Source organism: Mustelus asterias, chromosome 8 (genome assembly GCF_964213995.1).
Source record: "Mustelus asterias chromosome 8, sMusAst1.hap1.1, whole genome shotgun sequence".
NCBI lineage: Eukaryota > Metazoa > Chordata > Chondrichthyes > Carcharhiniformes > Triakidae > Mustelus > Mustelus asterias.
In genome coordinates this window covers 27788956-27931754 of record NC_135808.1, presented here as the reverse complement: position 1 = coordinate 27931754, position 142799 = coordinate 27788956, and the positions used below count along the sequence as shown (strand labels likewise).

Here is a 142799-nt window from a genome sequence, read left to right as displayed (position 1 = left end):
CTGCACCCTTACAATCTTTTGAAAGATGATTAATTTTCCTCGACGTGCGTTTAGTTTTACTAGATCAGCATGCCACGGACAGAAAAGTCTGCATGGGAGCTTCGTGAGGAATTCAAGTAAGGGCGTTGCCAAATTTGGGATGATGTTTGCAGTCGGAAAAGCATTTGATCCCCTCGATAAAGCAGCTGATATGTGAGAGCAGTATAGCAAATTAAAAGAAGAACTAATAAATCCCTGTTTCACTTGGCAGGTGTGTTTGGAAAAATGATTCTTGCTTTTTCAACTCATGTAATTAAACTAATTTTTAACTTCTCTCTGAACATTGTGCATGTGGAGCGGAAAACCTTTCATCCCATCTATACCTTTTAAAATTTTTCATAAATAGTGTTGGGTCTCCATGTCAGTCATCCCTAAGTTTTTACTTTGGACTTCTCAACATTGAATTCTATTGCATTCTGAGCAAGCTGCTTTGATTGTGAATCTCATTTTCTGAACTCGACTCTGAGCCGAACGTTGTTTCTCGGAATTGTCACTTCCTGTCCAATGCACCTGCGGAACAGATGGTATTGTGAACACGCATCTATTTATTTTTGTCATTATCTGAATGTTTCTGAGTATCTATCTATCTATCTATCTATCTATCTATCTATCTATCTATCTATCTATCTATCTATCTATCTATCTATCTATCTATCTATCTATCTATCTATCTATCTATCTATCTATCTATCTATCTATCTATCTATCTATCTATCTATCTATCGACCTATCGAGCTATCGAGCTATCTCTCTCTTTATGTCTGTTTGTCCGTCTTTCTCTGACAGACACACTCACTCACTCTCTTTGTCTGCCTCTTCATCTCGCTATCTTTCTCTCGTTTCTGACTGTTTGAGCAATTTGCGTCCGGACAGATTGCATTTATCTTGGACTCCTCACTGTTTCAGACCAATCATCCCGTTTATTGCGTGCAGAGGGGAGAAGGAAAGGAGAGTATGCAGAATGTGGTGTCACCTATAGCGAGGGGGTAACGAAAGATGAACTTAAAATAAGATACGTCCATTCAAATCTAGTGGCAGCAGGGAATAACATGTTCTTGAGTCTGTTGGCACATGAGCTCAGAATTTTGCATATTTTCCCGCCGGAAGAAAGTGGAAGAGTATATGGTCGGGTGCGTGGAATTCTTGATTGTGATGGGTACTTTTCCCAGGCCACGGAAAGTATAGACGGAGTCAATGGATAGGTGGCTTGTTTGCGTGATGGACTGGGCTCCATTCACAATCATTTTTCGTTTGTTGCGTCTTGGTTAGGGCAGGAACTATTCTAAGCTGTGATACATTTGGGAAGTATGTTTTCTATTGTGCATCTGTAAAAACTGGTGAGAGTCGGAGCCGACCTGCCCAACTTCCTTTGCCTCCTGATAAAGTCGAGGCGCTGGTGGGCTTTCTTACCTATGGTCCGCTTGTAGCGGCCAGGATATGTTGTTGGTGATCTGGACACCGAGAAACGTGAAGCTCTGGATAATTTACCTTGGTATAAAGGGCCAAATATGAGTGTGAAGCCAGTGTGTTGTTCCCATTGTAGGATGTGGGAGGTCCTGGAGGCACCTGGCCTCCCAGACATCCACATCTGTGAGGGGTGTGTCGAGCTGCGGTTCCTGAGGGACCGTGTTAAGGAGCTGGAACTGCAGATCGAGGATCTTAGGCTGTTAAGGGAGAATGAGGAGGTGATAGACAAGAGCTATCATCAGGTGGTCACACCAGGGCCATGGGTGGAGGCCAAGTGGGTGACGGCCAGGAAGGGTAAAGCTCGGGTGATTGAGAGCACCCCGGTGGATGTGCCCCTACAGAACAAGTATTCCTGCCTGAGTACTGCTGGGTTGGGCGGGGGCAGCCCGCCTGGGGGAAGCAGCAGTGGCCGTCTCTCCGGAGTGGATTCCGGCCCTATAACACAGAGGGCTCGGGAAAAGAGGAGGAAGGCAGTGTTAATCGGGGACTCGACAGTAAGGGGGTCGGACAGCCGTTTTTGCGGAGGCAGGCGGGAGTCTCGGATGGTGGTCTGCCTCCCTGGGGCCGAAATCCAGGATGTCGCTGGTCGACTCCCAGAAATCCTGAGGGGGGAGGGAGAGGAGCCAGAGGTAGCGGTACATGTTGGTACCGCTGATGTGGGAACGAAGGGGGAAGGGGTCATGAAAAGAGAGTATAGGGAATTAGGTAGACAGCTGAGAAGGAGGAAAGCAAAGGTAGTAATCTCAGGATTGCTGCGTGTGCCACGGGAAGGTGAGGGCAGGAATGGAGTGCGGTGGAGGATGAATGTGTGGCTGAGGGACTGATGCAGGGGTCAGGGATTCGGGTTCCTGGACCATTGGGACCTCTTGAGGGGTAGATGTGACCTGTACACAAAAAACGGGTGGCACTTGAATCCCAGGGGGACCACTATCCTGGCGGCAAGGTTGGCTAAGGCTACTGGGGGAGTTTAAACTAGATAGGTTGGGGGAAGGGGATCGAGACGAGGTGACTGGGAGCGAGGAAGTTAGCTTGCAAACAGAGAAGGGTTATAGACAGTGCAAGAGGGAGGATGGACGGGGGTTAGAGAAGGGGAGAGCTCAGACCAAAGGATTGAGATGTATTTACCTTAATGCCAGGAGTATAGTGAATAAAGTGGATGAGCTCAGAGCGTGGATCGATGCCTGGAAGTGTGGTGTGGTGGCCATTACGGAGACTTGGATGTCTCGGGGACAGAACTGGATACTCCAAGTGCCGGGATTCAGATGTTTCAGGAAGGACAGGGAAGGTGGCAAGAGAGGGGGTAGAGTGGCACTGCTGATCAGGGATAGTGTCACAGCTGCAGATAAGGTGTATGCTGTGGAGGGATTGTCTACAGAGTCTCTGTGGGTGGAAGTTCGGAGTGGGAAGGGGTCGAGCACTTTGCTGGGAGTTTTCTTTAGGCCGCCCAATAGGAACAGGGAGGTGGAGGAGCCGATAGGGAAACAGATCCGGGAGAGTTGCAATAATAGCAGAGTTGTTGTGATGGGCGACTTTAATTTCCCAAACATAGATTGGAACATCCCTCGGGTAAGGGGATTGGATGGGGAGGAATTCGTTAGGTGTGTTCAGGACGGTTTCCTGACACAGCATGTGGACAAGCCTACAAGAGGAGACGCTGTACTTGATCTCATACTGACCAAAGAACCTGGACAGGTGTCAGACCTCTCAGTGGGAGATCATCTTTGGGATAGCGATCAGAACTCTATCTCCTTTATGCCTGCATTGGAAAAAGAGAGGATCAGGCAAGCTAGCAAAGTGTTTATATAGAGTAAAGGGAAATATGAAGAGATAAGGCAGCAAATTAGAGGAGTAAATTGGAAGGAGGTATTCCCGGGGAAATGTACTGAAGAGAGGTGGCAGTTTTTCAAGGAATGTCTTTCTAGAGTTCTGTAGGACAACGTCCCGGGCATACAGGGAGGTGTTGGTAGGTTAAAGGAACCGTGGTGCATGAAAGCTGTGCGGGACCTAGTCGGGAAGAAAAGGAAAGCGTGCAAAAGGTTCAGAGACCTTGGCGAAGATAGGGATCTAGATGAGTATACGGCTTGTAGGAAGGGGCTAAAGAAGGAAATTAGGAGAGCAAGACGGGGTCACGAGAATGCCTTGGCAGGTAGGATTAAGGAGAACCCTAAGGCGTTCTATAAATATGTGAAGAGTAAAAGGATGAGACGTGAAGGAATAGGGCCTATAAAGGTGAAGGTGGGAAAGTCTGTACGGAACCAGTAGAAATGGCAGAATTGCTTAATGAGTATTTTGCCTCGGTTTTCACAGAGGAGAAGGACCTGGGTGGATGTACTGCAGGCTTGCGGTGCACTGAAAAGATTGAGTATGTGGACTTTAAGGAAGAGCTTGTGCTGGAATCTTTGAATGGCATCAAGATAGATAAGTCACCGGGTCCGGATGGAATGTACCCCAGGTAACTGTGGGAGGCGAGGGAAAAGATTGCAGAGCCACTGGCGATGATCTTTGCATCGTCGATGGAGATGGGAGAGGTGCCGGAGGATTGGAGGATGGCGGATGTTGTTCCTATTTTCAAGAAGGGGAATAGGGATAGCCCAGGAAATTACCGACTGGTGAATCTAACCTCAGTGGTTGGTAAGCTGATGGAGAAGATCCTGAGGGACAAGATTTATGAGCATTTAGCGAGGTTTAGTATGCTGAAGAATACTCAGCATGGCTTTGTCAAAGGCAGATCGTGCCTTACGAGCCTGGTGGAGTTCTTCAAAAATGTGACTGAACACATTGACGAAGGGAAAGCGGTAGATGTGGTTTGCATGGATTTTAGCAAGGTGTTCGATAAGGTCCCCCGTGCAAGGCTTCTCGAAAAGGTGAGAGGGCATGGGATCCAAGGGGCTCCTGCCCTGTGGATCCAGAACTGGCTTGCCTAAAGGAGGCAGGCAGTGGGTATAGATGGGTCTTTTTCTAAATGGAGGTCGGTCACCAGTGGTGTGCCCCAGGGATCTGTTCTGGGACCCTTGCTGTTTGTCATTTTCATAAATGACCTGGATGAGGAAGTGGAGGGATGAGTTGGTAAGTTTGCCGACGAGACGAAGGTTGGTGGAGTTGTGGATAGTCTGGAGGGATGTCAGAAGTTACAGAGGGACATCGATAGGATGCAAGACTGGGTGGAGAAGTGGCAGATGGACTTCAACCCAGATAAATGCGTAGTGGTCCACTTTGGCAGGTCAAATGGGATGAAGTAGTACAATATAAAGGGAAAGACTCTTAGTACTGTAGAGGATCAGAAGGACCTTGGGATCCGGGTCCATAGGACACTAAAATCGTCCCCGCAGATGGAGGAGGTGGTTAAGAAGGCGCATGGTGTGCTGGCCTTTATCAATCGAGGGATTGAGTTTAGGAGTCCGGGGAAAATGATGCAGCTAAATAAGACCCTCGTCAGACCCCACTTGGAGTACTGTGCTCAGTTCTGGTCGCCTCATTACTGGAAGGATGTGGAAAAGATTGAAAGGGTGCAGAGGAGATTTACAAGGATGTTGCCTGGATTGAGTGGCATGCCTTATGAGGATAGGCTGAGGGAGCTCCGTTTTTTCTCCTTGGAGAGACGTAGGATGAGAGGAGACCTAAGAGAGGTATATAAGATGTTGAGAGGCATAGATCGGGTGGACTCTCAGAGGCTTTTTCCCAGGGTGGCAATGGCTGCTACGAGGGGACACAGGTTTAAGGTGCTGGGGGCTAGGTACAGGGGAAATATTCGGGGGACGTTTTTCACACAGAGGGTGGTGGGCGAGTGGAATCGGCTGCCGTCAGTGGTGGTGGTGGCAAACTTAATAGGGTCTTTTAAGAGACTCCTGGATGCGTACATGGGACTTAACAGGATGGAGGGTTACAGGTAGGCCTAAAAGGTAGGGATATGTTCGGCACAACTTGGGGGGCTGAAGGGCCTGTTTTGTGCTGTAGTTTTTCTATGTTTCTAATTTCCACTTCATCGCTGTTAGTGTGGACAACGGCATATCCTCCTGAAATCAATGACTACCTCCTTCCTTTTTGTTGACATGAAGGAAGAGATTATTGTCACCGCACCTTTTCACCAGATTCTCTATCTCTTTTCTGCACTCCGTCTCATCCTTGGTGAAATCAAGTCTGTCGCTCTCAGATTTAATATACTCACCCTTTCACCGCTGAAAACATTCCGGCTGATATGTGTGAATATATGTATATGAAAATACAATACATATATATGTGTGTATTTAAAACATACAGACTGCTGAATAAACATTTCTCCGCATGCCCTTTCTTTCCAACTTCCAGTAAAAAAGCCCGTTTTATTCACTCTCTTCTTGTTGAATCGTCCTTTTTATCGTTCAAGTCATGTCATGTGAGCTATCAGCAGCACAGATGCAAATATTTTGTTCGACCGACAAAGGCTTAATAATTGCGACTTTCCTTTTTATGTTCTCATTAAAGCCTGGGATAATTGAAGCAAGAGCGATTTTCGATTTATCGCCAACTGCTTGGAATACTCGGTTTCAGAGGATTACGATACCTCGAGCAGTGTGGGCGCGGTGGCCAAGTGGCAAGGCGTTGGTCTCGTAAACCAAAAATCACGGGTTCGACTCCCGTCCGTGCCTGAATACATTTGCAGCATCAATTGATTTACGTCTTTTCTCGTGGACCAAACGTTCAAAGCTAAGGACAAATGTATGTTAGTTTTATTTGTCTCTACCGGATGCGACACGCTCATGACAATGAAGAATTAGAATGAATATCAATGAAATGAGCAAACTCTCCGGCTCAAACATTAATTGATGTTCCGTTAAGTTGGCTGCCATCAGGGCTGCACCTGCCCTTTATCACTCACAATGTTTACCTTTCATTTTGGTGGTTGTGGGCGTCGGTGTTGTTCCAGCCAATCTTTATACATATGTTTGTCTTTTCCAATTTGATTACTTCCAGACTTTTGGAAAACATCTTCTGGTTCTTAAACTCCCGAACAACTCTCGAGTGCACATATGAAGAACGCGCAAAGCATGGCAAATAGCAGGGCGGCATGGTAGCATGGTCGTTAGCCCTGCTGCTTCACAGCTTCAAGAACCTGACTTCGATTCCCGGTTTGGTTCACTGTCTGTGTGGAGTTTGCACGTTCTCTTCGTGTCTGCGTGGGTTCCCTCCGGGTGCTCCGGTTTTCATAGAAATCATCATAGAAACCCTACAGTACAGAAAGAGGCCATTCGGCCCATCGAGTCTGCACCGACCACAATCCCACCCAGGCCCTATCCCTACATATTTTACCCACTAATCCCTCTAATCTACGCATCTCAGGACACTAAGGGACAATTTTAGCATAGCCAATCAACCTAACCCGCACATCTTTGGACTGTGGGAGGAAACCGGAGCACCCGGAGGAAACCCACGCAGACACGAGGAGAATGTGCAAACTCCACACAGACAGTGACCGAAGCCAGGAATCGAACCCAGGTCCCTGGAGCTGTGAAGCAGCAGTGCTAACCACTGTGCTACCGTGCCGCCCCAACTCTCCCACAGTCCAAAGATGTGCGGGTTAGGTTGATTGGCCATGCTAAAAATTGCCCCCTTCGAGTCCTGAGATGAGGAGGTTAAAGGGATGAGCGGGTAAATATGTAGGGATATGGGGCTGGGGCCCAGGTGGGATTTTGGTCGGTGCAGTCCCGATGGGCCAAATGGCCTATTTCTGCACTGTTGGGTTTCTTTGATTCTTTGATGTACGACAGATGCTACCAGAAATGGAAACTTGTCAACATGAGTGCTGGATCCTTTCCCCCCTTATTATCGGCATCAAAGGACAGAATGCAGTGTGGAAGAAAGGAAAGGAGCAACGGTTGATTGTCGTCCCTTGGTGGGATCAAAGCACCACCCTTTCAGTTAACACCCAAACGCGGTAACCAATTGCGCCACAGAGACAACACATCAACTCAACCTTCAGTAAATGACTGAAATAAAATTATTACCGCGTTTCTGAACATTTAAATTGCCCTGAACGCATTACGACCTTTAAATCCTCATGGGCAGCAAAAGCTGCCCTTTCAGCCCAAAATGCTGCTTCATTTCAACAATTCCTTCCCATTTTAAGATACCGCAAACGACCGACAGATGATTTGACTCTTTCTCAGCGAGGCACTGCGTCCTTCATTCTCTCTCATCTCATTTCGCAAATTCTTTCTCAACATTCAGAAGCTGGTGATTGGGTTCCCCCTGCCGCTCACTTCCCACTTTCTCCACCCGACTCACAAACTTTTCCAAAGTTTTGTCAAATCTTGCTGAGTGTTCCCACGTCCAGCATGAGGAAACACCACTCTCAGGAGAGACAAAAGACAAGGGAATAATTCTCATGGTGAAGGAGGGTTTTGCTGCAGGCTCCCAAACAATTCCGGCTGAATTGTTTGAGATGCTGATAGAGCAAATATGGAGCGGATGTCTTTTCTCAGAAAACGCAGTAAGACGGAAGATGACGATTTTGACAATTGTTGAATTAATAAATCGGAAGCTCGAGTGTGAGGTGAGAAGATTTTCGTATGCACACCGCGTGCTCTCATAATCACCAGTTATCTATTTCGTGAAGTGAAGACAGTGTACGGGGTTTCATTTCATCCAGCCGAACTGGCAAGTTAGATGTCTTCTGAAAGACGGCACCACTCATCTATCGTCGGCCGGTGGCTCGCCTTGCCTTTAGTGCGCGTACTCTGCTGTGAAAAAAATGAGGCATTGTGTTCCCAGTGCAAGTACAACTGCTGCTCCGCAGTCACATGTTCGTAATGACGCAGCCCGCGTCGATATACCATTTTCCCGCTGCAGGTGAAATTGCGTATGGAATTCGACGGTTGAGTGTTGCCAGCTGGTTCCTTTTTAACGTTGACTGTTTAAGTTCTGGAAAGTCAAGCAAGGGGACAAACATACGCTCCGTAAAGAAACTATCACGAGTTTATGTCTTAAATAGAAGTGTATGTCCACACGTAAAAATTGATTTTTTCAACGCGTCGTTTTGAGAATGGTACTTCAAAATACAGGTTGTCATAACTCGGATTCGAACTGAGATTGTTGTGGCTACAAAGCAGAACACTAATCACGATACGATCACAGCCTCCCGTGCAAAGCATCGATGGGGCAAGCAGTTGGACGTTGCAATATTGTTTGTCTTCTAAACTGGAATCTGCGCATATTTCCTCAGAGACGAATGTCATTCCGGATGCCAACCCTTTCAACTCTTCCATTGCTCTGTGAAGGAGTAGAATATTCTTCTTTATAAAAGTAGAGGAAAATTGTAAGTGACCCGCAATCCCATACACTTCTGCTCACCTTCAATTTTGATCTGTGGATGGCACTTATGATGTTTCTGTGGTCAAGGGAACAAAGCAGCACACCGGACACAACCGTGCAGTCTTTCCAAGTTTCGACAAATTGATGCATGACGGCAATACTCCTTTACTGATGTCCTCCTTGTGGAAAGGCGGACACTCCATCAACTTCTCTAATAATTTGCTGTACCTGCATGAGAGCATTTCGTGAATTACGTACATCTACTGGAGCATCTACTGTGGTTGATTAATTGCCATTATTAAATAGTGAGTACATTTGTTGATTCTATGAAAATGGATTCGTTCACCTGTTTCGAAAATTGATTCCACCTTCCATCCTCCTGGCCATTGAGCGAATGTTGTTTTTTTAAATGCAGTATTCCTAACGGGTGGATGCCGCTATATTTTCCGTGAAATGAGATTGATGCACTGTTGAATTGGAAACAGATTTGTCAACATGAGTGCTTGAATCCTTTTGCGCCGTTTTTATCGGCAGCAAAGGACAGAATACAACACAGTGCGAAAGAAAGCATGAACGGGGCAAAATCTGAATTTTCGGCGTTGCTGGGTGGGCTCAAACCACTATCTTTACAGTTATCAGCTGAATGCGCTAACCAATTGCGCCACAGAGACAACACATTAGCTCGTCTTTCAGGAAATCACTGAAAGAAAATTATGTTCGCATTTCTAAAAATTGAAATTGCCTTGAAAACATTGCGACCTTTAAGTCCTCATGAGCAGCGTCAGCTGCCCTTTCAGCCCCAAGATACCATGTCATTTCAACAATTCCTTCCCATTTCAATCTTCAGACCGCAAACGATGGAGAGGTGATTTGACTCTTTCTCAGCGAGTCAATGCGCCCTTTATTCTCTCTCATCTCATTCCGCAAATTCTTTCTCAACAGTCACAAGCTGGTTCCGCTCAGTTCCCACTTTCTCTACCCTACTCACAATCTTTTCCAAAGTTTTGTCAAATCGTTCTCAGTGCTCCCAAGTCCAGCGTGAGGAAACACCGCTCTCAGGAGAGACTTTCGACACGGGAATAATTCTCAAGCCGAAGGAGGGTGATCTGGCTGTCTCTCAGCGAGGCACTGGAGAAGGTGCATACTGTAGTGCTACACATAGCTTGGGTGTAGAGAAAGAACAACCGAAAGTAAGATACGTCCAATCAAAGTCTGATGGCTGCAGGAAAGAAGCCCAGGAAAGAGTCGGTTGGTACATGATGTCATACCTTCGTATATTTTCCCGCCGGAAGAAGGAGGAAGAGTATCTCGACTCTGTTTATCAACAGCTTGACGCACGTCTGTGGATTTCCTGCCTTAAAATACCAAGATCCTGACTTCCCTCAGTTAACAGTTGTTTGCCAACCTGTCAGTTTTTAGTGAGACCTGAAAGGTCACCTTTCTGCCCCTTGTCTGTCTTCCACTGTTCTTGACTATTCTTGTTGAGACAACAGAGCTAATATCTTGTCCACATTCAGCTCATTTTGTGAATGTGATTTGGACTTTGGAAACAATTGTTTACATCTGACAATTCTGAAATTTGGAGCTGCTTCATGATTTTTGTATCTAACTGGATGCCGATGTGATCGATCAAAGCAAAACTAAAAGAAATGTCGCGACAACCGAATGATTATACAAAAATGCAATGACAGAAAGACTGTAATATTCATTAACTGGACATCTAATTTATTTCTGCCCGTATATTTTGAAATTGTACTTCTGTTTTCCAATTTTAAATCATTTGTAGACATTGTGAACAACAGTTATGCTCGCACCCATCACCGTGAAGCAACACTTTCTCATCGATACCTTTAATCCCTCACTTTTTTTTTTGCTTTGTGGCTCGCTTGCCATTTTACCTGTTCCCTGACTTCACATACCCTGACCTGAGACATCAATGTACTGTGTGGTGTCTATCGAAATATTTTGGAAAATGAAGGTATGTTACATTCACTGCATTACTCTTTTCTACATTTTTACTCCATCTTCAAATAAGTCGAAACTCAGAAATACATTTGTACTATTTGTGAGAAATTATGAATAACCTATTATGTTCTCAAAATAACGTTGACATTGCAGTCCTATTTGATGCTTACAGATGTAATATTTAAAAATTCTGTCACAATTTTGAAATGTGTTGCGTCCAGTTATAAAAAAAAACCCAGAAGAGAGTTGCAGATATTTTTGGACCCCTAAATGTAAATGGATACCAGTTGATGTACTGAGTAAAATTCACTTTTTTGGTTCGAGCCTCATCTTCCTTCTTAAAACGTGCATTTGGTCTTGAAAATATTTTGGCTTCAGGATGCCTTTCCAATACATTTGTGAGCAAGTTTGCACATGATTTTCAGTAAAAGGTATTCATTTTCAGACAAATCCATTTTGAGAGAGAGTGAGAGAGTGTGAGAGAGAGTGAGAGTGAGAGAGTTGAGAGAGAGTGAGAGAGAGTGAGAGAGAGTTGAGAGAGAGTGAGAGAGCGTGACAGAGAGTTCATATTACATTCATTGTAATAAGCTAACAAAGTCAGAAAGCCATTTTCTATTGAACATATCAATTTGTGCGACAGCCATTTTATATTTTATGTCTACTAAGTTAACAATTACACTGATTATATATTTTAATGAAACAGATTATTTTTTAACAAATGTACGTTGATTAAAATTAGAAGTCGAATCAATATGATGGACAGTATAAATGTTGGAAAGATTGGTGTTTTATTTTAAAATTTCCACTGTCAAATCTTAATATGATTCCAGAATTACGTGGTGTCAGCAAGAGTTGCTTCCGCTGAGGCGGCACGGTAGCACAGTGGTTCACAGTGTTCACAGCTCCCGGGTTCGATTTTCAGCTCGGGTCACTGTCTGTGTGGAGTTTGCGCATTCTCCTCGTGTCTGCGTGGGTTTCCTCCGGGTGCTCCGGTTTCCTCCCACAGTCCAAAGATGTGCGGGTTAGGTTGATTGGCCAGGTTAAAAATTGCCCCTTAGAGTCCTGGGATGTGTAGGTTAGAGGGATTAGCGGGTAAATATGTGGGGGGAGGGCCTGGGTGGGATTGTGGTCGGTGCAGACTCGATGGGCCGAATGGCCTCCTTCTGCACTGTAGGGTTTCTATGATCTATGAAATGCATGTGACTTTTATTAAAATAAGAAAGATCACAAACGACTAAATCCTGGTCTATTTTTGATAATCTGATGAAGAGTAACACGGCAAAGTAAGTACTCTTTCGCATAAGTTGTCCTTTTCAAGCGATCTGCTATCTTTAAATATGTAATTGAGGATCTATTAAATTACTCTAGCAATAGCTGGAACCAATCCACGAGCTCATGAAGCCTCACGAGACAATGGTTTCATATTCAAAAGAAAGGATAAAAGCAGGGCCTCAGGGAATACCCATTCCTAGCAACATTTTAATCAAGGGTACTGTCAGCGGGATTCTCGATGAGGTGGCAATGAGACTCAGCAAACCAATGTCACAGTATAAAGGTAAAACGTAATTAAAAACCCGTCATCAATGGGAGACGTTAACTCGATGGACAGCTTGAATAAGTTGTGATGTTATCAGTAAAAACAGACGTTCTACATTTTCTTAATCTGATTCCTCTTCTTTCATTAGTTTGAATTTGATTTCATTGAGTGACCATATGTCAACACAAATCTTTGCGAAATACTTCAGCCAACCATGTTGTACTCTCCAGCATGATGGTTACTCATTTGTCCATTACAAACCGGACGTAACTGCCTTCTTGACTGACGATATTTCCTTGTTGACTGGTTACGACAAACACTACTGAAAGGATCAAAGTGGTGGTTCCCATCTGTTTCCTGCCAAGCTGAATAGACATGCGCTCCTGCATCCAGGGACATATTTATTATGTGTCTGGGTTGTGACTAGACCTATTCATTACGTTGCAAAATATGTTCCCTCATAAGGATTTGACTTTGCGAACGAATGGGTTCCCAGGACTTAGGCTCCAAACATTTATGTTTCTCATCACGTCTTTGGCTACCTTGCAACAGGCAAAGTGTACAATAAGACCATAAGACATAAGAGATGAAGGACGCCACTCGGCTCATCGAGTCTGGTCCGCCAGTCAATCATGGCTGATATTTTTCGCATCCCCAGCCTCCTCCTTTTCCCCATAACCCCTGATCCAATTATTAATCAAGTATCTATCTATCTCTGACGGAAAGACACTCAATGACCTGGCCTCCACGGCCTTCTGCGGCAAATGTTCCACAGATCCACCAATCTCAGGCAGAAGAAATTCATCCTCATCTCTGTTTTAAAACATCGTCCCTTCATCCTGAGTTTGTCACCTCTGGTTCTAGTTTTTCCTACCAGTGGAACAAACTCTCCACGTCCACTGTAACCAGGCCTCGCTGTGTCCTGTAAGTTTCAATAAGATCCACCCTCATCCTTCAAAACTGCAATGAGTACAGACACAGAGTCCTCAACCGTTCCTCATACGACAAGCTCTTCATTTCAGGGATCATTCTTGTGAATATCCGCTGGACCGTTTCCAAGGCCAGTACATCCTTCCTCAGATTCCGGGCCCAACACTGCTCACAATATTCCAAATGGGGTCTGAGCAGAACCTTATACTGCCTCAGAAGTACATCCCTGTGTTTGTATTCTACCCCTCTCGACATGAATGCGAGCATTGCATTTGCCTTCCTAGTTGCCGACTGAACCTGCACATTAACCTTAAGAGAATCTTGAACCGGGAATCCCAAGTCCCTTTGTGTTTCAGATTCCCTCAGCATTTCCCCATTTAGGAAGTAGTCCATGCCTCCAATCCTCCTTCCAAAGTGTATAACCTCACACTTTTCCATATTGTATTCCATCTGTCACTTCTTTGCCGACTCTCCGAACCTGTCCAATTCCTGCTGCAGCCCCCCTGCTTCCTCAATACTACCTGTCCCTCTACATATCTTTGTACCATCTGCAAACATAGCAACAGTGCGTTTAGTTCCTTCTTCCAAATCGTTAATGTATATTGTCCAATGTTGTGGCCCCAGCACCAACCCCTGAGGCACACCACTGGTCACCAGTTACCATCCCGAAAAAGTCCCCTTAATCCCCATTCTCTGCCTTTTGCCAGTGAGCCAATCCTCAATCACAGTAAAGTACTTGAAATACATTTAAAATAGCAACTTACATGTCTTAAAATCTTAGTTACTTGTTTTAATTATCTTACTGCATTCGCATGTGGGTAAGTTATCATTTAGCTCTTTACTCTAAGCTGTGCCAGTGCCTGTATTCTGTCTAAATACCAACAGATATATAAAATAATCGCTGTCAGGTAACTTTTGAGGAAGAGATAACAAGAGGATTATAATTTTGCAGCCTGATCAACCATTGGGAGTCGTAAAGTCTCTTTTTGGATACGATAAGAATATTTTTTATATTTTAACTTTGTATTGATTAATACTCTTCTGCATAAACTTCTGAATTTGCCTTCGTAGAGCTTTGTCCAACCCAGTGGTCCCGAGCCCTATTCAGACCCTAAAGAGTTAAAACGTTTTACCGGTAGATTGGGCTTTCCATATTTTAATACACCGCCCCCATTCCTAAAATTCATACAGAATAGTAAGTTTCATGGAAATGTCATTAAATTAGCTGATCTGTAATTGACAAGTCAATCTCTCTTTTCCCAGCAACGATATTTTTATCAGCGTTTAAATTCTTCAATTTCTGGACTGGAATATAATGTTGAATATAAACAATCCAACCAACATTCTGCTGTCCAATATTAACCAATTCCACAGTCATTGAAATCAATTTCCTCCTGTCTGATATTAACATATCTCACAGTCACTGAAAACGATCTCCTCCGTCTGATTTAAGTCATTCCGACAATCACGTGGGGGCAGATTATCCCCCACGTGATTGTAGGGCTCCACCCTAAACTCTCACGGTGAATGCCTTGGCTAATAAAGACAAATATTAAATATACATCCTTAACCGCATCACCACTTGCCCTGCTGCATTCAGGGATCTTTTGACACGCGCCACCACGTTCCTCTGGTGTTGTCTACTTCCTGTCAGTTATTTGTGCATTACCCTGTCTTGATGTTCCCCCAAAAGGCATTCCCGTTGGCTTTTCAGAGTTAAATTCTACTTGCCATTTATTTACCGATCTGACGACCACGGCTATGGCATCCTATCATTTAAATCGTTCTTCCTGGCTATCTACCACATCCTCAATTTTCGTCCGTCGACAAACTTAACCATCACATCCTCAGATCCTCCACGAAATCATCAAGGTAAACGACAAGCAATCAACAAGCCAAGTATAGCTTCCACATGAATTAAATGGAGCACTCTTGGTCCTCTCCTGTATTTTGTCTGGAGGGGTGGGGCACCATTGATTCAGGTACACCGCAGCTGCGGTCGGGTTTTACTGCAAAATCGCATTTTTGTCGATTTGCGGTGAAAAGTTCTTGGCCAGTATTGAGTTCTTGGCTCGATTGAGGGTTACAAGTTAGCAAGGAACGAGCTGAAAAAGGGGCTTAGGGGAGGTAGGAGGGGACATGAGAAGTCCTTGGCGGGTCGGATCAAGGAAAACCCCAAGGCTTTTTACTCTTATGTGAGGAATAAAAGAATGACCAGGGTGAGGTTAGGGCCGGTCAAGGACAGTAGTGGGAACTTGTGTATGGAGTCAGTAGAGATAGGCGAGGTGATGAATGAATACTTTTCTTCAGTGTTCACCAAGGAGAGGAGCCATATTTTTGAGGAAGAGAAGGTGTTACAGGCTAATAGGCTGGAGGAAATAAACGTTCGGAGGGAGGATGTCCTGGCAGTTTTGAATAAACTGAAGGTCGATAAGTCCCCTGGACCTAATGAAATATATCCTAGGATTCTTTGGGAGGCAAGGGATGAGATTGCAGAGCCTTTGGCTTTGATCTTTGGGTCCTCGCTGTCCACGGGGATGGTGCCAGAGGACTGGAGAATGGCGAATGTTGTTCCTCTGTTTAAGAAAGGGAATAGAAATGACCCTGGTAATTATAGACCGGTTACTGTTACTTCGGTGGTTGGTAAATTGATGGAAAAGGTCTTTAGGCATGGGATTTACGACCATTTAGAAAGATGCGGATTAATCCGGGATAGTCAGCATGGATTCATGAAAGGCAAGTCGTGCCTCACAAATTTGATTGAATTTTTTGCGGAGGTAACTAAGTGTGTTGATGAAGGTAGGGCAGTTGATGTCATATACATGGATTTTAGTAAAGCGTTTGATAAGGTCCCCCATGGTCGGCATTTGATGAAAGTGAGGAGGTGCGGGATAGAGGGAAAGTTGTCGATTGGATAGGTAACTGGCTGTCTGATCGAAGACAGAGGGTGGTGGTGGATGGAAAAGTTTCGGATTGGAGGCAGGTTGCGAGCGGAGTGCCACAGGGATCAGTGCTTGGTCCTCTGCTCTTTGTGATTTTTATCAATGACTTAGAGGAGGGGGCTGAAGGGTGGATCAGTAAATTTGCTGATGACACCAAGATTGGTGGAGTAGTGGATGAGGTGGAGGGCTGTTGTAGGCTGCAAAGAGACATCGATAGGATGCAAAGCTGGGCTGAAAAATGGCAAATGGAGTTTAACCCTGATAAATGTGAGGTGATTCATTTTGGTAGGACTAATTTAAATGTGGATTACAGGGTCAAAGGTAGGGTTCTGAAGACTGTGGAGGAACAGAGAGATCTTGGGGTCCATATCCACAGATCTCTAAAGGTTGCCACTCAAGTGGATAGAGCTGTGAAGAAGGCCTATAGTGTGTTAGCTTTTATTAACAGGGGGTTGGAGTTTAAGAGCCGTGGGGTTATGCTGCAACTGTACAGGACCTTGGTGAGACCACATTTGGAATATTGTGTGCAGTTCAGGTCACCTCACTATAAGAAGGATGTGGAAGCGCTGGAATGAGTGCAGAGGAGATTTACCAGGATGCTGCCTGGTTTGGAGGGTAGGTCTTATGAGGAAAGGTTGAGGGAGCTGGGGCTGTTCTCTCTGGAGCGGAGGAGGTTGAGGGGAGACTTAATAGAGGTTTATAAAATGATGAAGGGGATAGGTAGAGTGAACGTTCAAAGACTATTTCCTCGGGTGGATGGAGCTATTACAAGGGGGCATAACTATAGGGTTCGTGGTGGGAGATATAGGAAGGATATCAGAGGTAGGGTCTTTACGCAGAGAGTGGTTGGGGTGTGGAATGGACTGCTTGCAGTGATAGTGGAGTCAGACACTTTAGGAACATTTAAGCGGTTATTGGAGAGGCACATGGAGCACACCAGGAAGATAGGGAGTGGGATAGCTTGATCTTCGTTTCAGATAAAGCTCGGCACAACATCGTGGGCCGAAGGGCCTGTTCTGTGCTGTACTGTTCTATGAAAGACTCTGCACAACGCAGTCCGAAATGATAAACGGATTGGTCCACTGGTGGGACTGAGCGACCCACAGCGGAAAGGGAAATCGAACGCACGGAAAGGGAAATCGAACGGAAATGACGGCACATAAACCAAAGTGCTTAAAACTTAGAACATTTGTGTCCAAATGAAGCGTAAATTGTTACGTTAAAAAAACACCTGCGTGCCACATGAAGGGATAAATCTAGATCAGGGACGAAGAGAGATCCAACAAAATAAAACAAAATAAGGACAAAGATAGAATATGATGAACCTGGGATGTTTATCATGAGTATATTGAACTGGTCGATCAGACCCATCGCAGACAAATCCATGTAACTGCAGACAATTGATTTCCCTTCATTCTCCTTTTATTCCATTTTGCGAAATTGGTCAGTCAGGGGGGAAGTATTATGCAAATATCGCACTGTTGTTCACCGAGGACGGATCGTCCCTAGATTTCTATGAAAATGCCGAGAACAAGCTACTTCCAGGTCGTCGCCTCCTGTTCAAGTACCTGTCTCATCGATGCGGAACGTCCTTTGGTTTGGAAACAGAGATGGAGATTGGTGGGTCACTACTTCGATGCAGTGAGCTTTAGAAGCTAGCTACATGGGGCACGGTCAGTAGCAGTTGGCATGTGGCGCGTGATCGTATCGTAGTTGGCGCTCTGCGTTGTGGCCTCAGCAACTTCGTTTCGAATCCGGATCATGGCAGTGCTCTTCAGAAAATGTTGCTGCTCGTCAAAACAGAAGTCGGGAGCAAACATAGCATTGAGGCTCATTTGTCCCGATCAAAACTTGAGTTTTTTCAAGACACAGTCCTCTCAAATGACTCGGGTTGCTCATCCAGACTCCAGATCCATCCAATTGAACTATTGTTTCACTGTGCTTCTCTGACCGATAGAAACATGTCAATTTATTTGGAAGCCCCCTTGAATGGCCACTTCTTCGCTCCAGTAACATGTAAAAGGCAGCGAAATGAGTCAATAGAATCAGTAGTTGACGTGCGGCGCCCAGATCGTGTCATGGTTTGTATTTGTGGTCGCAGTAGCCGCGGTCCGGATCCCAATCGGCAACACTACTCGCAGGGTTTTCATCTCAGCGAAACGACCTAAAAGAAATGTTTGGAGTAATTATTTCATGAATGTACTCTTTTCATCGATGATCAAAACCTATTGATTGCTTCAAGATACAACCTTCCCAGAGTTCAAAGCCAGGTCTGCCCGGAGATCTTTCTCCTTTCCACAATTATTAATACTTCTTTAATCCTGCTCTAATTGCATTTTGACTTCGCTGCAGAAGTTTCTAAACTAAAATATATTTTCTGAACGGTGTAATTACGGAAAACATATTTAAGACTGCCATCCGAGGTCAAAATTGAACCCAGGTTCCTAACCATGAGCGGAAGCGGTGCGAACCACTGTTCCAACAATGTGTGTTGGTCAACAGAAATGCAGCACGGTAAACTCCGTGCTCTTAAAGTAGCCGAGCGCGAAATCTAAAGTCGAGGTCTAAATGTTACCACTGGTTTCCAGGAACGTTTGTAGCGTTTGGGACATGTACTCCGTTCAACACCTTGAGCAACAGAACAAACTGTACGTCGCAAATATTGTTTTTTTTCCAGAGTTTAACCAATTCCGCAGCAAAGTGGCAATGACATTGTTGGACGACTAAATACAGTGGAGTGCTTCTGGAAAGGAGAAAAAACTCCGAGTAGAGATGAGCTTGAAGACTGGATTAGCAAGCAGAGTTAATTAGAAAAGCTGTGTTTTGAAGCAACCAACAGGTTTGTATCAACACGAAAAAGCGACTCATGCAGTATTCATTCCTGAGTTTAATTTTGCAGGATTCACTTGGGCGCAAACGTCGGCAAATGACACTGCCGTGACTCGGACTAGAACCGAGGTTGCTACGGCCACAACGCAGAGTACTAACCACTATACGATCACGGCGCCACACGGAACTTGCCGTCTGTGGCTGCAAAGCTTGGCAACACTTTTCCAGCCATCTCAGAAGGAGCGGTGACGTAACGGTACTGACGCAGTGTTTCGCTTTCATTTCTGGAAAAATCCATTTGGCTCGCGAATGTTCTTCAGAGATGGAGATCCGCCATCCCGACCTAGTCTGGACTACACGTGACTCACCCACAGCAACGTGATTGACTCTTAACTGTCACTTATTTGTAAAGTAATTAGAGATGGGCAACCGATGTTGACCTTGCTCGCGGCGCCCGTGTCCCATGAAATAATGACATTAAAATAATTACTCCACATCTCAGTCCTAAAAGATATGCCATCATACTGATATTGGTGCCCAATGTTATCGACTTTGAAAACAGCGCATCAATCTGTGGAGCGCCTTCTGATCTTTGCAGTTGTCAATCTTCCAAACTCCAGCGAAAATTTTCCAAATGTCATTTATCATTCATCATACGACAAATTCCTCATTCTAGGGACGACTTTAATGAATCTCCAATGTTCCGCCTCCAATGCTAATTTATATTCTCTTGCATGTGCTGTCCAAAACTTCCCGTGTTATGCTAAAATTTGTACCTCTAAAATCCAATACAAGTGCATAAATCCGATTTGTTTTCGTACCCTATAATATTTGCCTTCCTAATTGCATCTTGCGCCTGCTTGCTGACTTCCTGCCTTCCTTGTACCAGTGCATCTACGTCTCTTTGAACATTGACACTTCAAACTTTACCTCTGCTGAATAAAAAGGTTTTGTTTTTGTAATGGTACGACCAAAGTGAATGAGTTCACACTTCTCTACATTGTGCTCCATCCGTCATTTTTTAACGACTCCCTGAAACATTCACTATCGATTTGCAGTCGCTCCTTACCCTCCCGACAGCTTAACTTTCTGCCTATCTTGGGATTATTTACAGACATTTGAGACAATAAATTGGAAAACATTGACAATACGGTGGAAGAAATGTTGTAATCAAAAGGCGTTGATCTCAGTGTTGGACACAGAAGGGTGTGGAGTGCCGAATGGAAAGATGATTAATTTTGCTCGACGTGCGTTCAGTTTTACGAGATCAGCATGCCACGGACAGAAAGGTCTGCATGGGAGTTTCGTGTGCAATTAAATTAAGGCTGTTGCCAAATTTGGGATGATGTTTGCAGTCGGAAAACCATTTGATCTCGTCGATATCGCAAGTGATATGTGAGAAAAGTACAGCAAATTAAAAGAACAACCAATAAATCGCTGTTTCACTTGGAAGGTGTGTTTGGAAAAATGATTCTTGATTTTTAAACTCATGTAATTAAACTAATTTTTTACTTCTCTCTGAACATTGGGCATATGGAGCGGAAAACCTTTCATCCAATCTATACCTTTTAAAAATTTTCATAAATCGTGTTGGGTCTCCATGTCAGTCATCCCTTAGTGTTTACTTACGGACTTCGCAACATTGAATTCTATTGCATTCTGAGCAAGCTGCTTTGATTGTGAATCTCATTTTCTGAACTCGACTCTGAGCCGAACGTTGTTTCTCGGAACGGTTAATTCCTGTCCAATGCACCTGCGGAACAGATGGGATTGTGAACATACATCTATTTATTTTTGTCATTATCTGAATGTTTCTGTGCATCAATCTATCTATCTATCTATCCGTCCGTCCGTCCATCGATCTATCTATCTATCTATCGAGCTATCTATCGAGCTATCTCTCTATCTATCGCACTATCTCTCTATATATGTCTGTTTGTCCGTGTTTCTCTGACAGACACACTCACTCACTCCCTTTGCCTGCCTCTTCATCTCGCTATCTTTCTCTCGTTTCTGACTGCTTGAGCGCTTTGCGTCCGGACAGATTGCATTCATCTTGGACTCCTCACTGTTTCAGACCAGTCATCCCGTTTATTGCGTTCAGAGGGGAGAAGGAAAGGAGAGTCTGCAGAATGTGCTGTCACATATCGCGAGGGGGTAACGAAAGATGAACTTGAAATAAGAGACGTCCATTCAAATCTGGTGGCAGCAGGGAAGAAACGGATCTTGAGTCTGTTGGCACATGAGCTCAGCAGTTTGCATATTTTCCCGCCGGAAGAAAGTGGAAGAGTATATGTTCGTGTGCGTGAAATTCTTGATTGTGATGGGTACTTTTCCCAGGCCACGGAAAGTATAGACGGAGTCAATGGATAGGCGGCTTGTTTGCGTGGTGGACTGGGCTCCATTCACAATGCTTTTTCGTTTAGTCGCGTCTTGGTTAGAGCAGGAGCTATTCCAAGCTATTTTCTATTGTGCATCTGTAAAAACTGATGAGAGTCGGAGCCGACCTGCCCAAGTTCCTTTGCCTCCTGATAAGGTACAGGGGTTGGTGGGCTTTCTTACCTATGGTCCGCTTGGAGCGGCGTTGTTGGTGATCTGGACACCGAGAAACGTGAAGCTCTGGATAATTTCCAATTCATCGCCGTTGATGTGGATAACGGCATGTCCTCCTGAAATCAATGACTGCCTCCTTCGTTTTACTGACATGAGGGAAGCGATTACTGTCACCGCACCTTTTCACCAGATTCTCTATCCCTTTTCTGCACTCCGTCTCATCCTTGGTCAAATCAAGTCTGTCGCTCTCAGATTTAAATATACTCACCCTTTCACAGCTGAAATCCTTCCGGCTGATCTGTGTGAATATATGTATATGAAAATACAACACATATATGTGTGTGTATTTAAAACATACAGACTGCTGAATAAACATTTCTCCGCATGTCCTTTTTTCCAAGCTCCAGTAAAAAAAAACCGTTTTATTCACTCTCTTCTTGTTGAATCGTCCTTTTATCGTTCAAGTCATGTCATGTGAGCTATCAGCAGCACAAATGCAAATATTTTGTTCTGCCGATAAAGTCTTAATAATTGCGACTTTCTTTTTTATGTTCTCATTAAAGCCTGGGATAATTGAAGCAAGAGCGATTTTCTATTTATCGCAAACTGCTTGGAATACTCGGTTTCAGAGGATTTCGGTAGTCCGAGCAATGTAGGCGCGGTGGCCAAGTGGCAAGGCGTTGGTCTCGTAAACCAAAAATCACGGGTTCGACTCCCGTTCGTGCCTGAATGCATTTGCAGCATCGATTCATTTACGTCTTTCCTCGAATACCAACCATTCAAGGCTAAGAATAAATATACAGTACTCCGCGTTAAAGCTCTTTTTCGGACGGAATTCCATATTGGCCCAAAACCTCAACCCTCCTCCTCGGGTGAGGTGCCCCACAGCCTGAGCCGCCTCGCTGAAATGTCCTCCCTGCCTTTTTCTCCCGCGCGGAGGCGTTTCCTGTGCGAGCTGCTGCTGCACACCTTCCACTACCACCTCCTCGCCTGTCGCCCGGCTACACCTTGGCGGGCCTTGTTGCCGTCGGGCGGCGGAGGTCCCCGAGGTCCCTCTACGGAGGGATCTTCCCCCAATTACGTCGGGGACCTGGGGTGGAGGGTGATGCATGCAGCAGTGCCGCACAACCGTAGGATTCACTGGTTCACGGGCTCCGAAGACTGCCCTTTCTGTGGCCTTGTGGAGTCCGTGGACCATGTCTATGTTGTGTGTCTTCGGCTGCACTCCCTTTTTGTTTTCCTAAAGAACCTTTTATTGATGTTTTGTTTGCACTTCAGTCCCACGCTCCTGATCTATGGACACCCGGTGCGGAGAGGGTCGGGTCGGGATGGCAACCTCCTCGTGAACCTGCTCCTGGGCCTGGCGAAACGCGCCATTTACCGGTCCAGGCAGTGGGCGATCGAGGGGGCTGTCCTTCCTGATTGTCTTCCCCTCTACCGCGGCTACTTTCGCGGCCGGGTGTCCCTGGAGAAGGAGCATGCGGTGTCCACGGGCGCGGTTGACGCCTTCCGCGCCCGTTGGGCACCGCAGGGGTTGGGGTGCGTTATTGACCCTGACAATCACATTTTAATTTGATGTTTTTAAGTTTCCTTTGTACTTTGATTTCTGTTCGGGCTGTTCCCCCTCCTTTTGGGGAGCTGCCCCTTTTACTTTGTCCTGATTTAACTTGAGTTTGTTTATTTGGTTTGACCTAAAAAGAGGGCAACTATACTCTGCGTTGCTTTTATTTGTCTCTGCCAGATGCGACACGCTAATGACAATGAAGAATTAGAATGAATATCAATGAAGTGAGCAAACTCTCCGGCTCAAACATTAATTGATGTTCCGTTAATTTGGCTGCCATCAGGGCTGCACCTGCCCTTTATCACTCACAATGTTTCCCTTTCATTTTGGTGGTTGTGGGCGTCGGTGTTGTTCCAGCCAATCTTTATATGTTTTTTTCTTTCCAAGTTTGTTTACTTCCAGGCTACAATATTTAGAAAACATCTTCTGGTTCTTAAACTCCCGAACAACTCTCGAGTGCAAATGTGAAGAACGCGTAAAGCATCGTAAATATGTACTACCGATGCTCCCAGAAATCTGTCTCAATGAAATGCATGGCCAGATACCGTACGTTATTGGAACAAACATGTCATGGGTCGATTGGGAAAGGCAGAAAGTAGGAGGGATGACTGCATTGCTGAGAAAGCACATCGCAGTGTTAGAGAGGAGATTTAATTGACCAGAGCGTATTTCCAGGCGTGAATATTCATTTTCTCATTGCGTCGTTTTGAGGATGGCACTTTAAAACACAGGTGACATTAAATCGGATTCCAACCGAGGTTGCTGCAGAGGCAACGCATCATACTAACCACGACACGATCACGGCCCCCCACGTCAAACTTCGAGGATGCAACTTATCAGATTTGCAATATCGTCTGTCTTCTGAACTGGAATCTGCGCGTTTCACCTCAGACAAGAATGTTATTCCCGATGCCAACCATGTCAACTGTCTCATTGCTCTGTGCAGTGTTCGAATTTTCCTCTTTCTATAAGAAGAGGAAACTTGCATGTGACCCCCAATCCCAACCACGTCTGCTCACCTTCAAATTTACTCCGCGGATGGCACTTATTACCTTTCTGTGGTCAAGGAAACAAAGCAGCACACCGTACACAACGTGCAGTCATCCCAAATTTCGACAAATTGAAGCATGACTACAATACACCTGTCCTGCCATTCCATCAAGGTCTCTAATAATTTGCTGCACTTGCATGAGAGCATTAGTGAATGAAGTACATGGCGCATCTACTCTGGCCGATTTATTACATTTATAAAATATTGCGTACATTTGTTGATCCTATTAAATTTCCTTAGTTCATCTCTTTAGAACATATATTCCATCTTTCATAATCCTGGCCACTGAGCGAATGTATCTTTTTTGAAATGCAGTATTCATAACGGGTGGATGTCGATATATCTTCGGGAAATGAGATTAATGCACTGCTGAAATGGAAACTGACTTGTCAACATGAGTGCTGGATCATTTTCCGCCTATTTATCGGCATCACAGGACTGAGTGCAGTGTGAAAGAAATTATGAAAGGAAACTTCTTTCTCAACATTCCCTCTGCCTCTCAGTTCTCACTTTCTCCGCCCGACACACAATCTTTTCCAAAGTTTTGTCAAATCTTGCTCAGTGCTCCCACGTCCAGCGTGAGGAAACACGGCTCTCAGGAGAGACAAGAGACACGGGAATAATTCTCAAGGCGAAGGAGGGTTTTACTGCAGACACCCAAACAATTCCGGCTGAATTGTTGGAGATGCTGATAGAGCAAATATGGAGCGGAAGTCTCTTTCAGAAAAGATCGCCCGGCGGAAGATGACGGTTTTGACAATTGTTGAATAATTAAATCCGCAGCTAGAGTGTGAGGTGGGATGATTTTCGTATGGAGACCGTGTGCTCTCATAATCACAAATGATCTATTTCGTGAAGTGGAGACAGTGTACGGGGTTTCATTTTATCCAACCGAACAGGCAAGTTAGATGTCTTCTGAAAGACGGCACCACCTATCTATCGTCGGCCGGTGGCTCGCCTTGACTTTAGTGCACATACTCTGCTGTGAAGAAATGAAGCATTGTGTTCACAGTGCAAGTCCAGCTGTTGCTCCGCGATAACATGTTCGTAATTTCGTAACCCACATCGAAACACCATTTTCCGGCTGCAGGTGAAATTGCGTCTGGAATAAGACGGTTGGGTGTTGCCAGCTGGTTCATTTTTAATGTTGACTGTTTGAGTTCTGGATACTCAAACAAGGGGATAAACAGGCGCTCCGTAAAGAAACTATCAATAGATTATGTCTTAAATAAGAGTGTATGTCCACGCGTAAAAATTGATTTTCTCAACGTTGAGTTTTGAGAATGGCACTTCAAAACACAGATTGTTGTAATTCGGATTCGAATCGAGGTTGGTGTTGTCACAACGCAAAGTCCTAACCACAATACGATCGCGGCCACCCATGCAAAGCATCGATGGTGCAAGTACTTAGACATTGCGGCAGTTGGACAGGGCGGCACCGTCGCACAATGGTTGGCACTGCTGCTTCATAGCTCCAGGGACCTGGATTCGATTCCCGGCGTGGGTCACTGTCTGTGTGGAGTTTGCACATTCTCCTCGTATCTGCGTGGGTTGGTTCCAGGTGCTCTGGTTTCCTCCCACAGTCCAAAGATGCGCGGGTCAGTTTGATTGGCCATGCTAAACAAATTGCCCCATAATGTCCTGAGATGCGTAGGTTCGAGGGATCAGCGTGTCAATGTGTAGGGATATGGGGATAGGGCCTGGGTGGGATTGTGGTCGGTGCAGACTCGATGGGCCAGATGGCCTCTTTCTGCACTGTAGGGTTTCGATGGTTACATTGCAATATTGTCTGTCTTTTGAACGGTATTCTGCGCGCATTTCCTCCGTTAAGAATGTCATTCTGGATTCCAACTCTTGCAGCTGTCCCATTGCTCTGTGCAGTATTAGAATATTCTTATTTATGTAAGGAGAGGAAAATTGCAAATGGCCCGCAATCCCAAACACTTCGGCTCACCTTCAATTTTGCTCCGTGCATGGCACTTATGATGTTTCTGTGGTCAAGGGAACAAAGCAGCACCCCGTACACAACGTGCAGTCTTTTCAAGTTTCGACGAATTGATGCATGACTGCAATACCCGTGTACTGATGTCCTCCTTCTGGAAAGGCAGACATTCCATGACCTTCTCTCATAACTTGCTATACCTGCATGACAGTATTTCGTGAATTACGTACACCTACTGGAGAATTTACTGTGGTTGATTAATTGCCATTATGAAATATTGAGCACATTTGTTGATTCTATGAAAATGGATTAGTTCACCTGTTTAGAAAATTGACTCCATCCTCCATACTCCTGGCCACTGAGCGAATGTTTTTTTTGAAATCCAGTATTCCTAACGGGTGGATATCAGTACATTTTCCGTGAAATGAGATTGATGCACTGTTGAATTGGAAACTGACTTGTCAACATGAGTGCTTGGATAATATTGCGCCGTTTTTTTGTCGGCAACAAAATACAGAATACAACACAGTGCGAAAGAAAGCATAAAAGGGGAAAAACACAAATGGACGGCGTTTCTGGGTGGGATCGAATCACCATTTTTTAGGTTAACAACCGCACGCGCTAACCCATGGCGCCACAGATAAAACATACCCAGAGCCTTTCAGGAAATCACTGAGATAAAATTATTATCACATTTCTGAAAATTGAAATGATCCTGAAAATATTCCGACTTTTAAGTCCGCATGAGCAGCGAGAGCTGCCCTTTCAGCCCGAAAATACCACTGAGAACCATAGGACATTACAGCACAGAAACAGGCGTTTTGGTCCTGGCTGTGCCGAACCATTTTTCTGCCTTGTCCCGCTGACGTACCAGGACCATATCCCGCCACACCCCTCTCATCCATGAACCTGTCCAAGTTTTTCTTAAATGTTAAAAGTGAGCCCGCATTCACCACTTCATCTGGCAGCTCATTCCACACTCTCACCACTCTCCGTGTGAAGAAGCCCCTCCCCCCCGGCCCCCGCAATATTCCCTTTAAACTTTTCCCCCGTTCACCGTTAACCCATGCCCTCTAGTTCTTTTCTCCCCTCGCTCAGTGGAAAAAGCCTGCTTGCATTCACTCTATCTATACCCATCATAATTTTATACACCTGTCAAATCTTCCCTCATTCGTCTACGCATCCAGGGAATAAACTCCTAACCTATTCAACCTTTCTCTATAACTCCGTTTCTCAAGTCCCGGCAACATCCTTGCAAACCATCTGTGCACTCTTTCAACCTTATTGATATACATCCTGTAATTAGGTGACCAAAAACTGCACACAATACTCTAAATCCGGCCTCACCAATGTCTTATATAATCTCAGCATAACATTCCAACTGTTGTACTCAACACTTTCATTTATAAAGGCCAATGTACCAAAAGCACTCTTTACGACCCTGTGACGCCACTTTTAGGGAATTATGCATCTGTATTCCCAGATCCATCTGTTCTACTGCACTCTTCAGTGTCCTACCATTTAGCTTGTATGTTCTACCTTGGTTTGTCCTTCCAAAGTGCAATACCTCACACTTGTCTGCATTAAACTCCATCTGCCATTTTTCAGCCAATTTTTCTAGCTGGTCCAAATCCCTCTGCAAGCTTTGAAAACCTTCCTCACTGTCCACTACACCTCCAATCTTTGTATCATCAGCAAATTTGCTGATCCAATTTACCACATTATCATCCAGATCATTGATATCGATGGCAAGCAACAATGGACCCAGCACTGATCCCGAAGGCACACCACTAGTCACAGGCCTCCACTCAGAGAAGCAATCCTCCACTACCACTCTCTGGCTTCTTCCATTGAGCCAATGTCTGAACCAATTTACTACCTCTCCCTGTATACCTAGCGACTGAAGCTTCCTAACTAACCTCCCATGCGGGACCTTGTTAAAAGCCTTATTGAAGTCCATGTACACAACATCCACTGCTTTCCCTTCATCCACTTTCCTGGTAACCTCCTCGAAAAACTCTAATAGTTTGGTTAACCATGACCTACCACGCACAAAGCCATGTTGACTCTCCCTAATAAGTCCCTGTCTATCCAAATATTTGTAGATCCTATCTCTGAGTACTCCCTCCAATAATTTACCGTCTACTGACGTCAAACTCACCGGCCTATAATTTTCTGCATTACTTTTTGAGCCTTTTTAAAATAAAGGAACAACATGAGCTATCCTCCAATCATACCGCACCTCACCCGTGGATACCGACATTTTAAATGCATTTGCCAGGGCCCCTGCAGTTTCAACACTAGTCTCCTTCAAGGTCCGAGGGAATACCCTGTCTAGTCCTGGGGATTTATCTGCTCTGATTTGCCTCAAGACATCAAGCGCCTCCTCCCCTTTAATCTGTATAAGTATCATGACCTCCCTCCAGAGAAAGATCAACTTAATGAAAGATACGTCCAATCAAAGGCTGATGGCTGCAGGAAAGAAGTTGTTCTGGAGTCGGTTGGCACACGAGGTCAGACTTTTGTATATTTTCCCGCCGGAAGAAGGCGGAAGAGTATCTATCCGTGGGCGTGGAATCCTTGATTGTTATGGTTACTTTTCCCAAGCACCGTGACGTATCGATGGAGTCAATAAATGGAAGACTCGTTTGCCTGATGGACAGGGCTCCGTTCACATTACTTTGTTGCGTTTTGGTTAGAGCAGGAGCAATACCAACTATGATGCATCTGGAAAGGATGCTTTCTCTTGTGCCTGTGTTTAAACTGGTGAGAGTCGTACCCAACTGCCAAAGTTCCATGGCCTCCTGAGAAAATAGAGGGGCTGATGAGCTTTCTTATCCATTGTATGATTGGAGGGGCTAGGAAACGATGTTTATGATCTCCACATAATCTGAGAAACGTGAAGCTCTGGGCAATTTCCACTACATCGCCGTTGATGTGGACAAAGGCATGTCCTCCTGAATTCAATGACTACCTCCTTCGTTTTAATGACATGAAGCGAGAGCTTACTGTCGCCGCACTTCTTTCACCAGATTCTTTATCAATTTTCTGTACTCCGTCTCATCCTTGGTCAAGTCAAATCTGTTGCTCTCAGATTTAAATATACGCCCCCCCCACCTCCCCCCCCTCCCCCGCCCCGCCACCTCCCCTCACCTTTCACCGCTGAAAGCCTTCTGACTTTCTGTTCCTTGTTCTCACGAAAGACCGTGGTAATTGACGCAAGAGGATTTTCGATATATTGCAACCTGCTTGCAATACCATGGAATACTCTCCTCACCAATGGAATACTCTGCTTTAGAGGATTTCTGAAACGCTGGTGCTGCGGGCGGGGTGCCAAGTGGCAAGGCGTTGATATCGTACTTCAAACATCAATGGTTCTACTCCTGTTCGTGCATCAATATAGTTGCACGGCATTCATTTATGTTTTTCATCGTGCACGAAGATTCCATGCAAGAATCAGGACAAATATACAATACTCTGCCTTATTTTTCTGTTTCTCTACCCGATGCGACATGCTTTTGACGTGAAGAATTTTAATAAATACCAATACAATGAGCAAACTCCGGGGCTCAAATATTAATCGATGCTCTGTTAAAATGCCTGCCATCTGGCCTCCACATGCTCTATATCACTCACAATGTTTACCTTTCTTATTTTCGTGGATGTGGGCATCGTTGTGGTTCCAGCCAATCTTCTTTTCTTTCCCAGCTTGTTACTTTCAGGCTACAATATTTGGAATACATCTTCTGGTTCTTCAAACCCCAACCAACTTTTTTAGTGCAAATATGAAGAATGCACAAAGCATGGTAAATATGTTTTACTGATGCTACCAGAAAGCTGCCTGAATAAAATGCACGGCCAGACACTGCACATTATTGGAACGAACATGTCATGCAACGATTGGGAAAGGGAAATGTAGGAGGGTTGACAGCATTGCTGATCAAGCACATTGCAGTATTAGAGAGGCGATTCAATTGACCAGAGGCATCATCTGATTGAACGTGTTGAAACTTATATTCGTTCGTTCGTTCGTGGGATTAGGCATCACTGATTGTTCTGCAGAACGTTATGCATTGCTGTTTCGTCGACAAAGTGTGATGCGGATACAGCGACAATGTTTTTAGGGAGGTCGTTAGAAGATTTTGACGCAGCGGCAGTTCGGGAATGGTGATATAATGTTAAGTCAGGATGGCACTTAACTGGGAGGAAACTTCTTAGTTGGTGATTATTGTCATGTACTTGAACATGTGCCATATATTTGAAGTCTGCAATGACTTAAAATTCTGCTTGTCCGCTGGCGGATGAAAACGCATCCCCAGATTTCGAACAGGGTCGAAGTTACAGGGAAGGCTTCAGTGTCGTGATTTCTGAGAATGAATCAACTCAGATATGCTATTTTGATCCTCCCTATAAGTACATGCATTCTGACAGAGCGCAGCTATCCATAGTTACACTTCGATTGGAAGATGAAACATGAATGAAAGAAACAGCAGAGCTTGAATTGGGATGACTGAAATTTAATGAGAGTTCATGCGTGTCACAACAGTTGAAACCAAAATTAGAGCATTATTTACATTGCAGCTCTCGAACTCAGTGTTGAATTCAATGAGTGGAAAATGAGTTGAAAATTAATTTTCTTGCTGTTCAGCAATCCAATCCAGGAGAATGTAAGACAAAGTAAATTCGAACAGAACTAAAACAATTGCTGAGTATCAACTATGTAGGTGACATTTTAACAGATCTGTAAGTGCTGGAGTGGCAATTTCTTCGGCGAAAATGTGTCGTCGCGACATTCTTTCGACAAGTTGGTACTACAGATTGTCCTGCACAGGAGCATTAAGACAACTAATCCTCAGAGTTAAGATACTGAATTTGTATTCTCCAACCCCGAGGGTGAGTCTCTCGACAGCTGTCTGGACTCAACACTGAGTTCGAGAGATGCACTGTAAAGAATGCTCCAATATTGGTTTCAACTGTTTTGACACACAGGAACTCCTGTTAAATTTCCGTAATCCCGATTCGAGGTCAGCTGTTTCCCGAAACTGCAACACGCTGCACGGACATTAAAAAGATATTTCCATCAGACGAAACTGGCTCGCATCGAGGAAGTCGCATCGCAGCGGGTTTTTCTTTTCAAGCATTCGTTCCATATTTCAACACACACGATGGGTTCGCCACAATGACTGTTTATCACAGCGCAAAGACTCGTCAGGCCATCGTCCAGATATTCCATCTGTGATTGATCGAAGACTCATTACATTGATTTGTTTTGATTCGATTTACGAAAGGAAAGTCGCGACAAATCCCACCACTGCAATTCCAAAACTATTGCGCATTTCGAGGCACTTGTCTGCCTCACTGTCACACTGATCAAAAGTATTTCTGGACAACTGTGGTCAGATTGGTGCACGTACCCGCAGCGACGACAGTAGAACAAATTTAAGGACGTACTCATTTTAAATGATTCGTAGATTCGGCAATTCCGCAGCAAAGTAGCGAATAAAGTGACGCAAAGTAATGCAGGCGGTTTGATCGTGTAAAGGAGACAATCTGAGGCAGGCGGTGGATTTGAACTGTGCGGTTTCGAACAGCTGAGAACGAAATGTTTTCTTCACTACGGCAATGCATTCTTAATGCTGAAAACGTCTTTGATCATCCCATGTTTATGGGAAGTATTACAGGGAGGAAAAAGCTGCAGCGACGGACGGCCAGGTTTGGATTTGAATCAAGCTTGCTGCGACCACAACGCAGAATACAAACCATCGTCTGATCACCAGGCCACACACCACTGTCCTGCCTTGTGTGCCACTTGACCAGAAGTGTGAAGTTACGGTACAGGATGGGTCAGATTTTTCTGCATTCCTGTTTTTTGTCACTGTGAGCGCCTCTCGATATACAATTGGCAGTTAAGTTTCGGGCGTGTGCACTGGCAGTCTGCGCAAAGTACAACGATGCCATAATTCAGAATTTCGAAATCGCTACAGCGTAGAAGCGAGTCTCCACCGACTCTCCGAAAGAGTATCTTAGTCCAGCCCATCCCCCGCTCCATCCCCGTTTTCCCTCACATTAATCCCACTAATCCCCTTATTCTACACACTTTGTGACACTAAGGAACAATTGAACATATCCAGTCCATCTAACCCGCATATCTAGAATAATAGAATTCCTGCAGTGCAGAAGCAGGCCATTCGGCTCATCAAGGCGAAACCGACTCCCCAACAGAGCATCAGAAAGCCACAGAAAACGTATTATTACCACAGAGACAGCGCAATGGCCGCCACAAGTTTCCGACGAATGACAACCCAGACTTCATCTATTTATCTTTCATGACCCATCTCGCTACCTGTCTCTCTAGCTTCTTCTGCTTGCGCTCTTTGTGTCCGGGGAGTTCCTTTTCTATTGAATTCCTCACTGTACACAAAGCGCTCAGATTTAAATATATTCACCTTTTGACCGCTGAAAGCCTTCTGGCATGTATAAATTTAAAAATATGTGTCGTGCAGAAGGAAGAAATTATTCCGCTTGCCCTATCTTGCTAACCTCCAGCGAGAAGGCCTGTTTAGCTCAATCTCTTGTGTCGAATAGCCCTGGATTCCTTCGAATAATGTCAGTGAACTCTCACCATCACTGATGCAAATATTTTGCTCTCCGAATAAGACGTTAATTACGCCGGTGGGCTGCATGGTCGGTTCTGGCTTGGAGGGGTGAAGGGCCTGTTCCTGCGCTATAATTCTCTTTTTTTCTTATGACGTTCTTATATTCGTTTCTGTTATTATCGACCCCGAGATAATTGAAGCACAAGTTATTTTCGTTGCAGGATTGCTGAGTTTTCTGAAAAGGCCACTTGGTGGCCAAGTAGCACGGCGTTGATAGCAAACATGAGTGGTTCAACTCGCGTCCTTCCCTGTAATTAGCTGTTCTGCATTCATTCCTTCTCTTGCCTCGTGTGCAAGGCTGTGGGCTGTGAATTTCAAGTCTAACATTGACACCAACGCAGATTCATTATCAAGTGGCTAATGACTCATATATCATATTTTTCCATTTTTCTGCCTCATGTCTCTGTTTCTTTTTCCCATGCGACATGCTTATGACCACGAGGAACTGGAATGAATAACAATGCAAAGAGCAAACTGCCCAGCTCAAGTATGAATCGATGTCGTTTTGAAATGCCTGGCATCTGTTTAATTCTGTGCGTTGTGTCTTAGAATGAGTTAATAAACAACAACTTTCACTGACTAAGTTTCGCATCTAATTTGAAATGAAGTTTGCTTGTATTGACTGTTGCCCACGGGTAAACAAAAGTTATGGCGAGGGAACAGAGACACAGGCCCCACAAACATGAGTGCATTTGAGTTAAGTGCGTTAATTCGCCGCAACATTCAGTATAAGAGCAGGGAGGTAATGATGGAGCTGCATAGAACGGTCGTTTGGCCACGTCTAGAGTACTGTGTGTAATTTCAGTCACCATATTATAAGAATGTTGTGATTTCACTAGAACTGATGCAGAGAATATTCACCAGGATGTTGCCTGGGCTGGAGCATTTCAGCTGTGAAGACAAGCTGCTTAAGCTGGTGTTGTTTTCCTTAGAGCAGGGCAGGCTGGTGGCTGACATATACGAAACTAGAAGCGATACAAACAGAGGAGGTAGGAATAAACGTTTGCTTCCAGTAGAGGGGTCAATGACCAAAATAGTTTAAAGGTAGGGAACAGGAGATTGAGAGGCAATTTGAGGAAAAAGCTTTTTCAACGAGAGGGTGCGGCAATCTGGAACTCACTGCCTGAAACGATGGTCGAGGGAGGAGCATTCAAATTTCAAGAAGCGTTTGGATCGCACAGTATACAAGGCTCCGGACGTGCGGGAAAATACATTTCAAACTGGTGTTTGATGACCATCTAAGATACGATGGGCCGAATGCTTTACGTTTGTGCTGCAGAAGTATGTGACCTTACGAATCTAAACCGCATCTCTCACCATGACCAAACAATGAATCCGACACTTTTGTCGGTATTTTTGTTGGCAGCTGACTGGTTTTCGTATTGATGAACTTACATGTGCTTCAGTTTCTTCCAATGTTGACAGCCGAAAGCCATCTAAAGTCTCATTTTTGCACACTGCACATGTAAGAAACGCAGTACGCTCTGTTCAAATGCAAATCCAACAGGGGTTTCAAGCTCCGTGAAACTGTATGTTGTGCCATGGACGATTTCGACTGAACGAAGTGCTCCAGTTGCCAAAGCTGGTAACCTTGGGGCACCCGAGCGCATGGATCGAGTCACTAAAAGGTTCCACGGGCAAACGACAATGCAATTCATCGTCTTTTTCCCCCCGTAAGTGCTGCATAAACTGAAGAAACTGTCTTGTGTCTTTCGTGGCGCAAAAATCATCCCGTTAGAAGACAAGCCAAAATCTTGTTGGAACAGCCGTTTTAATGTCTGAGACTTGGGCTCAATGAAAAAAAAAACCGCAAGGGGCTCGTCTGGACTTTGACCCTGCGACATCTAGCACCAAAAAAAACAACGAAAATTGCACCGCAAGGCCAACGAGTCAAGAGCATTTAATGGTTTGAATTATGATATTTTTAACTTTCAAGTTTCTCTAATTCTTCCAGATTAGAATGGAATTATTTTATTCAAAAAACGCGATGGTATTGTGCGCAGTTTTGGTCACCTTACCACAAAAAAAGATATCATCACAGAAATAATGCAATGAAAATTTACAATACTCTGACGAAGGGTCATGCAGACGCGAAACGTTTGCTCTGTCTCCACAGTTGCTGTCAGGCCTGCTGAATATTTTCAGCATTTTCTGCTTTCGGAATGGCGAGAGTATTTTCTGCAGAGAGATGAGGCAAACTGCGCCTCTATTTCCGACGCGTTTGAAGGATACAGAGTGATCTCCATGAAGCCCACAAAACACCGAAGGAACAAACAGGCGAGAGGCACGTAAGTGTTTTCCTTCGTTTGGGGATTCAGTTATCAGGGAGCCCAGAATCAAAATGATGGGGAATCTACTTCGCACCGAGATGAAGAGAAATCCCTTTACACGGAGGGTTTGAATCTTTAAGGTCGAAGAGTTACTGCCGTGACTCGAATTCGAGCCGAACTTACTGCGGTCAGAACACAGTACTAACCACCATACGATCACGGCGGCACCATACGATCTCCGGCTGAACGCAGTCCTGTTGAACAAAGCCCTGTTGTAGACGCAAGACAAAAGATGCCAGCAATGCCGAAATAACGTGAGAAAAAAAAAGGCGTTGGCAAATGGTTTGCTGAAATGGGACATGTAAACAGCAACTGCACGAGAGGGAAAAATGTTTTGCCTGCGCAGTGTGCTTATGGCAATGCTGTTCAGACTACATTGACAAGAACAGAGGGACCGACACGTTGCATTGGAAGGGACAAAAGCACGCACATGTAAGTGGGTCAGACAGATAGTGCAGTAGAAATTCCTTTACACAAAGGGTTTGAATCTTTGAGATCGAAGAGTTACTGCCGTGATTCGATTTCGAGCCGAAGTTACTGCGGTCACAACACAGTACTAACCACTATACGATCACGGCGCCACACATCTCCGGCTGAACGCAGCGTCCCCTGCAGCGTAGTTGTAGATGCCAGCAATGCAGAAATAACGTGAGGAAAAAAAGACGTTGGCAAATGGTTTGCTGAAATGGGACATGTAAACTGCAACTGCACAAGAGGGAACAATGTTTTGCCTGCGCAGTGTGCTTACGGCAATGCTGTTCAGACTAAATTGACAAGAGCAGAGGGACCGACACGTTGCATTGAAAGGGACAAAAACACACACACGTAAGTGGGTCAGATAGATAGTGCTGCTGTAGAAACATTATGTGAACGTGACAGCGAGGGAATTTTACGTGGTCTAATTTCGCTCTGGCCTGAAGAGGTGCATGTCGACTAAACATAGTCATTATAATGTACAAATCGTAACATATACCTGGCGGAAAAGGCAGCACTGCTAGACGTTGCATATCCATGGAACTAAAATGCTCAAGATCCATTATAAAATTCAGCGAAGTGAAGGGATGTCAACATTGATGAATTTGACGATTCGTCTGTTCCCCTTTTCCTCGAAGTTGGAGGTTCCGGTTCTGGAAGATTCTCTGACATTACAGTGGAGGAGTGCGCCAATTACATCATTCTTTCGGAGAGCCGCCACAGTTCAAAAGCGCAGTTACCCTCTATTCCGTTTTATTGTATGATTTAGTGTAATCTCGTGATCCAGCCCACAGCCTATTGGCTGGAAGGCGGCAGCAGGAGAACAAATGACCTGGAACCGGGAAGCAACACAGTTATAGGAATGTAACAAAATACCCGATAAACCTATGGCCCCATCTCACTTTCTCTCGCCTTCTCAACCTGAACCTGAGGTCAAGGGCTGTTTGCCTGCAAAAGCAGGTGGAATTCAATTATGTATCATGGGTATCACCCTTGAACAATGGAGCAAGCCCGAGGCGCTGCATATTCTGGTCTGCACTCTTGCGATCATTTGGCACAGCAACGAGAAACCAACATTGCAGATAGGTGGGACAGTGACCGTATAGTGCAATATGTCGAAGCACCACCCTCGGTTCGAATGTAGTTAAGGGCAGTGATTGTTTTCCTCGCTGCGATACTTGCTATGAAAACGAAACGAGATAACAATCCTTGTTATCTCGTAAAGAAGGTGAAGAGAAGCTAGGCAACAAAGATGCAATTTTATCTTCGAGACAAAACTAACTTAAAAAAGTGAAATATATTTGAACTCTAATGTGTTCATTCTACTGTCGGCATATCCATGAAGAATAATGAACATTCATGCATAGAATGCATATGTTCAACCACTAATTAATTAAATCAGTGCTGCAGCTACTGAAAGGCTGATTGAACTGAGGCTTGTGGATAATGCTGACAGATGTGTTGTACTGAAGGGTGATATCTCACGCCTGAAGAAATATGTCTGTCATGCTGTAATTTCCTTTTCGTGTTGCCTGGTTGCAGAGTTCAAATCAAAGAAAGATTATGCTCTACTCTGTTTATCAACTGCTTGACACGCTGCTGTGGATTTCCTGCATTAAAATACCAAGATCCTGACTTCCCTCAGTTAACAGTTGTTTGCCAACCTGTCAGTTTTTAGAGAGACCTGAAAGGTCACCTTTCTGCCCCCTGTCTGTCTTCCACTGTTCTTGAATATTCTTGTTAAGACAACAGAGCTAATATCTTGTCTACATTCAGCATATTCTGTGAATGTGATTTGGACTTTGGAAACAACTGTTTCCAATTCTGAAATTTGGAGCAGCTGAATGACTTTTGTATCAAACTGAATGCTGATGTGATCGATCAAAGCAAAACTAAAAGAAATGTCACAACAACCGAATGATTATACCAGAATGCTATGACAGAAAGACTATTATTAACTAACTGGACTTCTAATTTATTTCTGCACGTATATTTTGAAATTGTATTTCTGCTTTCCAATTTTGAATCATTTACAGACATTGTGAACAACAGTTATCCTAGCACCCATCACCGTGAAACAGCACTTTCTCGTCGATACCTTTAATCCCTCACTGTTTTTTTTTTGCTTTGCCGCTAGCTTGCCAGTTTACCTGTTCCCTGACTTCACAGAACCTGACCTGAGACATAAATGTACTATGTGGTGTCTATAGAAATATTTTGGAAAATGAAAGTATATTGCATTCACTGCATTACCCTTTTCAACATTTTTTGCTCCATCTTCAAGTAAGTCGAAACTCTGAAATACATTTGTACTTTTTGTGTGAAATTATGACTTACCTATTATGTTCTAAAAATAACGTTGACATTGCAGTCCTATTTGATGCTATTTACAAATAACTTACAGATGTAATATTTTAAAATTCTGTAACAATTTTGATATGTGTCGCGTACAGTTATTAAAAAAAAGCTGGAAGAGAATTGCAGATATTTTTTGACCCCGAAATGTAAATCGATGCCAGTTGATGTTATCAGTAAAATTCACTTTTGTGGTTGGAGCATCATCTTCCTTCTTAACACGTGCATTTGGTCTTTAAAATATTTTGGTTCTGGATGCCTGTCCAATACATTTGTGAGCAAATTTTCGCATGATTTTCAGTAAAAGTTCATCATTTTCAGACAAATCCATTTTGAGATAGAGTGAGAGTGAGAGAGAGTGAGAGAGATTGAGAGAGAGAGTGAGAGCGAGTGCGAGAAAGTGAGAGAGAGTGAGAGACTGTGAGGGAGAGTGAGAGGGAGTTCATATTACAATCATTGTAATAAGCTAACAATGTCAGGAAGCCATTTTCAATTGAACATATAATTTTGTGCGACAGCCATTTCATATTTTATGTCTACTTACTTACCAATTAGACTGATTATATATTTTAATGAAGTCATGAAACAAATCACTTTATAACAAATGTATGTTGGATTAAAATTACAAGTCGAATCAATATGATGAACAGAATAAATTTTGGAAAGATTGGTGTTTTATTTTGAAATTTCCACGATCAAATCTTAACATGATTCCAGAATGGTGTGGTGTCAGTAAGAGTTGTTTTAGCTGAAGAAATGTATGTGACTTTTACTAAAATAAGAAAGATCACAAACTAAGTCTTGGTTCATTTTTGACAATCTGATTCAGAGTAACAAGGCAAAGTAAGCACACTTCAGCATAAGTTGTCCTTTTCAAACAAGCTGCTATCTTTAAATATGTAACTGAGGACCTATTAAATTACTCTAATAGCTGGAACCAATCCATGGCCTCATGAAGCCTCACCAGACAATGGTGTCATGTTCAAAAGAAAGGATAAAAACAGGGCCTCAGGCAATACCCATTCCTAGTAAATTTTATTCAAGGGTACTGTCAGCAGGATTCTCGACGAGGTGGCAATGAGACTCAGCAAACCAATGTCATAGTATAAAGGTAAAACGTTATTAAAAACCCGTGATCAATGGGAGACGTTAACTCGATGGTCACAGATAGAGAATACCCAGACCGCTTGAATAAGTTGTGATGTGATCAGTAAAAACAGACGTTCTACGTTTTCTTAACCTGATTCCTCTTCTTTCATTAGTTTGAATTTGATTTCATTTAGAGTCCATATGTCAACACAAATCTTTGCGAAATACCTCAGCCAACCATTTTGTACTGTCCAGCATGATGGTTACTCATTTGTCCATTACAAACCGGACGTAACTGCCTTCTTGACGAAAGGTACTTCCTTGTTGACTGGATACGACAAACACTACTGAAAGGACCAAAGTGATAGTTCCCATCTGTTTACTGCCAAGCTGAAAGACATGCGCTCCTGCATCCAGGGACATATTTATTCTGTGTCTGGGCGGTGACTAGACCTATTCATTATGTTGCAAAATAGGTTCCCTCATAAGGATATGACTTTGCTCACTAATGGGTTCCCAGGACTTAGGCACCAAACATTTATGTTTCCCATCACGCCTTTGGCTACCTTGCATCAGCCAAGGTGTACAATAAGAGCTAATACATAGGAGATGAATGAGCCCTCTCGGCTCATCGAGTCTGGTCCGCCATTCAATCATGGCTGATAGCTTTCGCATCCCCAGCCTCCTGCCTTTTCCCCATAATCCCTGATCCCATTATTAATCAAGAACCTATCTATCACTGTCTGAAAGACTCTCAATGACCTGGCCTCCACAGCCTTCTGCGGCACATGTTCCACAGGTCCAACACTTTCCTGCTGAAGAAATTCATCCTCATCTCTGTTTTAAAGCATCGCCCCTTCATCCTGAGTTTGTCACTTCTGGTTCTAGTTTTTCCTACCAGTGGAACCATCCTCTCCACGTCCACTGTATCCAGGCCTCGCTGTATCCTGTAAGTTTCAATAAGACCCACCCTCATCCTTCTAAAGTGCAATGAGTACAGACACAGAGTCCTCAACCGTTCCTCATACGACAAGCGCTTCATTTCAGGGATCATTCTTGTGAATCACCTCTGGGCCGTTTCCAAGGCCAGTACATCCTTCCTCAGATTCGGGACACAAAACTGCTCACAATCCTCCAAATGTGGTCTGACCAGAGCCTTATACAGCAGCATAATTACATCCCTCTGTATATATTCTAGCCCTCTCGACATGAATGCTAGCATTGCATTTGCCTTCCTAGCTGCCGACTGAACCTGCACATTAACCCAAAGAGAATCTTGAACAGGACTCCCAAGTCCCTTTGTGTTTCAGATTCCCTTAGCATTTCCCCATTGAGAAAATAGTCTATGCCTCCAATCCTCCTTCCAAAGTGTATAACCTCACACTTTTCCATATTGTATTCCATCTGCCACTTCTTTGCCCACTCTCCGAACCTGTCCCAGTCCTTCTGCAGCCCCCCTGCTTCCTCAATCCGACCTATCCTTCTACATATCTTTGGATCACCTGCAACCATAGCAACAGCGCCTTTAATTCCATCTTCCAAATCGTTGATGTATATTGTTAAAAGTTGTGGTCCCAGCGCCGACCCCTGAGGCACACCACTGGTCACCAGTTGCCATCCTGAAAAAATCCCAGTCATCCCCATTCTCTGCCTTCTGCCAGTCAGACAATCCTCAATCACAGTAAAATACTTGAAATACATTTACAATATCAATTTACATGTGTTAAAATCTTAGTTACTTGTTTTAATTATCTTACTGCATTCACATGTGTGTAAGTTACCATTTAGCTCTTAACTGTAAGCTGTGCCAGTGCCTGTATGCTGTCTAAATACCAAGAGATATCCGAAATAATCGCTGTCAGGTACCTTTTGAGGAAGAGATAACAAGAGGATTATAATTTTGCAGCCTGATCAACCGTTGGAAGTCGAAAAGTCTCTTTCTGGATCCGATAAGAATATTTTTGATATTTTAACTTTGTATTAATTCATAATCTACTGCATAAACTTCTTCTGAATTTACCTTCGTAGAGCCTTGTCCAACCAAATGGGCTCGAACCCTATTCAGAAGAAGAACAAAGAACAATATAGCACAGGAACAGGCCCTTCGGCCCTCCAAGCCTGCGCCGCTCATGTGCACACGAGACCATTCTTTTTTATCCCTCTATTCCCAGTCTGTTCATGAAACGACCACAGCGTGTCCGCCTCAATCACCTTGCTTGGCAGTGCATTCCAGGCCCCCACCACCCTCTGTGTAAAATACGTCCCCCTCACATCTGTATTGAGCCTTGCCCCCCCTCACCTTGAACCCGTGATCCCCTGTGTTCGTCACCTCCGACCTGGGAAAAGGCTTCCCACTGTTCACCCTATCTATGCCCTTTGTAATTTTATACACCTCTATTAGGTCGCCCCTCATCCTCCATCTTTCCAGGGAGAACAACCCCAGTTTACCCAATCTTTCCTCATAGCTAAGACCCTCCATACCAGGCAACATCCTGGTAAACCTTCTCTGTACTCTCTCCAAAGCCTCCACGTCCTTCTGGTAGTGTGACGACCAGAACTGGATGCAGTATTCCAAATGTAGCCGAATCATCGTTCTATACAGCTGCACCATCATATGCCAACTTTTATATTCTATGCCCCATCCAATAAAGGCAAGCATGCCATATGCCTTCTTCACCACCCTCTCCACCTGTGCTGCCACCTTTAAGGATCTGTGGACTTGTACACCCAGGTCCCTCTGTGTGTCTATACTCCTGATGGTTTTGCCATTTATTGTATAGCTCCCCCTTACATGCATCACTTCGCATCTATCTGGATTAAATTCCATCTGCCATTTCTCCGCCCAAAGTTCCAGCCTATCCATATCCTGCTGTATCCTCTGACAATGTTCATCACTATCCACAACTCCACCAATCTTCGTGTCGTCCGCAAACTTACTGATCATACCAGTTACATCTTCCTCCAAATCACTTATATATATATCACAAACAGCAGAGATCCCGTACAGAGCCCTGCGGAACACCACTAGTCACTGACCTCCAACCAGAACAAGACCCCTCCACTGCTACTCTCTGTCTTCTATGGCTAAGCCAGTTCTCCGCCCATCTAACTAGCTCACCTTTTATCCCGTGAGATTTAACCTTTTGCACCAGCCTGCCATGAGGGACCTTGTAAAACGCTTTGCTAAAATCCATATAGGCGACATCCCCGGCCCTTCCCTCGTCAATCGTTTTTGTCACCTCCTCAAAAAACTCAACCAAATTTGTAAGGCATGAACTCCCTCGTACAAAACCATGCTGTCTATCGCTAATGAGATTATTCAGTTGTAAATGCGCCTATATCCTATCTCCAAGAATCTTCTGCAACAACTTCTCTACCACGGATGTCAGGCTCACCGGCCTATAATTACCCAAGTTATCCTTGCTACCCTTCTTAAATAACGGGACCACATTTGCTATCCTCCATTCCTCTGGGACCTTACCTGTGTCCAGTGAAGGGACAAAGATTTATGTTAGAGGCCCAGCAATTGCATCTCTTGCCTCCCTGAGGAGTCTAGGATAGATGTCATCCGGCCCTGGGGATTTGTCTGTCTTAATGTTTCCTAAAAAACCTAACACTTCCTCCCTTGGAATTGAGATTTTTTCCAACGGATCAACGCATCTCTCTGAGACACAACCAGTCAACATGTCCCTCTCCTTTGTGAATACTGATGCAAAGTATTCTTTTAGGATCTCACCTACTTACTTTGGTTTTCAGCATAATTCCCCTCCTTTGTCCCTGAGAGGTCCGATTCTTTGCCAAACAACCCTCTTGTTCCTAACGTATGTATAAAATGCCTTGGGATTCTCCTTCATCCTGTCTGCCAAGGACATTTCGTGATCTGTTTTTGCCTTTCTGAGTCCCTGTTTGAGTTTTTTTCTACTTTCTCTGTATTCCTCCAGTGCTCCATCTGGTTGTAGCTCCCTGGACCTCATGAATGCCTCTTTTTTCTTTTTGTTTCGACCCACAATTTCACTGGTTATCCACGGCTCCCAAATCCTACCTTTCCTATCCTTCCTCTTTACAAGCACATAAGAACATAAGAAATAGGAGCAGGAGTAGGCCATCCAGCCCCTCGAGCCTGCCCTGCCATTCAATAAGATCATGGCTGATCTGACGTGGATCAGTACCACTTACCCGCCTGATCCCCATAACCCTTAATTCCCTTACCGATCAGGAATCCATCCATCCGCGCTTTAAACATATTCAGCGAGGTAGCCTCCACCACCTCAGTGGGCAGAGAATTCCAGAGATTCACCACCCTCTGGGAGAAGAAGTTCCTCCTCAACTCTGTCTTAAACCGACCCCCCTTTATTTTGAGGCTGTGTCCTCTAGTTTTAACTTCCTTACTAAGTGGAAAGAATCTCTCCGCCTCCACCCTATCCAGCCCCCGCATTATCTTATAAGTCTCCATAAGATCCCCCCTCATCCTTCTAAACTCCAACGAGTACAAACCCAATCTCCTCAGCCTCTCCTCATAATCCAAACCCCTCATCTCCGGTATCAACCTGGTGAACCTTCTCTGCACTCCCTCCAATGCCAATATATCCTTCCTCATATAAGGGGACCAATACTGCACACAGTATTCCAGCTGCGGCCTCACCAATGCCCTGTACAGGTGCATCAAGACATCCCTGCTTTTATATTCTATCCCCTTCGCAATATAGGCCAACATCCCATTTGCCTTCTTGATCACCTGTTGTACCTGCAGACTGGGCTTTTGCGTCTCATGCACAAGGACCCCCAGGTCCCTTTGCACGGTAGCATGTTTTAATTTGTTTCCATTGAGATAGTAATCCCATTTGTTATTATTTCCTCCAAAGTGTATAACCTCGCATTTATCAACGTTATACTCCATTTGCCATATCCTCGCCCACTCACTCAGCCTGTCCAAATCTCTCTGCAGATCTTCTCCGTCCTCCACACGATTCACTTTTCCACTTATCTTTGTGTCGTCTGCAAACTTCGTTACCCTACACTCCGTCCCCTCCTCCAGATCATCTATATAAATGGTAAATAGTTGCGGCCCGAGTACCGATCCCTGCGGCACGCCACTAGTTACCTTCCTCCAACCGGAAAAACACCCATTTATTCCGACTCTTTGCTTCCTGTCGGATAGCCAGTCCCCAATCCACTTTAACACACTACCCCCAACTCCGTGTGCCCTAATCTTCTTCAGTAGCCTTTTATGGGGCACCTTATCAAACGCCTTTTGGAAATCCAAAAACACCGCATCCACCGGTTCTCCTCCACCAACCGCCCTAGTCACATCTTCATAAAAATCCAACATGTTCGTCAAGCACGACTTTCCCCTCATGAATCCATGCTGCGTCTGATTGATCGAACCATTTCTATCCAGATGCCCTGCTATCTCCTCTTTAATAATGGATTCCAGCATTTTCCCTACTACAGACGTTAAGCTGACCGGCCTATAGTTACCCGCCTTTTGTCTCCTTCCTTTTTTAAACAGCGGCGTAACATTAGCCGTTTTCCAATCAACCGGCACTACCCCAGAATGCAACGAGTTTTGATAAATAATCACTAACGCATCCACTATTACCTCTGACATTTCTTTCAATACCCTGGGATGCATTCCATCCGGACCCGGGGACTTGTCCACCTTCAGTCCCATTAGTCTACCCAGCACTGCCTCTCTGGTTACATTAATTGTATTAAGTATTTCTCCTGCTGCCAACCCTCTATCGTTAATATTTGGCAAACTATTTGTGTCCTCCACCGTGAAGACCGACACAAAAAACTTATTTAAAGACTCAGCCATATCCTCATTTCCCACTATTAACTCCCCCCTCTCGTCCTCCAAGGGTCCAACATTCACTCTAGCCACTCTATTCCTTTTTATATATTTATAAAAACTTTTACTATCATTTTTTATATTAATTGCTAGCCTAGCTTCATAGTCTATCCTTCCTTTCTTTATCGCTTTCTTAGTCTCTCTTTGTTGTTTCTTAAATTTTTCCCAATCACTTGTTTCTCCACTATTTTTGGCCACTCTGTACGCAGCTGTTTTTATTTTAATACTCTCCTTTATTTCCTTCGTTATCCACGGCTGGTTCTCCCTTTTCTTACAATCCTTGTTTTTTGCTGGAATATATTTTTGCTGAGAACTGAAAAGGATCTCCTTAAAAATCCTCCACTGTTCCTCAGCTATCCTACCTGCCAGCCTGCTCTCCCAGTCTACCTTAGCCAATTCATCCCTCATCCTATCATATTTCCCTCTGTTCAAACAGAGGACACTGGTTTGGGACCAAACATGCCTGTCCTGCAGTCCTATCAACTGCCCCTTCAAAGACTCCCACATGCCTGATGTGAATTTACCCTCGAACTGCCTCTCCCAATCGACAGCCACAAAATCCTGCCTAACCCGGCTGGAGTTAGCCTTCCCCCAATTCAGTACCTTACCCACTGGACAACACTCATCTTTTTCCATTACTACCCTAAAGGTTACAGAATTGTGGTCACTATTTGCCACATGTTCCCCGACTGCAACTTTGATGACCTGACCGGGCTCATTCCCCAGTCTTAGGTCCAGCATATCCCCCTCTCTAGTTGGACTGTCAACATATTGTTCCAAAGAATCTTCCCGTACGCATTTTATCAATTCTTCCCCGTCCAGGCCCCCAGCCCCAACCGATTTCCAGTCCATGTGAGGGAAATTAAAATCTCCCACTATAAAAACCCTATTTTTTCTGCACCTGTCCAGAATCTAAAGACCCTAAAGACCTCAAGAGCCGAAAGACCCTGAAGAATTGAAAAGATTTAGCGGGAGATTGGGCTTTCCATATTTTAATTCACCGCCCCCATTCCTAAAATTCATACAGAATGGTAAGATTCATGGAAATGTCATTAACTTGGCTGATTTGTAATTGACAAGTCAATCTCTCTTTTCCCAGCAGCGATATTGTTATCAGCGTTTAAATTCTTCAATTTCTGGACTCTTGCATATAAACAATCCAACCACCATTGAAATCAACATTCTCCTATCCAAAATTAACCAATTCCACAGTCATTGAAATCAATTTCCTCCTGTCCGATATTAACATATCTCACAGTCACAGAAGTCGATCTCCTCCGTCCGACTAAAGTCATTCTTAAAGTCATTTGGGGTAGATTATCCCTGCTGCAAATGAGATACATAATTATAAATACATGACAGGTTAAAGCTCTTTCCACCATCTGTGGACCGGAACACTCTTCTTACTCAGTTGTGTTGATGCTTTTCCGTCACACCAACGTTTGAAATCTTTACCCTCAGATAGAACAGAAAAGCATTACTCCTCTCACATTCAATGGCTGATGATATCCAGATACTGATAAACTGAATGACTCTGTTGTTCTTGATATGATCGGTGGTTTGAGTTCCCTGTTGGCAATTTCACCACTTCTGACATCCTGTGAAATGAGTTTACAAAAGTCGTCACTTTCCCTGCAGGCTAGCAATTTAAAACAGACGTGTCCAGCTTCTCTGCAATAGCTTTCCAGTGAAATAACATAATCTCTATGTTATCGCGACCTGAACTATACACAGTACACGAGACGTATCGTAAGCAGCATTTTACGTCTATATACAGAATAGTAAGTTTCATGGAAATGTCATTAAATTGGCTGATCTGTAATTGACAAGTCAATCTCTCTTTTCCCAGCAACGATATTTTTAGCAGCGTTTAAATTCTTCAATTTCTGGAGTGGATTATCATTTTGAATATAAGCAATCCGACCACCATTGAAATCAACATTCTCCTGCCCAATATTAACCAATTCCATCGTCATTGAAGTCAATTTCCTCCTGTCTGATATTAACATATCTCACGGTCACTGAAACCGATCTCCTCCGTCAGATTTAAGCCCCTCCTCCGATCACGTGGGGGGCAGATTATCCCCCACGTGAGTGTAAGGCTCCAACCTAAACTCTCTTACGGTGAATGCCTTGGCTAAGAAAGACAAATATTAAATATGCATTCTGAACCGCATCACCACTTGTCCTGCTGCCTTCAGGGATCTTTGGACACGCGCCATCAGATTCCTCTGGTGTTGTGTACTTCCTATCTGTTTGTGCTGTATTACCCTGTCTTGTTGATCCCCCAAAACGCATTCCCGTAAGCTTTTCAGAGTTAAGTTCTGCTTGCCATATATTTACCGATCTGACGACCACGTCTATGGCATCCTATCATTTAAATCGTTCTTCCTCGCTATCTACCACATTCTCACTTTTCCTACGTGTACAAACTTAACCATCACATCCTCACATACACCATGAGGTCATCAAGGTAAACGACAAGCAATCAACAAGTCAAGTAATAGCTTCCACATGAACTGAATGGAGCACTCTTGGTCCTCTACTCTATTTTGCCTGGAGGGGTGGGCATCATTGATTCAGGTACACCGCAGCTGCAGTCGGGTTTTACTGCAAAATTGCATGTTTGTCGATTTGCGGTGAAAAGTTGATGGCCAGTATTGAATTGCTAAGGATTGCCCAATGTTAGAGTGGCCTGCCTGGTTCATTACCAAATCCAATGTGGCCTCGCCTCTTGTTGGGCAATCTACATACTGTGGCAGGAAACCCTCATGCACACATTGGACAAAAACTGACCCATCTAAAGTACTCGAACGACAGCGTTTCCAGTCAATATCTGTAAAGGTAAAGTCCCCCATAACAACTATCCTGTTACTTTCGCTCCTATCCAGAATCATCTTTGCAATCCTTTCCTCTACATCTCTGGAACCTATAGAAAACTCCCAACAGGGTGACCTCTCCTTTCCTGTTTCTAACCTCAGCCCATACTACCTCAGTCGACGAGTCCTCATCAAACGTCCTTTTGGCCACCGTAATACTGTCCTTGACTGACAATGCCACACCTCCCCCTCTTTTACCACCTTCCCTGATCTTACTGAAACATCTAAACCCCGGAACTTGCAACAACCATTCCTCTCCCTACTCTATCCATGTCCCCGTAATGGCCACAACATCGAAGTCCTAGGTACCAACCCATGCTGCAAGATCACAATGAAGAATTAGAATGAATATCAATGAAATGAGCAAACTCTACGGCTCAAACATAAATTGATGTTCCGTTAATTTGGCTGCCATCAGGGCTGCGCCTGCCCTTTATCACTCACAATGTTTCCCTTTCATTTTGGTGGTTGTGGGCGTCGGTGTTGTTCCAGCCAATCTTTTTTCTTTCCCAGTTTGTTTACTTCCAGGCGATAATATTTAGAAAACATCTTCTGGTTCTTAAATTCCCGAACAACTCTCGAGTGCAAATATGAAGAACGCGCAAAGCATGGCAAATATGTACTACTGATGCTACCAGAAATCTGTCTCAATGAAATGCATGGCCAGATCCTGTACGTTATTGGAACAAAGATGTCATGGGACGATTGAGAAAGGGGAAAAGTAGGAGGGATGACTGCATTGCTTAGAAAGCACATCGCAGTATTGGAGACGAGATTTAATTGACCACCCTGTATTTCCACGTGTGAATATTCATTTTCTCATTGCGTCGTTTTGAGGATGGCACTTTAAAACAGAGGTGGCCTTAAATCGGATTCCAACCGAGATTGCTGCAGACGCAACATTTAATACGAACCAAGTCGCGATCACGGCCGCCCATGTCAAACGTCGATGATGCAACTTATCAGATTTGCAATATCGCCTGTCTTCTGAACAGGAACCTGCGCGTTTCACCTCAGACAAGAATGTTATTCTGGATGCCAACCATGTCAATTGTCTCAACTGTCTCATTGCTCTGTGCAGTGTTAGAATTTTCCTCTTTGTTTCAGTAGAGGAAACTTGCATATGACCCGCAATCCCAACCACGTCTGCTCACCTTCAATTCTACTCCGCGGATGGCACTTATGACCTTTCTGTGGTGAAGGGAACAAAGCAGCACACCTTAAACAACGTGCAGCCTTCCCAATTTTCGACAAATTGATGCATGACTACAATACGCCTGTACTGATGTCCTCCTTCAAGAAAGGCGGACATTCCATCAACTTCTCTAATAATTTGCTGTACCTGCATGAGAGCAGTTAGTGAATTAAGTACATAGAACATCGACTCTGGCTGATTTATTACGCTTATATAATATTGCGTACATTTGTTGATTCTATGAAAATTTATTCGTTCCCCTCTTTAGAACCTTTATTCCATCTTCCATAATCCTGGTCAGTGAGCGAATGTTTCTTTTTTGAAATACAGTATTCCTAACGGGTGGATGTCGATATATTTTCCGTGAAATGAGATTGATGCACTGCTGAAATGGAAAGTGACTTGTCAACATGAGTGCTGGATCCTTTCCCCCTTTCTATCGGCACCAAACGACAGAATGCAGTGTGAAATAAATCATGAAGGGAGCAAAACATGATTGTTCGTCGTCCCTTGGTGGGTTCGAACAACTACCCTTTCGGTTAAGACCGGAACGCGGCAACTGATGGCGTCACATAGACAACACATCAACTCACCATTCAGGAAATCTGGATACACAAACAAGGTGATAAACATACGCTCCGTAAAGAAACTATCAATAGATCATGCGTCCATACTCTGCTGTGAAAAAAATGAAGCATTGTGCTCCCAGTGCATGTACAGCTGCTGCTCCGCGATAACATGTTCGTAATTTCGTAACCCACATCGAAACACCATTTTCCGGCTGCAGGTGAAATTGCGTCTGGAATAAGACGGTTGGGTGTTGCCAGCTGGTTCATTTTTAATGTTGACTGTTTGAGTTCTGGATACTCAAACAAGGGGATAAACACACGCTCCGTAAAGAAACTATCAATATATTATATCTTAAATAGGAGTGCATGTCCACGCGTAAATAATTGATATTTTCAACGCGTCGTTTTCAGAGTGGCACTTGAAAACACAGGTTGACGTAACTCGGACTGGAACCGAGGTTGCTACGGCCACATCGCAGAGGACGAACCACGAAACGATCACGGCCTCCCGTGCAAAGAATCGATAGCGCAACCAGTTAGACATTGCAGTATTGTCCGTCTTTTGAACTGAAACCGACGCATATTTCCTCAGATCAGAATGTCATTCCGGATGCCAACCCTTTCAACTGTCCCATTGCTCTGTGCAGTATTAGAATATTCTTCTTTATGTAAGTAGAGGAAAATTGCAAGTGACCCGCAATACCAAACACTTCTGGTCACCTTCAATTTTGCTCTGTGGATGACACTTATGACGTTTCTGTGGTTAACAGAACAAAGCAGCACACCGTACACAACGTGCAGGCTTTCCAAATTTCGAAAAATTGATGCATGACTGTAATACCCCTGTATTGAGGTCCTCCGTGTGGAAAGGCGGACATTGCATCAACTTCTCTAATAATTTGCTTTACGTGCATGCGAGCATTTAGTGAATTACGTACATCTACTGGAGCATCTACTGTGGTTGATTAATTGCCATTATTGAATATTGAGTACATTTGTTGATTCTATGAAAATGGATTAGTTCACCTGTTTAGAAAATTGATTCCATCTTCCATACTCCTGGCCACTGAGCGAATGTTTTTTTTTGAAATGCAGTATTCCTAACGGGTGGATGTCAGTATATTTTCCATGAAAAGAGATTGATGCAGTGTTGACTTGGAAACTGACTTGTCAACATGACTGCTTGGATCCGTTTGCGCCATTTTTTCTCGGCAACAAAGGACAGAATACAACAGAGTGCGAAACAAAGCATGAAAAAGGCAAAAACGTGAACTCTCGGCGTCCCTGGGTGAGATCGAAACGCCATTCTTCCAGTTAACAGCCGAACGGGCGAACCGATTGCGTCAGAGCAACAATGCACCGAGGTGCCCTTCATGAAATCAGTGAAATAAAATTATTATCGCGTTTCTGAAAATTTAAATTGACCTGAATACATTACGATATTGAAATCCTCAAGGGGAGCAAAAGCTGCCCTTTCAGCCCCAAAATGCTACTTCATTTCAACAATTCCGTCCCATTTTAATCTTGACATACCGCAAACGATGGACAGGTGATTTGATTCTTTCTCAGCGAGGCACTGCGCCCTTCATTCTCTCTCAGCTCATTTCCCAAATTCATTCTCAACATTCACAATCTGGTGATTGGGTTCCCTCTGCCGCTCACTTCCCACTTTCTCCACCCGACTCACAATCTTTTCCAAAGTTTTGTCAAATCTTGCTCAGTGCTCCCACGTCCAGCGTGAGGAAACACCGCTCTCAGGAGAGACAAGAGACAAGGGAATAATTCTCAAGGTGAAGGAGGGTTTTGCTGCAGGCTCCCAAACAATTCTGGCTGAATTGTTGAAGATGCTGATGGAGCAAATATGTCCACGCGGAAAAATTGATTTTCTGAACGCGTCATTCTGAGAATGGCACTTCAAAATACAGGGTGCGGTAATTCGGATTCGCACCGAGTTTGCTGCGGCGACAACGCAAATTACGAACCACGATACGGTCACGTCGCCCTATGCAAAGCATCGTTGACGCCAAGAAATAGAAACTGCAACATTGTCCGTCTTCTTAACTGGAATCTACGCATATTTCCTTGGACCAAAATGTCATTGCGGATGCCAACCCGTTCAACTGTCCCATTGCTCTGTTCAGTATTAGAACATTCTTCTTTATATAAGTAGAGGAAAATTGCAAGTGACCCGCAATACCAAACACTTCTGCTCACCTTCAATTTTGCTCCGTGGTTGGCACTTATGATTTTTCTATTGTCAATCGAACAAAGCAGCACACCATACACAACGTGCAGTCTTTCCAAGATTCGATAACTTGATGCATGACTGCTATACTCCTGTACTGGTGCACTCCTTGTGGAAAGGCGGACATTCCATCAACTTCTCTAATAATTTGCTGTACCTGCATGAGAGCATTTAGTAAATTACGTGCATCTACTGGAGCGTCTACTGTGGTTGATTAATTGCCATTATTAAATATTGAGTTCATTTGTTGATTCTATGAAAATGGATTACTTAACCTGTTTCGAAAATTGATTCCATCTTCCAGACTCTTGGCCACTGAGCGAATGTTTTACTTTGAAATGCAGTATTCCTAACGGGTGGATGTCAGTATATTTTCCGTGAAAAGAGATTGATGCACTGTTGAATTGGTAACTGACTTGTCAACATGAGTGCTTGGATCCTTTTGCGCCATTTTCTATCGGCAACAAAGGACAGAATACAACAGAGTGCGAAAGAAAGCATGAAAGAGGCAAAACGTGAACGCTCGGCGTCCCTGGGTTGGATCGAACCATCATCCATTTTGGTTAACAGCCGAACGCGCTAACCGATTGCGCCACAGAGACGAAACTGCGGCTCAGCCCTCAAGAAACCACTGAAATAAAATTATTATCGCGTTTCTGAAAATTCAAATTGACCTCAACACATTACGACCTTTAAATTCTCAGGAGAGACAAGGGACAAGGGAATAATTCTCAAGGTGAAGGAGGGTTTTGCTGCAGGCTCCCAAACAATTCCGGCTGAATTGTTGCAGATGCTGATAGAGCAAAAATGGAGCGGATGTCTTTTCTCAGAAAAGGCAGTGAGACGGAAGATGACGGTTTTGACAATTGTTGAATACATAAATCCGCAGCGAGAGTGTGAGGTGAGAAGATTTTCGTCTGCACACCGCATAGACCAATGATCTATTTCATGCAGTGAAGACAGTACACGGAGTTTCCTTTTATCCAGCCGAACAGGCAAGTTCTATAGATGTCTTCTGAAAGGCGGCACCACTCGTCTATCGTCGGCCGGTGACTCGGCTTGACTTTAGTGTACGGACTCTACTGTGAAAAACATGAAGCATTGTGTTCCCAGTGCAAGTACAGCTGCTGCTCCGCGATAACATGTTCGTAATTTCGTAACCCACATCGAAAGACCATTTTCCCACGGCAGGTGAAATGACGTATGGAGTTAGACAGTTGAGTGTTGTCAGTTGGTTCATTTTTAATGTTGACTGTTTGAGTTCTGGATCCTCAAACAAGGGGATAAACAGACGCTCCGTAAAGAAACTATCAATAGATTATGTCTTAAATAGGAGTGTATGTCCACGCGTTAAAATTGATTTTCCCAACGCGTCGTTTTGAGAATGGCACTTCAAACGACAAATTGCCGTGGGTTGGATTCGAACCAAGGTTGCTGCGGCGACAACGCAGAGTACTAACCACTATACGATCGCGGCCGCCCAGGGGAAGAGCCGATGATATCAACAGTCAGACATTGCTGTATTGTCTGGCTTTTGAACTGGAACCTAATTTTCCAAAGTTTTGTCAAATTTTGCTCAGTGCTCCCACGTGCAGCATGAGGAAACACCGCTCTCAGGAGAGACAAGGGACAAGGGAATAATTCTCAAGGTGAAGGATGGTTTTGCTGCAGGCTCCCAAACAATTCCGGCTGAATTGTTGCAGATGCTGATAGAGCAAACATGGAGCGGATGTCTTTTCTCAGAAAAGGCAGTCAGACGGAAGATGACGGTTTTGACAATTGTTGAGTAAATAAATCCGAAGCTGGAGTGTGAGGTGAAAAGAAACTATCAATAGAATATGTCTTGTACAGGTGTGTATGTCCACGCGTAAAAGTTGATTTTCTCAACGCGTCGTTTTGAGAATGGCACTTCAAAACACAGATGGCCGGAACTCGGATTCGGACCGAGGTTGCTGCGACCAAAACGCAGAATATTAACCACGATAGGACCACGGCGTCCCATGCAAAGCATGGATGCTGCGTACAGTTAGACATTGCAATGATGTCTGTCTTCTGAACTGGAACCTACGCATATTTCCGTAGATCAGAATGTCATTCCGGGTGCCAACCCTTTCAACTGTCCCATTGCTCTGCGCAGTATTAGAACACTCTTCTTTATCTAAGGAGAGGAAAATTGCAAATGACCCGCAAGACCGAACACTTCTGCTCACCTTCAATTTTGCTCCGTGGATGGCACTGCTCACAATCCTCCAAAAAGAGGTCTGACCAGAGCCTTATACAGCCTCATAAGCACATCCCTTCGTTTGTATTCTAGCCCTCTCGACAAGAATGCTCGCATTGCATTTGCCTTCCTAGCTGCTGACTGAACCTGCATATTAACCTGAAGAGAATCTTGAACCGGAAATCCCAAGTCCCTTTGTGTTTCAGATTCCCTAAGCATTTCCCCCATTTGGAAAATAGTCTATGCCTCCATTCCTCCTTCCAAAGTGCGTAACCTCACACTTTTCCAGATTGTATTCCATCTGTCACTTCTTTGCCGACTCTCCGAACCTGTCCAAGTCCTTCTGCAGCCCCCCTGTTTCCTCAATACTACCTGTCCCTCGACATATCTTTGTACCATCTGCAAACATAGCAACAGTGCGTTGAGTTCCTTCTTCCAAATCGTTCATGAATATTGTTAAATATTGTGGTCCCAGCACCAACCCCTGAGGCACTTCAAACACCACTGGTCACCAGTTGTCATCCTGAAAAAGTCCCCTAAATCCCCATTCTCTGCCTTTTGCCAGTGAGCCAATCCTCAATCACAGTAAAATACTTGAAATACATTTAGAATAGCAGCAACTTACATGCCTTACAATCTTAGTTACTTGTTTTAATTATCTTACTGCATTCGCATGTGTGTAAGTTATCATTTTGCTCTTTACTCTAAGCTGTGCCAGTGCCTGTATTCTGTCTAAATACCAAGAGATATAAAACATAATCGCTGTCAGGTAACTTTTGAGGAAGAGATAACAAGAGGATTATAATTCTGCAGCCTGATGAACCATTGGAAGTCGTAAAGTCTCTTTTTGGATACGATAAGAATATTTTTTATATTTTAACTTTGTACTGATGAATAATCTCCTGCATAAACTTCTGAATTTGCCGTCGTAGAGCCTTGTCCAACCCATTGGACTCGAGCCCTATTCAGACCATAAAGAGTTAAAAAGATTTACCGGTAGATTGGGCTTTCCATATTTTAATACACCGCCCCCATTCCTAAAATTCATACATAATAGCAAGTTTCATGGAAATGTCATTAAATTGGCTGATCTGTAATTGTCAAGTCAATCTCTCTTTTCCCAGCAACGATATTTTTATCAGCGTTTAAAATCTTCATTTTCTGGACGGCATTATCATTTTGAACATAAACAATCCAACCATCATTGAAATCAACATTCTCCTGTCCAATATTAACCAATTCCACAGTCATTGAAATCAATTTCCTCCTGTCTGATATTAACATATCTCACAGTCACTGAAACCGATCTCCTCCGTCTGACTTAAGTCATTCCTACAAGCACGTGGGGGCAGATTATCCCCTACGTGATTGTCGGGCTCCAACCTAAACTCTCTTACGGTGAATGCGTTGGCTAAGAAAGACAAATATTAGATATGCATTCTTAACCGCATCACCACTTGTCCTGCTGCCTTCAGGGATCTTTGGACATGCGCCACCAGGTTCCTCCGGTGTTGTGTACTTCCTATCTGTTTGTTGTATATTACCCTGTCTTGCTGATCCCCCAAAAGGCATTCCGCAAGCTTTTCAGAGTTAAATCCTACTTGCCATTTATTGACCGATCTGACGACCACGTCTGTGGCATCCTATCATTTAAATCGTTCTTCCTCGCTATCTACCACATCCTCAAATTTCCTACGTGTACAAACTTAACCATCACGTCCTCACATCCTATACGAGATCATCAAACTAAACGACAAGCAATCAACAAGTCAAGTAATAGCTTCCACATGAACTGAATGGAGCACTCTTGGTCCTCTACTGTATTATGTCTGGAGGGGTGGGGCATCATTGATTCAGGTACACCGCAGCTGCAGTCGGGTTTTACTGCAAAATCGCATTTTTGTCGATTTGCGGTGAAAAGTTGATGGCCAGTATTGAATTGCTAAGGATTGCCCAATGTAAGAGTGTCAGTTTGAATTAGGCTGGGCGGGCTCTGAGATTGGCGATGAACAAGTGTTTTTTCTAAGAATTGATACAATGTTTTCGGCTTGGTTCTGCCCGAACGAACATCACTTGTACAACAGTCACTGATTAAGTGTCACTTCAAACCTCGCAATGGTGTTTTCATGTTAGATTCATATCGATATTACAAAGAGGAAAGAGCAAAGAAAAGTACAGCACAGGATCAGGCCCCCTTCGGCCCTCGAAGCCGGTGTTGTTCTTGATGTCCTAACTTAACTAAAAGCAAAACCGTCTGCCATGACTTGGTCTATATCTCTCTATTCCCTCCCTATTCGTATTCCATCCAGATCCCTCTTAAATGTTGCTAACGTGCCTCCTTCCTCTAGCTCCTCTGGCAGCGCGTTCCAGGCATCCGCCACCCTCTGTGTGAAAAACGTTCTCCGCGCATTTCCCACTTGACCTTTCACTCACTCACCTTGTACCTTTGCTCCTTGTAATGTGTTCGGCATGATGCTACCTTCGCGAATACCACTTCTTCAATTGCCACCAATTAAATGTCATTTCAAACTTGGAAATTGTGTTTACACGTTCTATACATGCAGACGTTACAAAGAGCAAACAGAAATACAGCACGGGAACAGGTCCTTCGGCCGTCCAAGCATGTGCGGAACTTGATGCCCGAACTAAATTATAAAAACCTCTTCCGCCATTGCTCAGTCCATATCACTCTATTCCGTCACTATTCATGTACCCGTCCAGATGCCTCTTACATGTTGCTAATGTTCCTGCTTCCACCACCTCGTCTGGCAGCGTTCCACGCACGGGCCACTCTTTGCGTGAAGAACCTCCCCAGGACATCCATTACACTTTCCCCCTTTCAATTTGAACCTGTGCCCCCCTGTAATTGACTCTTTCACCTCAGAAAAACGTTTCTGATTATCCAGCCTGTCTATGCCTCTCTTAATTTTGTCGACAGCTATCAAGTCTGCTATCAGCCCCCGTCTTTGCAGTTAATGCAATCCTAGTTTATTCCGCCTCTCCTCACAGTCAACATCCTCAAGACCAGGCAACATCCTGGCGAAACTCCTTTGCGCTCTCTCCAAATCTCCCACACCATTCTGATAGTGCGGTGACCAGAACTGCACGCAATACTCCAAATGCGACCTAAATAGGATTTTATATAGCTGCAACATGATTTTCCAACTCTTGTACTCAATGCCCGGGCCCATGATGGCAAGCATGCATGTACACATTGAATAAATTCCATCCATTTTTTTTAAGCAAAGGGCTAATATATTTCGGAATGCATTATATTGAGTTAAGTTCAGCGGAAGTTCGAAGAAATACGATTTTCTGTTTCGATTCCACATTCTTGGAGGCTTCTGGACTCAATACTGAATTCAACAAATTTAGATTGGCACCAAAAGAGAAAAAGCTGGAAAATCTCAGCAGGTCTTGCAGCACCTGGAAGGAAAGAAAAGAGCTGACGTTTCGAATCCCGACGACCCTTTGTCAAGGCTGAAAGGGTCGAAAGGTCAGCTTTGTTCTCTCTTTACAGATGCTGCCAGATCTGCTGAGATTTTCCAGCATTTTCTCTTTTGGTTTCAGATTCCAGCAGTAATTTGCTTATTTTAAAATTTAGATTGACTTCTGTCTCAATCATATTCTATCTTTGTTCTTATTTTGTTTTGTTGAATCTCTCTTCGTCCCTGTTCTCGATTTATCCTTTCATGCGGCACGCAGATGTTTTTCAATGTTACAATTTCCGCTTCATTTGGACACAAAGAAACGTTCGTTTCTTTCCCAATCCGTTGATTTCGAACCTTGCATCATTGAATCATGAATGGACATCGATCTCAAGAGTCGATTCTGTTTCTCTCCACTGTTGGTGCCTGCACATGCTGATTTTCTCCGGGTTTGTCTTCTTTTGTCAGATCTGCAGCATTCCAGTATTTTGCGCATGAACTCATAAATTTCAGACGAATTGGATGAAGGTGCACGACACATCACTTGTGTATTTCAATTGAGCATTTATAAAATATCTGCGCGTGACATTCGTGGAACGGAGCAGAGGTGCAAATACTCAGAAAATATTTATTTGCAACCAAGACATCGAGAATGAAAGACTCTGCACAACGCAGTCCGAAATGATAAACGGATTCGTCCACTGGTGGGACTGAGCTACCAACAGCACAAAGGGAATTCGAACGCACGAAGGAAATGACGGCACATAAACCGAAGTGCTTAAAACTTAGAACTTTTGTGTCCAAATGAAGCGTAAATTGTTATGTTAAAAAAAACACCTGCGTGTCATATGAAGGGATAAATCTAGATCAGGGACGAAGAGAGATCCAACAAAATAAATCAAAATAAGGACTAAGATAGAATATGATGAACCTGGGATGTTTATCATGAGTATATTCATCTGGTCGATCAGACCCATCGCAGACAAATCCATGTAACTGCAGACAATTGATTTCCCTTCATTCTACCATAATTGCATTTTGCGAAATTGGTCAGTCAGGGGGGAAGTATAATGCAAACATAGCACTGTTGTTCACCTAGGGCGGATGATCCCTAGATTTCCATGAAAATGCCCTGAACAAGATACTTCCAGGTAGGAGCCTTGTGTTCAAGTACCTGTCTCATCGATGGGGAACGTCCTTTGGTTTAGAAACACAGATGGAGATTGGTGGGTCACGACTTCGATGCAGTGAGCTTTAGAAGCTAGCTACATGCAACAGGTCAAGCAGCAGTTGGCATGTGGCGCGTGACCGTATAGTAGTTGGTGCTCTGCGTTGTGGCCTCAGCAACCTCGATTCAAATCCGGATCATGGCAGTGCTGTTCAGAAAATGCTGCGAGTGAAAATACAAGCCGGGAGCAAACAGAGCATTGAGGCTCATTTGTCCCGATCAAAACTTGAGTTTCTTCAAGACACAGTCCTCTCAAATGACTCTGGTTGATCATCGAGACTCCAGATCCATCCAATTGAACTCTTGTTTCACTGTGCTTCTCTGACCGATAGAAACATATCAAATTACTTGGAAGCCCCCTTGAATGGCCACTTCTTCGCTCCAGTAACATTTAAAAGGCAGCGAAATGAGGCGTGAGAATCAGTAGTTGGCGTGTGGCGCCGAGGTCCTGTCGTCGTTTGTATTTGTAACCGCGGTCCGAATCCCATTCACTGCATCACGACTCGTAGGGTTTGATCTCAGCGAAACGATCTCCAAGAAATGTTTGGAGTAATTGTTGCATGAATATACACTTTTCGTTGTTAATCAAAACCTATTGATTGCTTCAAGATACAGCCCTCCCAGAGTTTAAAGCCAGCTCTACCCGGAGATTTTTCTCCTTTCCACAATTACTAATACCTCTTTAATCCTGCTCTAATTTCATTATGACTTTGCTGCAGAATTTTCGAAACTAAAAGTTATTTTCTGAACGGTATAATTACGGAAAATACATTGAAGGCTGCCATCCGAGGTCGAAATTGAAACCAAGTTCCTAACTATGAGCAGAAGCTGTGCTAACCACTGTTCCAGCAATGTGTGTTGGTCAACAGAAATGCAGCACGGTAAACTCCGTGCTCTTAAAGTAGCCGAGCGTGAAATCTAAACTCGAGGTCCAAATGTTACCACTGGTTTCCAGGAACGTTTGCAGCGTTTGGGACATGTAGTCCGTTCAATACCTCGAGCAGCAGAACAAACTGTACGTCGCAAATATTGTTTTTTTTAGACAGAGTTTAACCAATTCCGCAGTAAAGTGGCAGTGACATTGATGGAGGACTAAATACAGTTGAGTGCTTCTGGAAAGGAGAAAAAACTCCGAGTAGAGATGAGCTTGATGACTGGATTAGCAAGCAGAGTTAATTAGAAAGGCTGTGTTTTGAAGCAACCAAAAGGTTTGTATCAACACTAAAAAGTGACTCATGCAGTATTCACTCCTGATTTTAATTTAGCAGGATTCACTGGGCGCAACAGTCTGCCAATGATACTGCCGTGACTCGGATTCGAACCGAAGTTGCTGCGGCCACAACGCAGAGCACTAAGCACTACACGATCATGGAACTTGCTATTCGCGGTTGCAAAGCTTGGCAACACCTTTCGCCCCCTCTCAGAGGGAGCGGTGACGGAACGGTCCTGACACAGTGATTCGCTTTCATTTCTGGAAAAATCCATTTGGCTCGCTAATGTTCTTCAGAGATGGAGATCCGCCATCCCGACCTAGTCTGGACTACACGTGACTCACCCACAGCAACGTGATCGACTCTTCACTGTCACTTATTTGTAAAGTAATTAGAGATGGGAAACCGATGTTGACCTTGCGAGCGGCGCCCGTGTCCCATGAAATAATGACATTAAAATAATTACTCTACATCTCAGTCCTAAAAGATATGCCATCATACTGATATTGGGGCCCAATGTTATAGACTTTGAAAACAGCGCAACAATCGATGGAGTGCCTTCTGATCTTTGCAGTTATCAATAAGATGGACTCTCATTCTTCCAAACTCCAGCGAAAATTTTCCAAATGTCATTTATCATTCATCATACGACAAATTCCCCATTCGAGGGACGAATTTAATGAATCTCCAATGTTCCGCCTCCAATGCTAATATATACTCTCTTGCGTGTGCTGACGAAAACTTCCCGTGTTATTCCAAAAGTTGCAGCTCTAAAATCCAATACAAGCGGATAAATCCGATTTGTTTTAGAACTCTTATAATATTTGCCTTCCTAATTGCATCTTGCGCCTGATTGCTGACTTCCTGCCTTCCTTGTACCAGTGCACCTACGTCTCTTTGAACATCGAACTTAAAAGTTTACCTCGACTGAATAAAAAGGTTTTGTTTTTGTATGCTTACGACCAACGTGAATGAGTTCACACTTCTCTACATTGTGCTCCATCCGTCATTTTTAACGACTCCCTGAAACATTCACGATCGACGAACAGTCGCTCATTGCCCTCCCGACAGTTTAACTTTCTGCCTATCTTGGGATTATTTACCGAAATATGAGACAATAAATTGGAAAACATTGACAATACGGTGGAAGAAATGCTGTAATCAAAAGGCGATTATCTCAGTGTTGGATGCAGAAGGGTGTATAGTGCCGAATGGAAAGATGATTAATTTTCCTCGACGTGCGTTCAGTTTTACTAGATCAGCATGCCACGGACAGAAAGCTCTGCTTGGGAGTTTTGTGTGGAATTAAAGTAAGGGCGTTGCCAAATTTGGGATGATGTTTGCAGTCGGAAAAGCATTTGATCTCGTCGATATAGCAGGTGATATGTGAGAACAGAATGGCAACTTATAAGAACAACAAATAAATCGCTGTTTCACTTGGAAGGGGTGTTTGGAAAAATGATTCTTGATTTTTAAACACGTGTAGTTAAACACGTGTAGTTAAACTAAACTCTGAACATTGGGCATATGGAGCGGAAAACCTTTCATCCCATCTATACCTTTTAAAATAATTCATAAATGGTGTTGCGCCTCCATGTCAGTCATCCCTAAGTTTTTACTTTGGACTGCTCAACATAGAATTCTATTGCATTCTGAACAAGGTGCTTTGATTGCGAATCTCCCTTTCTGAACTCGACTCTGAGCCGAACGTTGTTTCTCGGAACTGTAACTTCCAGTCCAATGCACCTGCGGAACAGATGGTATGGTGAACACACGTCTATTTATTTTTGTCATTATCTGAATGTTTCTGTGCATCTATCTATCTATCTATCTATCTATCTATCTATCTATCTATCTATCTATCTATCTATCTATCTATCTATCTATCTATCTATCTATCTATCTATCTATCGAGCTCTCTATCTATCTATCTATCTATCTATCTATCTATCTATCTATCTATCTATCTATCTATCTATCTATCTATCTATCTATCTATCTATCTATCTATCTATCTATCTATCTATCCATCTATCCATCTATCTATCCATCTGTCTATCCATCTGTCTGTCTGTCTATCTATCTATCTATCTATCTATCTATCTATCTATCTATCTATCTATCTATCTATCTATCTATGTCTGGTTGTCCGTCTTTCTCTGACAGACACACTCACTCATTCCTTTCTCTGCTTCTTCATCTCGCTATCTTTCTCTCGTTTCTGACTGCTTGAGCGCTTTGCGACTGGACAGATTGCATTTATCTTAGATTCCTTAGGGCGGCACGGTAGCACACTGGTTAGCACTGCTGCTTCACAGCTCCAGACACCTGGGTCCGATTCCGGATTGGGTCACTGTCTGTATGGATTTCGCACATTTTCCTCGTGTTTGCGTGGTTTTCCTCCGGGTGCTCCGGCTTTCTCCCACAGTCCAAAGATGTGCGGGTTAGGTTGACTCGCCAAGCTAAAAATTGCTCTGAGTGTCCTGGGATGTGCAGTTTAGAGGAATTTGTGGGTAAATTTGTCGCGGCATGGGGCGAGGGCCTGGGTGGGATTGAGGTCGGTGCAGAGCCGATGGGCTGAATGGCCTCTTTCTGCACTGTCGGGTTTCTAAGATTCCTCACAGTTTCAGACCAATCATCCCGTTTATTGCGTGCAGAGGAGAGAAGGAATGGAGAGTCTGCAGGATGTGGTGTCACAGAGAGTGAGGGGGTAACGAACGTTGAACTTAAAATAAGATACGTCCATTCAAATCTGATGGCAGCAGGGAAGAAACTGTTCTTGAGTCTGTTGGCACATGAGCTCAGCAGTTTGCATATTTTCCCGCCCGAAGAAAGTGGAAGAGTATATGTTCGGGTGCGTGGAATTCTTGATTGTGATGGGTACTGTTCATAGGCCACGGAAAGTATCGACGGAGTCAATGGATAGGCGGCTTGTTTGCGTGGTGGACTGGGCTCCATTCACAAATGCTTTTTCGTTTGTCGCGTCCTGGTTAGAGCAGGAGCTATTCCAAGCTATTTTCTGTTGTGCATCTGTAAAAACTGGTGAGAGTCGGAGGCGACCTGCCCACGTTCCTTTGCCTCCTGATAAAGTACAGGCGTTGGTGGGCTTTCTTACCTACGGTCCGCTTGTAGCGGCCAGGATATGTTGTTGGTGATCTGGACACCGAGAAACCTGAAGCTCTGGAGAATTTCCACTTCATGGCCGTTGATGTGGACAACGGCATGTCCTCCTGAAATCAATGACTGCCTCCTTCGTTTTACTGACATGAAGGAAGCGATTACCGTCACCGCACCTTTTCACCAGATTCTCTGTCCCTTTTCTGCACTCCGTCTCATCCTTGGGCAAATCAAGCCTGTCGCTCTCAGATTTAAATATACTCACCCTTTCACCGCTAAAATCCATCCGGCTGGTATGTGTGAATATATGTATATGAGAATACAATACATTTATGTGTGTGTATTTAAAACATACAGACTGCTGAATAAACATTTCTCCGCATGTCCTTTCTTTCCAACCTCCAGTAAAAAAGCTCGTTTTATTCACTCGCTTCTTGTTGAATCGTCCTTTTTATCGTTCATTTCATGTCATGTGAGCTATCAGCAGCACAAATGCAAATATTTTGTTCTACCGATAAAGTCTTAATAATTGCGACTTTCTTTTTTATGTTCTCATGAAAGCCTGGGATAATTGAGGCAAGAGAGATTTTCGATTTATCGCAAACTGCTTGGAATACTCGGTTTCAGAGGATTTCGGTACCCCCAACAGCGTGGGCGCGGTGGCCAAGTGGCAAGGCGTTGGTCTCGTAAACCAAAAATCACGGGTTCCACTGCCGTTCGTGCCTGAATGCATTTGCAGCGTCAATTGATTTACGTCTTTCCCCCTGTACCAACCATTCCCAGCTATACTCTGCGTTGTTTTTATTTGTCTCTGCCAGATGCGATACGCTAATGACAATGAAGAATTAGAATGAATATCGATGAAGTGAGCAAACTCGCCCACTCAAACATTAATTGATGTTCCATTAATTTGGCTGCCATCAGGGCTGCACCTGCCCTTTATCACTGACAATGTTTACCTCACATTTTGCTGGTTGTGGGCGTCGGTGTTGTTCCAGCCAATCTTTATATATATTTTTTTCTTTCCCAATTTGTTTACTTCCAGGCTACAATATACAACATACAATGCTCACCTTCAAATCTACTCCGCGGATGGCACTTATGACCTTTCTGTGGTCAAGGGAACAAAGCAGCACACCGTACACAACGTGCAGTCTTCCCAAATGTCGACAAATGGACGCATGACTACAATACGCCAGTCCTGATGTCCTCCTTCTAAAAAGGCGGACATTCCATCAACGTCTCTAATAATTTACTGCACCTGCATGAGGGGATTAGTGAATTCAGTACATGGCGCATCTACTCTGGCCGATTTATTAGAAACAACGAACAAAGAACAATACAGCACAGGAACAGACCCTTCGGCCCTCCAAGCACGTGCCGCTCCATGGTCCAAACTAGACCATTATTTTGTATCCCTCCATTCCCACTCCGTTCATATGGCTATCTAGATAAGTCTTAAACGTTCCCAGTGTGTCCGCCTCCACCACCTTGCCTGGCAGCGCATTCCAGGCCCCCACCACCCTCTGTGTAAAATATGTCCTTCTGATCTCTGTGTTAAACCAACCACCCCCTCTTCACCTTGAACCTATGACCCCTCGTGAACGTCACCACCGACCTGGGGAAAATCTTCCCACCTTTCACCCTATCTATGCCTTTCATAATTTTATACACTTCTATTAAGTCTCCCCTCATCCTCCGTCTTTCCAGGGAGAACAACCCCAGTTTACCCAATCTCTCCTCATAACTAATCCCCTCCATACCAGGCAACATCCTGGAAATGCAGTATTCCGAAAGGGTGGATGTCAGCATATTTTCCACGAAATTACATTGCTGCACTATTGAATTGGAAACTGACTTGTGAACATGAGTGTTCGGATACTTTTGCGCCGTTTTTTCTCGGCATCAAAGGAAAGCAGAAAACAGAGTGCGAAAGAAAGCATGAATGGGGCAAAATGTGAACGCTCGGCGTGGGCTCGAACCACCATCCTTTCAGTAAACAGCCGAACGCGCTAACCGATTGCGGCACAGAGACAACACATCAGCTCCGCCTGCAGTAAATGACTGAAGTAAAATTATTATCGCGTTTCTGAACATTGAAATTGCCCTGAACACATTCCGACCTTTCAATCCTCACGGGCAGCAAGAGCTCCCCTTTCAGACTCAAAATCCTTCTTCATTTCAACAATTCCTTCCCATTTGATTCTTGAGATACCGCAAACGACGGACAGGTGATTTGATTCGTTCTCAGCGAGGCACCGTGCCCTTTATTCTCTCTCATCTCATTTCGCGAATTCTTTCTCAACAGTCATCAGCTGGTCATTGGGTTCCCAGTGCCGCTCATTTCCCACTTTCTCCACCCGACTCACAATCTTTTCCAAGGCTTTGCCAAATCTTGCTCAGTGCTCCCACGTCCAGCCTGAGGAAACACAGCTTTCAGGAGAGACAAGAGACAAGGGAATAATTCTCAAGGTGAAGGAGGGTTTTGCTGCAGGCTCCCAAACAATTCCGGCTGAATTGTTGGAGATGCTGATAGAGCAAATATGGAGCGGATGTCTTTTCTCAGAAAAGGCAGTCAGACGGAAGATGACGGTTTTGACAATTCTTGAATACATAAATTCGCATCCAGAGTGTGAGGTGAGAAGATTTTCGTCTGCACACCGCGTGCTCGCACAATCACCAGTGATCTATTTCGTGAAGTGAAGACAGTGTGCGGGGTTTCATTTCAGCCAGCCGAACAGGCAAGTTCGATGTGTTCTGAAACACGACACAACTCACCTATCGTCGGCCGGTGCCTCGCCTTGACTTTCGTGCACATACTCTGCTGGGAAAGAAATTAAGCATTGTGTTCCCAGTGCAAGTACAGTTGCTGCGCCGCGGTAATATGATCGTAATTTCGGAACCCACTTCGAAATACTATTTTCCCGCTGCAGGTGAAAAAGCGTCTGGAATGAGACGGTTGACTGTTGCTTGTTGGTTCATTTTGACTGTTGACTGTTTCATTTCTGGACACTGAAACAAGGGGATAAACAGACGCTCCGGAAAGAAACTATCAATGGATTATGTCTTCAATAGGAGAGAATGATTACGCGTAAAAATTGATTGCCTCAAAGCGTCATTTCGAGAATGGCACTTCAAAACACAAGTTGCCGTAACTCGGATTCGAACCGAGGTTGCTGCGGCCACAACGCAAAGTACTAATCACTATACGATCACGGCCTCCCATGCGAAGAACAAATGGTGCAAGCAGTTAGACATGGCAATATTGTCAGTCTTTTCAACTGGAACCAACGCATGTCTCCTCAGATCAGAATGTCATTCCGGATAACAACACTTTCAAATGTCCCATTGTTCTGTGCAGTATTAGAATGTTCTTCTTTATATAAGTCGAGAAACATTGCTGGTGACCCGCAATACCAAACACTTCTGCTCCCTTCAATTTTCCTCCGTGGATGGCACTTGTGATGTTTCTGTGGTCAACAGAACAAGCAGCACACCGGACAGGAAGTGCAGTCTTTCCAAGTTTCGACAAATTGATGCATGACTGCTCTACTCCTTGTGGAAAGGCGGACATTGCATCAACTTCTCTATCAATTTGCTGTACCTGCATGAGAGCATTTAGTGAATGACGTACATCGACTGGAGAATCTACAGTGGTTGATTAATTGCCATTGTTAAGTATTGAGGACATTTGTTGATTCTGTGAAAATGTTCACCTGTTAAGAAAATTGATTCCATCTGCCGTACTCCTGGCCACTGAGCCAATGTTTTTTTTGAAATGCAGTTTTCAGAAAGGGTGGATGTCAGTATATTTTCCACGAAATTACATTGCTGCACTATTGAATTGGAAACTGACTTGTCAACATGAGTGCTCGGATCCTTTTGCGCCGTTTTTTCTCGGCAACAAAGGACAGCATACAACAGAGTGCGAAAGAAAGCATGAATGGGGCAAAACGTGAACGCTCGGCGTCTCTGGGTGGGCTCGAACCACCATCCTTTCGGTTAACAGCCGAACGCGCTAACCGATTGCACCACAGAGACAACACAGCAGCTCCGCCTTCAGTAAATGACTGAAGTAAAATTATTATCGCGTTTCTGAACATTGAAATTGCCTGAACACATTCCGACCTTTCAATCCTCACGGGCAGCAAGAGCTCCCCTTTCAGACTCAAAATCCTTCTTCATTTCAACAATTCCTTCCCATTTGATTCTTGAGATACCGCAAACGACGGACAGGTGATTTGATTCGTTCTCAGCGGGGCACCGTGCCCTTCATTCTCTCTCATCTCATTTCGCGAATTCTTTCTCAACATTCATCAGCTGGTCATTGGGTTCCCAGTGCCGCTCATTTCCCACTTTCTCCACCCGACTCACAATCTTTTCCAAGGTTTTGCCAAATCTTGCTCAGTGCTCCCACGTCCAGCCTGAGGAAACACAGCTTTCAGGAGAGACAAGAGACAAGGGAATAATTCTCAAGGTGAAGGAGGGTTTTGCTGCAGGCTCCCAAACAATTCCGGCTGAATTGTTGGAGATGCTGATAGAGCAAATATGGAGCGGATGTCTTTTCTCAGAAAAGGCAGTCAGTCGGAAGAAGACGTTTTTGACAATTCTTGAATACATAAATTCGCATCCAGAGTGTGAGGTGAGAAGATTTTCGTCTGCACACCGCGTGCTCGCACAATCACCAGTGATCTATTTCGTGAAGTGAAGACAGTGTGCGGGGTTTCATTTCAGCCAGCCGAACAGGCAAGTTCGATGTGTTCTGAAAAACCTCACAACCCACCTATCGTCGGCCGGTGCCTCGCCTTGACTTTCGTGCACATACTCTGCTGGGAAAGAAATTAAGCATTGTGTTCCCAGTGCAAGTACAGTTGCTGCGCCGCGGTAATATGATCGTAATTTCGGAACCCACTTCGAAATACTATTTTCCCGCTGCAGGTGAAAAAGCGTCTGGAATGAGACGGTTGACTGTTGCTTGTTGGTTCATTTTGACTGTTGACTGTTTCATTTCTAGACACTGAAACAAGGGGATGAACAGACGCTCCGGAAAGAAACTATCAATGGATTATGTCTTCAATAGGAGAGAATGTTTACGCGTAAAAATTGATTGCCTCAAAGCGTCATTTCGAGAATGGCACTTCAAAACACCAGTTGCCGTAACTCGGATTCGAACCGAGGTTGCTGCGGCCACAACGCAGAGTACTAACCACTATACGATCACGGCCTCCCGTGCGAAGGACCGATGGTACAAGCAGTTAGACATGGCAATATTGTCTGTCTTTTCAACTGGAACCAACGCATGTCTCCTCAGATCAGAATGTCATTCCGGATGCCAACACTTTCAAATGTCCCATTGTTCTGTGCAGTATTAGAATATTCTTCTTTATATAAGTCGAGAAACATTGCTGGTGACCCGCAATACCAAACACTTCTGCTCCCTTCAATTTTCCTCCGTGGATGGCACTTGTGATGTTTCTGTTGTCAACAGAACAAGCAGCACACCGGACAGGACGTGCAGTCTTTCCAAGTTTCGACAAATTGATGCATGACTGCTCTACTCCTGTACTGGTGCACTCCTTGTGGAAAGGCGGACATTGCATCAACTTCTCTATCAATTTGCTGTACCTGCATGAGAGCATTTAGTGAATGACGTACATCGACTGGAGAATCTACTGTGGTTGATTAATTGCCATTAAGTATTGAGGACATTTGTTGATTCTGTGAAAATGTTCACCTGTTAAGAAAATTGATTCCATCTGCCGTACTCCTGGCCACTGAGCCAATGTTTTTTTCGAAATGCAGTTTTCAGAAAGGGTGGATGTCAGTATATTTTCCACGAAATTACATTGCTGCACTATTGAATTGGAAACTGACTTGTCAACATGAGTGCTCGGATCCTTTTGCGCCGTTTTTTCTCGGCAACAAAGGACAGCATACAACAGAGTGCGAAAGAAAGCATGAATGGGGCAAAACGTGAACGCTCGGCGTCTCTGGGTGGGATCGAACCACCATCCTTTCGGTTAACAGCCGAACGCGCTAACCGATTGCGCCACAGAGACAACACAGCAGCTCCGCCTTCAGTAAATGACTGAAGTAAAATTATTATCGCGTTTCTGAACATTGAAATTGCCTGAACACATTCCGACCTTTCAATCCTCACGGGCAGCAAGAGCTCCCCTTTCAGACTCAAAATCCTTCTTCATTTCAACAATTCCTTCCCATTTGATTCTTGAGATACCGCAAACGACGGACAGGTGATTTGATTCGTTCTCAGCGAGGCACCGTGCCCTTCATTCTCTCTCATCTCATTTCGCGAATTCTTTCTCAACATTCATCAGCTGGTCATTGGGTTCCCAGTGCCGCTCATTTCCCACTTTCTCCACCCGACTCACAATCTTTTCCAAGGTTTTGCCAAATCTTGCTCAGTGCTCCCACGTCCAGCCTGAGGAAACACAGCTTTCAGGAGAGACAAGAGACAAGGGAATAATTCTCAAGGTGAAGGAGGGTTTTGCTGCAGGCTCCCAAACAATTCCGGCTGAATTGTTGGAGATGCTGATAGAGCAAATATGGAGCGGATGTCTTTTCTCAGAAAAGGCAGTCAGTCGGAAGAAGACGGTTTTGACAATTCTTGAATACATAAATTCGCATCCAGAGTGTGAGGTGAGAAGATTTTCGTCTGCACACCGCGTGCTCGCACAATCACCAGTGATCTATTTCGTGAAGTGAAGACAGTGTGCGGGGTTTCATTTCAGCCAGCCGAACAGGCAAGTTCGATGTGTTCTGAAACACGACACAACTCACCTATCGTCGGCCGGTGCCTCGCCTTGACTTTCGTGCACATACTCTGCTGGGAAAGAAATTAAGCATTGTGTTCCCAGTGCAAGTACAGTTGCTGCGCCGCGGTAATATGATCGTAATTTCGGAACCCACTTCGAAATACTATTTTCCCGCTGCAGGTGAAAAAGCGTCTGGAATGAGACGGTTGACTGTTGCTTGTTGGTTCATTTTGACTGTTGACTGTTTCATTTCTGGACACTGAAACAAGGGGATAAACAGACGCTCCGGAAAGAAACTATCAATGGATTATGTCTTCAATAGGAGAGAATGATTACGCGTAAAAATTGATTGCCTCAAAGCGTCATTTCGAGAATGGCACTTCAAAACACAAGTTGCCGTAACTCGGATTCGAACCGAGGTTGCTGCGGCCACAACGCAAAGTACTAATCACTATACGATCACGGCCTCCCATGCGAAGAACAAATGGTGCAAGCAGTTAGACATGGCAATATTGTCAGTCTTTTCAACTGGAACCAACGCATGTCTCCTCAGATCAGAATGTCATTCCGGATAACAACACTTTCAAATGTCCCATTGTTCTGTGCAGTATTAGAATGTTCTTCTTTATATAAGTCGAGAAACATTGCTGGTGACCCGCAATACCAAACACTTCTGCTCCCTTCAATTTTCCTCCGTGGATGGCACTTGTGATGTTTCTGTGGTCAACAGAACAAGCAGCACACCGGACAGGACGTGCAGTCTTTCCAAGTTTCGACAAATTGATGCATGACTGCTCTACTCCTTGTGGAAAGGCGGACATTGCATCAACTTCTCTATCAATTTGCTGTACCTGCATGAGAGCATTTAGTGAATGACGTACATCGACTGGAGAATCTACTGTGGTTGATTAATTGCCATTGTTAAGTATTGAGGACATTTGTTGATTCTGTGAAAATGTTCACCTGTTAAGAAAATTGATTCCATCTGCCGTACTCCTGGCCACTGAGCCAATGTTTTTTTTGAAATGCAGTTTTCAGAAAGGGTGGATGTCAGTATATTTTCCACGAAATTACATTGCTGCACTATTGAATTGGAAACTGACTTGTCAACATGAGTGCTCGGATCCTTTTGCGCCGTTTTTTCTCGGCAACAAAGGACAGCATACAACAGAGTGCGAAAGAAAGCATGAATGGGGCAAAACGTGAACGCTCGGCGTCTCTGGGTGGGCTCGAACCACCATCCTTTCGGTTAACAGCCGAACGCGCTAACCGATTGCGCCACAGAGACAACACAGCAGCTCCGCCTTCAGTAAATGACTGAAGTAAAATTATTATCGCGTTTCTGAACATTGAAATTGCCTGAACACATTCCGACCTTTCAATCCTCACGGGCAGCAAGAGCTCCCCTTTCAGACTCAAAATCCTTCTTCATTTCAACAATTCCTTCCCATTTGATTCTTGAGATACCGCAAACGACGGACAGGTGATTTGATTCGTTCTCAGCGGGGCACCGTGCCCTTCATTCTCTCTCATCTCATTTCGCGAATTCTTTCTCAACATTCATCAGCTGGTCATTGGGTTCCCAGTGCCGCTCATTTCCCACTTTCTCCACCCGACTCACAATCTTTTCCAAGGTTTTGCCAAATCTTGCTCAGTGCTCCCACGTCCAGCCTGAGGAAACACAGCTTTCAGGAGAGACAAGAGACAAGGGAATAATTCTCAAGGTGAAGGAGGGTTTTGCTGCAGGCTCCCAAACAATTCCGGCTGAATTGTTGGAGATGCTGATAGAGCAAATATGGAGCGGATGTCTTTTCTCAGAAAAGGCAGTCAGTCGGAAGATGACGGTTTTGACAATTCTTGAATACATAAATTCGCATCCAGAGTGCGAGGTGAGAAGATTTTCGTCTGCACACCGCGTGCTCGCACAATCACCAGTGATCTATTTCGTGAAGTGAAGACAGTGTGCGGGGTTTCATTTCAGCCAGCCGAACAGGCAAGTTCGATGTGTTCTGAAAAACCTCACAACCCACCTATCGTCGGCCGGTGCCTCGCCTTGACTTTCGTGCACATACTCTGCTGGGAAAGAAATTAAGCATTGTGTTCCCAGTGCAAGTACAGTTGCTGCGCCGCGGTAATATGATCGTAATTTCGGAACCCACTTCGAAATACTATTTTCCCGCTGCAGGTGAAAAAGCGTCTGGAATGAGACGGTTGACTGTTGCTTGTTGGTTCATTTTGACTGTTGACTGTTTCATTTCTAGACACTGAAACAAGGGAATAAACAGACGCTCCGGAAAGAAACTATCAATGGATTATGTCTTCAATAGGAGAGAATGTTTACGCGTAAAAATTGATTGCCTCAAAGCGTCATTTCGAGAATGGCACTTCAAAACACAAGTTGCCGTAACTCGGATTCGAACCGAGGTTGCTGCGGCCACAACGCAGAGTACTAACCACTATACGATCACGGCCTCCCGTGCGAAGGACCGATGGTACAAGCAGTTAGACATGGCAATATTGTCTGTCTTTTCAACTGGAACCAACGCATGTCTCCTCAGATCAGAATGTCATTCCGGATGCCAACACTTTCAAATGTCCCATTGTTCTGTGCAGTATTAGAATATTCTTCTTTATATAAGTCGAGAAACATTGCTGGTGACCCGCAATACCAAACACTTCTGCTCCCTTCAATTTTCCTCCGTGGATGGCACTTGTGATGTTTCTGTTGTCAACAGAACAAGCAGCACACCGGACAGGACGTGCAGGCTTTCCAAGTTTCGACAAATTGATGCATGACTGCTCTACTCCTGTACTGGTGCACTCCTTGTGGAAAGGCGGACATTGCATCAACTTCTCTATCAATTTGCTGTACCTGCATGAGAGCATTTAGTGAATGACGTACATCGACTGGAGAATCTACTGTGGTTGATTAATTGCCATTAAGTATTGAGGACATTTGTTGATTCTGTGAAAATGTTCACCTGTTAAGAAAATTGATTCCATCTGCCGTACTCCTGGCCACTGAGCCAATGTTTTTTTCGAAATGCAGTTTTCAGAAAGGGTGGATGTCAGTATATTTTCCACGAAATTACATTGCTGCACTATTGAATTGGAAACTGACTTGTCAACATGAGTGCTCGGATCCTTTTGCGCCGTTTTTTCTCGGCAACAAAGGACAGCATACAACAGAGTGCGAAAGAAAGCATGAATGGGGCAAAACGTGAACGCTCGGCGTCTCTGGGTGGGCTCGAACCACCATCCTTTCGGTTAACAGCCGAACGCGCTAACCGATTGCGCCACAGAGACAACACAGCAGCTCCGCCTTCAGTAAATGACTGAAGTAAAATTATTATCGCGTTTCTGAACATTGAAATTGCCTGAACACATTCCGACCTTTCAATCCTCACGGGCAGCAAGAGCTCCCCTTTCAGACTCAAAATCCTTCTTCATTTCAACAATTCCTTCCCATTTGATTCTTGAGATACCGCAAACGACGGACAGGTGATTTGATTCGTTCTCAGCGAGGCACCGTGCCCTTCATTCTCTCTCATCTCATTTCGCGAATTCTTTCTCAACATTCATCAGCTGGTCATTGGGTTCCCAGTGCCGCTCATTTCCCACTTTCTCCACCCGACTCACAATCTTTTCCAAGGTTTTGCCAAATCTTGCTCAGTGCTCCCACGTCCAGCCTGAGGAAACACAGCTTTCAGGAGAGACAAGAGACAAGGGAATAATTCTCAAGGTGAAGGAGGGTTTTGCTGCAGGCTCCCAAACAATTCCGGCTGAATTGTTGGAGATGCTGATAGAGCAAATATGGAGCGGATGTCTTTTCTCAGAAAAGGCAGTCAGTCGGAAGAAGACGGTTTTGACAATTCTTGAATACATAAATTCGCATCCAGAGTGTGAGGTGAGAAGATTTTCGTCTGCACACCGCGTGCTCGCACAATCACCAGTGATCTATTTCGTGAAGTGAAGACAGTGTGCGGGGTTTCATTTCAGCCAGCCGAACAGGCAAGTTCGATGTGTTCTGAAACACGACACAACTCACCTATCGTCGGCCGGTGCCTCGCCTTGACTTTCGTGCACATACTCTGCTGGGAAAGAAATTAAGCATTGTGTTCCCAGTGCAAGTACAGTTGCTGCGCCGCGGTAATATGATCGTAATTTCGGAACCCACTTCGAAATACTATTTTCCCGCTGCAGGTGAAAAAGCGTCTGGAATGAGACGGTTGACTGTTGCTTGTTGGTTCATTTTGACTGTTGACTGTTTCATTTCTGGACACTGAAACAAGGGGATAAACAGACGCTCCGGAAAGAAACTATCAATGGATTATGTCTTCAATAGGAGAGAATGATTACGCGTAAAAATTGATTGCCTCAAAGCGTCATTTCGAGAATGGCACTTCAAAACACAAGTTGCCGTAACTCGGATTCGAACCGAGGTTGCTGCGGCCACAACGCAAAGTACTAATCACTATACGATCACGGCCTCCCATGCGAAGAACAAATGGTGCAAGCAGTTAGACATGGCAATATTGTCAGTCTTTTCAACTGGAACCAACGCATGTCTCCTCAGATCAGAATGTCATTCCGGATAACAACACTTTCAAATGTCCCATTGTTCTGTGCAGTATTAGAATGTTCTTCTTTATATAAGTCGAGAAACATTGCTGGTGACCCGCAATACCAAACACTTCTGCTCCCTTCAATTTTCCTCCGTGGATGGCACTTGTGATGTTTCTGTGGTCAACAGAACAAGCAGCACACCGGACAGGAAGTGCAGTCTTTCCAAGTTTCGACAAATTGATGCATGACTGCTCTACTCCTTGTGGAAAGGCGGACATTGCATCAACTTCTCTATCAATTTGCTGTACCTGCATGAGAGCATTTAGTGAATGACGTACATCGACTGGAGAATCTACAGTGGTTGATTAATTGCCATTGTTAAGTATTGAGGACATTTGTTGATTCTGTGAAAATGTTCACCTGTTAAGAAAATTGATTCCATCTGCCGTACTCCTGGCCACTGAGCCAATGTTTTTTTTGAAATGCAGTTTTCAGAAAGGGTGGATGTCAGTATATTTTCCACGAAATTACATTGCTGCACTATTGAATTGGAAACTGACTTGTCAACATGAGTGCTCGGATCCTTTTGCGCCGTTTTTTCTCGGCAACAAAGGACAGCATACAACAGAGTGCGAAAGAATGCATGAATGGGGCAAAACGTGAACGCTCGGCGTCTCTGGGTGGGCTCGAACGACCATCCTTTCGGTTAACACCCGAACGCGCCAACCGATTGCGCCACAGAGACAACACAGCAGCTCAGCCTTCAGTAAATGACTGAAGTAAAATTATTATCGCGTTTCTGAACATTGAAATTGCCTGAACACATTCCGACCTTTCAATCCTCACGGGCAGCAAGAGCTCCCCTTTCAGACTCAAAATCCTTCTTCATTTCAACAATTCCTTCCCATTTGATTCTTGAGATACCGCAAACGACGGACAGGTGATTTGATTCGTTCTCAGCGAGGCACCGTGCCCTTCATTCTCTCTCATCTCATTTCGCGAATTCTTTCTCAACATTCATCAGCTGGTCATTGGGTTCCCAGTGCCGCTCATTTCCCACTTTCTCCACCCGACTCACAATCTTTTCCAAGGTTTTGCCAAATCTTGCTCAGTGCTCCCACGTCCAGCCTGAGGAAACACAGCTTTCAGGAGAGACAAGAGACAAGGGAATAATTCTCAAGGTGAAGGAGGGTTTTGCTGCAGGCTCCCAAACAATTCCGGCTGAATTGTTGGAGATGCTGATAGAGCAAATATGGAGCGGATGTCTTTTCTCAGAAACGGCAGTCAGTCGGAAGATGACGGTTTTGACAATTCTTGAATACATAAATTCGCATCCAGAGTGTGAGGTGAGAAGATTTTCGTCTGCACACCGCGTGCTCGCACAATCACCAGTGATCTATTTCGTGAAGTGAAGACAGTGTGCGGGGTTTCATTTCAGCCAGCCGAACAGGCAAGTTCGATGTGTTCTGAAAAACGACACAACTCACCTATCGTCGGCCGGTGCCTCGCCTTGACTTTCGTGCACATACTCTGCTGGGAAAGAAATTAAGCATTGTGTTCCCAGTGCAAGTACAGTTGCTGCGCCGCGGTAATATGATCGTAATTTCGGAACCCACTTCGAAATACTATTTTCCCGCTGCAGGTGAAAAAGCGTCTGGAATGAGACGGTTGACTGTTGCTTGTTGGTTCATTTTGACTGTTGACTGTTTCATTTCTAGACACTGAAACAAGGGAATAAACAGACGCTCCGGAAAGAAACTATCAATGGATTATGTCTTCAATAGGAGAGAATGTTTACGCGTAAAAATTGATTGCCTCAAAGCGTCATTTCGAGAATGGCACTTCAAAACACAAGTTGCCGTAACTCGGATTCGAACCGAGGTTGCTGCGGCCACAACGCAGAGTACTAACCACTATACGATCACGGCCTCCCGTGCGAAGGACCGATGGGACAAGCAGTTAGACATGGCAATATTGTCTGTCTTTTCAACTGGAACCAACGCATGTCTCCTCAGATCAGAATGTCATTCCGGATGCCAACACTTTCAAATGTCCCATTGTTCTGTGCAGTATTAGAATATTCTTCTTTATATAAGTCGAGAAACATTGCTGGTGACCCGCAATACCAAACACTTCTGCTCCCTTCAATTTTCCTCCGTGGATGGCACTTGTGATGTTTCTGTTGTCAACAGAACAAGCAGCACACCGGACAGGACGTGCAGTCTTTCCAAGTTTCGACAAATTGATGCATGAATGCTCTACTCCTGTACTGGTGCACTCCTTGTGGAAAGCCGGACATTGCATCAACTTCTCTATCAATTTGCTGTACCTGCATGAGAGCATTTAGTGAATGACGTACATCGACTGGAGAATCTACTGTGGTTGATTAATTGCCATTGTTAAGTATTGAGGACATTTGTTGATTCTGTGAAAATGTTCACCTGTTAAGAAAATTGATTCCATCTGCCGTACTCCTGGCCACTGAGCCAATGTTTTTTTTGAAATGCAGTTTTCAGAAAGGGTGGATGTCAGTATATTTTCCACGAAATTACATTGCTGCACTATTGAATTGGAAACTGACTTGTCAACATGAGTGCTCGGATCCTTTTGCGCCGTTTTTTCTCGGCAACAAAGGACAGCATACAACAGAGTGCGAAAGAAAGCATGAATGGGGCAAAACGTGAACGCTCGGCGTCTCTGGGTGGGCTCGAACCACCATCCTTTCGGTTAACAGCCGAACGCGCTAACCGATTGCGCCACAGAGACAACACAGCAGCTCCGCCTTCAGTAAATGACTGAAGTAAAATTATTATCGCGTTTCTGAACATTGAAATTGCCTGAACACATTCCGACCTTTCAATCCTCACGGGCAGCAAGAGCTCCCCTTTCAGACTCAAAATCCTTCTTCATTTCAACAATTCCTTCCCATTTGATTCTTGAGATACCGCAAACGACGGACAGGTGATTTGATTCGTTCTCAGCGGGGCACCGTGCCCTTCATTCTCTCTCATCTCATTTCGCGAATTCTTTCTCAACATTCATCAGCTGGTCATTGGGTTCCCAGTGCCGCTCATTTCCCACTTTCTCCACCCGACTCACAATCTTTTCCAAGGTTTTGCCAAATCTTGCTCAGTGCTCCCACGTCCAGCCTGAGGAAACACAGCTTTCAGGAGAGACAAGAGACAAGGGAATAATTCTCAAGGTGAAGGAGGGTTTTGCTGCAGGCTCCCAAACAATTCCGGCTGAATTGTTGGAGATGCTGATAGAGCAAATATGGAGCGGATGTCTTTTCTCAGAAAAGGCAGTCAGTCGGAAGAAGACGTTTTTGACAATTCTTGAATACATAAATTCGCATCCAGAGTGTGAGGTGAGAAGATTTTCGTCTGCACACCGCGTGCTCGCACAATCACCAGTGATCTATTTCGTGAAGTGAAGACAGTGTGCGGGGTTTCATTTCAGCCAGCCGAACAGGCAAGTTCGATGTGTTCTGAAAAACCTCACAACCCACCTATCGTCGGCCGGTGCCTCGCCTTGACTTTCGTGCACATACTCTGCTGGGAAAGAAATTAAGCATTGTGTTCCCAGTGCAAGTACAGTTGCTGCGCCGCGGTAATATGATCGTAATTTCGGAACCCACTTCGAAATACTATTTTCCCGCTGCAGGTGAAAAAGCGTCTGGAATGAGACGGTTGACTGTTGCTTGTTGGTTCATTTTGACTGTTGACTGTTTCATTTCTAGACACTGAAACAAGGGAATAAACAGACGCTCCGGAAAGAAACTATCAATGGATTATGTCTTCAATAGGAGAGAATGTTTACGCGTAAAAATTGATTGCCTCAAAGCGTCATTTCGAGAATGGCACTTCAAAACACAAGTTGCCGTAACTCGGATTCGAACCGAGGTTGCTGCGGCCACAACGCAGAGTACTAACCACTATACGATCACGGCCTCCCGTGCGAAGGACCGATGGTACAAGCAGTTAGACATGGCAATATTGTCTGTCTTTTCAACTGGAACCAACGCATGTCTCCTCAGATCAGAATGTCATTCCGGATGCCAACACTTTCAAATGTCCCATTGTTCTGTGCAGTATTAGAATATTCTTCTTTATATAAGTCGAGAAACATTGCTGGTGACCCGCAATACCAAACACTTCTGCTCCCTTCAATTTTCCTCCGTGGATGGCACTTGTGATGTTTCTGTTGTCAACAGAACAAGCAGCACACCGGACAGGACGTGCAGTCTTTCCAAGTTTCGACAAATTGATGCATGACTGCTCTACTCCTGTACTGGTGCACTCCTTGTGGAAAGGCGGACATTGCATCAACTTCTCTATCAATTTGCTGTACCTGCATGAGAGCATTTAGTGAATGACGTACATCGACTGGAGAATCTACTGTGGTTGATTAATTGCCATTAAGTATTGAGGACATTTGTTGATTCTGTGAAAATGTTCACCTGTTAAGAAAATTGATTCCATCTGCCGTACTCCTGGCCACTGAGCCAATGTTTTTTGTGAAATGCAGTTTTCAGAAAGGGTGGATGTCAGTATATTTTCCACGAAATTACATTGCTGCACTATTGAATTGGAAACTGACTTGTCAACATGAGTGCTCGGATCCTTTTGCGCCGTTTTTTCTCGGCAACAAAGGACAGCAGACAACAGAGTGCGAAAGAAAGCATGAATGGGGCAAAATGTGAACGCTCGGCGTCTCTGGGTGGGCTCGAACCACCATCCTTTCGGTTAACAGCCGAACGCGCTAACCGATTGCGCCACAGAGACAACACAGCAGCTCCGCCTTCAGTAAATGACTGAAGTAAAATTATTATCGCGTTTCTGAACATTGAAATTGCCCTGAACACATTCCGACCTTTCAATCCTCATGGGCAGCAAGAGCTCCCCTTTCAGACTCAAAATCCTTCTTCATTTCAACAATTCCTTCCCATTTGATTCTTGAGATACCGCAAACGACGGACAGGTGATTTGATTTGTTCTCAGCGAGGCACCGTGCCCTTCATTCTCTCTCTCTCATTTCGTGAATTCTTTCTCAACATTCATCAGCTGGTCATTGGGTTCCCAGTGCCGCTCATTTCCCACTTTCTCCACCCGACTCACAACCTTTTACAAGGTTTTGCCAAATCTTGCTCAGTGCTCCCACGTCCAGCCTGAGGAAACACAGCTTTCAGGAGAGACAAGAGACAAGGGAATAATTCTCAAGGTGAAGGAGGGTTTTGCTGCAGGCTCCCAAACAATTCCGGCTGAATTGTTGGAGATGCTGATAGAGCAAATATGGAGCGGATGTCTTTTCTCAGAAAAGGCAGTCAGTCGGAAGAAGACGGTTTTGACAATTCTTGAATACATAAATTCGCATCCAGAGTGTGAGGTGAGAAGATTTTCGTCTGCACACCGCGTGCTCGCACAATCACCAGTGATCTATTTCGTGAAGTGAAGACAGTGTGCGGGGTTTCATTTCAGCCAGCCGAACAGGCAAGTTCGATGTGTTCTGAAAAACCTCACAACGCACCTATCGTCGGCCGGTGCCTCGCCTTGACTTTCGTGCACATACTCTGCTGGGAAAGAAATTAAGCATTGTGTTCCCAGTGCAAGTACAGTTGCTGCGCCGCGGTAATATGATCGTAATTTCGGAACCCACTTCGAAATACTATTTTCCTGCTGCAGGTGAAAAAGCGTCTGGAATGAGACGGTTGACTGTTGCATGTTGGTTCATTTTGACTGTTGACTGTTTCATTTCTGGATACTGAAACAAGGGGATAAACAGACTCACAACCTTTTACAAGGTTTTGCCAAATCTTGCTCAGTGCTCCCACGTCCAGCCTGAGGAAACACAGCTTTCAGGAGAGACAAGAGACAAGGGAATAATTCTCAAGGTGAAGGAGGGTTTTGCTGCAGGCTCCCAAACAATTCCGGCTGAATTGTTGGAGATGCTGATAGAGCAAATATGGAGCGGATGTCTTTGCTCAGAAAAGGCAGTCAGTCGGAAGATGACGGTTTTGACAATTCCTGAATACATAAATTCGCATCCAGAGTGTGAGGTGAGAAGATTTTCGTCTGCACACCGCGTGCTCGCACAATCACCAGTGATCTATTTCGTGAAGTGAGGACAGTGTGCGGGGTTTCATTTCAGCCAGCCGAACAGGCAAGTTCGATGTGTTCTGAAAAACCTCACAACCCACCTATCGTCGGCCGGTGCCTCGTCTTGACTTTCGTGCACATACTCTGCTGGGAAAGAAATTAAGCATTGTGTTCCCAGTGCAAGTACAGTTGCTGCGCCGCGGTAATATGATCGTAATTTCGGAACCCACTTCGAAATACTATTTTCCCGCTGCAGGTGAAAAAGCGTCTGGAATGAGACGGTTGAGTGTTTCTTGTTGGTTCATTTTGACTGTTGACTGTTTCATTTCTGGACACTGAAACAAGGGGATAAACAGACGCTCCGGAAAGAAACTATCAATGGATTATGTCTTCAATAGGAGAGAATGTTTACGCGTAAAAATTGATTGCCTCAAAGCGTCATTTCGAGAATAGCACTTCAAAACACCAGTTGCCGTAACTCGGATTCGAACCGAGGTTGCTGCGGCCACAACGCAGAGTACTAACCACTATACGATCACGGCCTCCCACGCGAAGGACCGATGGTGCAAGCAGTTAGACATGGCAATATTGTCTGTCTTTTCAACTGGAACCAACGCATGTCTCCTCAGATCAGAATGTCATTCCGGATGCCAACACTTTCAAATGTCCCATTGTTCTGTGCAGTATTAGAATATTCTTCTTTATATAAGTCGAGAAACATTGCTGGTGACCCGCAATACCAAACACTTCTGCTCCCTTCAATTTTCCTCCGTGGATGGCACTTGTGATGTTTCTGTTGTCAACAGAACAAGCAGCACACCGGACAGGACGTGCAGTCTTTCCAAGTTTCGACAAATTGATGCATGAATGCTCTACTCCTGTACTGGTGCACTCCTTGTGGAAAGGCGGACATTGCATCAACTTCTCTATCAATTTGCTGTACCTGCATGAGAGCATTTAGTGAATGACGTACATCGACTGGAGAATCTACTGTGGTTGATTAATTGCCATTGTTAAGTATTGAGGACATTTGTTGATTCTGTGAAAATGTTCACCTGTTAAGAAAATTGATTCCATCTGCCGTACTCCTGGCCACTGAGCCAATGTTTTTTTTGAAATGCAGTTTTCAGAAAGGGTGGATGTCAGTATATTTTCCACGAAATTACATTGCTGCACTATTGAATTGGAAACTGACTTGTCAACATGAGTGCTCGGATCCTTTTGCGCCGTTTTTTCTCGGCAACAAAGGACAGCATACAACAGAGTGCGAAAGAAAGCATGAATGGGGCAAAACGTGAACGCTCGGCGTCTCTGGGTGGGCTCGAACCACCATCCTTTCGGTTAACAGCCGAACGCGCTAACCGATTGCGCCACAGAGACAACACAGCAGCTCCGCCTTCAGTAAATGACTGAAGTAAAATTATTATCGCGTTTCTGAACATTGAAATTGCCTGAACACATTCCGACCTTTCAATCCTCACGGGCAGCAAGAGCTCCCCTTTCAGACTCAAAATCCTTCTTCATTTCAACAATTCCTTCCCATTTGATTCTTGAGATACCGCAAACGACGGACAGGTGATTTGATTCGTTCTCAGCGGGGCACCGTGCCCTTCATTCTCTCTCATCTCATTTCGCGAATTCTTTCTCAACATTCATCAGCTGGTCATTGGGTTCCCAGTGCCGCTCATTTCCCACTTTCTCCACCCGACTCACAATCTTTTCCAAGGTTTTGCCAAATCTTGCTCAGTGCTCCCACGTCCAGCCTGAGGAAACACAGCTTTCAGGAGACAAGGGAATAATTCTCAAGGTGAAGGAGGGTTTTGCTGCAGGCTCCCAAACAATTCCGGCTGAATTGTTGGAGATGCTGATAGAGCAAATATGGAGCGGATGTCTTTTCTCAGAAAAGGCAGTCAGTCGGAAGAAGACGTTTTTGACAATTCTTGAATACATAAATTCGCATCCAGAGTGTGAGGTGAGAAGATTTTCGTCTGCACACCGCGTGCTCGCACAATCACCAGTGATCTATTTCGTGAAGTGAAGACAGTGTGCGGGGTTTCATTTCAGCCAGCCGAACAGGCAAGTTCGATGTGTTCTGAAAAACCTCACAACCCACCTATCGTCGGCCGGTGCCTCGCCTTGACTTTCGTGCACATACTCTGCTGGGAAAGAAATTAAGCATTGTGTTCCCAGTGCAAGTACAGTTGCTGCGCCGCGGTAATATGATCGTAATTTCGGAACCCACTTCGAAATACTATTTTCCCGCTGCAGGTGAAAAAGCGTCTGGAATGAGACGGTTGACTGTTGCTTGTTGGTTCATTTTGACTGTTGACTGTTTCATTTCTAGACACTGAAACAAGGGAATAAACAGACGCTCCGGAAAGAAACTATCAATGGATTATGTCTTCAATAGGAGAGAATGTTTACGCGTAAAAATTGATTGCCTCAAAGCGTCATTTCGAGAATGGCACTTCAAAACACAAGTTGCCGTAACTCGAATTCGAACCGAGGTTGCTGCGGCCACAACGCAGAGTACTAACCACTATACGATCACGGCCTCCCGTGCGAAGGACCGATGGTACAAGCAGTTAGACATGGCAATATTGTCTGTCTTTTCAACTGGAACCAACGCATGTCTCCTCAGATCAGAATGTCATTCCGGATGCCAACACTTTCAAATGTCCCATTGTTCTGTGCAGTATTAGAATATTCTTCTTTATATAAGTCGAGAAACATTGCTGGTGACCCGCAATACCAAACACTTCTGCTCCCTTCAATTTTCCTCCGTGGATGGCACTTGTGATGTTTCTGTTGTCAACAGAACAAGCAGCACACCGGACAGGACGTGCAGTCTTTCCAAGTTTCGACAAATTGATGCATGAATGCTCTACTCCTGTACTGGTGCACTCCTTGTGGAAAGGCGGACATTGCATCAACTTCTCTATCAATTTGCTGTACCTGCATGAGAGCATTTAGTGAATGACGTTCATCGACTGGAGAATCTACTGTGGTTGATTAATTGCCATTATTAAGTATTGAGGTCATTTGTTGATTCTGTGAAAATGTTCACCTGTTAAGAAAATTGATTCCATCTGCCGTACTCCTGGCCACTGAGCCAATGTTTTTTTCGAAATGCAGTTTTCAGAAAGGGTGGATGTCAGTATATTTTCAACGAAATTACATTGCTGCACTATTGAATTGGAAACTGACTTGTCAACATGAGTGCTCGGATCCTTTTGCGCCGTTTTTTCTCGGCAACAAAGGACAGCATACAACAGATTGCGAAAGAAAGCATGAATGGGGCAGAAGGTGAACGCTCGGCGTCTTTATCCACCATCCTTTCGGTTAACAGCCGAACGCGCTAACCGATTGCGCCACAGAGACAACACGTCAGCTTAACCTTCAGTAAATGACTGAAGTAAAATTATTATCGCGTTTCTGAACGTTGAAATTGCCTGAACACATTCCGACCTTTCAATCCTCACGGGCTGCAAGAGCTCCCCTTTCAGACACAAAATCCTTCTTCATTTCAACAATTCCTTCCCATTTGATTCTTGAGATACCCCAAACGACGGACAGGTGATTTGATTCGTTCTCAGCGAGGCACCGTGCCCTTCATTCTCTCTCATCTCATTTCGCGAATTCTTTCTCAACATTCATCAGCTGGTCATTGGGTTCCCAGTGCCGCTCATTTCCCACTTTCTCCACCCGACTCACAATCTTTTCCAAGGTTTTGCCAAATCTTGCTCAGTGCTCCCACGTCCAGCCTGAGGAAACACAGCTTTCAGGAGAGACAAGAGACAACGGAATAATTCTCAAGGTGAAGGAGGGTTATGCTGCAGGCTCCCAAACAATTCCGGCTGAATTGTTGGAGATGCTGATAGAGCAAATATGGAGCGGATGTCTTTTCTCAGAAAAGGCAGTCAGTCGGAAGATGACGGTTTTGACAATTCTTGAAAACATAAATTCGCATCCAGAGTGTGAGGTGAGAAGATTTTCGTCTGCACACCGCGTGCTCGCACAATCACCAGTGATCTATTTCGTGAAGTGAGGACAGTGTGCGGGGTTTCATTTCAGCCAGCCGAACAGGCAAGTTCGATGTGTTCTGAAAAACCTCACAACCCACCTATCGTCGGCCGGTGCCTCGCCTTGACTTTCGTGCACATACTCTGCTGGGAAAGAAATTAAGCATTGTGTTCCCAGTGCAAGTACAGTTGCTGCGCCGCGGTAATATGATCGTAATTTCGGAACCCGCTTCGAAATACTATTTTCCCGCTGCAGGTGAAAAAGCGTCTTGAATTAGACGGTTGAGTGTTGCCTGTTGGTTCAGTTGGACTGTTGACTGTTTCATTTCTGGACACTGAAACAAGGGGATAAACAGACGCTCCGGAAAGAAACTATCAATGGATTATGTCTTCAATAGGAGAGAATGTTTACGCGTAAAAATTGATTGCCTCAAAGCGTCATTTCGAGAATGGCACTTCAAAACACCAGTTGCCGTAACTCGGATTCGAACCGAGGTTGCTGCGGCCACAACGCAGAGTATTAACCACTATACGATCACGGCCTCCCATGCGAAGGACCGATGGTGCAAGCAGTTAGACATGGCAATATTGTCTGTCTTTTCAACTGGAACCAACGCATGTCTCCTCAGATCAGAATGTCATTCCGGATGCCAACACTTTCAAATGTCCCATTGTTCTGTGCAGTATTAGAATATTCTTCTTTATATAAGTCGAGAAACATTGCTGGTGACCCGCAATACCAAACACTTCTGCTCCCTTCAATTTTCCTCCGTGGATGGCACTTGTGATGTTTCTGTTGTCAACAGAACAAGCAGCACACCGGACAGGACGTGCAGTCTTTCCAAGTTTCGACAAATTGATGCATGAATGCTCTACTCCTGTACTGGTGCACTCCTTGTGGAAAGGCGGACATTGCATCAACTTCTCTATCAATTTGCTGTACCTGCATGAGAGCATTTAGTGAATGACGTTCATCGACTGGAGAATCTACTGTGGTTGATTAATTGCCATTATTAAGTATTGAGGTCATTTGTTGATTCTGTGAAAATGTTCACCTGTTAAGAAAATTGATTCCATCTGCCGTACTCCTGGCCACTGAGCCAATGTTTTTTTCGAAATGCAGTTTTCAGAAAGGGTGGATGTCAGTATATTTTCAACGAAATTACATTGCTGCACTATTGAATTGGAAACTGACTTGTCAACATGAGTGCTCGGATCCTTTTGCGCCGTTTTTTCTCGGCAACAAAGGACAGCATACAACAGATTGCGAAAGAAAGCATGAATGGGGCAGAAGGTGAACGCTCGGCGTCTTTATCCACCATCCTTTCGGTTAACAGCCCAACGCGCTAACCGATTGCGCCACAGAGACAACACGTCAGCTTAACCTTCAGTAAATGACTGAAGTAAAATTATTATCGCGTTTCTGAACATTGAAATTGCCTGAACACATTCCGACCTTTCAATCCTCACGGGCTGCAAGAGCTCCCCTTTCAGACTCAAAATCCTTCTTCATTTCAACAATTCCTTCCCATTTGATTCTTGAGATACCCCAAACGACGGACAGGTGATTTGATTCGTTCTCAGCGAGGCACCGTGCCCTTCATTCTCTCTCATCTCATTTCGCGAATTCTTTCTCAACATTCATCAGCTGGTCATTGGGTTCCCAGTGCCGCTCATTTCCCACTTTCTCCACCCGACTCACAATCTTTTCCAAGGTTTTGCCAAATCTTGCTCAGTGCTCCCACGTCCAGCCTGAGGAAACACAGCTTTCAGGAGAGACAAGAGACAACGGAATAATTCTCAAGGTGAAGGAGGGTTATGCTGCAGGCTCCCAAACAATTCCGGCTGAATTGTTGGAGATGCTGATAGAGCAAATATGGAGCGGATGTCTTTTCTCAGAAAAGGCAGTCAGTCGGAAGATGACGGTTTTGACAATTCTTGAAAACATAAATTCGCATCCAGAGTGTGAGGTGAGAAGATTTTCGTCTGCACACCGCGTGCTCGCACAATCACCAGTGATCTATTTCGTGAAGTGAGGACAGTGTGCGGGGTTTCATTTCAGCCAGCCGAACAGGCAAGTTCGATGTGTTCTGAAAAACCTCACAACCCACCTATCGTCGGCCGGTGCCTCGCCTTGACTTTCGTGCACATACTCTGCTGGGAAAGAAATTAAGCATTGTGTTCCCAGTGCAAGTACAGTTGCTGCGCCGCGGTAATATGATCGTAATTTCGGAACCCGCTTCGAAATACTATTTGCCCGCTGCAGGTTAAAAAGCGTCTGGAATGAGACGGTTGACTGTTGCTTGTTGGTTCATTTTGACTGTTGACTGTTTCATTTCTGGACACTGAAACAAGGGGATAAACAGACGCTCCGGAAAGAAACTATCAATGGATTATGTCTTCAATAGGAGAGAATGTTTACGCGTAAAAATTGATTGCCTCAAAGCGTCATTTCGAGAATGGCACTTCAAAACACAAGTTGCCGTAACTCGGATTCGAACCGAGGTTGCTGCGGCCACAACGCAGAGTACTAACCACTATACGATCACGGCCTCCCATTCGAAGGACCGATGGCACAAGCAGTTAGACATGGCAATATTGTCTGTCTTTTCAACTGGAACCAACGCATGTCTCCTCAGATCAGAATGTCATTCCGGATGCCAACACTTTCAAATGTCCCATTGTTCTGTGCAGTATTAGAATATTCTTCTTTATATAAGTCGAGAAACATTGCTGGTGACCCGCAATACCAAACACTTCTGCTCCCTTCAATTTTCCTCCGTGGATGGCACTTGTGATGTTTCTGTGGTCAACAGAACAAGCAACACACCGGTCAGGACGTGCAGTCTTTCCAAGTTTCGACAAATTGATGCATGACTGCTCTACTCCTGTACTGGTGCACTCCTTGTGGAAAGGATGACATTGCATCAACTTCTCTATCAATTTGCTGTACCTGCATGAAAGCATTTAGTGAATGACGTACATCGACTGGAGAATCTATTGTGGTTGATTAATTGCCAACGTTAAGTATTGAGGACATTTGTTGATTCTGTGAAAATGTTCACCTGTTAAGAAATTTGATTCCATCTGCCATACTCCTGGCCACTGAGCCAATGTTTTTTTTGAAATGCAGTTTTCAGAAAGGGTGGATGTCAGTATATTTTCCACGAAATTACATTGCTGCACTATTGAATTGGAAACTGACTTGTCAACATGAGTGCTCGGATCCTTTTGCGCCGTTTTTTCTCGGCAACGAAGGACAGCATACAACAGAGTGCGAAAGAAAGCATGAATGGGGCAGAAGGTGAACGCTCGGCGTCTTTAACCACCATCCTTTCGGTTAACAGCCGAACGCGCTAACCGATTGCGCCACAGAGACAACACAGCAGCTCAGCCTTCAGTAAATGACTGAAATAAAATTATTATCGCGTTTCTGAACATTGAAATTGCCTGAACACATTCCGACCTTTCAATCCTCACGGGCAGCAAGAGCTCCCCTTTCAGACTCAAAATCCTTCTTCATTTCAACAATTCCTTCCCATTTGATTCTTGAGATACCGCAAACGACGGACAGGTGATTTGCTTCGTTCTCAGCGAGGCACCGTGCCCTTCATTCTCTCTCATCTCATTTCGCGTATTCTTTCTCAACATTCATCAGCTGGTCATTGGGTTCCCAGTGCCGCTCATTTCCCACTTTCTCCACCCGACTCACAATCTTTTCCAAGGTTTTGCCAAATCTTGCTCAGTGCTCCCACGTCCAGCCTGAGGAAACACAGCTTTCAGGAGAGACAAGAGACAAGGGAATAATTCTCAAGGTGAAGGAGGGTTTTGCTGCAGGCTCCCAAACAATTCCGGCTGAATTGTTGGAGATGCTGATAGAGCAAATATGGAGCGGATGTCTTTTCTCAGAAAAGGCAGTCAGTCGGAAGATGACGGTTTTGACAATTCTTGAAAACATAAATTCGCATCCAGAGTGTGAGGTGAGAAGATTTTCGTCTGCACACCGCGTGCTCGCACAATCACCAGTGATCTATTTCGTGAAGTGAAGACAGTGTGCGGGGTTTCATTTCAGCCAGCCGAACAGGCAAGTTCGATGTGTTCTGAAAAACCTCACAACCCACCTATCGTCGGCCGGTGCCTCGCCTTGACTTTCGTGCACATACTCTGCTGGGAAAGAAATTAAGCATTGTGTTCCCAGTGCAAGTACAGTTGCTGCGCCGCGGTAATATGATCGTAATTTCGGAACCCGCTTCGAAATACTATTTTCCCGCTGCAGGTGAAAAAGCGTCTGGAATGAGACGGTTGACTGTTGCTTGTTGGTTCATTTTGACTGCTGACTGTTTCATTTCTGGACACTGAAACAAGGGGATAAACAGACGCTCCGGAAAGAAACTATCAATGGATTATGTCTTCAATAGGAGAGAATGTTTACGCGTAAAAATTGATTGCCTCAAAGCGTCATTTCGAGAATGGCACTTCAAAACACAAGTTGCGGCAACTCGGATTCGAACCGGGGTTGCTGCGGCCACAACGCAGAGTACTAACCACTATACGATCACGGCCTCCCATGCGAAGGACCGACGGTGCAAGCAGTTAGACATGGCAATATTGTCTGTCTTTTCAACTGGAACCAACGCATGTCTCCTCAGATCAGAATGTCATTCCGGATGCCAACACTTTCAAATGTCCCATTGTTCTGTGCAGTATTAGAATATTCTTCTTTATATAAGTCGAGAAACATTGCTGGTGACCCGCAATACCAAACACTTCTGCTCCCTTCAATTTTCCTCCGTGGATGGCACTTGTGATGTTTCTGTTGTCAACAGAACAAGCAGCACACCGGACAGGACGTGCAGTCTTTCCACGTTTCGACAAATTGATGCATGACTGCTCTACCCCTGTACTGGTGCACTCCTTGTGGAAAGGCGGACATTGCATCAACTTCTCTATCAATTTGCTGTACCTGCATGAGAGCATTTAGTGAATGACGTACATCGACTGGAGAATCTACTGTGGTTGATTAATTGCCATTGTTAAGTATTGAGGACATTTGTTGATTCTGTGAAAATGTTCACCTGTTAAGAAAATTGATTCCATCTGCCGTACTCCTGGCCACTGAGCCAATGTTTTTTTTGAAATGCAGTTTTCAGAAAGGGTAGATGTCAGTATATTTTCCACGAAATTACATTGCTGCACTATTGAATTGGAAACTGACTTGTCAACATGAGTGCTCGGATCCTTTTGCGCCGTTTTTTCTCGGCAACAAAGGACAGCATACAACAGAGTGCGAAAGAAAGCATGAATGGGGCAAAACGTCAACGCTCGGCGTCTCTGGGTGGGCTCGAACCACCATCCTTGCGGTTAACAGCCGAACGCGCTAACCGATTGCGCCACAGAGACAACACAGGAGCGCCGCCTTCAGTAAATGACTGAAGTAAAATTATTATCGCGTTTCTGAACATTGAAATTGCCTGAACACATTCCGACCTTTCAATCCTCACGGGCAGCAAGAGCTCCCCTTTCAGACTCAAAATCCTTCTTCCTTTCAACAATTCCTTCCCATTTGATTCTTGAGATACCGCAAACGACGGACAGGTGATTTGATTCGTTCTCAGCGAGGCACCGTGCCCTTCATTCTCTCTCATCTCATTTCGCGAATTCTTTCTCAACATTCATCAGCTGGTCATTGGGTTCCCAGTGCCGCTCATTTCCCACTTTCTCCACCCGACTCACAATCTTTTCCAAGGTTTTGCCAAATCTTGCTCAGTGCTCCCACGTCCAGCCTGAGGAAACACAGCTTTCAGGAGAGACAAGAGACAAGGGAATCATTCTCAAGGCGAAGGAGGGTTTTGCTGCAGGCTCCCAAACAATTCCGGCTGAATTGTTGGAGATGCTGATAGAGCACATATAGAGCGGATGTCTTTTCTCAGAAAAGGCAGTCAGTCGGAAGATGACGGTTTTGACAATTCTTGAAAACATAAATTCGCATCCAGAGTGTGAGGTGAGAAGATTTTCGTCTGCACACCGCGTGCTCGCACAATCACCAGTGATCTATTTCGTGAAGTGAAGACAGTGTGCGGAGTTTCATTTCAGCCAGCCGAACAGGCAAGTTCGATGTGTTCTGAAAAACGACACAACTCACCTATCGTCGGCCGGTGCCTCGCCTTGACTTTCGTGCACATACTCTGCTGGGAAAGAAATTAAGCATTGTGTTCCCAGTGCAAGTACAGTTGCTGCGCCGCGGTAATATGATCGTAATTTCGGAACCCGCTTCGAAATACTATTTTCCCGCTGGAGGTGAAAAAGCGTCTTGAATTAGACGGTTGAGTGTTGCTTGTTGGTTCATTCTGACTGTTGACTGTTTCATTTCTGGACACTGAAACAAGGGGATAAACAGACGCTCCGGAAAGAAACTATCAATGGATTATGTCTTCAATAGGAGAGAATGTTTACGCGTAAAAATTGATTGCCTCAAAGCGTCATTTCGAGAATGGCACTTCAAAACACAAGTCGCCGAAACTCGGAATTGAACCGAGGTTGCTGCGGCCACAACGCAGAGTACTAACCACTATACGATCACGGCCTCCCATGCGAAGGACCGACGGTGCAAGCCGTTAGACATGGCAATATTGTCTGTCTTTTCAACTGGAACCAACGCATGTCTCCTCAGATCAGAATGTCATTCCGGATGCCAACACTTTCAAATGTCCCATTGTTCTGTGCAGTATTAGAATATTCTTCTTTATATAAGTCGAGAAACATTGCTGGTGACCCGCAATACCAAACACTTCTGCTCCCTTCAATTTTCCACCGTGGATGGCACTTGTGATGTTTCTCTTGTCAACAGAACAAGCAGCACACCGGACAGGACGTGCAGTCTTTCCACGTTTCGATAAATTGATGCATGACTGCTCTACTCCTGTACTGGTGCACTCCTTGTGGAAAGGCGGACATTTCATCAACTTCTCTATCAATTTGCTGTACCTGCATGAGAGCATTTAGTGAATGACGTACATCGAAAGGAGAATCTACTGTGGTTGATTAATTGCCATTGTTAAGTATTGAGGACATTTGTTGATTCTGTGAAAATGTTCACCTGTTAAGAAAATTGATTCCATCTGCCGTACTCCTGGCCACTGAGCCAATGTTTTTTATGAAATGCAGTTTTCAGAAAGGGTAGATGTCAGTATATTTTCCACGAAATTACATTGCTGCACTATTGAATTGGAAACTGACTTGTCAACATGAGTGCTCGGATCCTTTTGCGCCGTTTTTTCTCGGCAACAAAGGACAGCAGACAAACGAATGCGAAAGAAAGCATGAATGGGGCAAAACGTGAACGCTCGGCGTCTTTGGGTGGGCTCGAACCACCACCTTTTCGGTTAACAGCCGAACGCGCTAACCGATTGCGCCACAGAGACAACACAGCAGCTCCGCCTTCAGTAAATGACTGAAGTAAAATTATTATCGCGTTTCTGAACATTGAAATTGCCTGAACACATTCCGACCTTTCAATCCTCACGGGCAGCAAGAGCTCCCCTTTCAGACTCAAAATCCTTCTTCATTTCAACAATTCCTTCCCATTTGATTCTTGAGATACCGCAAACGACGGACAGGTGATTTGATTCGTTCTCAGCGAGGCACCGTGCCCTTCATTCTCTCTCATCTCATTTCGCGAATTCTTTCTCAACATTCATCAGCTGGTCATTGGGTTCCCAGTGCCGCTCATTTCCCACTTTCTCCACCCGACTCACAATCTTTTCCAAGGTTTTGCCAAATCTTGCTCAGTGCTCCCACGTCCAGCCTGAGGAAACACAGCTTTCAGGAGAGACAAGAGACAAGGGAATAATTCTCAAGGTGAAGGAGGCTTTTGCTGCAGGCTCCCAAACAATTCCGGCTGAATTGTTGGAGATGCTGATAGAGCATATATGGAGCGAATGTCTTTTCTCAGAAAAGGCAGTCAGTCCGAAGATGACGGTTTTGACAATTCTTGAATACATAAATTCGCATCCAGAGTGTGAGGTGAGAAGATTTTCGTCTGCACACCGCGTGCTCGCACAATCACCAGTGATCTATTTCGTGAAGTGAAGACAGTGTGCGGGGTTTCATTTCAGCCAGCCGAACAGGCAAGTTCGATGTGTTCTGAAAAACCTCACAACCCACCTATCGTCGGCCGGTGCCTCGCCTTGACTTTCGTGCACATACTCTGCTGGGAAAGAAATTAAGCATTGTGTTCCCAGTGCAAGTACAGTTGCTGCGCCGCGGTAATATGATCGTAATTTCGGAACCCACTTCGAAATACTATTTTCCCGCTGCAGGTGAAAAAGCGTCTGGAATGAGACGGTTGATTGCTGCTTGTTGGTTCATTTTGACTGTTGACTGTTTCATTTCTGGACACTGAAACAAGGGAATAAACAGACGCTCCGGAAAGAAACTATCAATGGATTATGTCTTCAATAGGAGAGAATGTTTACGCGTAAAAATTGATTGCCTCAAAGCGTCATTTCGAGAATGGCACTTCAAAACACAAGTTGCCGTAATTCGGATTCGAACCGAGGTTACTGCGGCCACAACGCAGAGTACTAACCACTATACGACCACGGCCTCCCATGCGAAGGACCGATAGTGCAAGCAGTGAGACATGGCAATATTGTATGTCTTTTCAACTGGAACCAACGCATGTCTCCTCAGATCAGAATGTCATTCCGGATGCCAACACTTTCAAATGTCCCATTGTTCTGTGCAGTATTAGAATATTCTTCTTTATATAAGTCGAGAAACATTGCTGATGACCCGCAATACCAAACACTTCTGCTCCCTTCAATTTTCCTCCGTGGATGGCACTTGTGATGTTTCTGTTGTCAACAGAACAAGCAGCACACCGGACAGGACGTGCAGTCTTTCCAAGTTTCGACAAATTGATGCATGACTGCTCTACTCCTGTACTGGTGCACTCCTTGTGGAAAGGCGGACATTGCATCAACTTCTCTATCAATTTGCTGTACCTGCATGAGAGCATTTAGTGAATGACGTACATCGACTGGAGAATCTACTGTGGTTGGTTAATTGCCATTGTTAAGTATTGAGGACATTTGTTGATTCTGTGAAAATGTTCACCTGTTAAGAAAATTGATTCCATCTGCCATACTCCTGGCCACTGAGCCAATGTTTTTTTTGAAATGCAGTTTTCAGAAAGGGTGGATGTCAGCATATTTTCCAGGAAATTACATTGCTGCACTATTGAATTGGAAACTGACTTGTCAACATGAGTGCTCGGATCCTTTTGCGCCGTTTTTTCTCGGCAACAAAGGACAGCATACAACAGAGTGCGAAAGAAAGCATGAATGGGGCAAAACGTTAACGCTCGGCGTCTCTGGGTGGGCTCGAACCACCATCCTTTCGGTTAACAGCCGAACGCGCTAACCGATTGCGCCACAGAGACAACACAGCTGCTCAGCCTTCAGTAAATGACTGAAGTAAAATTATTATCGCGTTTCTGAACATTGAAATTGCCTGAACACATTCCGACCTTTCAATCCTCACGGGCAGCAAGAGCTCCCCTTTCAGACTCAAAATCCTTCTTCATTTCAACAATTCCTTCCCATTTGATTCTTGAGATACCGCAAACGACGGACAGGTGATTTGATTCGTTCTCAGCGAGGCACCGTGCCCTTCATTCTCTCTCATCTCATTTCGCGAATTCTTTCTCAACATTCATCAGCTGGTCATTGGGTTCCCAGTGCCGCTCATTTCCCACTTTCTCCACCCGACTCACAATCTTTTCCAAGGTTTTGCTAAATCTTGCTCAGTGCTCCCACGTCCAGCCTGAGGAAACACAGCTTTCAGGAGAGACAAGAGACAAGGGAATAATTCTCAAGGTGAAGGAGGGTTTTGCTGCAGGCTCCCAAACAATTCCGGCTGAATTGTTGGAGATGCTGATCGAGCAAATATGGAGCGGATGTCTTTTCTCAGAAAAAGCAGTCAGTCGGAAGATGACGGTTTTGACAATTCTTGAAAACATAAATTCGCATCCAGAGTGTGAGGTGAGAAGATTTTCGTCTGCACACCGCGTGCTCGCACAATCACCAGTGATCGATTTCGTGAGGTGAAGACAGTGTGCGGGGTTTCATTTCAGCCAGCCGAACAGGCAAGTTCGATGTGTTCTGAAAAACCTCACAACCCACCTATCGTCGGCCGGTGCCTCGCCTTGACTTTCGTGCACATACTCTGCTGGGAAAGAAATTAAGCATTGTGTTCCCAGTGCAAGTACAGTTGCTGCGCCGCGGTAATATGATCGTAATTTCGGAACCCACTTCGAAATACTATTTTCCCGCTGCAGGTGAAAAAGCGTCTGGAATGAGACGGTTGACTGTTGCTTGTTGGTTCATTTTGACTGTTGACTGTTTCATTTCTGGACACTGAAACAAGGGGATAAACAGACGCTCCGGAAAGAAACTATCAATGGATTATGTCTTCAATAGGAGAGAATGTTTACGCGTAAAAATTGATTGCCTCAAAGCGTCATTTCGAGAATGGCACTTCAAAACACAAGTTGCCGTAACTCGGATTCGAACGGAGGTTGCTGCGGCCACAACGCAGAGCACTAACCACTATACGATCACGGCCTCCCATGCGAAGGACTGATGGTGCAAGTAGTTAGAAATGGCAATATTGTCTGTCTTTTCAACTGGAACCAACGCATGTCTCCTCAGATCAGAATGTCATTCCGGATGCCAACACTTTCAAATGTCCCATTGTTCTGTGCAGTATTAGAATATTCTTCTTTATATAAGTCGAGAAACATTGCTGGTGACCCGCAATACCAAACACTTCTGCTCCCTTCAATTTTCCTCCGTGGATGGCACTTGTGATGTTTCTGTTGTCAACAGAACAAGCAGCACACCGGACAGGACGTGCAGTCTTTCCAAATTTCGACAAATTGATGCATGACTGCTCTACTCCTGTACTGGTGCACTCCTTGTGGAAAGGCGGACATTGCATCAACTTCTCTATCAATTTGCTGTACCTGCATGAGAGCATTTAGTGAATGACGTACATCGACTGGAGAATCTACTGTGGTTGGTTAATTGCCATTGTTAAGTATTGAGGACATTTGTTGATTCTGTGAAAATGTTCACCTGTTAAGAAAATTGATTCCATGTGCCGTACTCCTGGCCACTGAGCCAATGTTTTTTTTGAAATGCAGTTTTCAGAAAGGGTAGATGTCAGTATATTTTCCACGAAATTACATTGCTGCACTATTGAATTGGAAACTGACTTGTCAACATGAGTGCTCGGATCCTTTTGCGCCGTTTTTTCTCGGCAACAAAGGACAGCATACAACAGAGTGCGAAAGAAAGCATGAATGGGGCAAAACGTCAACGCTCGGCGTCTCTGGGTGGGCTCGAACCACCATCCTTGCGGTTAACAGCCGAACGCGCTAACCGATTGCGCCACAGAGACAACACAGGAGCGCCGCCTTCAGTAAATGACTGAAGTAAAATTATTATCGCGTTTCTGAACATTGAAATTGCCTGAACACATTCCGACCTTTCAATCCTCACGGGCAGCAAGAGCTCCCCTTTCAGACTCAAAATCCTTCTTCCTTTCAACAATTCCTTCCCATTTGATTCTTGAGATACCGCAAACGACGGACAGGTGATTTGATTCGTTCTCAGCGAGGCACCGTGCCCTTCATTCTCTCTCATCTCATTTCGCGAATTCTTTCTCAACATTCATCAGCTGGTCATTGGGTTCCCAGTGCCGCTCATTTCCCACTTTCTCCACCCGACTCACAATCTTTTCCAAGGTTTTGCCAAATCTTGCTCAGTGCTCCCACGTCCAGCCTGAGGAAACACAGCTTTCAGGAGAGACAAGAGACAAGGGAATCATTCTCAAGGCGAAGGAGGGTTTTGCTGCAGGCTCCCAAACAATTCCGGCTGAATTGTTGGAGATGCTGATCGAGCAAATATGGAGCGGATGTCTTTTCTCAGAAAAAGCAGTCAGTCGGAAGATGACGGTTTTGACAATTCTTGAAAACATAAATTCGCATCCAGAGTGTGAGGTGAGAAGATTTTCGTCTGCACACCGCGTGCTCGCACAATCACCAGTGATCTATTTCGTGAAGTGAAGACAGTGTGCGGGGTTTCATTTCAGCCAGCCGAACAGGCAAGTTCGATGTGTTCTGAAAAACCTCACAACCCACCTATCGTCGGCCGGTGCCTCGCCTTGACTTTCGTGCACATACTCTGCTGGGAAAGAAATTAAGCATTGTGTTCCCAGTGCAAGTACAGTTGCTGCGCCGCGGTAATATGATCGTAATTTCGGAACCCACTTCGAAATACTATTTTCCCGCTGCAGGTGAAAAAGCGTCTGGAATGAGACGGTTGACTGTTGCTTGTTGGTTCATTTTGACTGTTGACTGTTTCATTTCTGGACACTGAAACAAGGGGATAAACAGACGCTCCGGAAAGAAACTATCAATGGATTATGTCTTCAATAGGAGAGAATGTTTACGCGTAAAAATTGATTGCCTCAAAGCGTCATTTCGAGAATGGCACTTCAAAACACAAGTTGCCGTAACTCGGATTCGAACCGAGGTTGCTGCGGCCACAACGCAGAGTACTAACCACAATACGATCACGGCCTCCCATGCGAAGGACCGATGGTGCAAGTAGTTAGAAATGGCAATATTGTCTGTCTTTTCAACTGGAACCAACGCATGTCTCCTCAGATCAGAATGTCATTCCGGATGCCAACACTTTCAAATGTCCCATTGTTCTGTGCAGTATTAGAATATTCTTCTTTATATAAGTCGAGAAACATTGCTGGTGACCCGCAATACCAAACACTTCTGCTCCCTTCAATTTTCCTCCGTGGATGGCACTTGTGATGTTTCTGTTGTCAACAGAACAAGCAGCACACCGGACAGGACGTGCAGTCTTTCCAAGTTTCGACAAATTGATGCATGACTGCTCTACTCCTGTACTGGTGCACTCCTTGTGGAAAGGCGGACATTGCATCAACTTCTCTATCAATTTGCTGTACCTGCATGAGAGCATTTAGTGAATGACGTCCATCGACTGGAGAATCTACTGTGGTTGGTTAATTGCCATTGTTAAGTATTGAGGACATTTGTTGATTCTGTGAAAATGTTCACCTGTTAAGAAAATTGATTCCATCTGCCATACTCCTGGCCACTGAGCCAATGTTTTTTTTGAAATGCAGTTTTCAGAAAGGGTGGATGTCAGCATATTTTCCAGGAAATTACATTGCTGCACTATTGAATTGGAAACTGACTTGTCAACATGAGTGCTCGGATCCTTTTGCGCCGTTTTTTCTCGGCAACAAAGGACAGCATACAACAGAGTGCGAAAGAAAGCATGAATGGGGCAAAACGTCAACGCTCGGCGTCTCTGGGTGGGCTCGAACCACCATCCTTTCGGTTAACAGCCGAACGCGCTAACCGATTGCGCCACAGAGACAACACAGCAGCTCCGCCTTCAGTAAATGACTGAAGTAAAATTATTATCGCGTTTCTGAACATTGAAATTGCCTGAACACATTCCGACCTTTCAATCCTCACGGGCAGCAAGAGCTCCCCTTTCAGACTCAAAATCCTTCTTCATTTCAACAATTCCTTCCCATTTGATTCTTGAGATACCCCAAACGACGGACAGGTGATTTGATTCGTTCTCAGCGAGGCACCGTGCCCTTCATTCTCTCTCATCTCATTTCGCGAATTCTTTCTCAACATTCATCAGCTGGTCATTGGGTTCCCAGTGCCGCTCATTTCCCACTTTCTCCACCCGACTGACAATCTTTTCCAAGGTTTTGCCAAATCTTGCTCAGTGCTCCCACGTCCAGCCTGAGGAAACACAGCTTTCAGGAGAGACAAGAGACAACGGAATAATTCTCAAGGTGAAGGAGGGTTTTGCTGCAGGCTCCCAAACAATTCCGGCTGAATTGTTGGAGATGCTGATAGAGCAAATATGGAGCGGATGTCTTTTCTCAGAAAAAGCAGTCAGTCGGAAGATGACGGTTTTGACAATTCTTGAAAACATAAATTCGCATCCAGAGTGTGAGGTGAGAAGATTTTCGTCTGCACACCGCGTGCTCGCACAATCACCAGTGATCTATTTCGTGAAGTGAAGACAGTGTGCGGGGTTTCATTTCAGCCAGCCGAACAGGCAAGTTCGATGTGTTCTGAAAAACCTCACAACCCACCTATCGTCGGCCGGTGCCTCGCCTTGACTTTCGTGCACATACTCTGCTGGGAAAGAAATTAAGCATTGTGTTCCCAGTGCAAGTACAGTTGCTGCGCCGCGGTAATATGATCGTAATTTCGGAACCCGCTTCGAAATACTATTTTCCCGCTGCAGGTGAAAAAGCGTCTGGAATGAGACGGTTGACTGTTGCTTGTTGGTTCATTTTGACTGCTGACTGTTTCATTTCTGGACACTGAAACAAGGGGATAAACAGACGCTCCGGAAAGAAACTATCAATGGATTATGTCTTCAATAGGAGAGAATGTTTACGCGTAAAAATTGATTGCCTCAAAGCGTCATTTCGAGAATGGCACTTCAAAACACAAGTTGCGGCAACTCGGATTCGAACCGGGGTTGCTGCGGCCACAACGCAGAGTACTAACCACTATACGATCACGGCCTCACATGCGAAGGACCGATGGTGCAAGTAGTTGGAAATGGCAATATTGTCTGTCTTTTCAACTGGAACCAACGCATGTCTCCTCAGATCAGAATGTCATTCCGGATGCCAACACTTTCAAATGTCCCATTGTTCTGTGCAGTATTAGAATATTCTTCTTTATATAAGTCGAGAAACATTGCTGGTGACCCGCAATACCAAACACTTCTGCTCCCTTCAATTTTCCTCCGTGGATGGCACTTGTGATGTTTCTGTTGTCAACAGAACAAGCAGCACACCGGACAGGACGTGCAGTCTTTCCAAGTTTCGACAAATTGATGCATGACTGCTCTACTCCTGTACTGGTGCACTCCTTGTGGAAAGGCGGACATTGCATCAACTTCTCTATCAATTTGCTGTACCTGCATGAGAGCATTTAGTGAATGACGTCCATCGACTGGAGAATCTACTGTGGTTGGTTAATTGCCATTGTTAAGTATTGAGGACATTTGTTGATTCTGTGAAAATGTTCACCTGTTAAGAAAATTGATTCCATCTGCCATACTCCTGGCCACTGAGCCAATGTTTTTTTTGAAATGCAGTTTTCAGAAAGGGTGGATGTCAGCATATTTTCCAGGAAATTACATTGCTGCACTATTGAATTGGAAACTGACTTGTCAACATGAGTGCTCGGATCCTTTTGCGCCGTTTTTTCTCGGCAACAAAGGACAGCATACAACAGAGTGCGAAAGAAAGCATGAATGGGGCAAAACGTCAACGCTCGGCGTCTCTGGGTGGGCTCGAACCACCATCCTTTCGGTTAACAGCCGAACGCGCTAACCGATTGCGCCACAGAGACAACACAGCAGCTCAGCCTTCAGTAAATGACTGAAGTAAAATTATTATCGCGTTTCTGAACATTGAAATTGCCTGAACACATTCCGACCTTTCAATCCTCATGGGCAGCAAGAGCTCCCCTTTCAGACTCAAAATCCTTCTTCATTTCAACAATTCCTTCCCATTTGATTCTTGAGATACCGCAAACGACGGACAGGTGATTTGATTCGTTCTCAGCGAGGCACCGTGCCCTTCGTTCTCTCTCATCTCATTTCGCGAATTCTTTCTCAACATTCATCAGCTGGTCATTGGGTTCCCAGTGCCGCTCATTTCCCACTTTCTCCACCCGACTCACAATCTTTTCCAAGGTTTTGCCAAATCTTGCTCAGTGCTCCCACGTGCAGCCTGAGGAAACACAGCTTTCAGGAGAGACAAGAGACAAGGGAATAATTCTCAAGGTGAAGGAGGGTTTTGCTGCAGGCTCCCAAACAATTCCGGCTGAATTGTTGGAGATGCTGATCGAGCAAATATGGAGCGGATGTCTTTTCTCAGAAAAAGCAGTCAGTCGGAAGATGACGGTTTTGACAATTCTTGAAAACATAAATTCGCATCCAGAGTGTGAGGTGAGAAGATTTTGGTCTGCACACCGCGTGCTCGCACAATCACCAGTGATCTATTTCGTGAAGTGAAGACAGTGTGCGGGGTTTCATTTCAGCCAGCCGAACAGGCAAGTTCGATGTGTTCTGAAAAACCTCACAACCCACCTATCGTCGGCCGGTGCCTCGCCTTGACTTTCGTGCACATACTCTGCTGGGAAAGAAATTAAGCATTGTGTTCCCAGTGCAAGTACAGTTGCTGCGCCGCGGTAATATGATCGTAATTTCGGAACCCACTTCGAAATACTATTTTCCCGCTGCAGGTGAAAAAGCGTCTGGAATGAGACGGTTGACTGTTGCTTGTTGGTTCATTTTGACTGTTGACTGTTTCATTTCTGGACACTGAAACAAGGGGATAAACAGACGCTCCGGAAAGAAACTATCAATGGATTATGTCTTCAATAGGAGAGAATGTTTACGCGTAAAAATTGATTGCCTCAAAGCGTCATTTCGAGAATGGCACTTCAAAACACAAGTTGCCGTAACTCGGATTCGAACCGAGGTTGCTGCGGCCACAACGCAGAGTACTAACCACGATACGATCACGGCCTCCCATGCGAAGGATCGATGGTGCAATTAGTTAGAAATGGCAATATTGTCTGTCTTTTCAACTGGAACCAACGCATGTCTCCTCAGATCAGAATGTCATTCCGGATGCCAACACTTTCAAATGTCCCATTGTTCTGTGCAGTATTAGTATATTCTTCTTTATATAAGTCGAGAAACATTGCTGGTGACCCGCAATACCAAACACTTCTGCTCCCTTCAATTTTCCTCCGTGGATGGCACTTGTGATGTTTCTGTTGTCAACAGAACAAGCAGCACACCGGACAGGACGTGCAGTCTTTCCAAGTTTCGACAAATTGATGCATGACTGCTCTACTCCTGTACTGGTGCACTCCTTGTGGAAAGGCGGACATTGCATCAACTTCTCTATCAATTTGCTGTACCTGCATGAGAGCATTTAGTGAATGACGTACATCGACTGGAGAATCTACTGTGGTTGGTTAATTGCCATTGTTAAGTATTGAGGACATTTGTTGATTCTGTGAAAATGTTCACCTGTTAAGAAAATTGATTCCATCTGCCATACTCCTGGCCACTGAGCCAATGTTTTTTTTGAAATGCAGTTTTCAGAAAGGGTGGATGTCAGCATATTTTCCAGGAAATTACATTGCTGCACTATTGAATTGGAAACTGACTTGTCAACATGAGTGCTCGGATCCTTTTGCGCCGTTTTTTCTCGGCAACAAAGGACAGCATACAGCAGAGTGCGAAAGAAAGCATGAATGGGGCAAAACGTCAACGCTCGGCGTCTCTGGGTGGGCTCGAACCACCATCCTTTCGGTTAACAGCCGAACGCGCTAACCGATTGCGCCACAGAGACAACACAGCAGCTCAGCCTTCAGTAAATGACTGAAGTAAAATTATTATCGCGTTTCTGAACATTGAAATTGCCTGAACACATTCCGACCTTTCAATCCTCACGGGCAGCAAGAGCTCCCCTTTCAGACTCAAAATCCTTCTTCATTTCAACAATTCCTTCCCATTTGATTCTTGAGATACCGCAAACGACGGACAGGTGATTTGATTCGTTCTCAGCGAGGCACCGTGCCCTTCGTTCTCTCTCATCTCATTTCGCGAATTCTTTCTCAACATTCATCAGCTGGTCATTGGGTTCCCAGTGCCGCTCATTTCCCACTTTCTCCACCCGACTCACAATCTTTTCCAAGGTTTTGCCAAATCTTGCTCAGTGCTCCCACGTGCAGCCTGAGGAAACACAGCTTTCAGGAGAGACAAGAGACAAGGGAATAATTCTCAAGGTGAAGGAGGGTTTTGCTGCAGGCTCCCAAACAATTCCGGCTGAATTGTTGGAGATGCTGATCGAGCAAATATGGAGCGGATGTCTTTTCTCAGAAAAAGCAGTCAGTCGGAAGATGACGGTTTTGACAATTCTTGAAAACATAAATTCGCATCCAGAGTGTGAGGTGAGAAGATTTTCGTCTGCACACCGCGTGCTCGCACAATCACCAGTGATCTATTTCGTGAAGTGAAGACAGTGTGCGGGGTTTCATTTCAGCCAGCCGAACAGGCAAGTTCGATGTGTTCTGAGAAACCTCACAACCCACCTATCGTCGGCCGGTGCCTCGCCTTGACTTTCGTGCACATACTCTGCTGGGAAAGAAATTAAGCATTGTGTTCCCAGTGCAAGTACAGTTGCTGCGCCGCGGTAATATGATCGTAATTTCGGAACCCACTTCGAAATACTATTTTCCCGCTGCAGGTGAAAAAGCGTCTGGAATGAGACGGTTGACTGTTGCTTGTTGGTTCATTTTGACTGTTGACTGTTTCATTTCTAGACACTGAAACAAGGGAATAAACAGACGCTCCGGAAAGAAACTATCAATGGATTATGTCTTCAATAGGAGAGAATGTTTACGCGTAAAAATTGATTGCCTCAAAGCGTCATTTCGAGAATGGCACTTCAAAACACAAGTTGCCGTAACTCGGATTCGAACCGAGGTTGCTGCGGCCACAACGCAGAGTACTAACCACTATACGATCACGGCCTCCCGTGCGAAGGACCGATGGTACAAGCAGTTAGACATGGCAATATTGTCTGTCTTTTCAACTGGAACCAACGCCTGTCTCCTCAGATCAGAATGTCATTCCGGATGCCAACACTTTCAAATGTCCCATTGTTCTGTGCAGTATTAGAATATTCTTCTTTATATAAGTCGAGAAACATTGCTGGTGACCCGCAATACCAAACACTTCTGCTCCCTTCAATTTTCCTCCGTGAATGGCACTTGTGATGTTTCTGTTGTCAACAGAACAAGCAGCACACCGGACAGGACGTGCAGTCTTTCCAAGTTTCGACAAATTGATGCATGAATGCTCTACTCCTGTACTGGTGCACTCCTTGTGGAAAGGCGGACATTGCATCAACTTCTCTATCAATTTGCTGTACCTGCATGAGAGCATTTAGTGAATGACGTACATCGACTGGAGAATCTACTGTGGTTGATTAATTGCCATTGTTAAGTATTGAGGACATTTGTTGATTCTGTGAAAATGTTCACCTGTTAAGAAAATTGATTCCATCTGCCATACTCCTGGCCACTGAGCCAATGTTTTTTTTGAAATGCAGTTTTCAGAAAGGGTGGATGTCAGCATATTTTCCAGGAAATTACATTGCTGCACTATTGAATTGGAAACTGACTTGTCAACATGAGTGCTCGGATCCTTTTGCGCCGTTTTTTCTCGGCAACAAAGGACAGCATACAACAGAGTGCGAAAGAAAGCATGAATGGGGCAAAACGTCAACGCTCGGCGTCTCTGGGTGGGCTCGAACCACCATCCTTTCGATTAAGAGCCGAACGCGCTAACCGATTGCGCCACAGAGACAACACAGCAGCTCAGCCTTCAGTAAATGACTGAAGTAAAATTATTATCGCGTTTCTGAACATTGAAATTGCCTGAACACATTCCGACCTTTCAATCCTCACGGGCAGCAAGAGCTCCCCTTTCAGACTCAAAATCTTTCTCCATTTCAACAATTCCTTCCCATTTGATTCTTGAGATACCGCAAACGACGGACAGGTGATTTGATTCGTTCTCAGCGAGGCACCGTGCCCTTCATTCTCTCTCATCTCATTTCGCGAATTCTTTCTCAACATTCATCAGCTGGTCATTGGGTTCCCAGTGCCGCTCATTTCCCACTTTCTCCACCCGACTCGCAATCTTTTCCAAGGTTTTGCCAAATCTTGCTCAGTGCTCCCACGTCCAGCCTGAGGAAACACAGCTTTCAGGAGAGACAAGAGACAAGGGAATAATTCTCAAGGTGAAGGAGGGTTTTGCTGCAGGCTCCCAAACAATTCCGGCTGAATTGTTGGAGATGCTGATCGAGCAAATATGGAGCGGATGTCTTTTCTCAGAAAAAGCAGTCAGTCGGAAGATGACGGTTTTGACAATTCTTGAAAACATAAATTCGCATCCAGAGTGTGAGGTGAGAAGATTTTCGTCTGCACACCGCGTGCTCGCACAATCACCAGTGATCTATTTCGTGAAGTGAAGACAGTGTGCGGGGTTTCATTTCAGCCAGCCGAACAGGCAAGTTCGATGTGTTCTGAAAAACCTCACAACCCACCTATCGTCGGCCGGTGCCTCGCCTTGACTTTCGTGCACATACTCTGCTGGGAAAGAAATTAAGCATTGTGTTCCCAGTGCAAGTACAGTTGCTGCGCCGCGGTAATATGATCGTAATTTCGGAACCCACTTCGAAATACTATTTTCCCGCTGCAGGTGAAAAAGCGTCTGGAATGAGACGGTTGACTGTTGCTTGTTGGTTCATTTTGACTGTTGACTGTTTCATTTCTGGACACTGAAACAAGGGGATAAACAGACGCTCCGGAAAGAAACTATCAATGGATTATGTCTTCAATAGGAGAGAATGCTTACGCGTAAAAATTGATTGCCTCAAAGCGTCATTTCGAGGATGGCACTTCAAAACACAAGTTGCCGTAACTCGGATTCGAACCGAGGTTGCTGCGGCCACAACGCAGAGTACTAACCACTATACGATCACGGCCTCCCATGCGAAGGACCGATGGTGCAAGTAGTTAGAAATGGCAATATTGTCTGTCTTTTCAACTGGAACCAACGCATGTCTCCTCAGATCAGAATGTCATTCCGGATGCCAACACTTTCAAATGTCCCATTGTTCTGTGCAGTATTAGAATATTCTTCTTTATATAAGTCGAGAAACATTGCTGGTGACCCGCAATACCAAACACTTCTGCTCCCTTCAATTTTCCTCCGTGGATGGCACTTGTGATGTTTCTGTTGTCAACAGAACAAGCAGCACACCGGACAGGACGTGCAGTCTTTCCAAGTTTCGACAAATTGATGCATGACTGCTCTACTCCTGTACTGGTGCACTCCTTGTGGAAAGGCGGACATTGCATCAACTTCTCTATCAATTTGCTGTACCTGCATGAGAGCATTTAGTGAATGACGTACATCGACTGGAGAATCTACTGTGGTTGGTTAATTGCCATTGTTAAGTATTGAGGACATTTGTTGATTCTGTGAAAATGTTCACCTGTTAAGAAAATTGATTCCATCTGCCATACCCCTGGCCACTGAGCCAATGTTTTTTTTGAAATGCAGTTTTCAGAAAGGGTGGATGTCAGTATATTTTCCAGGAAATTACATTGCTGCACTATTGAATTGGAAACTGACTTGTCAACATGAGTGCTCGGATCCTTTTGCGCCGTTTTTTCTCGGCAACAAAGGACAGCATACAACAGAGTGCGAAAGAAAGCACGAATGGGGCAAAACGTGAACGCTCGGCGTTTCTGGGTGGGCTCGAACCACCATCCTTTCGGTTAACAGCCGAACGCGCTAACCGATTGCGCCACAGAGACAACACAGCAGCTCCGCCTTCAGTAAATGACTGAAGTAAAATTATTATCGCATTTCTGAACATTGAAATTGCCCTGAACACATTCCGACCTTTCAATCCTCATGGGCAGCAAGAGCTCCCCTTTCAGACTCAAAATCCTTCTTCATTTCAACAATTCTTTCCCATTTGATTCTTGAGATACCCCAAACGACGGACAGGTGATTTGATTCGTTCTCAGCGAGGCACCGTGCCCTTCATTCTCTCTCATCTCATTTCGCGAATTCTTTCTCAACATTCATCAGCTGGTCATTGGATTCCCAGTACCGCTCATTTCCCACTTTCTCCACCCGACTCACAATCTTTTCCAAGGTTTTGCCAAATCTTGCTCAGTGCTCCCACGTGCAGCCTGAGGAAACACAGCTTTCAGGAGAGACAAGAGACAAGGGAATAATTCTCAAGGTGAAGGAGGGTTTTGCTGCAGGCTCCCAAACAATTCCGGCTGAATTGTTGGAGATGCTGATCGAGCAAATATGGAGCGGATGTCTTTTCTCAGAAAAAGCAGTCAGTCGGAAGATGACGGTTTTGACAATTCTTGAAAACATAAATTCGCATCCAGAGTGTGAGGTGAGAAGATTTTCGTCTGCACACCGCGTGCTCGCACAATCACCAGTGATCTAATTCGTGAAGTGAAGACAGTGTGCGGGGTTTCATTTCAGCCAGCCGAACAGGCAAGTTCGATGTGTTCTGAAAAACCTCACAACCCACCTATCGTCGGCCGGTGCCTCGCCTTGACTTTCGTGCACATACTCTGCTGGGAAAGAAATTAAGCATTGTGTTCCCAGTGCAAGTACAGTTGCTGCGCCGCGGTAATATGATCGTAATTTCGGAACCCACTTCGAAATACTATTTCCCCGCTGCAGGTGAAAAAGCGTCTGGAATGAGACGGTTGACTGTTGCTTGTTGGTTCATTTTGACTGTTGACTGTTTCATTTCTAGACACTGAAACAAGGGAATAAACAGACGCTCCGGAAAGAAACTATCAATGGATTATGTCTTCAATAGGAGAGAATGTTTACGCGTAAAAATTGATTGCCTCAAAGCGTCATTTCGAGAATGGCACTTCAAAACACAAGCTGCCGTAACTCGGATTCGAACCGAGGTTGCTGCGGCCACAACGCAGAGTACTAACCACTATACGATCACGGCCTCCCGTGCGAAGGACCGATGGTACAAGCAGTTAGACATGGCAATATTGTCTGTCTTTTCAACTGGAACCAACGCCTGTCTCCTCAGATCAGAATGTCATTCCGGATGCCAACACTTTCAAATGTCCCATTGTTCTGTGCAGTATTAGAATATTCTTCTATATATAAGTCGAGAAACATTGCTGGTGACCCGCAATACCAAACACTTCTGCTCCCTTCAATTTTCCTCCGTGAATGGCACTTGTGATGTTTCTGTTGTCAACAGAACAAGCAGCACACCGGACAGGACGTGCAGTCTTTCCAAGTTTCGACAAATTGATGCATGAATGCTCTACTCCTGTACTGGTGCACTCCTTGTGGAAAGGCGGACATTGCATCAACTTCTCTATCAATTTGCTGTACCTGCATGAGAGCATTTAGTGAATGACGTACATCCACTGGAGAATCTACTGTGGTTGATTAATTGCCATTGTTAAGTATTGAGGACATTTGTTGATTCTGTGAAAATGTTCACCTGTTAAGAAAATTGATTCCATCTGCCATACTCCTGGCCACTGAGCCAATGTTTTTTTTGAAATGCAGTTTTCAGAAAGGGTGGATGTCAGCATATTTTCCAGGAAATTACATTGCTGCACTATTGAATTGGAAACTGACTTGTCAACATGAGTGCTCGGATCCTTTTGCGCCGTTTTTTCTCGGCAACAAAGGACAGCATACAACAGAGTGCGAAAGAAAGCATGAATGGGGCAAAACGTCAACGCTCGGCGTCTCTGGGTGGGCTCGAACCACCATCCTTTCGGTTAACAGCCGAACGCGCTAACCGATTGCGCCCCAGAGACAACACAGCAGCTCAGCTTTCAGTAAATGACTGAAGTAAAATTATTATCGCGTTTCTGAACATTGAAATTGCCTGAACACATTCCGACCTTTCAATCCTCACGGGCAGCAAGAGCTCCCCTTTCAGACTCAAAATCCTTCTTCATTTCAACAATTCCTTCCCATTTGATTCTTGAGATACCGCAAACGACGGACAGGTGATTTGATTCGTTCTCAGCGAGGCACCGTGCCCTTCATTCTCTCTCATCTCATTTCGCGAATTCTTTCTCAACATTCATCAGCTGGTCATTGGGTTCCCAGTGCCGCTCATTTCCCACTTTCTCCACCCGACTCACAATCTTTTCCAAGGTTTTGCCAAATCTTGCTCAGTGCTCCCACGTGCAGCCTGAGGAAACACAGCTTTCAGGAGAGACAAGAGACAAGGGAATAATTCTCAAGGTGAAGGAGGGTTTTGCTGCAGGCTCCCAAACAATTCCGGCTGAATTGTTGGAGATGCTGATCGAGCAAATATGGAGCGGATGTCTTTTCTCAGAAAAAGCAGTCAGTCGGAAGATGACGGTTTTGACAATTCTTGAAAACATAAATTCGCATCCAGAGTGTGAGGTGAGAAGATTTTCGTCTGCACACCGCGTGCTCGCACAATCACCAGTGATCTATTTCGTGAAGTGAAGACAGTGTGCGGGGTTTCATTTCAGCCAGCCGAACAGGCAAGTTCGATGTGTTCTGAAAAACCTCACAACCCACCTATCGTCGGCCGGTGCCTCGCCTTGACTTTCGTGCACATACTCTGCTGGGAAAGAAATTAAGCATTGTGTTCCCAGTGGAAGTACAGTTGCTGCGCCGCGGTAATATGATCGTAATTTCGGAACCCACTTCGAAATACTATTTTCCCGCTGCAGGTGAAAAAGCGTCTGGAATGAGACGGTTGACTGTTGCTTGTTGGTTCATTTTGACTGTTGACTGTTTCATTTCTGGACACTGAAACAAGGGGATAAACAGACGCTCCGGAAAGAAACTATCAATGGATTATGTCTTCAAGAGGAGAGAATGTTTACGCGTAAAAATTGATTGCCTCAAAGCGTCATTTCGAGAATGGCACTTCAAAACACAAGTTGCCGTAACTCGGATTCGAACCGAGGTTGCTGCGGCCACAACGCAGAGTACTAACCACTATACGATCACGGCCTCCCATGCGAAGGACCGATGGTGCAAGTAGTTAGAAATGGCAATATTGTCTGTCTTTTCAACTGGAACCAACGCATGTCTCCTCAGATCAGAATGTCATTCCGGATGCCAACACTTTCAAATGTCCCATTGTTCTGTGCAGTATTAGAATATTCTTCTTTATATAAGTCGAGAAACATTGCTGGTGACCCGCAATACCAAACACTTCTGCTCCCTTCAATTTTCCTCCGTGGATGGCACTTGTGATGTTTCTGTTGTCAACAGAACAAGCAGCACACCGGACAGGACGTGCAGTCTTTCCAAGTTTCGACAAATTGATGCATGACTGCTCTACTCCTGTACTGGTGCACTCCTTGTGGAAAGGCGGACATTGCATCAACTTCTCTATCAATTTGCTGTACCTGCATGAGAGCATTTAGTGAATGACGTCCATCGACTGGAGAATCTACTGTGGTTGGTTAATTGCCATTGTTAAGTATTGAGGACATTTGTTGATTCTGTGAAAATGTTCACCTGTTAAGAAAATTGATTCCATCTGCCATACTCCTGGCCACTGAGCCAATGTTTTTTTTGAAATGCAGTTTTCAGAAAGGGTGGATGTCAGCATATTTTCCAGGAAATTACATTGCTGCACTATTGAATTGGAAACTGACTTGTCAACATGAGTGCTCGGATCCTTTTGCGCCGTTTTTTCTCGGCAACAAAGGACAGCATACAACAGAGTGCGAAAGAAAGCATGAATGGGGCAAAACGTCAACGCTCGGCAGTCTCTGGGTGGGCTCGAACCACCATCCTTTCGATTAAGAGCCGAACGCGCTAACCGATTGCGCCACAGAGACAACACAGCAGCTCAGCCTTCAGTAAATGACTGAAGTAAAATTATTATCGCGTTTCTGAACATTGAAATTGCCTGAACACATTCCGACCTTTCAATCCTCACGGGCAGCAAGAGCTCCCCTTTCAGACTCAAAATCTTTCTCCATTTCAACAATTCCTTCCCATTTGATTCTTGAGATACCGCAAACGACGGACAGGTGATTTGATTCGTTCTCAGCGAGGCACCGTGCCCTTCATTCTCTCTCATCTCATTTCGCGAATTCTTTCTCAACATTCATCAGCTGGTCATTGGGTTCCCAGTGCCGCTCATTTCCCACTTTCTCCACCCGACTCGCAATCTTTTCCAAGGTTTTGCCAAATCTTGCTCAGTGCTCCCACGTCCAGCCTGAGGAAACACAGCTTTCAGGAGAGACAAGAGACAAGGGAATAATTCTCAAGGTGAAGGAGGGTTTTGCTGCAGGCTCCCAAACAATTCCGGCTGAATTGTTGGAGATGCTGATCGAGCAAATATGGAGCGGATGTCTTTTCTCAGAAAAAGCAGTCAGTCGGAAGATGACGGTTTTGACAATTCTTGAAAACATAAATTCGCATCCAGAGTGTGAGGTGAGAAGATTTTCGTCTGCACACCGCGTGCTCGCACAATCACCAGTGATCTAATTCGTGAAGTGAAGACAGTGTGCGGGGTTTCATTTCAGCCAGCCGAACAGGCAAGTTCGATGTGTTCTGAAAAACCTCACAACCCACCTATCGTCGGCCGGTGCCTCGCCTTGACTTTCGTGCACATACTCTGCTGGGAAAGAAATTAAGCATTGTGTTCCCAGTGCAAGTACAGTTGCTGCGCCGCGGTAATATGATCGTAATTTCGGAACCCACTTCGAAATACTATTTTCCCGCTGCAGGTGAAAAAGCGTCTGGAATGAGACGGTTGACTGTTGCTTGTTGGTTCATTTTGACTGTTGACTGTTTCATTTCTGGACACTGAAACAAGGGGATAAACAGACGCTCCGGAAAGAAACTATCAATGGATTATGTCTTCAATAGGAGAGAATGTTTACGCGTAAAAATTGATTGCCTCAAAGCGTCATTTCGAGGATGGCACTTCAAAACACAAGTTGCCGTAACTCGGATTCGAACCGAGGTTGCTGCGGCCACAACGCAGAGTACTAACCACTATACGATCACGGCCTCCCATGCGAAGGACCGATGGTGCAAGTAGTTAGAAATGGCAATATTGTCTGTCTTTTCAACTGGAACCAACGCATGTCTCCTCAGATCAGAATGTCATTCCGGATGCCAACACTTTCAAATGTCCCATTGTTCTGTGCAGTATTAGAATATTCTTCTTTATATAAGTCGAGAAACATTGCTGGTGACCCGCAATACCAAACACTTCTGCTCCCTTCAATTTTCCTCCGTGGATGGCACTTGTGATGTTTCTGTTGTCAACAGAACAAGCAGCACACCGGACAGGACGTGCAGTCTTTCCAAGTTTCGACAAATTGATGCATGACTGCTCTACTCCTGTACTGGTGCACTCCTTGTGGAAAGGCGGACATTGCATCAACTTCTCTATCAATTTGCTGTACCTGCATGAGAGCATTTAGTGAATGACGTACATCGACTGGAGAATCTACTGTGGTTGGTTAATTGCCATTGTTAAGTATTGAGGACATTTGTTGATTCTGTGAAAATGTTCACCTGTTAAGAAAATTGATTCCATCTGCCGTACTCCTGGCCACTGAGCCAATGTTTTTTTTGAAATGCAGTTTTCAGAAAGGGTGGATGTCAGTATATTTTCCAGGAAATTACATTGCTGCACTATTGAATTGGAAACTGACTTGTCAACATGAGTGCTCGGATCCTTTTGCGCCGTTTTCTCTCGGCAACAAAGGACAGCATACAACAGAGTGCGAAAGAAAGCACGAATGGGGCAAAGCATGAATGGGGCAAAACGTGAACGCTCGGCGTTTCTGGGTGGGCTCGAACCACCATCCTTTCGGTTAACAGCCGAACGCGCTAACCGATTGCGCCACAGATACAACACAGCAGCTCCGCCTTCAGTAAATGACTGAAATAAAATTATTATCGCATTTCTGAACATTGAAATTGCCCTGAAAACATTCCGACCTTTCAATCCTCATGGGCAGCAAGAGCTCCCCTTTCAGACTCAAAATCCTTCTTCATTTCAACAATTCTTTCCCATTTGATTCTTGAGATACCCCAAACGACGGACAGGTGATTTGATTCGTTCTCAGCGAGGCACCGTGCCCTTCATTCTCTCTCATCTCATTTCGCGAATTCTTTCTCAACATTCATCAGCTGGTCATTGGATTCCCAGTACCGCTCATTTCCCACTTTCTCCACCCGACTCACAATCTTTTCCAAGGTTTTGCCAAATCTTGCTCAGTGCTCCCACGTCCAGCCTGAGGAAACACAGCTTTCAGGAGAGACAGGAGACAAGGGAATAATTCTCAAGGTGAAGGAGGGTTTTGCTGCAGGCTCCCAAACAATTCCGGCTGAATTGTTGGGATGCTGATAGAGCAAATATGGAGCGGATGTCTTTTCTCAGAAAAGGCAGTCAGTCGGAAGAAGACGGTTTTGACAATTCTTGAAAACATAAATTCGCATCCAGAGTGTGAGGTGAGAAGATTTTCGTCTGCACACCGCGTGCTCGCACAATCACCAGTGATCTATTTCGTGAAGTGAAGACAGTGTGCGGGGTTTCATTTCAGCCAGCCGAACAGGCAAGTTCGATGTGTTCTGAAAAACGACACAACTAACCTATCGTAGGCCGGTGCCTCGCCTTGACTTTCGTGCACATACTCTGCTGGGAAAGAAATTAAGCATTGTGTTCCCAGTGCAAGTACAGTTGCTGCGCCGCGGTAATATGATCGTAATTTCGGAACCCACTTCGAAATCCTATTTTCCCGCTGCAGGTGAAAAAGCGTCTGGAATGAGACGGTTGAGTGTTTCTTGTTGGTTCATTTTGTCTGTTGACTGTTTCATTTCTGGACACTGAAACAAGGGGATAAACAGACGCTCCGGAAAGAAACTATCAATGGATTATGTCTTCAATAGGAGAGAATGTTTACGCGTAAAAATTGATTGCCTCAAAGCGTCATTTCGAGAATGGCACTTCAAAACACAAATTGCCGTAACTCGGATTCGAACCGAGGTTGCTGCGGCCACAACGCAGAGGACTAACACACTATACGATCACGGCCTCCCATGCGAAGAACCGATCGTGCCAGCAGTTAGACATGGCAATATTGTCTGTCTTTTCAACTGGAACCAACGCATGTCTCCTCAGATCAGAATGTCATTCCGGATGCCAACACTTTCAAATGTCCCATTGTTCTGTGCAGTATTAGAATATTCTTCTTTATATAAGTCGAGAAACATTGCTGGTGACCCGCAATACCAAACACTTCTGCTCCCTTCAATTTTCCTCCGTGGATGGCACTTGTGATGTTTCTGTGGTCAACAGAACAAGCAGCACACCGGACAGGACGTGCAGTCTTTCCACGTTTCGACAAATTGATGCATGACTGCTCTACTGCTGTACTGGTGCACTCCTTGTGGAAAGGCGGACATTGCATCAACTTTTCTATCAATTTGCTGTACCTGCATGAGAGCATTTCGTGAATGACGTACATCGACTGGAGAATCTCCTGTGGTTGATTAATTGCCATTGTTAAGTATTGAGGACATTTGTTGATTCTGTGAAAATGTTCACCTGTTAAGAAAATTGATTCCATCTGCCGTACTCCTGGCCACTGAGCCAATGTTTTTTTCGAAATGCAGTTTTCAGAAAGGGTGGATGTCAGTATATTTTCCACGAAATTACATTGCTGCACTATTGAATTGGAAACTGACTTGTCAACATGAGTGCTCGGATCCTTTTGCGCCGTTTTTTCTCGGCAACAAAGGACAGCAGACAACAGAGTGCGAAAGAAAGCATGAATGGGGCAAAACGTGAACGCTCGGCGTGTCTGGGTGAGCTCGAACCACCATCCTTTCGGTTAACAGCCGAACGCGCTAACCGATTGCGCCACAGAGACAACACATCAGCTTAACTTTCAGTAAATGACTGAAGTAAAATTATTATCGCGTTTCTGAACATTGAAATTGCCCTGAACACATTCCGACCTTTCAATCCTCACGGGCAGCAAGAGCACCCCTTTCAGACTCAAAATCCTTCTTCATTTCAACAATTCCTTCCCATTTGATTCTTGAGATACCGCAAACGACGGACAGGTGTTTTGATTCGTTCTCAGCGAGGCACCGTGCCCTTCATTCTCCCTCATCTCATTTCGCGAATTCTTTCTCAACATTCATCAGCTGGTCATTGGGTTCCCAGTGCCGCTCATTTCCCACTTTCTCCACCCGACTCACAATCTTTTCCAAAGTTTTGCCAAATCTTGCTCAGTGCTCCCACGTCCAGCCTGAGGAAACACAGCTTTCAGGAGAGACAAGAGACAAGGGAATAATTCTCAAGTTGAAGGAGGGTTTTGCTGCAGGCTCCCAAACAATTCCGGCTGAATTGTTGGAGATGCTGATCGAGCAAATATGGAGCGGATGTCTTTTCTCAGAAAAGGCAGTCAGTCGGAAGATGACGGTTTTGACAATTCTTGAATACATAAATTCGCATCCAGAGTGTGAGGTGAGAAGATTTTCGTCTGCACACCGCGTGCTCGCACAATCACCAGTGATCTATTTCGTGAAGTGAAGACAGTGTGCGGGGTTTCATTTCCGCCAGCCGAACAGGCATGTTCGATGTGTTCTGAAAAACCTCACAACCCACCTATCGTCTGCCGGTGCCTCGCCTTGACTTTCGTGCACATACTCTGCTGGGAAAGAAATTAAGCATTGTGTTCCCAGTGCAAGTACAGTTGCTGCGCCGCGGTAATATGATCGTAATTTCGGAACCCTCTTCGAAATACTATTTTCCCGCTGCAGGTGAAAAAGCGTCTGGAATGAGACGGTTGACTGTTGCTTGTTGGTTCATTTTGACTGTTGACTGTTTCATTTCTGGACACTGAAACAAGGGGATAAACAGACGCTCCGGAAAGAAACTATCAATGGATTATGTCTTCAATAGGAGAGAATGTTTACGCGTAAAAATTGATTGCCTCAAAGCGTCATTTCGAGAATGGCACTTCAAAACACAAGTTGCCGTAACTTGGATTCGAACCGAGGTTGCTGCGGCCACAACGCAGAGTATTAACCACTATACGACCACGGCCTCCCATGCGAAGGACCGATGGTGCAAGCAGTTAGACATGGCAATATTGTCTGTCTTTTCAACTGGAACCAACGCATGTCTCCTCAGATCAGAATGTCATTCCGGATGCCAACACTTTCAAATGTCCCATTGTTCTGTGCAGTTTAGAATATTCTTCTTTATATAAGTCGAGAAACATTGCTGGTGACCCGCAATACCAAACACTTCTGCTCCCTTCAATTTTCCTCCGTGGATGGCACTTGTGATGTTTCTGTTGTCAACAGAACAAGCAGCACACCGGACAGGACGTGCAGTCTTTCCAAGTTTCGACAAATTGATGCATGAATGCTCTACTCCTGTACTGGTGCACTCCTTGTGGAAAGGCGGACATTGCATCAACTTCTCTATCAATTTGCTGTACCTGCATGAGAGCATTTAGTGAATGACGTACATCCACTGGAGAATCTACTGTGGTTGATTAATTGCCATTGTTAAGTATTGAGGACATTTGTTGATTCTGTGAAAATGTTCACCTGTTAAGAAAATTGATTCCATCTGCCATACTCCTGGCCACTGAGCCAATGTTTTTTTTGAAATGCAGTTTTCAGAAAGGGTGGATGTCAGCATATTTTCCAGGAAATTACATTGCTGCACTATTGAATTGGAAACTGACTTGTCAACATGAGTGCTCGGATCCTTTTGCGCCGTTTTTTCTCGGCAACAAAGGACAGCATACAACAGAGTGCGAAAGAAAGCATGAATGGGGCAAAACGTCAACGCTCGGCGTCTCTGGGTGGGCTCGAACCACCATCCTTTCGGTTAACAGCCGAACGCGCTAACCGATTGCGCCCCAGAGACAACACAGCAGCTCAGCTTTCAGTAAATGACTGAAGTAAAATTATTATCGCGTTTCTGAACATTGAAATTGCCTGAACACATTCCGACCTTTCAATCCTCACGGGCAGCAAGAGCTCCCCTTTCAGACTCAAAATCCTTCTTCATTTCAACAATTCCTTCCCATTTGATTCTTGAGATACCGCAAACGACGGACAGGTGATTTGATTCGTTCTCAGCGAGGCACCGTGCCCTTCATTCTCTCTCATCTCATTTCGCGAATTCTTTCTCAACATTCATCAGCTGGTCATTGGGTTCCCAGTGCCGCTCATTTCCCACTTTCTCCACCCGACTCACAATCTTTTCCAAGGTTTTGCCAAATCTTGCTCAGTGCTCCCACGTGCAGCCTGAGGAAACACAGCTTTCAGGAGAGACAAGAGACAAGGGAATAATTCTCAAGGTGAAGGAGGGTTTTGCTGCAGGCTCCCAAACAATTCCGGCTGAATTGTTGGAGATGCTGATCGAGCAAATATGGAGCGGATGTCTTTTCTCAGAAAAAGCAGTCAGTCGGAAGATGACGGTTTTGACAATTCTTGAAAACATAAATTCGCATCCAGAGTGTGAGGTGAGAAGATTTTCGTCTGCACACCGCGTGCTCGCACAATCACCAGTGATCTATTTCGTGAAGTGAAGACAGTGTGCGGGGTTTCATTTCAGCCAGCCGAACAGGCAAGTTCGATGTGTTCTGAAAAACCTCACAACCCACCTATCGTCGGCCGGTGCCTCGCCTTGACTTTCGTGCACATACTCTGCTGGGAAAGAAATTAAGCATTGTGTTCCCAGTGGAAGTACAGTTGCTGCGCCGCGGTAATATGATCGTAATTTCGGAACCCACTTCGAAATACTATTTTCCCGCTGCAGGTGAAAAAGCGTCTGGAATGAGACGGTTGACTGTTGCTTGTTGGTTCATTTTGACTGTTGACTGTTTCATTTCTGGACACTGAAACAAGGGGATAAACAGACGCTCCGGAAAGAAACTATCAATGGATTATGTCTTCAAGAGGAGAGAATGTTTACGCGTAAAAATTGATTGCCTCAAAGCGTCATTTCGAGAATGGCACTTCAAAACACAAGTTGCCGTAACTCGGATTCGAACCGAGGTTGCTGCGGCCACAACGCAGAGTACTAACCACTATACGATCACGGCCTCCCATGCGAAGGACCGATGGTGCAAGTAGTTAGAAATGGCAATATTGTCTGTCTTTTCAACTGGAACCAACGCATGTCTCCTCAGATCAGAATGTCATTCCGGATGCCAACACTTTCAAATGTCCCATTGTTCTGTGCAGTATTAGAATATTCTTCTTTATATAAGTCGAGAAACATTGCTGGTGACCCGCAATACCAAACACTTCTGCTCCCTTCAATTTTCCTCCGTGGATGGCACTTGTGATGTTTCTGTTGTCAACAGAACAAGCAGCACACCGGACAGGACGTGCAGTCTTTCCAAGTTTCGACAAATTGATGCATGACTGCTCTACTCCTGTACTGGTGCACTCCTTGTGGAAAGGCGGACATTGCATCAACTTCTCTATCAATTTGCTGTACCTGCATGAGAGCATTTAGTGAATGACGTCCATCGACTGGAGAATCTACTGTGGTTGGTTAATTGCCATTGTTAAGTATTGAGGACATTTGTTGATTCTGTGAAAATGTTCACCTGTTAAGAAAATTGATTCCATCTGCCATACTCCTGGCCACTGAGCCAATGTTTTTTTTGAAATGCAGTTTTCAGAAAGGGTGGATGTCAGCATATTTTCCAGGAAATTACATTGCTGCACTATTGAATTGGAAACTGACTTGTCAACATGAGTGCTCGGATCCTTTTGCGCCGTTTTTTCTCGGCAACAAAGGACAGCATACAACAGAGTGCGAAAGAAAGCATGAATGGGGCAAAACGTCAACGCTCGGCAGTCTCTGGGTGGGCTCGAACCACCATCCTTTCGATTAAGAGCCGAACGCGCTAACCGATTGCGCCACAGAGACAACACAGCAGCTCAGCCTTCAGTAAATGACTGAAGTAAAATTATTATCGCGTTTCTGAACATTGAAATTGCCTGAACACATTCCGACCTTTCAATCCTCACGGGCAGCAAGAGCTCCCCTTTCAGACTCAAAATCTTTCTCCATTTCAACAATTCCTTCCCATTTGATTCTTGAGATACCGCAAACGACGGACAGGTGATTTGATTCGTTCTCAGCGAGGCACCGTGCCCTTCATTCTCTCTCATCTCATTTCGCGAATTCTTTCTCAACATTCATCAGCTGGTCATTGGGTTCCCAGTGCCGCTCATTTCCCACTTTCTCCACCCGACTCGCAATCTTTTCCAAGGTTTTGCCAAATCTTGCTCAGTGCTCCCACGTCCAGCCTGAGGAAACACAGCTTTCAGGAGAGACAAGAGACAAGGGAATAATTCTCAAGGTGAAGGAGGGTTTTGCTGCAGGCTCCCAAACAATTCCGGCTGAATTGTTGGAGATGCTGATCGAGCAAATATGGAGCGGATGTCTTTTCTCAGAAAAAGCAGTCAGTCGGAAGATGACGGTTTTGACAATTCTTGAAAACATAAATTCGCATCCAGAGTGTGAGGTGAGAAGATTTTCGTCTGCACACCGCGTGCTCGCACAATCACCAGTGATCTAATTCGTGAAGTGAAGACAGTGTGCGGGGTTTCATTTCAGCCAGCCGAACAGGCAAGTTCGATGTGTTCTGAAAAACCTCACAACCCACCTATCGTCGGCCGGTGCCTCGCCTTGACTTTCGTGCACATACTCTGCTGGGAAAGAAATTAAGCATTGTGTTCCCAGTGCAAGTACAGTTGCTGCGCCGCGGTAATATGATCGTAATTTCGGAACCCACTTCGAAATACTATTTTCCCGCTGCAGGTGAAAAAGCGTCTGGAATGAGACGGTTGACTGTTGCTTGTTGGTTCATTTTGACTGTTGACTGTTTCATTTCTGGACACTGAAACAAGGGGATAAACAGACGCTCCGGAAAGAAACTATCAATGGATTATGTCTTCAATAGGAGAGAATGTTTACGCGTAAAAATTGATTGCCTCAAAGCGTCATTTCGAGGATGGCACTTCAAAACACAAGTTGCCGTAACTCGGATTCGAACCGAGGTTGCTGCGGCCACAACGCAGAGTACTAACCACTATACGATCACGGCCTCCCATGCGAAGGACCGATGGTGCAAGTAGTTAGAAATGGCAATATTGTCTGTCTTTTCAACTGGAACCAACGCATGTCTCCTCAGATCAGAATGTCATTCCGGATGCCAACACTTTCAAATGTCCCATTGTTCTGTGCAGTATTAGAATATTCTTCTTTATATAAGTCGAGAAACATTGCTGGTGACCCGCAATACCAAACACTTCTGCTCCCTTCAATTTTCCTCCGTGGATGGCACTTGTGATGTTTCTGTTGTCAACAGAACAAGCAGCACACCGGACAGGACGTGCAGTCTTTCCAAGTTTCGACAAATTGATGCATGACTGCTCTACTCCTGTACTGGTGCACTCCTTGTGGAAAGGCGGACATTGCATCAACTTCTCTATCAATTTGCTGTACCTGCATGAGAGCATTTAGTGAATGACGTACATCGACTGGAGAATCTACTGTGGTTGGTTAATTGCCATTGTTAAGTATTGAGGACATTTGTTGATTCTGTGAAAATGTTCACCTGTTAAGAAAATTGATTCCATCTGCCGTACTCCTGGCCACTGAGCCAATGTTTTTTTTGAAATGCAGTTTTCAGAAAGGGTGGATGTCAGTATATTTTCCAGGAAATTACATTGCTGCACTATTGAATTGGAAACTGACTTGTCAACATGAGTGCTCGGATCCTTTTGCGCCGTTTTCTCTCGGCAACAAAGGACAGCATACAACAGAGTGCGAAAGAAAGCACGAATGGGGCAAAGCATGAATGGGGCAAAACGTGAACGCTCGGCGTTTCTGGGTGGGCTCGAACCACCATCCTTTCGGTTAACAGCCGAACGCGCTAACCGATTGCGCCACAGATACAACACAGCAGCTCCGCCTTCAGTAAATGACTGAAATAAAATTATTATCGCATTTCTGAACATTGAAATTGCCCTGAAAACATTCCGACCTTTCAATCCTCATGGGCAGCAAGAGCTCCCCTTTCAGACTCAAAATCCTTCTTCATTTCAACAATTCTTTCCCATTTGATTCTTGAGATACCCCAAACGACGGACAGGTGATTTGATTCGTTCTCAGCGAGGCACCGTGCCCTTCATTCTCTCTCATCTCATTTCGCGAATTCTTTCTCAACATTCATCAGCTGGTCATTGGATTCCCAGTACCGCTCATTTCCCACTTTCTCCACCCGACTCACAATCTTTTCCAAGGTTTTGCCAAATCTTGCTCAGTGCTCCCACGTCCAGCCTGAGGAAACACAGCTTTCAGGAGAGACAGGAGACAAGGGAATAATTCTCAAGGTGAAGGAGGGTTTTGCTGCAGGCTCCCAAACAATTCCGGCTGAATTGTTGGGATGCTGATAGAGCAAATATGGAGCGGATGTCTTTTCTCAGAAAAGGCAGTCAGTCGGAAGAAGACGGTTTTGACAATTCTTGAAAACATAAATTCGCATCCAGAGTGTGAGGTGAGAAGATTTTCGTCTGCACACCGCGTGCTCGCACAATCACCAGTGATCTATTTCGTGAAGTGAAGACAGTGTGCGGGGTTTCATTTCAGCCAGCCGAACAGGCAAGTTCGATGTGTTCTGAAAAACGACACAACTAACCTATCGTAGGCCGGTGCCTCGCCTTGACTTTCGTGCACATACTCTGCTGGGAAAGAAATTAAGCATTGTGTTCCCAGTGCAAGTACAGTTGCTGCGCCGCGGTAATATGATCGTAATTTCGGAACCCACTTCGAAATCCTATTTTCCCGCTGCAGGTGAAAAAGCGTCTGGAATGAGACGGTTGAGTGTTTCTTGTTGGTTCATTTTGTCTGTTGACTGTTTCATTTCTGGACACTGAAACAAGGGGATAAACAGACGCTCCGGAAAGAAACTATCAATGGATTATGTCTTCAATAGGAGAGAATGTTTACGCGTAAAAATTGATTGCCTCAAAGCGTCATTTCGAGAATGGCACTTCAAAACACAAATTGCCGTAACTCGGATTCGAACCGAGGTTGCTGCGGCCACAACGCAGAGGACTAACACACTATACGATCACGGCCTCCCATGCGAAGAACCGATCGTGCCAGCAGTTAGACATGGCAATATTGTCTGTCTTTTCAACTGGAACCAACGCATGTCTCCTCAGATCAGAATGTCATTCCGGATGCCAACACTTTCAAATGTCCCATTGTTCTGTGCAGTATTAGAATATTCTTCTTTATATAAGTCGAGAAACATTGCTGGTGACCCGCAATACCAAACACTTCTGCTCCCTTCAATTTTCCTCCGTGGATGGCACTTGTGATGTTTCTGTGGTCAACAGAACAAGCAGCACACCGGACAGGACGTGCAGTCTTTCCACGTTTCGACAAATTGATGCATGACTGCTCTACTGCTGTACTGGTGCACTCCTTGTGGAAAGGCGGACATTGCATCAACTTTTCTATCAATTTGCTGTACCTGCATGAGAGCATTTAGTGAATGACGTACATCGACTGGAGAATCTCCTGTGGTTGATTAATTGCCATTGTTAAGTATTGAGGACATTTGTTGATTCTGTGAAAATGTTCACCTGTTAAGAAAATTGATTCCATCTGCCGTACTCCTGGCCACTGAGCCAATGTTTTTTTCGAAATGCAGTTTTCAGAAAGGGTGGATGTCAGTATATTTTCCACGAAATTACATTGCTGCACTATTGAATTGGAAACTGACTTGTCAACATGAGTGCTCGGATCCTTTTGCGCCGTTTTTTCTCGGCAACAAAGGACAGCAGACAACAGAGTGCGAAAGAAAGCATGAATGGGGCAAAACGTGAACGCTCGGCGTGTCTGGGTGAGCTCGAACCACCATCCTTTCGGTTAACAGCCGAACGCGCTAACCGATTGCGCCACAGAGACAACACATCAGCTTAACTTTCAGTAAATGACTGAAGTAAAATTATTATCGCGTTTCTGAACATTGAAATTGCCCTGAACACATTCCGACCTTTCAATCCTCACGGGCAGCAAGAGCACCCCTTTCAGACTCAAAATCCTTCTTCATTTCAACAATTCCTTCCCATTTGATTCTTGAGATACCGCAAACGACGGACAGGTGTTTTGATTCGTTCTCAGCGAGGCACCGTGCCCTTCATTCTCCCTCATCTCATTTCGCGAATTCTTTCTCAACATTCATCAGCTGGTCATTGGGTTCCCAGTGCCGCTCATTTCCCACTTTCTCCACCCGACTCACAATCTTTTCCAAAGTTTTGCCAAATCTTGCTCAGTGCTCCCACGTCCAGCCTGAGGAAACACAGCTTTCAGGAGAGACAAGAGACAAGGGAATAATTCTCAAGTTGAAGGAGGGTTTTGCTGCAGGCTCCCAAACAATTCCGGCTGAATTGTTGGAGATGCTGATCGAGCAAATATGGAGCGGATGTCTTTTCTCAGAAAAGGCAGTCAGTCGGAAGATGACGGTTTTGACAATTCTTGAATACATAAATTCGCATCCAGAGTGTGAGGTGAGAAGATTTTCGTCTGCACACCGCGTGCTCGCACAATCACCAGTGATCTATTTCGTGAAGTGAAGACAGTGTGCGGGGTTTCATTTCCGCCAGCCGAACAGGCATGTTCGATGTGTTCTGAAAAACCTCACAACCCACCTATCGTCTGCCGGTGCCTCGCCTTGACTTTCGTGCACATACTCTGCTGGGAAAGAAATTAAGCATTGTGTTCCCAGTGCAAGTACAGTTGCTGCGCCGCGGTAATATGATCGTAATTTCGGAACCCTCTTCGAAATACTATTTTCCCGCTGCAGGTGAAAAAGCGTCTGGAATGAGACGGTTGACTGTTGCTTGTTGGTTCATTTTGACTGTTGACTGTTTCATTTCTGGACACTGAAACAAGGGGATAAACAGACGCTCCGGAAAGAAACTATCAATGGATTATGTCTTCAATAGGAGAGAATGTTTACGCGTAAAAATTGATTGCCTCAAAGCGTCATTTCGAGAATGGCACTTCAAAACACAAGTTGCCGTAACTTGGATTCGAACCGAGGTTGCTGCGGCCACAACGCAGAGTATTAACCACTATACGACCACGGCCTCCCATGCGAAGGACCGATGGTGCAAGCAGTTAGACATGGCAATATTGTCTGTCTTTTCAACTGGAACCAACGCATGTCTCCTCAGATCAGAATGTCATTCCGGATGCCAACACTTTCAAATGTCCCATTGTTCTGTGCAGTTTAGAATATTCTTCTTTATATAAGTCGAGAAACATTGCTGGTGACCCGCAATACCAAACACTTCTGCTCCCTTCAATTTTCCTCCGTGGATGGCACTTGCGATGTTTCTGTTGTCAACAGAACAAGCAGCACACCGGACAGGACGTGCAGTCTTACCAAGTTTCGACAAATTAATGCATGACTGCTCTACTCCTGTACTGGTGCACTCCTTGTGGAAAGGCGGACATTGCATCAACTTCTCTTTCAATTTGCTGTACCTGCATGAGAGCATTTAGTGAATGACGTACATCGACTGGAGAATCTACTGTGGTTGATTAATTGCCATTGTTAAGTATTGAGGACATTTGTTGATTCTGTGAAAATGTTCACCTGTTAAGAAAATTGATTCCATCTGCCGTACTCCTGGCCACTGAGCCAATGTTTTTTTTGCAATGCAGTATTCAGAAAGGGTGGATGTCAGTATATTTTCCAGGAAATTACATTGCTGCACTATTGAATTGGAAACTGACTTGTCAACATGAGTGCTCGGATTCTTTTGCGCCGTTTTTTCTCGGCAACAAAGGACAGCATACAACAGAGTGCGAAAGAAAGCATGAAAGAGGAAAACACAAATGTGCATCGTCTCTGGGTGGGATCAAACCACCATCTTGTAGATTAACAACCGCACGCGCTAACCCATTGCGCCACAGAGAATACACACCCACGCGCCTTTCCGAAAATCACTGAGATAAAATTATTATCACATTTCTGAAAATTGAAATTATCTTGAAAACATTACGACCTTTCAGTCCGCATGGGCAGCGAGAGCTGCCCTTTCAGCCCGAAAATACCACTTAGAACCAGAGAACATTACAGCACAGAAACAGGCCTTTTGGCCCTTCGTGGCTGTGCCGAACCATTTTTCTGCGTTGTCCCACTGACGTGCCCCAGGACCATATCCCTCCACAACTCTCTCATCCATGCACCGGTCCAAGTTTTTCTTAAATGTTAAAAGTGAGCCCGCATTCACCACTTCATCTGGCAGCTCATTCCACACTCCCACCACTCTCCGTTTGAAGAAGCCCCCCCCCCCCCCCCCCACCCCGCCTCCGCAATATTCCCTTTAGACTTTTCCCCCTTTACCGTTAACCCATGTCGTCTAGTTTTTTTTCGCCACTCGCCTGAGTGGAAAAAGCCTGCTTGCATTCACTCTATCTATACCCAGCATAATTTTATACACCTCTATCAAATCTCCCCTCATTCGTCGACGCATCCAGCGAATAAACTCCTCACCTATTCAACCTTGCTCTGTAACTCCGTTTCTCAATTCCCGGCAACATCCTTGTAAATCTTCTCTGCACTCTTTCAACCTTATTGACGTCCTTCCTGTAATTCGGTGACCAAAACTGGACACGATGCTCTAAATTCGGCCTCACCAATGTCTTATACAACCTCACCATAACATTCCAACTCTTATAGTCAATACTTTGATTTAAAAAGGCCAATGTACCAAAAGCACTCTTTACCTCTTTTAGGGAATTATGTATCTGTATTCCCAGATCCATCTGTTCTCCTGCACTCTTCAGTGTCCAACCATTTCGCTTGTGTGTTCTACCTTGGTTTGTCCTTCCAAAGTGCAATACCTCACACTTGTCTGCATTAAACTCCATCTGCCATTTTTCAGCCCATTTTTCTAGCTGGTCCAAATCCCTCTGCAAGCTTTGAAAACCTTCCTCACTGTCCACTACACCTCTAATCTTTGTATCATCAGCAAATGTACTGATCCAATTTACCACATTATCAGCCAGGTCATTGATATAGATGACAAACAACAATGGACCCAGCACTGATCCCTGTGGCACACCACTAGTCACAGGCCTCCACTCAGAGAAGCAATTCTCCACTACCACTCTCTGGCTTCTTCCATTGAGCCAATGTCTAATCCAATTTACTACCTCTCCATGTACACCTAGCGATTGAAGCTTCCGAACTAACCTCCCATGCGGGACCTTGTCAAATGCCTTACTGAAGTCCATGTAGACAACATCCCCTGCGTTCCCTTCAACCACTTTCCTGGTAACCTCCACGAAAAACTCTAATAGATTGGTTAACCATGACCTAACACGCACAAAGCCACGTTGACTCTCCCTAATAAGTGCCTGTCTATCGATATATTTGTATATCTCTGAGTACTCCTTCCAATAATTTACCTTCTACTGACGTCAAACTCACCGGTCAATAATTTCCTGCATTGCTTTTTGAGCCTTTTTAAACAACAGAACAACATGAGCTATCCTCCAATCATACCGCACCTCACCCGTGGATACCGACATTTTAAATATATCTGCCGGGGTCCCTGCAGTTTCAACACTAGTCTCCTTCAAGGTCCGAGGGAATACCCTGTCCGGTCCTGGGGATTTATCTACTCTGATTTGCCTCAAGACATCAAGCACCTCCTCCCCTTTAATCTGTATAAGTACCATGACCTCCCTACTTATTTGCCTTATTTCCATGGACTCCATGCCAGTTTCCTCAGTAAATACGGATGCAAAGAACCCGTTTAATATCTCCCCCATTTCTTTTGGTTCCATACATAGCCGACCACTCTGATCTTCAAGAGGACCAATTTTATCCCTTACGATCCTTTTGCTCATAATATACCATAATATATACCTTAATATATATTCATTTCAACAACTCCTTCCCATTTCAATCTTGAGACAGCGCTAACAACGGACAGGTGATTTGGCTCTTTCTCAGCGAGTCACTGCGCCCTTCATTCTCTCTCATCTCATTTCGCAAATTCTTTCTCAACAGTCAGAAGCTGGCGATTGGGTTCCCTCTACCGCTCAGTTCCCGCTTTCTGCACCCTACTCACAATCTATTCCAAAGTTTTGTGAAATCATGCTCAGAGCTCCCACGTCCAGCGTGAGGAAAGACCGCTCTCAGGAGAGACTTTCGATACGGGAATGATTCTTAAGGTAAAGGAGGTTTTTGCTGCAGGCTCCCAAACAATTCCGGTTGAATTGTTGGAGATGCTGATAGAGCAAATATGGAGCGGATGTCTTTTCTCAGAAAAGATAGTGAGACGGAAGATGACGGTTTTGACAATTGTTGAATAAATAAATCCGCAGCTCGAGTGTGAGGTGAGAAGATTTTCGTATGCACACCGCATGCTCTCATAATCACGAATGATCTATATCGTGAAGTGAAGAGAGTGTACGAGGTTTCATTTGGTCCAGCCGAACAGGCAAGTTAGATGTCTTCTGAAGTCCGGCACCACTCATCTATCTTCGGCCGGTGGCTCGTCTTGACTTGAGTGCACATACTCTGCTGTGAAAAAAATGAAGCGTTGTGTTCCCAGTGCACGTCCAGCTGCTGCTCCCTGATAGCATGCTCGTAATTTCGTCGCCCGCGTCGAAATACCGTTTTCCGGCTGCAGGTAAAATAGCGTATGGAATTAGACGGTTGAGTGTTGCCAGCTGGTTCATTGTTAATGTTGCCTGTTTGAGTGCTGGACACTCAAGCAAGGGGATAAACAGACGATCCGGAAAGAAACTATCAGTAGATTATATCTTAAATAGGAGTGTGAAAACTGATATCGTCATTTTGAGAATGGCACTTTAAAACGTAGGTTGTTGTAATTCGAATTCGACCCGAGGTTGTTGCGGCCACAACGCAGAGAATTAGCCACTATACGATCACGGCCGTCCATACAAATCATTAGTGGTGCAAGCCATCAGACATTGACATATTGTCTATCTTCTGAACTGGAATCTGCGCATATTTCCGCAGATAAGAATGTCATTCCGAATGCCAAACCTGTCAACTGTCCCATTGCTCTGTGCAGTGTTAGAATATTCCTCTTCATATAAGTAGAGGAAACTTGCAAATCATCCGCATTCCCAAACACTCTGTTCACCTTCAATTCTATCCCGTTGATGGCACTTATGACGTTTCTGTGGTCAAAGGAACAAAGCAGCACACCGTACCCAACTTGCAGTCTTTCCATGTTTCGACAAATTGAAGCATGACTGCAATATTCCTGTACCGATCTCCTCCTTCTGGAAACGCGGACATTCCATCAACCTCTCTAATAACCTGCGGTACCTGGATGGGAGCATTTAGTGCATTATGTACATGGAGACTGTGGTCTTTTGGAGCATCTACTCTGGCTGATTTATTACCATTATAAGATATTGCGTACATTTGTTGCTTCTATGAAAACGGATTAGTTCACCTCTTTAGATAATTTGGTCCATCTTCCATATTCCTGGCCTCTGAGTGAACAATATTTTGAAATGCAGTTTTCTGAACGGGTGGCTGTCAATATATTTTCCGTGAAATGAGATTGATATGCTGTGGAAGTGGAAACTGACTTGTGAACATGAGTGATGGATCCGTTTGTGCTCCTGGTGTCGGCACCAGAGGACAGAAGAATTGCTCTGTTTTAGAGGATTTCAGAAACGCTGGTGCTGTGAGCGCGGTGGCCAAGTGGCAAGGCGTTGATATCGTACTTCAAAATTCAATGGTTCGACTCCTGTTCGTGCATTCATTTATGGTTTTCATCGTGTACCAACGAAGATTCCATGCAAGAATCAGGACAAATATACAATAATCTGACTTATTTTTCTGTTTCTCTACCCGATGCGACATGCTTTTGACATGAATAATTTTAATAAATACCAATACAATGAGCAAACCCCGGGGCTCAAATATTAATCGATGCTCTGTTAAAATGCCTGCCATCTGGCCTCCACATGCTCTATATCACTCACAATGTTTACCTTTCTTATTTTCGTGGATGTGGGCATCGCTGTGGTTCCAGCCAATCTTCTTTTCTTTCCCAGCTTGTTAATTTCAGGCTACAATATTTGGAAAACATCTTCTGGTTCTTCAAACCCCAACCAACGTTTTAGCGCAAATATGAAGAATGCACAAAACATGGTAAATATGTTTTACTGATGCTCCCAGAAAGCTGTCTGAATAAAATGCATGGCCAGACACTGCACATTATTGGAACGAACATGTCATGCAACGATTGGGAAAGGGAAAAGTCGGAGGGATGACAGCATTGCTCATAAAGCACATCGCAGTTTTAGAGAGGAGATTTAATTGACCAGAGACATCGTCTGATTGAACGTGTTGAAACTTACATTGATGTGCATCTGTACGGTCGTTCATGGGATTAGGCATCACTGATTGTTCTGCAGAACGTTATGCATTGCTGTTTCGTGACAAAGTGTGATGCGGATACACCGACAATATTTTTAGGGAGGTCGTTAGAAGATTTTGACGCAGCGGCAGTTAGGGAATGGTGATATAATATCAAGTCAGGATGACACTTAACTGGGAGGAAACTTCTTAGTTGGTGATTATTGTCATGTAGTTGAACATGCGCCATATATTTGAAGTCTGCAATGACTTAAAATTCTGCTTGTCCGCTGGCGGATGAAAACGCATCCCCAGATTTCGAACAGGGTCGAAGTTACAGTGACGGCTTCAGTCCAGTGATTTCTGACAATGATTCAACTCAGATATGCTATTTTGATCCTCCCTATAAGTGATGAACCTGGTAAATAAGAAAAGAGAGGCGTACAGAAGGTTCAGAGAGCTAGGAGGTGTTAAGGATTTAGAGGAGTATACGCGATGTAGGAAGGAGCTTAAGAAGGAAATTAGGAGAGCGAGAAGGGGTCATGAGAAGACCTTGGCGGGTAAGATTAAGGAGAATCCCAAGGCTTTCTACAAATATGTCAAGAGTAAAAGGATGAGATGTGAAGGCATAGGACCCTTAAAAGGTGAAGGGGGAAAGGTTTGTGCGGAACCGTTAGAAATGGCGGAGGTGCTTAATGAATACTTTACCTCGGTATTCACGGTGGAAAGGGATCTGGGTGGTTGTACTGCTGGATTGCGGAGGACAGAAAGGATCGAGCATGTGTACATAAAGAAAGAGGATGTGTTGGAACTATTGAATGGCATCAAGGTTGGTAAGTCGCCGGGACCGGATGGGATGTACCCCAGGTTACTGTGGGAGGCGAGGGAGGAGATTGCGGAGCTTTTGGCGATGATCTTTGCATCGTCGATGGAGACGGGAGAGGTTCCGGAGGATTGGAGGATTGCGGATGTGGTCCCTATATTCAAGAAAGGGAACAGGGACAGCCCGGGAAATTACCGACCGGTGAGTCTAACCTCAGTGGTTGGTAAGTTGATGGAGAGGATCCTGAGAGACAGGATTTATGATCATCTAGAGAAGTTTAGTATGATCAAAAGTAGTCAGCACGGCTTTGTCAGGGGCAGGTCGTGCCTTACGAGCCTGGTTGAGTTCTTTGAAAATGTGACCAAGCACATTGACGAAGGAAGAGCGGTGGATGTGGTCTATATGGACTTCAGCAAAGCGTTCGATAAGGTCCCCCATGCAAGACTTCTTGAGAAAGTGAGAGGGCATGGGATCCAAGGGGCTGTTGCCTTGTGGATCCAGAACTGGCTTGCCTGCAGAAGGCAGAGAGTGGCTGTGGAGGGGTCTTTCTCTGCATGGAGGTCAGTGACCAGTGGAGTGCCCCAGGGATCTGTTCTGGGACCCTTGCTGTTTGTCATTTTCATAAATGACCTGGATGAGGAAGTGGAGGGATGGGTTGGTAAGTTTGCTGACGACACCAAGGTAGGTGGTGTTGTGGATAGTTTGGAGGGATGTCAGAAGTTGCAGCGAGACATAGATAGAATGCAGGACTGGGCGGAGAAGTGGCAGATGGACTTCAACCCGGATAAGTGTGTGGTGATCCATTTTGGCAGATCCAATGGGATGGAGCAGCAGTATAAAATGAAGGGTACCATTCTTAGCAGTGTAGAGGATCAGAGGGACCTTGGGGTCCGGGTCCATAGGACTCTTAAATCGGCCTCGCAGGTGGAGGATGCGGTCAAGAAGGCGTATGGCGTACTAGCCTTCATTAATCGAGGGATTGAGTTTAGGAGTCGGGAGATAATGCTGCAGCTTTATAGGACCCTGGTTAGACCCCACTTGGAGTACTGCGCGCAGTTCTGGTCACCTCATTACAGGAAAGATGTTGAAGCCATTGAAAGGGTGCAGAGGAGATTTACAAGGATGTTGCCTGGATTGGGGGGCATGCCTTATGAGGATAGGTTGAGGGAGCTTGGTCTCTTCTCCCTGGAGAGACGAAGGATGAGAGGTGACCTGATAGAGGTTTACAAGATGTTGAGGGGTCTGGATAGGGTGGACTCTCAGAGGCTATTTCCAAGGGCTGAAATGGTTGCTACGAGAGGACACAGGTTTAAGGTGCTGGGGGGTAGGTACAGGGGGGATGTCAGGGGTAAGTTTTTCACTCAGAGGGTGGTGGGTGAGTGGAATCGGCTGACGTCGGTGGTGGTGGAGGCAAACTCGTTGGGGTCTTTTAAGAGACTTCTGGATGAGTACATGGGATTTAATGGGATTGAGGGCTATAGATAGGCCTAGAGGTGGGGATGTGATCGGCGCAACTTGTGGGCCGAAGGGCCTGTTTGTGCTGTGGCTTTCTATGTTCTATGTTCTATGCATTCTGACAGAGCGCAGGTATCCATTGTTACACTTCGATTGGAAGGCGAAAAGTGACTGAAAGGAAACAGCACAGCTTGAAATGGGATGACGGAAATTTAATGAGAGTTCATGCGTGTCACAACAGTTGAAACCAAAATTAGAGCATTATTTACATTGCAGCTCTCGAAATCAGTATTGAATTCAATGAGTTGAAAATAAATTGAAAATTAATTTTCTTGCTGTTCAGCAATCCAATCCAGGAGAATGTAAGGCAAAGGAAATTCGAACAGAACTAAAACAATTGCTGAGTATCAAGTATGTAGGTGACATTTTAACAGATCTGTAAGTGCTGGAGTGGCAATTTCTTCGGCGAAAATATGTCGTCGCGACATTCTTTCGACAAGTTGGTACTACAGATTGTCCTGTGCATGAGCATTAAGACAACTAATTCTCAGCGTCAAGATCCTGAATTTGTATCACTGGTGATCTGTGCTCAACGCTGACATGGCAGTTCTGCAGCCCCAAGGGTTAGTCTCTCGACAGCTGTCTGGACTCAACACTGAGTTCGAGAGATGCACTTTAAGTAATGCTCCAATGTTGGTTCCAACTGTTTTGACACACAGGAACTCCTGTTAAATTTCCGTAATCCCGATTCGAGGTCAGCTGTTTCCCGAAACGGCAACACGCTGCACGGACATTCAAAAGATATTTCCATCAGACGAAACTGGCTCGCATCGAGCAAGTCGCATCCAGCGGGTTTTTCTTTTCAAGCATTCGTTCCATATTTCAACACACACGATGGGTTCGCCACAATGACTGTTTATCACAGCGCAAAGACTCGTCAGGCCATCGTCCAGACATTCCATCTGCGATTGATCGAAGACTCGTTACATTGATTTGTTTTGATTCGATTTACGAAAGGAAAGTCGCGACAAATCCCACCACTGCAATTCCAACACCATTGCTCATTTCGAGGCAATTGTCTGCCTTATTGTCACACTGATCGAAAGTATTTCGGGACAACTGTGGTCCGATTGGTGCATGTACCCGCAGCGACGACAGTAGAACAAATTTAAGGACGTAGTCATTTTAAATGATTCGTAGATTCGGCAATTCCGCAGCAAAGTAACGAATAAAGTGACTCAGAGTAATGAAGGCGGTTTGATAGTGTAAAGGAGACAAATCTGAGGCAAGCGGGGGATTTGAACTGGGCGGTTTCGATCATCTGAGAACTAAATGTTTTCTTCACTACGAGGATGCATTCTTAATGCTGAAAACCTCTTTGATCATCCCATGTTTATGGGAAGTATCACAGCGAGGAAAAAGCTGCAGCGACGGACGGCCAGATTTGGATTTGAATCAAGCTTGCTGTGACCACAACGCAGAATACAAACCATTGCCTGATCACGAGGCCACACACCACTGTTCTGCCTTGTATGGTACTTAACCAGAAGTGTGAAGCGACGGTACAGGATGGGTCAGATTTTTCTGCATTCCAGTGAATACGTTTTTTGTAACTGTGAGCGCCTCTCGATATACAATTGGCAGTGAAGTTTCGGGCGTTTGCACTGGGAGGCTGCGCGAAGTGCAGCGATCCCATAATTCAGAGTTTCGAAATCGCTACAGTGGAGAAGCGAGTCTCCACCGGCTCTCCGAAAGAGTATCTTAGTCCGGGCCATCCCCCGCTCCATCCCCCTCTTCCCTCACATTAATCCCACTCATCCCCTTATTCTACACACTTTGTGACACTGAGGAACAATTGAGCATATCCAGTCCATTTAACCAGCATATCTCGAATAATAGAATCCCGACAGTGCAGAAGCAGGCCATTCGGCCCATCGAGGCGACACCGACTCCCCAACAGAGCACCAGAAAGCCACAGAAAACGTATTATTACCACAGAGACAGCGCAATGGCCGCCACAAGTTTCCGACGAATGGCACCCCAGACTTCATCTATTTATCTTTCATGACCTATCTCTCTCCCTGTCTCTGTAGCTACTGTCTGATTGAGCTCTTTGTGTCCGGGGAGTTTCTTTTCTATTGAATTTCTCACTATACACAAAGCTCTCAGATTTAAATATATTCACCTCTGGACTGCTGAAAGCCTTCTGACATGTATAATTTTTAAAAATATGTGTAGTGCTGAATGAAGAAATTATTCCGCTTGCCCTATATTGCTAACCTCCAGCGAGAAGGCCTGTTTAGCTCAATCTCTTGTGTCGGATAGCCCTGGTTTCCTTCGAATAATGTCAGTGAACTCTCACCACCACTGATGCAAATATTTCGGTCTCCGAATAAGACGTTAATTACGCCGGTGGGCAGCATGTTCGGTTCTGGCTTGGAGGGCTGAAGGGCCTGTTCCTGCGCTATAATTCTCTTTTTTTCTTATGACGTTCTCATATTCGTTTCTGTTATTATCGACCCCGAGATAATTGAAGCACAAGTTATTTTCTTTGGAGGATTTCTGAGTTTTCTGAAAAGGCCACTTGGTGGCCATGCACGGCGTTGATATTGCAAACATTCGTGGTTCCACTCGCGTCCTTGCCTGTAATTAGCTGTTCTGCATTCGTTCCTTCTTTGCCTCGTGTGCAAGGCTGTGGGCTATGAATTTCAAGTCTAACATTGACCCCAACGCAGATTCATTATCATGTGGCTAATGACTCATAGATTATTTTTCTGCCTTTTTTCTCTGTTTCTTTCTGCCATGCGACATGCTTATGACCACGAGGAACTGGAATGAATAACAATGCAAAGAGCAAACTGCCCAGCTCAAGTATGAATCGATGTCGTTTTGAAATGCCTGGCATCTGTTTAAATCTGTGCGTTGTGTCTTAGAATGAATTAATAAACAACAACGTTCACTGACTAAGTTTCGCATCAAATTTGAAATGAAGTTTGCTTGTATTGCCTGTTGCCCACGGGTAAACAAAAGTCATGGGGAGGGAACAGAGACACAGGCCCCACAAACATGAGTGCATTTGAGTTAAGTGCGTTAATTCGCCGCAACATTGAGTATAAGAGCAGGGAGGTAATGATGGAGCTGCATAGAACGGTCGTTTGGCCACGTCTCGAGTACTGTGTGTAATTTCAATCACCATCTTATAAGAATGTTGTGATTTCACGAGAACTGGTGCAGAGAATATTCACCAGGATGTTGCCTGGGCTGGAGCATTTCAGCTGTGAAGACAAGCTGCTTAAGCTGGTGTTGTTTTCCTTCGAGCAGGGCAGGCTGGTGGCTGACATATACGAAACTAGAAGCGATACAAACAGAGGAGATAGGAATAAACGTTTCCTTCCAGTAGAGGGGTCAATGACCAAAATAGTTTAAAGATAGGGAACAGGAGATTGAGAGGCAATTTGAAGAAAAAGCTTTTTCAACGAGAGGGGTGGGGGAATCTGGAACTCACTGCCTGAAACGATGGTAGAGGTAGGAGCACTCAAATTTCAAGAAGCGTTTGGATGAACACTTGAATCGCACCGTATACAAGGCTCGGGACGTGCGGGAAAATACGTTTCAAATTGGTGTTTGATGAATATCTAAGATATGATGGGCCGAATGCTTTACTTTTGTGCTGCACAAGTACGTGACCTTATGAATCTAAACCGCATCTCTCACCATGACCAAACAATGAATCCGACACTTTTGTAGGCATTTTTGTAGGCAGCTGACTGGTTTTCGTATTGATGAACTTACATGTGCCTCAGTTTCTTCCAATGTTGATAGCCGAAAGCCATCGAAAGTCTCATTTTTGCGCACTGCACATGTAAGAAACGCAGTACGCTCTGTTCAAATGCAAACCCAACAGCGGTTTCAATCTCCGTGAAACTGCATGTTGTGCCGTGGACGATTTCGACTGAACGAAGTGCTCCAGTTGCCAAAGCTGGCAATCTTTGGGTCACCCGAGCGCATGTATTGGGATCGAGTCACTAAAAGGTTCCACGGGCAAACGACAATGCAATTCATCGTCTTTTTTCCCCGTAAGTGCTGCATAAACTGAAGAAACTGTCTTGTGTATTTCGTGGCGCACAAATCATCCCGTTCGAGCCAACATCTTGTTGGAACAGCCGTTTGAATGTCTGAGACTTGGGCTCAATGAAAATAAAAACCGCAAGGGGCTCGTCTGGGCTTTGACCCTGCGACATCTAGCACCAAACGAAAATTGCACCGCAAGGCCAACGAGTCAAGAGCCTTTAATGGTTTGAATTATGATATTTTTAACTTTCACGTTTCCCTAATTCTTCCAGATTTGAATGCAATTATTTTATTCAAAAAACGCGATGATATTGTGCGCAGTTTTGGTCACCTTACCACAAAAAAAATATCATCACAGAAACAATGCAATGAAAATTTACAATACTCTGACGAAGGTTCATGCAGACGCGAAACGTTTGCTCTGTCTCCACAGTTGCTGTCAGGCCGGCTGAATATTTTAAGCATTTTCTGCTTTCGGAAGGGCGATAGTATTTTCTGCAGAGAGATTAGGCAAAATGGGCCTCTATTTCCTACACGTTTGAAAGATACAGAGTGATCTCCACGAAGCCCACAAAACACCGAAGGAACAAACAGGCGAGACGCACGTAAGTTTGTTCCTTTGTTTGGGAATTCAGTTATCAGGGAGCACAGAATCACAATGATGGGAAATATACTTCGCACCGAGATGAAGAGAAATTCCTTTACACGGAGGGTTTGAATCTTTAAGATCGAAGAGTTACTGCCGTGACTCGAATTCCAGCCGAAGTTACTGCGGTCAGAACACAGTACGAACCACCACACGATCACGGCGGCACACGTCTCCGGCTGAACGCAGGCTCCCCTGCAGCGTCGTTGCAGACGCAAGACAAAAGATGCCAGCAATGCAGAAATAACGTGAGAATAAAAAGGCGTTGGCAAATGGTTTGCTGAAATGGGACATGTAAACTGCAACTGCACAAGAGGGAACAATGTTTTGCCTGCGCAGTGTGCTCATGGCAATGCTGTTCAGACTAAATTGACAAGAACAGAGGGACCGACACGTTGCATTGGAAGGGACAAAAGCACGCACATGTAAGTGGGTCAGGTAGATAGTGCAGTAGAAAGAATATGTGAACGTGACAGCGAGGGAATGTTACCTGGTCTAATTTCGCTCTGGCGTGAAGAGGTGCATGTCGACTAAACATGGTCATTATAATGTACAAATCGTAACATATACCTGGTGGAAACGGCAGCACTGCTAGACGTTGCATATTCATGGAACTAAAATCCTCAAGATCCATTATAAAATACAGCGAAGTTAAGGGATGTCAACATTGATGAATTTTGCTATTCGTCTGTTCCCCTTTACCTCGAAGTTGGAGGTTCCGGTTGTGGAAAATTCTCTGACATTGCGGTGGAGGAGTGCGCCAATTACATCATTCTTTCGGAGAGCCGCCACAGTTCAAAAGCGCAGTTACCCCTGATTCCGTTTTATTGTATGATTTTGTGAAATCTCGTGATCCAGCCCACAGCCTATTGGCTGGAAGGCGGCAGCAGGAGAACAAATGACCTGGCACCGGGAAGCAACACAGTTATAGGAATGTAACACAACACCCGATAAACCTATGGCCCCATCTCACTTTCTCTCGCCTTCTCAACCTGAATCTGACGTCAAGGGCTGTTTGCCTGCAAAAGCAGGTGGATTCAATTACGTATCATGGGTATCACCCTTGAACAATGGAGCAAGCCCGAGCGGCTGCATATTCTGGTCTGCACACTTGCGATCATTTGGCACAGCAACGAGAAACCAACATTACCGATAGGTGGGACAGTGACCATACAAGTGCAATATGTCGAAGCACCACCCTCGGTTCGAATCGAGTTCAGGGCAGTGATTGTTTTCCTCGCTGCGAAACTTGTTATAAAAATGGAACGAGATAACAATCCTTGTTATCTCGTAAGTAAGGTGTCTGCCCTCACTGAAGAGAAGCTAGGCAAGAAAGATGCAGTTTTATCTTCGAGACAAAACTAACTTACAAAAGTGCAATATATTTGAACTCTAATGTGTTCATTCTACTGTCGGCATATCCATTAAGAATAATGAACATTCATGCATAGAATGGAAATACGAATGGATATGTTCAACCACTAATGAATTAAATCAGTGCTGCTGCTACTGAAAGGCTGATTGAACTGAGGTTTGGGGATAATGCTGACAGATGTGTTGTACTGAAGTGTGATATCTCACGCCTGAAGAAATATGTCTGTCATGCCGTAGCCTGGTTGCAAGGTTCAAATTAAAGAAAGGTTATGCTCCACTCTGTTTATCAACTACTTGACACACTGCTGTGGATTTCCTGCCTTAAAATACCAAGATCCTGACTTCCCTCAGTTAACAGTTGATTGCCAACCTGTCAGTTTTTAGCGAGGCCTGAAAGGCCACCTTACTGCCCCCTGTCTGTCTTCCACTGTGCTTGAATATTCTTGTTAAGACAACAGAGCTAATAACTTTTCTACATTCAGCATATTTTGTGACTGTGATTTGGACTTTGGAAACAATTGTTTACATCTGACAATTCTGAAATTTGGAGCAGCTTAATGACTTTTGTATCAAACTGAATGTTGATGTGATCGATCAAAGCAAAACTAAAAGAAATGTCACGACAACCGGATGATTATACAAGAATGCTATGACAGAAAGACTGTAATATTCACTGACTGGACTTCTAATTTATTTCTGCTCGTATATTTTGAAATTGCATTCCTGCTTTCCAATGTTAAATCATTTACAGACATTGTGAACAACAGTTATCCTCGCACCCATCACCGTGAAACAGCACTTTCTCGTCGATACCTTTAATCCCTCACTTTTGTTTTGGCTTTGCAGCTGGCTTGCCATTTTACCTGTTCCCTGACTTCACAGAATCTGACCTTAGACATAAATGTACTGTGTGGTGTCTATCGAAAGATTTTGGAAAATGAAAGAATGTTGCATGCACTGCATTACCCTTTTCAACACTTTTTGCTCCATCTTCAAATAAGTCGAAACTCAGAAATACATTTGTATTTTTTGTGTGAAATTATGATTTACCTATTATGTTCTAAAAATAACGTTGACATTGCAGTCCTATTTGATGCTATTTACAAATAACTTACAGATGTAATATTTAAAAATTCTGTAACAATTTTGAAATGTGCAGCCTACAGTTATAAAAAAAAAGCTGGAAGAGAATTGCAGATATTGTTGGACCCCGAAATGTAAATCGATGCCAGTTGATGTTATTCGTAAAATTCACTTTTGTGGTTCGAGCATCATCTTCATTCTTAAAACGTGCATTTGGTTTTTAAAATATTTTGGCTTCTGGATGCTTTTCCAATACATTTGTGAGCAAATTTGCGCATGATTTTCAGTAAAAGTTCATCATTTTCAGACAGATCCATTTTGAGATAGAGTGAGAGAGAGTGAGAGAGAGAGTTCATATTACAAGCATTGTAATCAGCTAACAATGTCAGGAAGCCATTTTCAATTGAACATATACATTTGTGCGACAGCCATTTTATATTTTATGTCTACTTAGTTACCAATTAGACTGATTATATATTTTAATGAAGTCATGAAACAAATCATTTTTTAACAAATGTACGTTGATTAAAATTATAAGTCGAATCAATATTATGAACAGTATAAACGTCGCAAAGATTGGTGTTTTATTTTGAAATTTCCACTGTCAAATCTTAACATGATTCCAGAATGGCGTGGTGTCAGCAAGAGTTGTTTTAGCTGAAAAAATGTATGTGATTTTTACTAAAAAATGAAAGATCAGAAACGACTAAGTCCTGGTTCATTTTTGACAATCTGATTTAGAGTAACAAGGCAAAGTAAGCACACTTCAGCATAAGTTGTCCTTTTCCAACAAGCTGCTATCTTTAAATATGTAACTGAGGGCCTGTTAAATTAATCTAACAATAGCTGGAACCAATCCATGAGCTAATGAAGCCTCACCAGACAATGGTTTTATGTTCAAAAGAAAGGATAAAAGCAGGACCTCAGGCAATACCCATTCCCAGTAAATTTTAATCAAGGGTACTGTCAGCAGGATTCTCGATGAGGTGGCAATGAGACTCAGCAAACCAATGTCATAGTATAAAGTTAAAACGTTATTAAAGACCCGTGATCAATGGGAGAAGTTATCTCGATGGTCACAGATAGAGAATACCCAGACCGCTTGAATAAGTTGTGATGTTATCAGTAAAAACAGACGTTCTACGTTTTCTTAATCTGATTCTTCTTCTTTCATTAATTTAAATTTGATTTCATTTAGTGTTCTTATGTCAACACAAATCTTTGCGAAATACCTCAGCCAACCGTTTTGTACTCTCCAGCATGATGGTTACTCATTTGTCCATTACAAACCGGACGTAACTGCCTTCTTGGCTAAAGGTTTACGACAAACACTCCTGAAAGGATCAAAGTGGTAGTTCCCATCTGTTTACTGCCAAGCTGAATAGACATGTGCTCCTGCATCCAGGGACATATTTATTCTGTGTCTGGGCGGTGACTAGACCTATTTATTATGTTGCAACATAGATTCCCTCATAAGGATATAACTTGCTAACTAATGGGTTCCCAGGACTTAGGCACCAACCATTTATGTTCCCCATCACGCCTTTGGCTACCTTGCATCAGCCAAGATGTACAATAAGACCTAATACATAGGAGATGTATGAGGGCACTCGGCCCATTGAGTCTGGTCCGCCATTCAATCATGGCTGATATATTTTGCATCCCCAGCCTCCTGCCTTTTCCCCATAACCCCTGATCCCATTATTAATCAAGAACCTATCTATCTCTGTCTGAAAGACACTCAATGACCTGGGCTCCACGGCCTTCTGCGGCAAATGTTCCACAGATCCACCACTCTCCGGCTGAAGAAATTCTCTGTTTTAAAGCATCGCCCCTTCATCCTGAGTTTGTCACCTCTGGTTCTAGTTTGTCCACCGAGTGGACCCATCCTCTCCACGTCCACGTCCACGTCCACTATATCCAGGCCTCGCTGTATCCTGTAAGTTTCAATAAGATCCACCCTCATTCTTCTAAAGTGCAATGAGTACAGGCACAGAATCCTCAATCATTCCTCATACGACAAGCGCTTCATTTCAGGGATCATTCTTGTGAATCTACTCTGGACCGTTTCCAAGTCCAGTATATCCTTCCTCAGATTCGGGGCACAAAACTGCTCACAACCCTCCAAATGTGGTCTGACCAGAGCCTTATACAACAGCAGAAGTACATCCCTCTGTATATATTCTAGCCCTCTCGACATGAATGCGAGCATTGCATTTGCCTTCCCAGCTGCCGACTGAACATGCACATTAACCTAAAGAGAATCTTGAACCAGGACTCCCTAAGCATTTCCCCATTTAGGCAATCGTCTATGCCTCCATTCCTCCTTCCAAAGTGTATAATCTCACACTTTTCCATATTCTGTTCCATCTGCCACTTCTTTGCCCACTCTCCGAATCTGTCCCAGTCCTTCTGCAGCCCCCCTGCTTCCTCAATACTACCTATCCCTCTACATATCTTTGCATCATCTGCAACCATAGCAACAGCGTGTTTAATTCCATCTTCCAAATCGTTAACGTATTTTCTTAAAAGTTGTGGTCCCAGCACTGACCCCTGAGGCACACCACTGGTCACCAGTTGCCATCCTGAAAAAGTCCCCTTAATGCCCATTCGCTGCCTTCTGCCAGTCAGCCAATCCTCAATCACAGTAAAACACTTGAAATACATTTACAATATCAACTTACATGTCTTAAAATCTTAGTTCCTTGTTTTAATTATCTTACTGCATTCACATGTGTGTAAGTTATCATTTAGCTCTTTACTGTAAGCTGTGCCAGTGCCTGTTTGCTGTCTAAATACCAAGAGATATGTAAAATAATCGCTGTCAGGTACCTTTTGAGGAAGAGACAACAAGAGGAATAACATTCTGCAACCTGATCAACCGTTGGAAGTCGCAAAGTCTCTTTCTGGATACGATAAGAATATTTTTGATATTTTAACTTCGTATTGATTCATAATCTCCTGCACAAAATTCTTCTGAATTTACCTTCGTCGTGTCTTGTCCAACCAAGTGGGCTCGAGCCCTATTCAGACAAAGAACAAAGAACAATACAGCACAGTAACAGGCCCTTCGGCCCTCCAAGCCTGCGCCGCTCATGTGCACACTAGACCATTCTTTTGTATCCTTCTATTCCCAGTCTGTTCATGTGGCTATCTAGATAAGTCTGAAACGATCGCAGCGTGTCCGCCTCAATCACCTTTCTTGACAGTGCATTCCAGGCCCCCACCACCCTCTGTGTAAAATACGTCCCCCTGACATCTGTGTTGAACCTTGCCCCTCTCAGCTTGAACCCGTGACCCCTTGTGTTCGTCACCTCCGACCTGGGAAAAAGCTTCCCACTGTTCACCCTATCTATGCCCTTCATAATTTTATACACCTCTATTAGGTCGCCCCTCATCCTCCATCTTTCCAGGGAGAACAACCCCAGTTTACCCAATCTTTCCTCATAGCTAAGACCCTCCATACCAGGCAACATCCTGGTAAACCTTCTCTGTACTCTCTCCAAAGCCTCCACGTCCTTCTGGTAGTGTGACGACCAGAACTGGATGCAGTATTCCAAATGTAGCCGAATCATCGTTCTATACAGCTGCACCATCATATGCCAACTTTTATATTCTATGCCCCGTCCAATAAAGGCACGCATGCCATATGCCTCCTACACCACCCTCTCCACCTGTGCTGCCACCTTTAAGGATCTGTGTACTTGTACACCCAGGCCCCTCTGTGTGCCTATACTCCTGATGGTTCTGCCATTTATTGTACATTTGATTTACCGAAATGCATCACTTCGCATTTATCTGTATTAAATTCCGTCTGCCATTTCTCTGCCCAATGATCCAGCCTATCTATATTCTGCTGCATCCTCTGACAATGCTCATCACGATCCGCAACTCCAGCAACCTTCGTGTCATCCGCAAACTTACTGATCACACCAGTTACATCTTCCTCCAAATCATTTATATACATATCACAAACAGCGGAAGACCCGTTCAGAGCCCAGCGGAACACCACTGGTCACTGACCTCCAACCAGAAAAAGACCCCTCCACTGCTACCCTCTGTCTTCTATGGCTAAGCCAGTTCTCCACCCATCTAGCTAGCTCACCTTTTATCCAGTGAGACTTAACCTTTTGCAACAGCCTGCCATGAGGGACCTTGTCAAACGCTTTACTAAAATCCATATAGACGACATCCACAGCCCTTCTCTCGTCAATCGTTTTTGTCACCTCCTCAAAAAACTCAACCAAATTTGTGAGGCATGAACTCCCTCGCAGAGAACCATGCTGTCTATCGCTAATGAGATTATTCAGTTCTAAATGCGCATATATCCTGTCTCCAAGAATCTTCTACAACAACTTCCCTACCACGGACGTCAAGCTCACCGGCCTATAATTACCCAGGTTATCCTTGCTACCCTTCTTAAATAACGGGACCACATTTGCTATCCTCCAATCCCCTGGGACCTCACCTGTGTCCAGTGATGAGACAAAAATTTCTGAGAGAGGCCCAGCAATTGCATCTCTCGCCTCCCTGAGGAGTCTAGGATAGATGCCATCCGGCCCTGGGGATTTGTCTGTCTTAATGTTTCCTAAAAAACCCAACACTTCCTCCCTTGTCATTGAGATTTTTTGCAACGGGTCAACACATCTCTCTGAGTCGCAACCAGTCAACATGTCCCTCTCCTTTGTGAATACTGATGCA

At 44.6% G+C, this 142799-nt stretch overlaps 40 non-coding genes across 40 annotated transcripts; 2 read left to right on the top strand and 38 right to left on the bottom strand.

The window, feature by feature from the left end:
- Positions 1-6059: 6059 nt before the first annotated feature.
- Positions 6060-6131, top strand: trnat-cgu (transfer RNA threonine (anticodon CGU)). Its single transcript has one exon. It is a non-coding gene; the product is annotated as a tRNA-Thr (tRNA).
- Positions 6132-22204: 16073 nt separating this feature from the next.
- On the top strand, positions 22205-22276 carry trnat-cgu (transfer RNA threonine (anticodon CGU)). Its single transcript has one exon. It is a non-coding gene; the product is annotated as a tRNA-Thr (tRNA).
- A 44645-nt stretch (positions 22277-66921) lies between these two features.
- trnan-guu (transfer RNA asparagine (anticodon GUU)) lies at positions 66922-66995 on the bottom strand. The gene has a single exon. It is a non-coding gene; the product is annotated as a tRNA-Asn (tRNA).
- A 1111-nt stretch (positions 66996-68106) lies between these two features.
- Positions 68107-68178, bottom strand: trnah-gug (transfer RNA histidin (anticodon GUG)). The gene has a single exon. It is a non-coding gene; the product is annotated as a tRNA-His (tRNA).
- A 761-nt stretch (positions 68179-68939) lies between these two features.
- trnan-guu (transfer RNA asparagine (anticodon GUU)) lies at positions 68940-69013 on the bottom strand. The gene has a single exon. It is a non-coding gene; the product is annotated as a tRNA-Asn (tRNA).
- Positions 69014-70944: 1931 nt separating this feature from the next.
- trnan-guu (transfer RNA asparagine (anticodon GUU)) lies at positions 70945-71018 on the bottom strand. The gene has a single exon. It is a non-coding gene; the product is annotated as a tRNA-Asn (tRNA).
- Positions 71019-72129: 1111 nt separating this feature from the next.
- Positions 72130-72201, bottom strand: trnah-gug (transfer RNA histidin (anticodon GUG)). Its single transcript has one exon. It is a non-coding gene; the product is annotated as a tRNA-His (tRNA).
- A 761-nt stretch (positions 72202-72962) lies between these two features.
- Positions 72963-73036, bottom strand: trnan-guu (transfer RNA asparagine (anticodon GUU)). The gene has a single exon. It is a non-coding gene; the product is annotated as a tRNA-Asn (tRNA).
- A 3116-nt stretch (positions 73037-76152) lies between these two features.
- On the bottom strand, positions 76153-76224 carry trnah-gug (transfer RNA histidin (anticodon GUG)). Its single transcript has one exon. It is a non-coding gene; the product is annotated as a tRNA-His (tRNA).
- A 764-nt stretch (positions 76225-76988) lies between these two features.
- Positions 76989-77062, bottom strand: trnan-guu (transfer RNA asparagine (anticodon GUU)). Its single transcript has one exon. It is a non-coding gene; the product is annotated as a tRNA-Asn (tRNA).
- A 1111-nt stretch (positions 77063-78173) lies between these two features.
- Positions 78174-78245, bottom strand: trnah-gug (transfer RNA histidin (anticodon GUG)). Its single transcript has one exon. It is a non-coding gene; the product is annotated as a tRNA-His (tRNA).
- Positions 78246-79006: 761 nt separating this feature from the next.
- Positions 79007-79080, bottom strand: trnan-guu (transfer RNA asparagine (anticodon GUU)). Its single transcript has one exon. It is a non-coding gene; the product is annotated as a tRNA-Asn (tRNA).
- A 1781-nt stretch (positions 79081-80861) lies between these two features.
- Positions 80862-80933, bottom strand: trnah-gug (transfer RNA histidin (anticodon GUG)). Its single transcript has one exon. It is a non-coding gene; the product is annotated as a tRNA-His (tRNA).
- Positions 80934-81697: 764 nt separating this feature from the next.
- On the bottom strand, positions 81698-81771 carry trnan-guu (transfer RNA asparagine (anticodon GUU)). The gene has a single exon. It is a non-coding gene; the product is annotated as a tRNA-Asn (tRNA).
- A 3112-nt stretch (positions 81772-84883) lies between these two features.
- trnah-gug (transfer RNA histidin (anticodon GUG)) lies at positions 84884-84955 on the bottom strand. The gene has a single exon. It is a non-coding gene; the product is annotated as a tRNA-His (tRNA).
- Positions 84956-86893: 1938 nt separating this feature from the next.
- On the bottom strand, positions 86894-86965 carry trnah-gug (transfer RNA histidin (anticodon GUG)). The gene has a single exon. It is a non-coding gene; the product is annotated as a tRNA-His (tRNA).
- A 2774-nt stretch (positions 86966-89739) lies between these two features.
- trnan-guu (transfer RNA asparagine (anticodon GUU)) lies at positions 89740-89813 on the bottom strand. Its single transcript has one exon. It is a non-coding gene; the product is annotated as a tRNA-Asn (tRNA).
- A 1947-nt stretch (positions 89814-91760) lies between these two features.
- Positions 91761-91834, bottom strand: trnan-guu (transfer RNA asparagine (anticodon GUU)). Its single transcript has one exon. It is a non-coding gene; the product is annotated as a tRNA-Asn (tRNA).
- A 1947-nt stretch (positions 91835-93781) lies between these two features.
- trnan-guu (transfer RNA asparagine (anticodon GUU)) lies at positions 93782-93855 on the bottom strand. Its single transcript has one exon. It is a non-coding gene; the product is annotated as a tRNA-Asn (tRNA).
- Positions 93856-95802: 1947 nt separating this feature from the next.
- On the bottom strand, positions 95803-95876 carry trnan-guu (transfer RNA asparagine (anticodon GUU)). The gene has a single exon. It is a non-coding gene; the product is annotated as a tRNA-Asn (tRNA).
- Positions 95877-97823: 1947 nt separating this feature from the next.
- On the bottom strand, positions 97824-97897 carry trnan-guu (transfer RNA asparagine (anticodon GUU)). The gene has a single exon. It is a non-coding gene; the product is annotated as a tRNA-Asn (tRNA).
- Positions 97898-99844: 1947 nt separating this feature from the next.
- Positions 99845-99918, bottom strand: trnan-guu (transfer RNA asparagine (anticodon GUU)). Its single transcript has one exon. It is a non-coding gene; the product is annotated as a tRNA-Asn (tRNA).
- A 1947-nt stretch (positions 99919-101865) lies between these two features.
- trnan-guu (transfer RNA asparagine (anticodon GUU)) lies at positions 101866-101939 on the bottom strand. The gene has a single exon. It is a non-coding gene; the product is annotated as a tRNA-Asn (tRNA).
- Positions 101940-103050: 1111 nt separating this feature from the next.
- On the bottom strand, positions 103051-103122 carry trnah-gug (transfer RNA histidin (anticodon GUG)). The gene has a single exon. It is a non-coding gene; the product is annotated as a tRNA-His (tRNA).
- A 764-nt stretch (positions 103123-103886) lies between these two features.
- trnak-cuu (transfer RNA lysine (anticodon CUU)) lies at positions 103887-103960 on the bottom strand. The gene has a single exon. It is a non-coding gene; the product is annotated as a tRNA-Lys (tRNA).
- A 1111-nt stretch (positions 103961-105071) lies between these two features.
- On the bottom strand, positions 105072-105143 carry trnah-gug (transfer RNA histidin (anticodon GUG)). The gene has a single exon. It is a non-coding gene; the product is annotated as a tRNA-His (tRNA).
- A 764-nt stretch (positions 105144-105907) lies between these two features.
- Positions 105908-105981, bottom strand: trnan-guu (transfer RNA asparagine (anticodon GUU)). The gene has a single exon. It is a non-coding gene; the product is annotated as a tRNA-Asn (tRNA).
- A 1112-nt stretch (positions 105982-107093) lies between these two features.
- Positions 107094-107165, bottom strand: trnah-gug (transfer RNA histidin (anticodon GUG)). The gene has a single exon. It is a non-coding gene; the product is annotated as a tRNA-His (tRNA).
- A 764-nt stretch (positions 107166-107929) lies between these two features.
- Positions 107930-108003, bottom strand: trnan-guu (transfer RNA asparagine (anticodon GUU)). Its single transcript has one exon. It is a non-coding gene; the product is annotated as a tRNA-Asn (tRNA).
- Positions 108004-109114: 1111 nt separating this feature from the next.
- On the bottom strand, positions 109115-109186 carry trnah-gug (transfer RNA histidin (anticodon GUG)). The gene has a single exon. It is a non-coding gene; the product is annotated as a tRNA-His (tRNA).
- A 765-nt stretch (positions 109187-109951) lies between these two features.
- On the bottom strand, positions 109952-110025 carry trnak-cuu (transfer RNA lysine (anticodon CUU)). The gene has a single exon. It is a non-coding gene; the product is annotated as a tRNA-Lys (tRNA).
- Positions 110026-111136: 1111 nt separating this feature from the next.
- Positions 111137-111208, bottom strand: trnah-gug (transfer RNA histidin (anticodon GUG)). Its single transcript has one exon. It is a non-coding gene; the product is annotated as a tRNA-His (tRNA).
- Positions 111209-111988: 780 nt separating this feature from the next.
- On the bottom strand, positions 111989-112062 carry trnan-guu (transfer RNA asparagine (anticodon GUU)). Its single transcript has one exon. It is a non-coding gene; the product is annotated as a tRNA-Asn (tRNA).
- Positions 112063-114010: 1948 nt separating this feature from the next.
- Positions 114011-114084, bottom strand: trnan-guu (transfer RNA asparagine (anticodon GUU)). Its single transcript has one exon. It is a non-coding gene; the product is annotated as a tRNA-Asn (tRNA).
- A 1947-nt stretch (positions 114085-116031) lies between these two features.
- On the bottom strand, positions 116032-116105 carry trnan-guu (transfer RNA asparagine (anticodon GUU)). The gene has a single exon. It is a non-coding gene; the product is annotated as a tRNA-Asn (tRNA).
- A 1111-nt stretch (positions 116106-117216) lies between these two features.
- Positions 117217-117288, bottom strand: trnah-gug (transfer RNA histidin (anticodon GUG)). Its single transcript has one exon. It is a non-coding gene; the product is annotated as a tRNA-His (tRNA).
- Positions 117289-118053: 765 nt separating this feature from the next.
- Positions 118054-118127, bottom strand: trnak-cuu (transfer RNA lysine (anticodon CUU)). Its single transcript has one exon. It is a non-coding gene; the product is annotated as a tRNA-Lys (tRNA).
- A 1111-nt stretch (positions 118128-119238) lies between these two features.
- trnah-gug (transfer RNA histidin (anticodon GUG)) lies at positions 119239-119310 on the bottom strand. The gene has a single exon. It is a non-coding gene; the product is annotated as a tRNA-His (tRNA).
- Positions 119311-120090: 780 nt separating this feature from the next.
- Positions 120091-120164, bottom strand: trnan-guu (transfer RNA asparagine (anticodon GUU)). The gene has a single exon. It is a non-coding gene; the product is annotated as a tRNA-Asn (tRNA).
- Positions 120165-122112: 1948 nt separating this feature from the next.
- On the bottom strand, positions 122113-122186 carry trnan-guu (transfer RNA asparagine (anticodon GUU)). The gene has a single exon. It is a non-coding gene; the product is annotated as a tRNA-Asn (tRNA).
- Positions 122187-142799: the final 20613 nt, after the last annotated feature.